Source organism: Felis catus, chromosome E3 (assembly GCF_018350175.1).
Source record: "Felis catus isolate Fca126 chromosome E3, F.catus_Fca126_mat1.0, whole genome shotgun sequence".
Classification (NCBI taxonomy): Eukaryota; Metazoa; Chordata; class Mammalia; order Carnivora; family Felidae; genus Felis; species Felis catus.
This window is the reverse complement of record NC_058383.1, coordinates 20191728-20335508: the sequence shown is the minus strand read 5'-3', so window position 1 is coordinate 20335508 and position 143781 is coordinate 20191728. Positions and strand designations below refer to the sequence as shown.

Genomic DNA, 143781 nt, shown 5'->3' with positions numbered 1-143781 from the left:
TAAGGCTTCAACTCATAAGTGACACCTATAGTTTCTGCCCACATTGCCTTCCCTGGGTCCAGTCACGTGGTCCATCTTGACCTGCCAGGTGTTAACGCCTTCCACGAGCTCAGCGTCGTGGCCTTCCCGTGTTTCCAGGGAGAGCGCTAGAAGTCTCTACCCCACGGGGAACTGTCCACACGAAGTCTGGAACACAGAAAGCCAAGAATTAAATTCTCAACATGATATCAGGGCCATGGGAGTGTTTGGGCCAAAATAAAACGCAACTCCATTAATCCAAAAGGACTGACTGTCCAAAAACCAGATGATCTTTGAAGAACGTTCTTCCTCATTTAAGACTCAAGAAAAGGGCTCTCCACTGGGAAGTGATATGAGTCCCCGCTTTAACCATCGTCATCTGTGGAAGAAGTTACGAATCATCTCCAAAACTTGGGACCCAGGCTCAATGTATGACAAATGAATTAAGATAGGCAGACGATGGGGCGCCTGGATGGCGCAGTCGGTTAAGCGTCCGACTTCAGCCAGGTCACGATCTCGCGGTCCGTGAGTTCGAGCCCCGCGTCGGGCTCTGGGCTGATGGCTCGGAGCCTGGAGCCTGTTTCCGATTCTGTGTCTCCCTCTCTCTCTGCCCCTCCCCCGTTCATGCTCTGTCTCTCTCTATCCCAAAAATAAATAAAAAAAAAAAAAACGTTGAAAAAAAAAAAAGATAGGCAGACGAGATTAACCTGTTTGCCGTCTTTATGCTTGATGGTCAAGAAAAAGTTGCAAAAGAATTTCTGTTTCCAGCTATGACAGAGTTAATTGGTGGGCAGACCTGCCTTCCCAGTATAAGCAACTCTGAAAGCCAACAATATAAATGAGGCCACAGTTTTCAAGAATTGAACAGCAAGCAGCATAAGACTACAAACCCCTGAAATAAAATTCACAAGGCAAGTCCCACAATGGCCCTAGCTCTCTGACTGGGGATAATTTCCCAATGGAACGGAATGAGCTGTAGTCCAAGTGGAGTTCATTGGCCGCAAGGTGCCAAGGAAGCAGAAAATAGCCTCTGGGGTGGCTGATGGAGCTGGAAACTGTGACACCCATAAATAAGACAGAGAGATGAAAAGAATAGTGCCCCAGGGGTGCCTGGGTGGCTCCGTCGGTTCAGCATCCAACTTCGGCTCAAGTCATGGTCTCACGGCTGTGAATTCGAGCCCCGCGTCGGGCTCTGTGCTGACAGCTCGGAGCCTGGAGCCTGCTTCTGATTCTGTGTCTCCCTCTCTCTCTCTGCCCCTTCCCCGCTCTCGCTCTTTCTCTCTCTGTCTCTCAAAAATGAATAAAGTTTAAAAAATTAAAGAATAGTGCCCCGGAAATCTGCGTAAGGGGTCTCCATGAGTCCTTAGCTGAAAGCTAGGTTACGTCTACACAGGGAGAGACCATGTGAGGCTTACAAGGGAGTGGCTTCTACGAGGTTGTGAGTAAAACTGAGAAACCCGTGGCCAGAATACAAAGGGGATGTTAGAATGCCAGCTTGGTCAGAAAAGAGACTTCATTCATTAACAACTTGCTGTTTACCCGTAGCCCACCCTTTTAGTGAGAGCTATCAGAAAGGGCATAGCTTCAGAGGAATATTACCACCCCAGAGTAAGACCTCTCTAGACCTGCCCTCACAAACTACAGTGACGCGCTAACAGGATTGCAAGGGAGACAGAGTTTGGTGGTTATAATCTTACAAGTTAGCGGGACCTAGAAAACTTTGGCCCTTCCACAGATCTGCACTAGCCACACGAAATTCAGCTTATGCAAGTTCAAGGTGTGGTAAATCAGTAAGCGGGTTGTTTAACGACAACACAAGAAATTCTTAAGGTGGGGGGGGATGAGAATCCCGTGTGTCCACAACAAGTCTTTGACACTTTCCAGCGCATGAGCAAAAGTTGCTAGACGTGCAGAAAAGAAAAAAGAGAAAAAAAAACTGCAGAAAGATGAAGAGAACCGTTGGCACTGTGAAACAATATAGTTGACATATGTGTCATTGTGGTACCAGAAGTAGAGGAGAGTGAGAAAAAGAGAGAAAAACATAGAGGAAGAAATATGCCAGAAAATTCCCCAAATTTATTAAAAACATGACTTATAGATCCAAGAACTCTGGCAAGACCAAGCAGCAAGCAAAACAAGAACAGTGATGCATAAAATAGTCCAACGGCTGAGATCCGAGAAAAAACTTGAAAGTATCCAGAGAAAAAAATAGCATGTAGATAGACTTAAATGTAAGAGTGAAAACAATAGTATTTTATAAGGAAACATAAAAGAAAATCTGTAAGTCCTTGGGCGCAGGCAAAGGTTTCTTAGATATGACAATAAAATCATGGTCTATAAAGGAAGAAGAAGGAAAAAAAAAGTCAATCTCATGAGAAATAAAAACTTTTGCACTTCAAAAGAAAACCAAAAGTCGATACCCCTCATGTACACAGACACAAAAACCCTGAACTAGGTGTTAACAAAATGAATTTAGTAATATACGAAAAGGAAAACACACGATGAGGTTGATACGGTCAGGGTTCTCCGGAGAAACAGAACCCATAGGATAGATATAGGTAAAGATTTGTTATAAGGGATTGATTCACATGATTATGGGGGCTGAGAAGTCCCATGCCCTGGTGTCGGAAGTGTGGAGACCCAGGAAAGCTGCTGGTGTAGTTCCAGCTCAAACTCAAAAGCCTGAGAAACAGAGGAGCTAAGGGCGTAATGTTTTAATTCAGGTGCTGAGAACCAGGAATGCCAACTCTGTGTGCAGGAGACGATGAATGTCCCAGCTGAGGAAGACAGTAAATTTGCCTTACCTCCCTCTTTGGTTCTATACAGGCCCTCCCCGGATAGGAGGCTGCCCACATGCTTTGGGAAGGGTGGTCTTTACTCAGTCTGCTAATTCAGATGCTAGTCTCTTCTGGAATCTCACAGACACACCCAGAAATAATACCAGTTATGTGAGCATCCCTTAGCCCGGTCAAGTCGAGCCATAAAATTAACCAAGAAATGATCGAATGGGGTTCATCCAAAGACACAGCGTTGGTTCGACACACAAAAGTCAATCAATGTAATTCACTCTGTTAACAGACTAAAAAACCAAAAGGCAAAACAAACAAACAAACAAACAAAAAATACAATTATCTCAATAGTTTCAAAAAAACCAAAAAGTTTTGGACAGAATTCTAAAATCATCGTGATTTTTAGAAACAGAAGAGAACCTCCTCAACCCTATAAAGGGCATCCACAGCAAAAAAACCAACAACGAACCAAACACCCTCCGGACAGCATTATAGTCAATGGTGAATGAACAGATGCTTTCCCATTTAATATCTGAAATAAAGCACATTTGTTTATTCCCACCTCTTGTATCCAAAATTATAATGAAGTCCTGGCTAGTCTAATAAGGCAAGAAAAATAAATAAAAGCATCCACGTTGAAATAAAAAGATAAATGGTCTCTATCCAAAATTATGTGATTGTCCACATAGAAAATCTTAAAGAATCTAGTAAGTTATTTGAGCTAATCAATGAGTTTGGCAAGATTTCAGGACACCAGGCCAACAGACAAATCTACAGTGTTTATAAATAGTTGAAAGTGAAATTTTTAAATTTTAATTCTTTTAATGTTTGTTTATTTTTGAGAGCAAGAGACAGACCGTGAGTGGGGGAGGGGCAGAGAAAAAGGGAGACACAGAATCCGAAGCAGGCTCCAGGCTCTGAGCTGTCAGCACAGAGCCTGACGTGGGGCTCTAACCCACGAACTGTGAGATCATGACCTGAGCTCAAGTAGGTCACCTCATCGACTGAGCCACCCAGGGGACCCTCCTCTAATTTTTTCTAAGGAGCTCTTAAATACTATCAATACCGTATGCCCCCCACCCAGAGATTCTTTTTTTAAATTTTTTTTTTTAACATTTATTCTTTTTTGAGAGACTGAGAGAGACAGAACATGAGCAAGGGGTGAGAAAGAGAGAGAGGAGGACACAGAATCCGAAGCAGGCTCCAGGCTCTGAGCTATTAGCACAGAGCCTGAAGCGGGGCTCGAACTCTCGAACCGTGAGATCATGATCTGAGCCAAAGTCAAATGCTTAACCTACTTAGCCACCAAGTCACCCCCGGAAAGTGAAATTTAACAAATGGTCCCATTTACAGTAGCAAGATACACAGAACCTAACCAAATATGTGTGATATCTGTACATCGAAAGCTACAAAGCACCAATGAAAGAAATCAAAGGCGACGTGAATGAATGACTAGAAATCCCATGTCCATAGATTGAAGATAAGACAGGACTAAGAGGTCAGTTGTCCCCACACAGAGATTCAATGCAGTTCAAATCCCTACCAGGATTTTTTTTTTTTGTAGAAGCCATCAAATCGAGTCAAAATTTATGGAATTAAGAAGAAAAAAAAAGAAGGAGAATCCAAACATTCTCAAAAACTGAACAGAGTTGAAGAACTGACACTTTCCAAACTTAAAAATAAATCATTGAAACTGTAACTAGAGTAATAGGGAGAATGTGGAATTAATAAAACCAGTGGATTGGAATGAATTATAGGTTAAAGTGCAGAAATAGATTCACACATATATGATCGATTGATTTTCAAAAAAAAAAAATGGTACATGGAAGCAATTCCATGAAATCTAATAGTAGTTACATTAAAAAAATGGTCCTAGAAAAACCGGATACCCGAATGCAAAAAAACAAAAACAAAAAAACCCTGAACCTTCATCGTGTATCCTATGCCACATAAAAATTAAATCCCAATAAATTATAGACCTAAATGCAAATCTTAAAACTACAATATTTTTAGAAGGTGAATAGGTAGAAATGTCTCCATTTTTGCATTAGGGAAATATTGCTTATAAATGGTACTAAAAACTCAATTCACAAAAGTAAATTGGTAATTTGGCCTTTATCCTAGTTTAAAACTTTGGCCACACGAAAGATCTTTATTATAAAAATGAAAAGGCAAGTCACAGACAGAAAATATTTACAAAACATATACTCATCAAAAGACTTACATCTTAAAAAAATATAAAGAAGTTTGACAACTCTGGAAGAAGACAGATATCCCCAATTTTTTTTTGAAGGCAGCAGGTTTGAGCAGACATGTCACACGCACATGAAAAGATATACAACATGATTAGCCATTGGGGAAATTCAAATTAAAACCTAAGGAGATATTACTTCATCCCTTCTAGAATGCCTAAATGTATACAGAATGATCATGCCCAGACTGGTAAGGGTCAGAAGCAACTAGATGTCTCATACGCTGCTGGTGGGAAAGCAAAATTGTGTAACCCCCTCGGAAAACAATATGGCAGTGTCTTAAAAAGCTAACTGGGCACCAACCATATGGCCCAGCTCTTCCACTCCTAGGTGTTCACTCACAAATGAAAGCATGTGTCCACACAACGACTTGTAAGTGAAAGTTGAGTGCTACATTATTTGTAATAGTCAAAGAGGGGAAATAACTCACATGCCCATCACCAGTTTGATGGATACACACACTGTGGTACGTGCACACAATGGTATACTAGTCCACAGTAACGAGTAATAAAATAGCAGTGCATGTGAAAACAGACGAATCTCAAAGCCATTATGCTGAGCGAAAGAGCCAGACAAAGGAGTACACACTGTGGGATTCCATTGATGCAGAATTCTACAGAATGGCAACAAATCTCCGGGGACAGGAAGGAGACCAGTGGTTGCCTGAGGGTGTGTTGGGAGAGGAGAGAAATGAAGGATGTGTTGAATTACAAGCCTCATACTTTGCAACCACTTTGGGAAAATATTTGCTGGCTTCTTACAAAGTTAAACACACATTTCCTATCCGTCCTAGCAATTCACAAGAGAGATAAAACTATATGCTCACAAAAAGCCTGGTAGTCAATATTTCATAGCCGCATTCCTCATAATACCTGAAGACTGGAAAAAACCAAGTGCCCATCGGCAGGTGAATTCATTAATAACAGTGACGGGTTTGTACATTGGATACTTTTTAGCAACGTAAAAGAACAAATTATGGATACATACAGTAGAACGGATGAAACTCAGAAACATCATACTGAGCAAGGAGGTCAGATACAAACAGGCAAACAAACAAACACCCCACGATCCCATTTATTTGAAAATTGGGCAAAACGAGTCTGTGGTGGTAGAAATCAGATCAGTTGCTGCCTGGGATGTGGTCAAGAGAGATTTACTGCAGAGACTCAGAAGCAAACTTATCTGAGGCGACAGAAACATTGTATTTCTTTATCGGGATGATGGTTCCAGAGGTCTACCTATTTGCCAAATTCATAAACCTGGATACTTAAAATATATGCATTTTTCTCGTACGTTAATTATGCCTCAGTGACATCGATGTAAAAACGGAGAGAATGGGGAGGGCTTGGAAAGAAAGTGAAAGAGAGAGCAATTCCCCGGGGCTTTCGGATCTGTTTCTGGGCCACTTTATACGAAACAGCAGGTGGTTCTCCCCAAATTGAGTTTATTTTTAGGCGAGAGAGTTCATTGGTATACCCTTGGGGGTTATTTCCTAGCGTGAATGCATTTCCTCTTGCATTTTCTTCACAGTAAGGAAACAAAATAGTTGGAAAAGAGCTTGGCTGCATAAAAATGTAGAGTGCTTTGTCCTTCTCGTGATGCACTTGGAAACAAAAATGTCATATTACTTTCGCTCATTATGATGATTCGCGCACAATTACAGACGGCCTATGTGTTGGCGGACGTAAGAGAAGGCGTCTTGGGCTGCGTATCTGAGGAGGCTGCGACCCCAGGCGGGCCACCTGATTGCTTTGAGACTTAATCTCCTCGTCCGGAAAGAGAGAATGAATGACCCTCTCTTGGACAAGACAGTCACTCCCAGACTCCAACGAGATCATGTCTGTGAATGCATTTTTGAATTAAAGCTCAGGGAAGGGGCGCCTGGATGGCTCAGTCTGTGAACAGTCCAACTCTTGGTTTCGGCTCAGGTCATGATCTCACAGTTCATGAGTTCGAGCCCCGCATCCGGCCCTGTGGTGACAACTTAGAGCCTGGAGCCTGCTTCGGATTCTGTGTCTCCCTCTCTCTCTGCTCCTTGCCCCTTCATGCTCTGTCCCTCTCTGTCTCTCAAAAATAAATACACGTTAAAAAAATTAAAAAAAAAAATAAACAAACAAGGGATGCATTTTGGCCAAAATTACATAGGCCAGGGAAAGAGAGTGCCCATATCTCAGGGTGGCTATCTCAAGTCCCTTGAAATTATAACGAAGAGGGGTGCCTGGGTGGCTCAGTCGGTTAAGCATCCGACTTCGGCTCAGGTCATCATCTAGTGGTTGGTGAGTTCGAGCCCCGCGTCAGACTCTGTGCTGACAGCTCAGGACCTGGAGCCTGCTTTGGATTCTGTGTCTCCTTCTCTCTGCCCCTCCCCCACTCACGTTCTGTCTCTGTCTCTCAAAAATGAGTTAAGTGTTAAAAATTTTTTAAAAGGAAAGAAATTGTAACTAAGAGCGGGCAGAGCCAGCACCGTAGGATCAGAGGATCTCAGTTGGCACTTCCCAAATGTAAAATGTAGACGCTAGGAATTGTTTAATCTGCGAGGAATTACTTCACCTTCCTGCGCCGATGCGTCTCTAGCTATACAGTTTGAAGGATTACACAGAGGTTTTAGAAGAATGATGGTGATAACTTTTGTGAAAACATGTAGTTAACTCTTGGCAAGATAGCGGAACAGCTTGGAGAATTTCCTCTAAGGTGTAGTTGTTAGCAGTTCACCGCAGTCCGTGCAGCCGTGGAAGGCGATACACGGGTGATGCAGCAGACGGGGCACCCAAGACAACAATGGTGGTGGCCGTGGTCATAACCGTTATTGAAAACGTGCGTTGAGAAGGTGCCGTTCACAAAAATCCAACCTGAGTTAAATCTGAAGGATCGAATCGGCTGTGTTCACCGATTTACGAATCGGGCAGCGTCCCGTTCCGGAGGTAGAGGGGAGCTCCAAAGGGCTCCAGGAAAGGAAAGGTGTGTCAAGGCAGAGAGGAAGCAGAAAAAAAGGAAATTGGTAGCCAGGAATCCATTACTCGAGGCAAGTAATGGGGAACAGAAAGGGGGTCTTTCAGTCAAGTTCCTGGTGCTGAACAGGGAAGTCCCATGGTGACCAGTTCAAGGCTATGCTTCTGGGAAGTTGTAGGTTAGATGTTAAGTCTTGGTTTACAGACTTGGGGTCTTAACGTCAATGACACCATTTGGGTCCTGAGGTTTCCTTTTTTTTTTAAGCTTATTTATTCATTTCAAGAGAGACAGAGAGAGCACAAGAGGGGGAGGGGCAGAGAGAGAGAGAGAGAGAGAGAGAATCCCAAGCAGGCTCTGCACTCAGTGCAGAGACCTCACCACCGTGAGATCATGACCTGAGCTGAAATCAAGAGTCAGACGCTCAACTGACTGAGTCCCCCAGGCGTCGTGAGGTTTCCTTTTTAACAGCATTGCGGTAATTGCTTCTCTAGTATATCTCACTCCGTTTCCCAGGGACCCAGGAGGAGGGCATAATTGCTCCTTATCCTGCAGATGAAGGCTGAAGTTCAGAGAGGTTAATTCTCTTGCCTAAACTCACACGGGTGGTAAGCACGCAGCGGGGAGTGAGCCTGCTGTTCCTGGCGGGCACCGGTCTCGATGTACTTACAGCTCTGTCGCTGCAAGGATGCCACCATTGCTGTGGCCTGGACACCGCATCGTTCAGTGACAATAAAATCATGGCGTCAGAGATCCCAGAGTGCTGGGGCTTGCTGCCTGTCGCTCCGGGAGGCCTCGTGCTTCAGGTCCCGGGGCTTGTGTCATAACAGCACCTTTGCGCGTCTCCAATGGCACCTGCAGCCAGCTGCTCATGTGGTGACACACAATTTCCAGGTTCCAGAACAGGTGGCTTTCACCGCCCGTTTATCAGCAGACGCATCCATTGTGCAGGTGCACCTGCTGTTTCCGAGGACTCTTAGGCCGAATCCTTTTAAAAAAGAAGGAACATTATGCCAAGCGGAAAATTCTCCCGCCCTCATTTGGAGGTCTCACAGACACAGGTTTCCCGAAATGGGTTTTTGCGTGTGGGGGAAGAAAGGGAGGGGGGGGACTTGGCCTTGGCGAACCGGAAAGATGGCTGCCATCCACGCAACAGAAAACTGGGTATAAAGGAAGAGGTGTTGGTAACCGCTGAGCACGTGCTCGACATCTGGCATCCCATCGGAGTTGGACGTTTTTGCTTGAGAACCTTCCAATGGTCCTCAAATCAACCATGGCAGGTTGTATTTTGGTCAGGAGTTTCTAGGGTATGCTGTAGTTAACCAATTAACCCTAAAATCTCAGTGGTTTCCCTCAATGGCAGTCTATGTGTCACTCAGGCTAAGGGTCCAGTTTACATTGGCAAGGAGTTCTGCTCCACATGGTCACTCAGGGACCCAGGGGCATGGATGCTGTCGCCGTGTGGCCCCCCTGTTGCTATATCACGGGAAGCAAGAGCTGGAGAGATACGCGCGGGCTTTAAAGAAAATCAGCAAAATTAACATGCAGTGTTGTTAGTTTCAAGGGTACAGTATAGTGATTCAAGAATTTTATCCGTAAATGTATGGATGACTCATCATGGTAAATGTAATCTTAATCCCTTTCACCTGTTTCATCCACCTCCCTCCCTTCCCTCCTCCCCTCTGACAGCCACCAATCTGTCCTCTATATTTAAGGGTCTGGATTTTGTTTGTTTGTTTGCCTTTTTTCTTTCTCCCTTTCTTTTATTCCTTAAATTCCACATGAGTGAAATCATATGGTGTCTGTCTTTCTCTGCCTTATTCGACTTAACACTATAACTCTCTTGATCCATCCATGAAGTTGCAAATGGCAAGATTTCCTTCTTTTTTATGGCTGAGTAATATTCCATTGTCTGTACATAAAGAACTTCTACAATTCAACATCAAAAAAACAAGTAACCCGATTAAAAATGGGCAGAAGACTCGGGGGTCTGGGTGGCTCAGCCGGTTGAGCGTCCGACTGTCGCTTTCGGCTCAGGTCATGATCTCAGGGTTCTTGGGATCGAGCTCTGAGTCAGAGCTGCACTCACAGCATGGAGTCTGGTTGAGATTCTCTCTCTTCCTCTCTCTCTACCCCTCCCAATTTGCACTCTGTCTCTCAAACTAAATAAATAAACGTTAAACATGGGCAGAAGACAGGAAAAGCCATTTCTCCAAAGAAGACATATGGGTGGCCAAGAGAACACGAAAAGATGCTCAACATCTTTTATCGACATCAGTTATCATCAGAGAAATGCGAATCAAAACCTCAATGATATACCACCTCTCATCTTTCAGAGTGGCCAAAACCAACAACACAAGAAACGACAGGTGTTGGCGAGGATGCGGAGAAAAACGAACCCTCTTGCGCTGCTGGTGGGAATGCAAACTGGTGCAGCCACTCTGGAAAACAGTACGGAGGTTCCTCAAAAAATTAAAAATAGAACCATCCCACGACCCAGCCATTGCACTACTAGGTGTTTACCGAAAGGAAACGAAAACACTAATTCAAAAAAACACGTGCACACACTGGCTTTTAAATGCCTCAGCAAGGGGGCGCCTGGGTGGCGCAGTCGGTTAAGCGTCCGACCTCAGCCAGGTCACGATCTCGCGATCTGTGAGTTCGAGCCCCGCGTCGGGCTCTGGGCTGATGGCTCAGAGTCTGGAGCCTGTTTCCGATTCTGTGTCTCCCTCTCTCTCTGCCCCTCCCCTGTTCATGCTCTGTCTCTCTCTGTCCCAAAAATAAATAAATGTTGAAAAAAAACATTTAAAAAAAAAATAAAAAAATAAATAAATGCCTCAGCAGGAAGTGGCACATCCTTTCCACTCACAGCGCACTGGCCAGGATTAATTACACACCCGGCCTGACCGTAAGAAGGCTGGGAAATGAGTGGCGAGTGAGAAAACACTGATATTTGGCGGTAAATGTTTCCGACGCAAGTGGGTGTTTGACTCTTCCATTTTACAGAGGGAGAAACTATAGACCCAAGATGTTATTTGACTTATCCGAGGTCACATCGTTCTTATTCAGCAAAAAGGGGTGTTGAGGATGTGTCTTCTGAGCTCCAAACAGCGATCATTTAACTTCTTTACAAGGTCTCCCCAGAGTGCCTGGTCAAGAATCCTGATACGTTCTCTGGACGGGTCCTTGGATGCCACTTAGGTATTAATCAATTTGTGTAGGTTGTGTATCAGTCAGGATTCAGCCAGAGGAGTAGAACCATAGATTGTGTGTGTGTGTGTGTGTGTGCATGCGTGTGTGTGTACGTCTGCATATATACGTACGCATGTTCTGTGGTGTGGTTATGAAATAGTTATCAGTGTATATGTCTGTCTCCCATACTATCTTGTTACAGGGTGAGCCCCAAAAGGAAGGAATCATGTCTGGTATATATTTAAGGGATTTGTTGGGAAGTTGGCTGGTGTAACCGTGGACACTGACGAGGCAGTCTCTGTAGGCTGCTTGATGTGGGACCCTGAGGTCTACACAGCAGGCAACGGGAATCAAAGACTGCAAGCAGGCCGGAACCCACGAGTGTGAGTTGGAAAGGTATGAGAATGGTTTGAAACTCACCCGTCAGGAGCTTTAGATGGGACACGCCCACACCCAGAAGCATAAAAAATAAGGAAAGAGGGAAGACAAAAGGACTTTGCCTCACTGTCTGCCCCACTTGCAATGACCTCCCTGTAAGCCTCTCTTGTCAGTTCCCCCCAAGTTCTAACCAACACTTACCAGGAATAACTTCATTCATTCCAAATGCGTCTATTCGCTGAGTGTAGACGGAGTTCTTAGTCTGTGCCAAGCACAATTCTAAGCAGTGAAGGGATAGCAGCGAGGCATGTAGATAAGATCCCTGCTTCTAAATAGGGGTAGTAGAGAATACACAAGAATTATTTAAATGAAGAATCAAATGAGGAATTTAAACAAGATAATTGGAAACAAATAGAATGATGCGATATTTTGTTTTGAGTCACTAATCTCAAGAGAATTCACGTTGTCATCTCCTCTGTGCACCTTATAAAGGGTCCCATTATGTGAGGTTATGGTGTGGTGCCCGCGTCCCGAACGCTCCCATAACAGACAACCCCACGTATGTTACCAGAGAGAATCAGGACGCTGCTAAATTTTAATTAGTTCTATTCACTTGGGGTCTGATCAGCATTAATGTTGTTCAAGGGGGAACGTCTCCAAGTTCATGGCTTGTTGGTAACCCTTCTTGCGGTGCTGTGACATTGAGCGTTTTTAACAGTCCTCAGTTTGTACAAGCTTTTCATTCCAGCTTTTAATTTCCTGGGTGAATATACGATATCCAGCTGAACGGATGCCACAGAGTGAAGATGTCTCAACAAGGATGTTGGGGAACCAGTGGAAATCCAGTTTGTGTGAAAGAGGCAGAAACACGTCCTTTTCTTCAATCAGATACTTTCTGCTCCAGGGTGAGGCTGGGGCGGTAGTTTTCAACCAAGGGGATTCTGTCCCCCAGGGGGTATTTTGCGATGTCTGGAGACATTCTTTTGTTTTTCACAGCTGAGGGCAGGGGTACAGCTGGCTTGTAGTGAGTAGAGGCCACGGATGCCCTCCAGACACCCAGGACAGTTCCCCGCGGTAAGGATGATCTGGCCCCAAAACATCAGTAGGGCTGACCTTGAAAAAACCCTGGGCCGGGGAATACTTGTGTGCTTTCCTATGAGATCAGGAGCCCAGGAGACCTCCTTGCACATGAAAATCCAAAGCTCTACATAAAACTAAGAAGCCTCATCTGTACATTTTCATTAGAACAAGAAGCCGTGAATCCCTTCATTAGAGAAGGAGCTGCTGCCTCCCGGAAAGAAGCTATGGTCGTTTGTTGAGGATGAGGCATTGCCCGGGGCTCTGAATCTGCAGGCTCTTAACAGTGCATTTAACTAATGGCATTCCAGTCCCTCTCTGTCTTCTCCCGTCTGCAACTCTTCTCTAGATTCACAAGGCTGGGGAGGCTGGGAGATGATCCAGGTGTCTGGTGGGAGGCGGTGGAGGAGAAGGACCAGACGGTTTTGTGTCTTGCCCTTGTTCTTTGACCCCGAATAGGGAGGCTTGATGGGGAAGATCTTTAGTTCCCGGCCCCTGGCCCCTTCTCTTCCTCCAAATCCTTTGCCGCATGCTGACACCGGCTTTGCCCGGGGAGATTCACAGAATAGAAGAATGGCAGAGAAGAGGGAATTTACAGATGATCTCGCACCGTGTCTCCTAAAACGTGAGACAAATTACCGGTGGCACAGAGATGACTAGAGATGATTTGCGGATGCAGCAAAAATGTCATTTTGAGAAGACTATTTGATGGCAGGTGTCGAGGATTTTGTCCTGCCTTTTCCCTTTGCCTGGGATGCTCTTTCTCTGGATCTTTCTATGTTCGGCCTTCTCTCCCCTCTCAAAAGCCTCAGAGAGACCTTCCCTGACCACCCACGCTAAAGTAAAGTAGTGCCCCACGCACACACTCGTACACACCCTTCTGGATTTCATTACCTTGGTTATTTTCTTGGTAACCCTTCGCCCTAGCTAAAATCTTATTATTCAGTTATTTATTATGCCGGCCATCCCCCCCTGCCCTATGAGAATTAAGGACCATGAAGACGGACGCCATCTTTGCTTGGCTTAAAGGTGCACCTCCAGGACCCATAACCGTGTATGTGCTCATCCTAAACCTGTTGCAGTCAGTCACCGTAACCTCCAATCTTCCGATTAAGTCAGAGCGCATTTCCCTTTGTAGCTAAACCAGGAGACTGTGTCCCTCCCTCAACGTCGCCCCACTCCGCTGGGGGAGGAGTTGTCATAGGGGGCGGATGGGGAGTAAGGAAAGGAGGGTGTAGGAGGCCGGGAGGCAGAGCAGAGACCCGGAAAGCGAGGGCTTCCGGCTTTGAGGAGCTGCCCCCGGCCTGCCCCGGGTGAGAGAGGTTTCCAGCTGCTGTGGGGGGGCCTGAGTCAGTGAGAGTCCTGGTAAGATGAGGCTTAGCCGCTGTCTTGCAAACCTGCCTGTTCCTGGGGCGCCGGTGGGCAGATGCTTGCTAACTGACACTCAGCGTCTAATTGCCTCCCTCCTGGATCCAGAGAGCCGCAGTTTTCCCCGACTGTGAGGAGGCCTTCCAAAGCAGCAGAGCCGGCCGGCAGATGAAACGTAAAAACCCTTTTCCTCTGGAGGACGGCCTCCACCAGAACCCGGGGCTGTGCCCCGATTCAGAAGACACGTCTGGAAGCAAAGCAGGCCGGAGCCTGTTAGGTGCTTTGCCCCGTGCAGTGGTTGAAACTACAAAGACGCCCTCGTGGACTTAAGTGAGGGGTTGGTGAGGCACAGTCGTCCTGTTGAAGACCTACTGAGTGCCAGGCTGTTCACGGCTCACACACACACACATGCAGCCACGTGTACGTGAAAGATGCACACGAACACCGGGGCGCAAATAGCTTTTTATTGACGGATAGCATTTGCAAATGCTATTCCAAAAAGGGTTTGCTGCGTCTTGCACAAAAGACGCCTGTAGCACGAGTAACAAAATGGGAACAAGGTCAGGCAAGAGTCCCTAGCGGCGAGAAGGGTCTCTGGGCCAAGCACGTGCCCAGTCTTCTAGACCAGCATCTCCGTGATCACAAAGGTTGTTTTTTATTTTTTTTTTAAATTTTTTTTTCAACGTTTATTTATTTTTGGGACAGAGAGAGACAGAGCATGAACGGGGGAGGGGCAGAGAGAGAGGGAGACACAGAATCGGAAACAGGCTCCAGGCTCCGAGCCATCAGCCCAGAGCCTGACGCGGGGCTCGAACTCCCGGACCGAGAGATCGTGACCTGGCTGAAGTCGGACGCTCAACCGACTGCGCCACCCAGGCGCCCCACAAAGGTTGTTTTTTAAAGGAAGCAGCGGGGAGGGGACGTGAACCCTGGGGTCTGAAAAGCCTGGTTGAGCTCCAAGCTCCCCAACTCACCTGTATATAAAAGGACCCCATATGTTTTAGCATTCTTACCTTTAAACCAGGATTGCTTTCACTCCCTCTGAGCTCTAAGAATTAAAGGTGTTGACAGGACGGATGGGACAGGTTTACAATAGTTGCAAGCTTTTTTTCATCCAGTTTTCTGTCTATTTAAAACATTTGGCTGTTTTAAATTTTTTTTTAAATTTTATTTAGGGAAAAGAGAGAGAGCAGGGGAGAGGGGCAAAAGGAGAGAGAGAGAGGGAGAGAATCCTAAGCAGGCTCCACACTCAGTGGGCAGAGCCTGACTCGGGGCTCAATCCCACAACCCTGGGATCCTGACCTGAGCCGAAATCAAGAGGCAGACGCTCAACCGACTGAGCCACTCAAGTTCCCCGAACTCCTGACAGTGTTAAAGCATCATCAGATATTTATTGAAGTACTATGTGCGGGTTTCTTTTTTTTTTTTTAATATTTTTCATGTATATTTATTTTTGAGAGAGAAAGGGAAAGAGTGCGAGTGTGGGATGGTCAGAGAAATTCTGAAGCAGGCTCCGGGCTCTGAGCTGTCAGCACAGAGCACGATGCAGGGCTGGAACTCAAAAACTGCAAGATCATGACCTGAGCTGAAGCCGGACGCTCAACCAACTGAGCCACCCAGGTGCCACGAATGTGTTGATTCTAAACCTCATGCTTCTAGGTTTCTTCTCTCTTGCCTTCTTGCAAGCCTATGTAAGTCAAATTATCTGCCTTATATTGCAGATGAGGTCTGCAGTGGTGTTTGCTAAATTTGCATTATCTGAGTTGAGCCCAGCCCTCGGGCACGCCACGTCTTTACCCCAGCCTACCAGCCCCAAACACAGTCTTCCTCTTTCCTCCCCAGGCACCCACGCCAGAAAACTGGGAACTGTGCTGACCTCTTTCTTTCTTCACGTGCAGCCAACCAAAGCCCCAGCAGATTCTGGAACTCCTTGGTATGCATATGTTTCACTTCCTAGTTTCCCCACATTGTGTTAGAGCAGCTTAAGAGCTGATTCAAGAGGTATTTTTATATGATTCAGGAATTTTGCCTCCTCGACAAAAATCAGACAAATGGATGGCATCATTGCTAAGAAGGTGAGCGTGGGGGGCAGAATGACCCTTGTTGTAATCCCAGCCCGGCCACCGAGTAATCGTGTGACATTAGCCACCTTCCTTGGCATCTCTGGGTCTCAGTTTCCTCATCTCGACAGCAAGGCTGATAGGGACCTTACACCCCCATGGCACGTATTCTGTGCTGGACATGTTCCAAGTGCTACATGGGGATTAACCCCTCTCACCCCTCGCAGCAGGTGTCTGAGATAGGAACTATGATCAGTGGAGTTCACGGGTAGGTAAACTGAGGCTGCAGACGTGAGGCTGCCTGAGCCCATTCAGCTAGTCAGTGACAGACCTGGCTTCCAGCCCAGACGCTCTGGTGTCCTTGCTCTTAACCACCGTAGGAGCTTTGTGTTCAGGGGCTGGTAAGAGGATTCCGGTCAGGCACAGCGCCTGGTACATGATAAATGCTTGGTAATGAACATGCCCCAGAAAATGGGTTTATGGTCTCACGAGGAACGCAGGGTTTCGGTGGTTCCCGTTTCCCCAAGGGTGGAGATTCTTACTAGTTTCGCCTCTTGATCGTGTTCTTTGGGAAACTACGGCTGATAAATTGTCGCACATCCCCGACCAGGGTCTGAGATTTGGTTACTGCACCTGCTCTGTCGTCTCCGGTGGTGATCAAGCCTGTCTTTTTTTTGGGGGGGGGGGTAATTAACTGCACCATATGGATTCAGCTGACCTGGACTCTTTCCTCCCCGCTGAGCTTGGGGAAGCCTGCGTCACTTGCCCCCCGTGTTCCTCGAGGATAACCAATAAATACAATGTTGTGGATGAGCACGTCAAGTATTTTGGCGGTTCGCAGCTTCGTGTTTGGATCCATCCGCTCCCTTATTGACTCATTCAAGAAATGTTAGCCGAGGGCCAACTCCTTGCTGGGGACTACTGCCCTGTCCTTCCCATGGTCCCTAACGGTCCCCTTGATCTCTGTGTTTAGCTGTCCTGGCAGATGCTATTGGAACTTTGTTAAGTACCCCTTCTCTGATACCCGGAAGACGCAGGAAGCTCTCCTCTTCGTGAAATGCATCCCGGTGGCATGTTACAATTATTTGTTGCAGATCGTGCTTCTCCCAGTTTGGCTTTCTGGTTTAAATTCCTAGATCCTCTCTTCCCTCTGCCAGCGGAGCAAGGAGACCCCCCCCCCTTGCTCCTCCTTTGTGACTTGGAGTGGAAGCCCGCAATGTACTTTATGAAGGACACGGGATAATAACACCATCGCTGATAATGCTAAAGATAGCTTTTAATGAATCTTGTTTCTGGGTATTATTGGAAGCATTCGCGCTGGCGAGAGAGACCTTTTCAAGCTCCAAGAATTTCACATTTGCAGACTTCTACAGCGCTGGGAGGGTTGTTTAGTCCTGGCTTAAAAAAAAACATCTCCTTTGACAAGAGCTGGTCTAATTTGTTAAACTGGTTGCTTTTGTCTTTCTGGTTTTATGATTTAAAAAAAAAAAATCTGTATACTTTCCTGGGTGCAAAACTCGCCGAGGTGCATTTCATTTTCTTTTTTCTTCTTCTTTTTCTCTCTCCACACGCCCCCCCCCCCTTCCTTGGCTGTTGACAGCCTGTGCTACTGAGTGCAGAAATGAAGGCTGCTTTCTTATTAGAATGCACAGAGCCTCCGAGGTAGGCATTGGAGTTTTGCTGGTGCACTGTCTCACTCGCAGAGGATTCTGGTGAGATGGGTGTGGCTTGCCTACTGCAATGATCCTTACTGAGACCATTCGGAAGGTGCCCTCTGCTCCATGGTGCCCAGCTTGTACCAGCTGCTCTGACATAGGGACTCCGTGAACGGAGAAATATCGTGCCCCCTTTTGTAGATGAAGACACAGTCTTGCTTATTATTTTATTCACTTATTCAATAGATGTTTGTTGAGGGCCTACCGTATGCTGGGCGTCATTCTAGGCTCTGGCAATACAACAATGAGCAAAACAGACAGCAATCCCTGCCCATGAAAAACATGTTTTTAATGTTTATTTATTTTTGAGAGACAGAGAGAGAGAGAGAGAGACAGAGAGAGCGTGAGCAGGGGAGGGGCAGAGAGAGAAAGAGGGAGACACAGAATCCGAAACAGGCTCCAGGCTCTGAGCTGTCAACACAGAGCCCGATGCGGGGCTCGAACTCATGGACCGCGAGATCATGACCTGAGCTGACCGATGGAGCCACCCAGGCGGCCCTAGGAGGAGCTTCACTTTTAGTGGAGGGAGGGCAGAATCCAAATGATTAGTACGTATTATATCTGATAGTGATGAGGGTTATGGAAAAAACTGAAAGCAGAAAAGTACAGGGGGTTGCAATTTTATGGAGAATGGTTAAGGAAAGCCTCACTAAAACAAAGCATTTAGGGGCGCCTGAGTGGCTCAGTTGGTTAAGCGTCCGGCTTTGGCTCGGGTCATGATCTTGTGGTCCGTGAGTTCAAGCCCCGCCTTGGGCTCTGTGCTGACAGCTCAGAGCCTGGAGCCTGCTTCAGATTCTGTGTCTCCCTCTCTCTCTCTGCCCCTCCCCCGCTTACACTCTGTGTCTCTCTCTCCCTTAAAAATAAACATTACAACAAGAGCATTTGAACAGACTTGAGGGAAATGAGAGTTGGCCTTATTTCTAGGCAAAGGAATCCTTAACTGCAAAGGCCCTGGGGCCGGCATGCTTGGCATGCTGTAGAGCAACAACTCCAGAGGGGCTGGAGCCAGGTGAGCAAGGAAAGTGCCATGTGATGAGGTCGGGGACTTGATCCAGGTCATTCAGGGCTTTGGAGGCCACAGTAAAGATTTGGGCTTTTATGTTGAGAGAGGCAGCGGGGCACTGGCAGGTTTTAACAGAGAAGTGCTATGACTTGACCCACACAGGTTGCAACCGGGACTCAGGTCTTTCTACTCTAAAGCCAGCATTTTCCCAGATTCTGATGTTGCTTCTCTCTCTTTACATTTCAGTATAATGTTTTGGGTCTATACCTGTGTATCAGGCTGAAGCCTGATCTTTGGAGTAACCACCTAGTTCTTACATGATATAAGAACTCAGCGAAGACTCATGGAATAGACTGATTTCTGTACCTAGGGGGGAAAAGAAGGAATAGCTTTATTAAGAAGTGATTAAAAAAAACTTTATTATTTATATATATTTATATATATTTATATTTTATATAAGTTTGTATATATTATATATAATATATATTTATATATTATGTATATATTATATATAATATATATTTATATATAATATATATAAATATATATAAATATATATAAATATATATTTATATATTATATATAATATGTATTAACATATATTTAAATATATATTATATGTAATATATATTTATATATTTATATATATAACAGCTTTTTTCCTTTCTAGACATTTTCTTGAAGTATTTTTTACCTGCAGGCGAAATTCAGGTAAATAATCGTGCCAGGGTAATCATTCTGTATTTGTGTTTTAAAATTTAATATTGGAACATAAACGTTTCCCCACATTTCTATAGATCTTCGGTACTGAGCTTTTAAAGAGCTCATTAGTAGGACTTTATCAGGATGCGCCATTATTTATTTTACTAGTTCAATATTCTGGCCACTTAAAAGCCTTTCAGGTCTGTTTATTTTGTTTGTTTTGGCCATATAGATAATGCAGCAATGGACATCTTTGTGTGTGCAGCTTTTGACATTTTTTAATGTTCATTGATTTTTTAGAGAGAGAGAGTGAGAGAGCGCACATGCACACAAGCAGGGGAGGGGCAGAGAGAGAGAGGGGGAGACTGAGGATCGCTGACAACAAAGAGTCCCGTACGGGGCTCGAACTCCCGAACCACAAGATCATGACCTGAACCAAAGTCAGACGCTTAACAGCTAAGCAACTGAGCCACCCAGGCGCCCCCAGCTTTTGATTTTAATGCTTCGTTCCCCGGATCGACATTCCCAGAATGGAGACTCTTGGGTGGAAGTGTGCCAACACCTGTAGAGTTACCGGTCACCATTGTTCATGGTTTTTCCCCGTGATGATGGCAGTCGTCGGGACGTGTGCGGATCCCAGTTTGACTTCCCAGGTCAGGCAGGTGAGATCGTCTTGCCTCCAGCCACGTCCTAGGAAGAGCGCTAAGCCTCAAGGATACAGAACCCAGTGTTTCAGAACCTTGTAGACAGCCACGTGGGTGTGTCCCCTGAAAGTGGAGAATTTCTGGCTCTGCTCCGCCCCAGTAGGAGGAAAATGTATCCTTTGTCCAACGTCTATTGTTGGCCTGTGTTCTCGTGTGTATTTCAAGAGAGGAGAGCAAGCCAGAGAGAGATCAGTAACTTGCCCCCTCCCCCCCGCCCCGGTTCCAGTTAACCGCAAGGACAAGGCAGATTCGAGCTGGGTCCTCAGACTTTGTCCTCCACACCACCCTGCAGCCCACGGTGAGGCGTTGTCTCGCCCCTCAAGGAGCTCGATGCATGTAAGTGTAATATCTGCACAATTTTATGACAGGTTATGATATAGACATGTTACTGGATCAGAGGCAGCACCCAAGAGAGAATAATTAAATCTCTCACGGTGGGTCAGAAAAGACTTCACGAGGGGCTCCCGGGTGGCTCAGCCAGTTAAGCGTCCAAATCTTGATTTCGCTCAAGTCACGAGCTCACGGTTCATAGGATCAAGTCCTGAGTCCGGCTCTGTGCTGAGAGTGAGGAGCCTGCTTGGGATTCTCTCTCTCCTTCTCTCTCTCTCTGCACCACCACCCCCCGAAAATAAATAAATAAACTTTTTTAAAAAGAAAAGATTTCACCCACAAAAAAGGTGACACGGGAGGACAGGAATTTTTCCGGAGAGAGAAAATGCGAGAAAGCATTTCAGAAAAGAGAACACAGGGTGCAAAAATCCCAGAGGCAGAGGATAACATGACATACATGGAAAAGCCCAGAAATGTGGCGAGGAGGCATGGTGCAGGCAAGGGGTCGGAAGCTCAGGCCGGTGGCCAGAGAGGGACCCACCAGAGCAGATGCCATAATGGGGGGTTTGCCTTCGATATCGTAAATCCGTTATTCTTAGTCTTGGCCCCACCTCAGGGTCGCCTGGGCGGGTTTTAGTTTTATGTTTCGCGGTTTGTCTTTAACTATGAATTCTAGTCCAGTCGGATTAGAATCTACGCACGTGGGGCCTGGGGTGAATGCATGTGATGTCAAGGTTGAAAACTATGATGATAAGAGACATTCGCCTGTTGTCAAATACAGAATCAAGTCCATACCCCTTATAAGACATATGAGAACAGGAAGGAGTATCAGAAGGAGATCAGGGATACAACCCCTCCAGGGTCACGGTGAGGGTGTATTGTGGGGCATGGGGAGACGTACAACCAGACATTAAAGTGTTCTAGGACATGATGATGAGGAGCCTTGGGAAGTCTCTGTGCCTCGATCTTATTTGAGGGTGATTTAATCGTCACCCTTCGGATAATTAAATAAAATTCTCTGATGATGGGACCCAAGCATCAATATTGTTTAAAGTCCCCGGGTGATCTCATAAAGTCCCCGGGTGATCTCAGTGTGTAGCCAGGTTTGAGCACTCGTGTTTTAGAACCTTGTAGACCAACAACATCAGTACATCCTGAGCACTTGCTGGAAATGGAGAATTTCAGCCTCCACCCCAGACCTTCCGAATCAGAATCCGTTCTGCAACAAGATTCCTAGGTCATTTGTGTGCACATTAATAATCGATCACATTCTGTGTCTCCCTCTCTCTCTGCCCCTTCCCTGCTCATGTTCTGTCTCTCTCTGTCTCAAAAATAAATAAACATTAAAAAAAATTTTTTTTTAAATCGAGAAGCAGGGACACCTGGGTGGCTCAGTCAGTTGAGCGTCCGACCCTTGATTTCAGCATGATTCCGGGGTCGTGGGATAGAGCCCTACGTTGGGCTCTGTGCTGAGTGTGGAGCCTGCTTGAGATTCTCCCTCTCCTCTCTCTCTCTCTCTCTCTGCCCCTCTCCTTTGCTTGTACTCTCTGTCTAAAAAAAAAAAATTTTTTGAGACGCACTATCCTAGAGATTTTTTTAAATTTTTTTAATGTTTATTTATTTTTGAGACAGAGAGAGACAGAGCATGAATGGGGGAGGGGCAGAGAGAGAGAGAGGGAGACACAGAATCGGAAGCAGGCTCCAGGCTCTGAGCCATCAGCCCAGAGCCTGACGCGGGGCTCGAACTCACGGACCTCGAGATCGTGACCTGAGCTGAAGTCGGATGCTTAACCGACTGCGCCACCCAGGCGCCCCCTACTACAGATATTTTTAAAAGCACTATCATAATTTTTGATAATTGCATAATTATCATGAGATTGCATAATTTTTGCAAAAACGAACTATACTTTAGGTATGTAATAATACGCTAAATTCCCCGCGATTTGCAGTTGAACGATGCATGTTGTGTATGACTCCTTGTATATTTCTCTGACCTTGCTTACGGCTGGATGAAATTGTAGGGGTCACAGTGGCCCATACCCGGAGACGATTGCATGCAGGTGGCCTGTTAAAGGGATTCCAGTTGCGCGTGAGCTGGCCTGGTTTTGCTTCTCTTCAGATTTTCTCCAGATGGGGGCGCTATAGGCATTTTCAACGGCCTGCTTCCGGGTGGAGCAGAATTAACATCCTTTGAGCACCGGCACTCGATAGCGATAGCGTAGCACATACAGGTCACGTGACATCAAAATGGCTTTTTCCCCCCCGCCACCCCTGTTTCCAAATGCCCCCCAGGGGTTCAAGAACCCCCGTACGTCAAAGAGAAGACTGGGTTTTTGCATCTAAATCTTCTGCAGGTGACTTTGTAGCTGAGTAGATCCACCTGGCGTGTGTGTCGAGGGTCAGAGGCAGTAATAACACGTGCCTCGGCCGGAAGAAGTCTGTGCATTTGTGTGCGTGGGCGTTGCGTGTGAGCAGGTGTGCGCATCTATCACTGTACGTGTGTGTGTGTGTCTTTGTAGCTCTGAGCTTGGCCCAGACGGCGGGGTCACACGAAGGATCCCACGCGAGAGACCACTGTCCACGTGAAGCCGCCCTGCACCTTCGTCATCCTCATTTCTGCCCACGGTCTCAGCCCGGGACCAGCACACCCAGCATGTGCACACGCCCAGACACACGCACACAACCCGTCCCCCCACCGCGAGGCATGCTCTTCGGAGGCAACCCCGGTGGGACAGGAACTACAGATTCCACATAACAACCCAGAAAGGGACGCTTGGGTCCAATGTGCCGGAGGCGACCTTGAACGTGTTGCTTCTAATCCCCGGTTTGGAAAACGGGAAGGGTTTTCGCTGCCGGGATGGGACAAAGGGAGGCGCCAAACAGCAGAGAAAAGACCCTTCTCCTGGGCTCCTGACTAGGCAAGCCTCCCCAGGAAAGGAGAACTCTCCTTCCTCCCCCTGCGCCCAGCCCTGCTCCCTCCACCCTCCCCAATCATTTCAGTCTCACCTTGTGTCACTTCTAACATCTGAACTCTGCGCGCCTTGGCCTTGGGAAGCCCGGATGAGTCTTGCCTGCTGCTTACGGCTCTGCACTGAGCAAGTACTCGGGTCCTCTGGAGATGGGGGTGCTGGCAGGGCACTTCTCGATGTTTCTTTCACAAGAAGCTTCAAGTGTCCAGTTATCGTTGCATTCTGATCATTCACAGGCTCCGAAACAAGAACCAGCCTCCCTATCTTTTACAGGGAGCCTCAAAATAACATGCGCCCAGTAAGAGAGAAAGTCACATAAACACCGTTCACACACAAACACTCAGATTCACTTACGAGCCGGGGCAAGGAAGCACATAGAGGCTTTTCTGAAATGCCTTCTCTCTGCCGCACCAACGCAAGGACACGCCTAGAACCCCCGGGGCACCTACGTCGACAGAGGCCTGGATACTGTGGCGACACACGTGTGCAAACAGACATGGTCAGACCCAGGCACACGCCCCGCTGTGGACCCGTCCACTTCCCCGGGGGACCCAGGTTTTAGCCTGAACAACGCAAGCCACAGAGGATGTGCAGCATGGCCAGTCCGCTGGTGAGTGTGGACGAGAACGGTCTCAAACGGTCCCCTAGAACGACTCGTGGTTTGGAAACAGAAGAAGTTACATGTCAGTCACGGTGGCAAGAAAGCAGAGCTGGGAGAAGGTTCACAACCAACACAGCGGTAAGTTTTTCAACTTTCTTCCCCCCCCTTCCCTTTAAACGGTTATCTGTGAGCCGGGGGTTTGACCACAGGGCTGTGTTTTCCTCGAAGTCTTTGTGGTTGCTATTGGTGTTATTAATTTGTGGACACAGGGAGAGCAGAGAGGTCCTCGGCGGTGGCAGGAAGTGCCTGGTTCTTGCTGGAAAAGCCTGTCAGGGTCATTTTTCCTGCTGAAAGCTGGGGGCTGCGGTTAGCACTGGCTTCATTACACCTTCTCTCGGTTATTTATCGGGAAAGGGTCTGACAGGACTGAACTGGGGAAACGGGGGAGGGAGGGCAGAGATTCATCTGGGTAGAGAGACAAAGCGGAAGAGAGAGAAGCACAAAATGGTCTCCCGGTCCCCATTTCCAAATGCCGTCTGGGGATTTGGGGACCACCGCCTGAGAGACACAGAGCTTTGGAAAGGAAAGAAAGACAAAAACAGAAAAGGGATGGATGGCTGGGGGCGGGGGGACAATATGAGATGGAAAAGAGAGAGAAACGGAGAAAGAGAGGCAGCAGACCCTGTGCCTGAGAATTGCTTACGAGACAAAGACGACGTGACGTGTTTGTGAAGGATCACGATGGCGGGGAGATCGTGTATGTGTGCGTGCACGGGTGTGTACGTGTGTGTGTATGTGTGCACATGTACACGTCTGCCTAAGAACAGAAGTGATGGCAGACAAACAAGGGCAGGGGAGAGGTGCAAAAAAAGGAGCATGTTCAAAGGAAGAGAGAAAGCTCTAGAAATTCTGTGAGTGGGTATGAGTGTGTCTGTGGAAAGGAGACAGAGGGATAGGGGCCGACAGAGACAGAGGGACACAGAGAGGCAGAAGCTGTTGAATGACATCGACAAAGAACCTGCATCCAGTCTTTCCTAAATCCCATGTATTCCTGAACTGACAGTTGTGTGAGCAATAAATCCCTTGCTTCCCCTAGAATGAGCGGGATTTTCTGTCCGCTTCCGGCTAAAATGGTCTTGCTTACTCTCTGCAAGGTTCTTTCACAGAGCCATGCTTGTGCCTAAGCATTTTTTTTAAAACCTAGAATATCTTTCCTGCCCTTCCCTAACTGATGACCTCTTTTTCATCTAAGCACCAATTCAAATGTTATCTTTTTCAGTTAAGCTTTCCCAGCGTTCCCCCCCCCACCCCCCCCCCACCCCCGGCAAACGACTTCCTCTTCTCCGTCTACTGGCATCTTACGTAAACCTTGGGGAAAAATAGCATCGTGGGATAGAAATTGGTGTCTGTGTCTCCCACGTGAGACTGGGGCCGAAGTTAATTTCCTTTGTTTTCCCTGCTCCCTCAACTAGTGTGGCATCTGAGGCTTTTGAGCACACGTACCTCCCTCTTCCTCCCTCTTCCTCCCGCTTTTTCCTCTTTTTCCTTTCCTGGATGATTTCACCCGAAGCACAGAGTCTTACGAGAGTCACCAGAGAAGAAGTGGGTTCAGAAAATGTTAACAGTCCCCGACATCACAGAGGATAGCCTAGCGGGCTAACTGGGGTCCTGGTTTACCACAAGGAGCACACAGATGAGAAGTTGTGCGTCCCTGAAGGCCCATGAGAAACAAAGATCTATAGGAAATGCCAACTTGAACTTTAATGAAGCCCCGATTGGCAAACATTAAACCCAGCGCTGGTCCTGTGAGGAGCTGAGACTTGAAGGCTGAGTCCTCTAGCTCCTGAATCATTTTCTAGGGCAGGCCTCCATACTCAGACAGGTCCAGGCAGGTTCACGGCCCAAATTTCTTGCTCCAATATTTCCCGTTACTTCGTTTTGGATTCGAATTTTGTCCCTCGTGTATTATGCTTTTTAGGACGTGTAATCCATCTAGGCTTTGGGCTGGAGCTGTTAGTGTGAACCGTGGTTATTTCCCTTTCAGGACCTCCGACTTGGTCAGTGCCCAATGTGGCCCCCACGCCGCATCCCTGCCTTCCTAGCTTGGAGGTAGAACAGAGCAGTCACTGCCCTCGATGGCCATTGTGCGTCTTGTCGATCTCCCCCTTCTAAGGTAGATTTGGGAATTGAGCCGAAAGGTCATCACTGAATCGGCATAAGCAAGAGTACGGTTAAGAACGCCCATCTGCCTCAGTGGCTCTGAAGGACCACGTGTGAGTATGAGTTGAAGATGAAAGGGACGCTCACTACATGAACAAAATCCAGAGGAAGCTAATCGGTACGGAGAAATGGCCACCATGGGGGACCGAGGGGCTTCTGTTTCAACAGCTCCTTTTCTGTGAGGCCTGATCTACTTTGGTTCCCACCACGATTCCCATGAACCCACCAAGCAACCGTCCAATAAAATACAAGTCCCCATGCTGTCAGCACAGAGCCCGACACGGGGCTCAAACCCGTGAACCATGAGATCCTGACCTGAGCCCAAGCCGGACGCTTACCCGACTGAGCCACCCAGGCACCCCTGTTTCTGGTCTTTAAAACCAAAAGAACCAGGGCGAAAACTGCCAGCCAATGATAGCCACAGTGGTTACTCTTCAATCGAGAAGATAATGGGGACGATGGCGGCACGGAGGGTGGGAAGGGGGTGATCTTGGGGACTGGTAGGGACCTATACATTAGTGCAGAGTAGCATCTAGAGGAGATGATCAGTTTGCCAAGGCCGACTCTGGATTTTCTTCGGGGTTGTTGACACACCGTGTCCAAAGGGTCCAAGGGTCCCCATCATCATTCTGAAACGGTGACAAGACCCCACAGCGAAGGAGCTGAGATGTAGGGGTCAGGAAAACCATTGGTTAAAAACCCCAGAAAAATCTTCCCAGAGCATGTTTCCAGTCCTGAAGGGGGTCGTAAATGGGAGGCAGTTCAGGGCAAGAGATGTCTAGTTACCAGGATGTTAGAATTCACCACGGCGGGAGGCGATGGACAGTAAGACAGGGATCAAGACAGAATGCTGGATCTTACAGTGTGAGCCAGAAGAGTTGAAGGAGGGAGAGGTAGGTACGACATGACCCTCGGTTATTAGGAGGCCACCGAGTTGTCTTGGACAGCCTAGAAATACTAGGCCAACATTGGCCCCGAAGGAGGTTGTAGCAGCAACATAAGGGATGGTTCCGGAGTCGCCCGGTTCCAGAGTTTGGTTGGGTGAACTGAACCCTAAGACTCCCCTATCCAGGGATGAACTTGCCATTAGAGCAAATGAAGAGGAAGGGAGGCGTCCGTGCGTAGTCAGGCTGACCAGGCAAGGTCTTAAAACTTCATAAGCGACAGAAACTAGAGCTCTCCGTGGCTTGGCGTGCCTTGCCCTTCCTTTCTGGAAGATTCTAACAATTCTACAAGAGCCTCTGCTTTCTGTGATTAAAAAGCGAGCTATCAGAGCGAGAACGCAGTCAACAATGCCCATCTGCCGCCAGGCCCTGCCCTTTCCCATCTGGAAAACAGCATTTCTGAGCCCAGAATGCAGTCGGATAGATTTGTTGAACTTGCCGAACCTCGGTTCATGGGATTGTGCATTTGAATTTTATAATATGGAAAATTAATTTCTTAAGTTATTAGGACAGAAAATTCAATAGGATTAATTCTCCTCGTTCAAAAATAATCAGAGGTCACCATGGCAACGCACATCAATGGAGCAGTACACAATGAATGAATCATTTCCCTGGGTTTGGCTGTTTATTCAGGGCCTCTCCCCTCTCTGCCCTGGTGGCAATTGTAAGGGTGGGTGAATCCCCGGGGTCTCTGCCACTAAGGAGCACGGGTCAGGGTGGTTGTATCCGAGATCCGCCCCGGTAGAAGGGCAAGTCTGGCCTGGAAGCAGTTTCCTTTGGCTTATGTCCTCATCCCCAAGGAATTAAAGGGTGAGGTTTGGAGAACATACCGGCTCTTGCTCCAAATTCACGAGCAGGCTGTGGAACTGAAACCAGCAATGGCAAGGATTCAGGTCATTTACTGGATGCCAAATGCAACTCCTTGGAAATTGGAGAAAAACAGGCTTCTAACTTTACTAAGAGGGATTTGCGAGGTCGAATGGTTCTGGCTGGCTGCCGTGAGAAGGCCAGGGGATGCTGATCCCCGTTCCCGTTCGGTTTTGCCTGCATTGAGCGGGGACGGGGGAGTATTTCTCTGGATCCCAAGTTCCGTTTTCAAGAAGGGCGGTGTAGCTGCATTAGGGAAAGGTTTGCCTGTACAGTTAGCCAGTCTGGGTCGGCGTGCCAGCCCCACCACTTTCTAACCTTGGGAAATGGATTTCTCTGATGCTTGGCCTGGTCACCCGTAAACAGGGGTGTGCGGGCACGCGGGCACAGAGGATGAGGTCATTGTACAGATCCCACGAGATGATGGATGTGAGACCCTTAGCGTGGTGTCAGGCACACGGTAAGCATTTGCTTCTCCTTCCGATGGGAGTGTGAACTGAGGGGAATACATACGGATTTCTCAGACTCTTGATTGAAACGGTAGGAATGATCCAGAAGAGGCAACGGGAGAGAGCAAGGGTAGTTCCTACCTTTTGCCCCACCTGTCATTTACATCTAAGTTGGAGAATGCAGGCTCACCCTTACAGCACTCTCAGGAAATATGGCTTAGTTTGTTACTCACATCTTGAAATAAATAAAGAGACCCTGAGATTCTGGGTATCTCCAAACACACCGCGAGTCGTTAGAGGGAAGGTTCTCCCAGAGCACACACGGATAGGCTGAGCTCTGGATGAGGAAGGACATCCCTCCGCTGCCCTTGTCCCTTGTCCTGTCTGACTTGGAGTCTCATTTTGGTTCTGTGAGTAGGGCCTTTAAGGGGATTTGGAGCACGTGGACAGAACAATCCGAATGCATATCAAAGGAAGAGTGGTAGAAGGTCCTGGAACGAAATCAATCAGACAATCGATTGATCTCATTGAGCCTTTTTTTTTTTTTTTAATGGCTCAAAGAATTGTCATGGAGCAAATGTGACCTAGAAGGGGAGGGAAATTTTAGGCTTTGCTCCCCTTGACTGCCTTGACTCTGCGTGCCTTCTTCCTGGTTCCGTATCCCGGCCCAATGCAGCAGAAGTTGATATCCCGACCTGCCTCTGGGGCGTGGTAGGTGGGTTCAGTGCGTTGTAGCAGATACAGCTTATCCATGATGCTGTGGCTTCCCTTGATCCCTCTTTTCGTCTAAATGTGTAAGCTAAGTCAAGGACCCCCTTGGAACCCTGCCCTTTTGTCCTTCTGACTCAGCCTCCAGGAATGGACTGGACGATCCGGGCCTGCTTGGGACTTGCCGTCTCGTTCACACTTAGGCTGTGTGTGACCTCTCAGGTCCTGAAAGCAAATGCAATTCCACTGGCATGGCTCAAGTATTTAATAAGGGGATTGCTTATGGAGATGTGAGCAGGGGAGAGGAACCACCAAGAGATAACGAGGCACCAGGGAACTAGCAAAAAGCGAAACCAACACCCCCCCCCCCCACGTCAGAAGGTGCAAGGTGAGAAAAGGGTTTTATGGAGTTCAGCAAGATGTGGACCCACGGAGAAGGCGGGCACCCCAATAGGAGCCATGGATAGGCTGGACCTCAGCAAGTATGGAAGCACCAAGGCAGGGAGAAGCAGAGGAAAACAGCCCAGCCCCTTTCCTCTCCTACGCTCTGAGTTCCGGCAAGCGTAGGCGTCATTAAAGTCTTTCAGTAGCTGCGACAGGGAAGAGGGAGAGAGAGGGAGAGAATTGGCTTGCTTATTTACATATGGACCAAAGCATAGAAGTAGCCCAATGGATTGAAGTTACAAAAAGGCAGGTTTTAGTTTTAGCTGGAAGAGGGTCGGTAAAAAGAGTCTGGGTGACGGGGTCGGTAGACGCAGCCTCCTGGAGGACCAGGCATGGCTTGGAGGGCTGAAGGCTGGATGGGATGGGGCAGACACTAAGGAACCAGCAGAGAGTCTTCCAGAAGGCTGTTTTCCTAATGTTACCTTTCTGGGAAGAAGGGCGTGATGGTTAATTTTGTGTGCCAACACTTAGTGGTATTGCTTAATGGCTTTAATAACAGGAAAACATTATTTCAGGCTGTGTCTGCGAGGGTGTTTCCAGAAGAGATTAGCATTTGGATCGGTAGACTGAGTACAGAAGATCACCCTCCCCGGGGCAGGTGGGAAGCATCCCATCTGTGAAGAGCCTGAATGTAACAGAAAAGAGGAAAGGTGAATTTGCTCTCTTCGCTCGAGCTGGGACAACCATCGTCTCCCGGCCTCGGACATCAGAGCTCCCGGTTCCTGAGCCTTCTGGCTCAAGACTGGGACCCCCGCCATCAGCGCCCTAATCCTTTGGACTCAGCCTCGCCTGGATCTGCAGCTTGCAGACGGCAGATCGTGGGACTTCTCAGCCTCCGTAATCACGTGAGCCAGTTCCCATAATAAACCTCCTCTGACGTGTGTCTCCGGATCCTGTTCTGTTTCTTTGGAGAAACTTGACTAGAGAACTTGACCTTGACGTGGCGTTGGGTTTGTAGACTCGAGGTCCCCATCAGGCCTTACGCGTAAGCAGAGCGTTCCAGTTCGGACTGGAACTCTTAGGGGAACTGGTGTGGGCAAGTGTTAACAGAATGCTGTTTGGGCTGCATTTGTGCGTCACTTCCCTAGCAAGTTAAAGGGGAAATGAGAGGGAGTCCCGTGTTTCTATGTGGCAATTCCTGGGCCCCGTCATAAGCCATGCAGTTATCGTCAGACGTAAACCCAGCCCCAATATGGCGGTCGGCAAGAACATAAGCTTTCTAGTAAGCGCTCGGCCTTTCCACTTACGACCTGTGTGATCCGGGACAAGTCAACCTCTCTCTTACTTACTTGCTTAACGTCTTTGAGCCTTAGTTTCCTTATTTGCGAGGCGGCCATCTTACCTTAACCGCACCGACCTCAGTTGCTGCTAGGAGAATACAGGTGAGATCAGGTAGGTGATGTCTTAGGACGGTGCCTGATCCATCGTAGATGCTTGGCCAATGGTAGGTAAATTTTAGGTTGCGGGAGAGGAGAGGAGGAGGAGAAACAGGGACAGGGAAGAGGGAGAGAGAGAGAGAGAGAGAGAGAGAGAGAGAGAGAGAGAGAGAGAGAATTGGCTTGTTTCTTTACATATGGACCCAAGGATAGAAGTAGCCCAATGGATTGAAGTTACAAAAAGGCAGGTTTTAGTTTTAATGAAAGGAATTGGCTCCCAGTTCCTACCCGCTGGCTAGGAATGGAAAAGTAATGAGCTTCTCATCACTGAGGCATGTTACAGTCAAGGCAGAGCAGCCTCATTGTCAGGGTGCAACAGCAGTGGGTTTTTTTTGTACTCGGGGAGAAATTGATTCAGAGAAGTTCTCGGTTCGGTTCCGCTGATACTCTTTCTGCAGCGCTTGGAGCACCAGAGAGAGGCCAGATCATTCTACAAGACTGCGTGTCCTCCAGGGGACGCCATTCTCCAAAGACCCTAAATATTTCGGTCCTGGGAGAGAAAAAAAAAAAAAAAAAAAGGAAAACGTCACTTCTCTCGGGGCATTTCCCCGGAGTGCTTTGAGGTGGAAACAGTCACCATCGATGACGCTGTAGTCAGAGGCCGAGGGCTTGGGAGAAAATAAAATGACAGCACTGGCAGACAGTGGGACTCAGGGCTGTGGATGTACGAAATCACAAGGATGTACGAGGATCATTTGAGACGACACAGAGCATTTCGCCCTGGTCTCTCCGTCAGGCTCCCTCCCGTGCACAGCCTCTCGCAGGGCTTTGTGGCTCCCGTTTGCAATCCTAAGCTTCTCCAGAGGTCACTTAGGAAAGGGGGCATCAGGCATCCACCTTCTCACCCAGGAAACAGTCCAGCCAGAGGTGGGAGGAAGTTGCTCGAATTACCCGGCTGATGAGTAGAAATTTGGAGGCAGCTGTGTTCTGAAAACAAGGAACGAGTGCATTGAAGGCTACAAACACAAACACAGAGACGGCACGTGACAAAGGGTGTCTTAGGGTCTTGGGGAAGACCGGAGATGTGAAGGCCAGAGCATTGGGAGTCAAATCCCTGCCTTCCCATTGGCGGACTGTGTGATCTTTGCAAGTTTCTTAACCGTCAGTTTCCTCGGCTGTGAAATGGGTATAACAATAGTAACCCTTCCATAGGCTTGTTAAGCCATGAGCTAATATTTGCAAAGCTTTCAGAATAGTGCCTCGCACAAAAATGCTGCATAAGTGATGGAGAAATAACTACAAAGAATAAGGTCCTCAGAGGGTGAAGGATGAAACTGGGAGCCGTGATGAATCTTTGGAGAAGGGGAGAGACACCCACGTCAGCTGCAGCTGACAGTTGCCATGGAGGAATTCTGGGCACAATGACACCAAACTTTGCAAGGGGTTAAAAGTAGCTAGTGGGGCGCCTGGGTGGCTCGGTCGGTTGAGCGCCCGACTTCAACTCAGGTCATGATCTCACGGTCCGTGGGTTCAAGCCCCATGCTGGGCTCTGTGCTGACAGCTCGGAGCCTGGAGCCTGCTTCGGATTCCGTGTCTCCCTCTCTCTCTGGCCCTTCCCCTCTCGAGCTCTGTCTGTCCGTCTGTCTCTCTCTCGCTCGCTCAAAAATAAATAAACATTAAACAATTTTTTTAAAAAAAAGTAGCTAGAGGGGCCCCTGGATGGCTTAGTCGCCTAAGCATCCGGCTTTGGCTCAGGTCATGATCTCGCGGTTCATGGGTTCAAGCCCCACATCAGGCTCCGTGCTGACAGCTTGCTCAGAGCCTGGAGCCTGCTTCCGATCCTGTGTCTCCTTCTCTCTCCGCCCCTCCCCTGCTCACGCTGTCTCTCAAAAAGAAAGAAATGTTTTAAAAAAAATTGAAAAAAATAAAAGTAGCTGGAAACCCTGATTTTCCCTCTGGGACTCTAATTATAAGCAAAGGCTAGTTTTGTAGGGGCCACACAGATGTTCTTTCTATTCAAAGACCACGGGAAGTTCTTCCCTGCCTCAGGGTATTGTGAGACAGGATAATTACCACCAAGTACTCTCGCAGACATTCCCCAGGAGCTGAATGGCTTAACGTAATAAGCCTATTTCTTGGGCCGAGACTAGTCCAGCGCAGGTCATTTGGGGGTGCGGGAAGAGGGACCCCCCCTTCAGAGGCCGAGCTGCTGACGGAGGCTGTGCCTTCTTCAACTCATGGCCCCCAAGGGTTGCACTGGACGGTGATAAGGGGGGAGTACAGGACACTGTGGAGGTTATGGTGGCCAGACCCGGAAATGGAGACTACCATTTCCACCCAGGTGTCCTTGGCTGGACCCGTCATGTGGCCCTGCCCCACTGCAAGGGACTAGAAACACAGTCCATGGATGTCCCCATGGAAGAGAGGAGAATGGTTAGCATTCTCTGCCACAGGGTCTTTGCACTTACCGTTCTGTCCCCTAGAGCAATCTTTTCTTATCATCTCTCTCTTCCACCTCCTCATTCTGCTCTGTTCCTCCTCAAAGGACCCTTCTTGACATTCCTAGTTTCAGGAGCTCCCTTCCCTTACCCTTACCTTCTTTTTTTTTTTTTTTTTTTTTTTTTTTACGTATTTTTATTTTTTTTAGAGACACACAGAAAGAGAGAGTGCACCCTCGTGGGGGAAAGGGACAGAAAGAGAGAGAGGATCTTAAGCAAGCTCCACGCTCAGTGCAGAGCCTGACACGGGGCTTGATCCCACGACCCTGGGACCGGGACCTGAGCCAAAATCAAGAGGCCAACTCTCAACGGACTGAGCGACCCAGGCGCCCCATCCCCGCCTTCTTTACCACTTCGGTTGGGTTCTTCAAAGCACTGAGGACACTCTGAAGTCATCGAGGGCTTGTGGTTGCTTCTTCTGCATCCCGGGGCCCTGCCTGTTCCTTCCAGTCGTGAGAGCAGGAAGGTTGTGTATCTCGTTTACCAACACCCTTGTGGGTCTACACCAGCAGGGCTGAGTTAATGGCTTCAAGTTCATTCCAATCACGGACAGCCTCACGGGGAACCAGGGCCTCCCTGCTCCTGCGGCCATCACAGATTGGACAGGCCTTTACAATGCCGTCTCCCCGTTGTCCTGTGTCCCGTCCCAGCCCGGAGTCTGCGTGCCGCAGGCTGACCATGGCGGCCCCGCCCGCTTCCCGAAGCCAGGCTTCCGGGATGCGTTTCCTCTGCTTTACAGGATCTTTCACGGTGTTCTTGTCTGCCTACTCTGTCATTCTGGAATCGGTAGAGACGGTTTTGAAATGTTTTTTTTTTTTCTATTTCAGGTCTGCTTGTTAAGCAGGAGGGAAAAATGTCAGCGGGGAAGAGCTAAGCGACGTCTGTGTGTGTGTGTGTGTGTGTGTGTGCACTCAGCAGCTGCATGTTGGAAAACGAGTTATAGGGATAGAGGTGGTGATGGAGAGATAAATCAATTATTTATGACTGCAAACGCGTAGGAGCCCCACGTCTCAGTGACTTCCAACTGCAGGGGTTTCCTTCTTGCTTACGCTGTATGTTGTTGGCTGAGGGCCGGTGGGGGCTTTGCCCCATGTGTCTACACAGAGCAGGATGCGTGCTGGAGGGGCGCTCAGGGCGTGCCTTTCCTGTGGCAGAAAGAGAGCTCACGCGAGGACTCTGAAAGCCCCTGCTTGGTGCTGGGGTTTGACTCCTCGCCTTCCGTTGGCCAAAATGAGTTGTGCCACCCAGCCCGCTCTCTGGGCCCAGGGAGGTAGACTCTTTCCTCAACAAGATCGCACACGCTAAGTCCAGTGGTGAAGGGGTATGTAGGCAGGAAGACCGAATCGTTGGGAACACCAAACACAACTGTGCCCTGCTCCACGCTCTACAAAAATCTTAACGGTGTCTGTGACAGTCAGGGTTGTTTTGGTTGGAACAAACAAAACCAGCTCACATGGGCTTCCTTTTGAAAGAGGCCATGTGCTTGGCTGTAGTCCATGGTTGGTTGTTCAGGTCGCACATGTCCGAATCCATTCTGTTTCCCCGGCCCGTATTTCTTTGGGTAGAGCCATTCTCGGATAGGTTCGGTCCAGGGTGTGAGCTGTCCTATCCGGTCTTACAGTCCTGTAAAGGGGGGGCGCAGCCCTTCCCCCCTGAATTCTAGCCCAGGTGCCATTGTCAGGTCTCATCAGATCAACTGGTGTGGCATGAGTGGACCTAGGTTAGTCTCTGTGGGCTGGGAATAACCTATGGAGACTGGTCACACACGGATTGTGCCGGACTCCTAGGTCCTGGTGGCGGGGGGACGGGGGGTGATCTCTCCAATCTGAATAATTTGGACTGAGGCTGGGGGGAAATGAATGGTTCCCTTCTGTAAAACCCACAAGTATACAGTGCAAGACGGGTTCCTGGGCAGTTGAAAACGACAGATTGTATCAAAGAGGCTTTTAACAAATCCATACGTCAGTATGTGTCTGAGCCAAGGAAAATATCAATGGGGATAGGAAGTCAAGACCATGGCTAAAAATAGAACACAACTGAGCAGCCCATGAGGGCTAATTAGCTTGCCCTGTCGGCATTGAAACTTGGACTTGGAACTTCCCGGTGGTCACGGTATCTTGACGAAACGCACTGTCCTCACCCCCCGATTTCTGCTATCAGAGTCGCAGGATAAATGAGGTCGTGGCGAGCGGGGACGTCCAAAATTCTAGGTTGTGACCCAGAGCATACCCAGTCCCCGATTCCCAACCCCCCGCATAGGTGTGTACGTGCATATGTACTTATGTCGTTACCAATGTGTCTCTCTCTATATGCCTTTAAATCTTTATTTATTTAAGTAATCTCTCTACCCAACAGGGGGGTCGGACTCCCGACACAGAGGTCAGGAGTTTCACGCTCTCCGGACTGAGCCAGCCAGGTGCCCCTACAATCTATATATTTTCAGAAATAATGTTGAACCTTCCACGCGAAGCGCACTCCGACATTTTCTCCCTCGGACTGCCCAATCTGTCCTAGCCTGCCCTATCCTCGCCAATCCTATCCTATTTCATACCACTTTATTTTATTTTCTATTTCTTAATGCAACTCGCAGACCATTAACATGATTTCATTGGCCGCTACGGCGTTGCAATCCGCATTTTGAAAAGCACTGACCTAGTCGTGGAAAGGAAGGTATCTGCTGCACCTCGTGAATATCTATTGAGTGGCGGACGGTGAATGAATGAAATCGGTTCAGTCCAGTCTGTAATTATTTTGTACTCTACTATTATGTATAATTATGTGTGCCAGGTACTGGGATGCAGTTATGAACACGTTCAGCCCCCTGGCCTTGAGTCCACCTCTCATCGGGGAAGAGGGAGGTCCTGAGAGGCAGTGACAAGACGGCGTGACCCCTCTTCCACAGAGGTGAGGCAGGTGCCTTGGGTGCACAGCTAAGAAGCCAGTGGCCCTTCCAGGATGGAAGGTGAGAGAGGGAACAGGGAACCCTCCACCAGGTACGTCAAGGAGCCACCAGAAAAGGGATGTGAAATTCGTGATTTTTTTTAATGTTTATTTATTTTTGAGAGAGAGAGGCAGAAAGAGAGGGAGACGCAAAAGCCGAAGCAGGCTCCAGGCTCCGAGCTGCCGGCACAGGGCCTGATGTGGGGCTTGAACCCACGAACCTCGGGCCCACCACCTTTCAGGGCAATCATGAGAAGTGACTGCAGATGTCTGAGCTGGGGAAGAAGTCCTCCAAAACCTCCTCGAGCCATAAATAGAGTCTTTCTTTCTTCCTTTTCTTAACCCCCCTGTTTTTTGTCCTTTAAGGGTATTGCTTTTCATATTTTTACCTCCAGCTGTCTCGATGGTATTTCAACCTTTTTTATATTTTCCTAAGTCTTGTATTTAACGTGCCCTGGAAATTGTCATCGAATATAAAAAATCAGATCTCAAACTTCTGCGTTAGGAACGGAGGGACGCAGAGCAAGGTTTTTTGGGTTTTTTTTTTTTGTTTTTTTCTCTTTTGAGTGCATGGACTTTTGATATATGGAATGAAGACGATTGTGTCTGATTGCATCTGTAATGAACCCTCATAATTTTAGATTAGGGTTATGTGGACGTCCCAACTAATGGGCAGTAGATTGTGTGGATATAATTCTAGCCTATCATACTTTTTCTTCAATATCAATTACTTTGAATGCTTAAATATCCAATTTCCTGAGATTTTTATCGTTCCATTTTCTTGTTAAGTGACCCTCCCTCCCTCCCCACGCCCCCAGTTTAAGTTGCTAAAGCAATGAACTATGAGTTCTGGCAGCCTGAAAGGAGTAGGAGTGGGGAGCCCAGGTTCAGTGAGGGAATGGTTTATGGTTCGGAGTGTCTGGAATATTCTATGACAAATGCCGCCAGAGATTAGAGACTCAGATCTTTTCCCCAGCGCTCAGACAGAATTGGAAAAAAGGAAAAAATAAAGACAGGTTTAATTAACCTGCCAAAAAGAAAAAAAAAAATCACAGAATGTCTGTGCGTGAGATTAAGAGCAAATCTAATGATGAAAGAGATTGGAAGGGGGGATGATTAGGTATATTTCCTATTCAGTCAACTAATATCACTGAATCTCCTTAGAATCAAGTCATCAAATTATTTTGGCTTTGGGCTTGCCGCAGCACGGAGAACTCCTGCAGGTGGAATCTGACCGAAAGGAAAAGTCAAGGTCACCAGCCTTCATCTGCAGTCTCCAGGCAAATGCACGGCTGGAGGTAACTCACCCTCAAAACCCCCTCCGGCAGCGCAAGGAGCCCAGGAGAGGTCAGGGCAGAGCCACAGCCAGAAAGCAGAGGTGAAGCGAAGAGGCAAGAGGATTACAGTGACACCCGCCCAGGGGCGCCTGGGTGGCTCAGTGGGTTAAGCGGACGACTCTTGGTCTCGGCTCAGGTCACGATCTCATGGTTCGTGAGATCGAGCCCCACCTGAGGCCCTGCGCTGACCGTGCGGAGCCTGCTTGGGATCCTCTCTCTCCCTCTCCCCCCGCCTCTCCCCCTCCTCGAAGTAAATAAATTAATTAAAAAAAAAAAGAATGACGTCAGCCCAGTAGAAGGACAAGTACAAGCACGTGGTGTGCGTGGGGGAGTGTCCTGTGGGTGTGGTCAGCTATGACTGTGTTGCTCGTCAGAGCCCGTACAATGTGCCATTTCCTTGACAGACGGAGACAGGACCTTCCCAACCCTCCTTGGGTCCAGGTGGGGCCACATGCTTGGGTTCGTCAGTGGACGATGAACGGCCGTGAGGGCAGCCATTTCCAGGTAAGCTGGTGAAAAGTCAGTGGACCTTCTGTATTTCTTCTCTTCTCTATTCACCTTTCTCTCCTTCCTCTTCTTCTTCTGTCCTTTGTCCTTCCCCGTCTACTGGCTAACGTGGAGCAGGACATGGCCCCGGCAGAGGGGAGAGCCACACGATGGAAGGGGCCCTGGTGCCCGAACATGGTGTAGAAGAATCTTCCAGACCCACCCACCCAGGACGCGACGTGGGCGGGAGCTGACCTGAATGGTGTAGGCACCCTGAAACGGGGGGGGGGGGGGTTGTTTGTCAGCGGGCTTCATCTCTTTGAGCTTCTTTGTCAAATGGGCGTACTAATAAAACCTTGGCTTTATAGGACCATTGTATGGGTTAAATGAGATACGGAAATAAAGTGCCCAGTCCGAGTCCCGTATGAATCACCCAGTGAATATTAGTTAACAGTGAGGCAGCTCTAGGCTGCTGTTATTGGAAATCTGGCTTATTCGTTATGTGACCGATAGTTCATGAACACCAACTACACGCCAGCGCCGATGAGAGACACTGGGGACATGGGGACATGAGACACATTCTCATGCATAGCTAGTAGATGTGGACTTTTTATCTTTACCACGTTATTCAAAGGTTGCGCTCCCTATTCTGACCCACCCTGACGTCCACTCTGGAATCCCTGACCACAGCTTTCTTCGCTGAAGCCAGCCCTGACCCCTGAGCACTAGCAACCAGAAAGTTCCATCCCGTATGAAGAGAATACAGGTCGTTTTTGTCTAACAAAACCCACTGCCCTTGTTCTGGAACTGCCCCAACCTCATGCTATGACTTTGTTTTCCCGATCGGGTTGGCTACGTGTCAGTTCTAGCTCTTGGGGTGAACACGTAACCCAAGCTGGCCGATCAGAGCCCTCCGCGGTCCCTGAGAACACTAATGAGGGAGTAAGCGTGTGACTTCAGCTGGGACAATGCGATGAAATCTCGGGGCTTCCACAAGAACAGTGACCAGGAGATGTCTTCTTCATGCTGGGATTATTAGGCTGAGCAGATACAATCTCGAAGCTCTGGAGTTACCGTGACCATCTTTGTGACCACACGGCAAGTCCCTGTCTGAGCTTCAAGCAAACGCCGGGGAGGCTGAGTCAAAAGACGTCAAAGGACGCCAGACCCCGAGGGTCTCCTCGGAGCATCTGGACCCCGCTATGCCTACAGTCCAGCTCTTGGACTTTGCAGTTCATTCAACTGAATAATTTACTGCCCAAAGCAGTTTCACCGGGTGTTTGATTCCTTGGAACCGAAGTATTGCTGAGTTGATATCTGACATTAGCTTTGGAGACTGAATGGTCTGAAGCATCACGCACTCCCCGGAGAAGACACATCACCTGACCTTTAGGCACAGCGCTGACCTTCCCACCATGCTGTTCCGGCACGGGCTCACCTTTCCGAAACAAGTTTAAACTCCGAAGTTTATATATGCTGTTAAAGACCCCTGGGCGCTCTTGCTTCCCCTGACTAGCCTTAGCTTCCACCCCTTACCTGCCAGCCCATTTTACTCAGGTCCCACCACATCTTTTAGGTGACATTTTCCCATTTATGACAAGCTCGCCATTTCTGTGTAGAAGATAATCTTTTTAAAGCTCTTGCTCTGTAAGTTGATGGATTATAATCTCCGGGGAAATTTAAGAGGTGTACTTCTCTCTGGTCCCCCACTCCCCAAACCCGCAGAGAAATCCTCTTGTCTCCCCAAGACGGGAATCTCTCCGGCTTAGTTATTTTTTTCATTAAAATTCAAATTAATTGAATAAAAATGCAGAGTTTCAAATCAATGAACCCCTTGCAGAACCAATACAATGCAAGCCTCTCCCGTAACTATGGAATTTCTTCTATGAACAAATGTCGGGGCTCCCTGGGGAACGGAGTTGGCTACAATTACCCTTATCAGCTCAGTTCAGTTACTAGCAAGCGGGTCCCTTGGTGGCAGCGTGGATTCATAAACATTTCCTGAGTATGTACTATGTACTGGCTCCTGGACGGTGCATCGTCTTCTGGAATCCACGTGGCCACTCCAAATGTAAGTGGTGTGAGAGGAATCTATACAGGTAGGTATGGTCTCAACCCTTCTACCCACTGAGCTTACCTAGGAGAGAACACACGGACCCTTTTATGATGGTTACACCACATCGGGATTATATGACACCCTGGGGGGGTACAAGAACAGGGCGGATTGAAAGTAAATGAGAGATGGGCACCGAGGAGGCCACTGTTGGGGATAAGCCCTGGCTGTCACGTGGTACGAGGTGAATCACTGGGTTCTACTCCTGGAGCCAAGATTACGCTGTATGCCAACGAACTTGAATTTGGATTAAAAAATAAAATAAAATTAAATTAAATTAAATTAAATTAAAATAAAGTAAAATAAAATAAAATAATAAAATAAAGTAAAATAAAATTAAATTAAATTAAAATAAAATAAAGTAAAATAAAATAAAATAAAATAATAAAATAAATTTAAAAAGTAAAATAAAATAAAATTAAATAAAATTAAAATAAAATAAAGTAAAATAAAATAAAATAATAAAATAAATAAAATAAAGTAAAATACAATAAGTGATAAAATCATGTGGCTATGTTATACCTTCCAGCCCCGATTTTAAAACTTCCCATCGTCTGAAGTAGTCTGGAGGGAAAGGATACACAGGAAAGCAGTTGACTGTATATGGAGATTAATGTGTAATCTGTACATGGTCTGTTGAGTGCTAAGCGTGTGCCAGGCGTGCCTGTTACCAGATCACTGGATCTTCAAAGCAGACGTATCTATTGGAAGTTAGTATTAGCATCCTTTATTTTTTTAATGTTTATTTATTTTTGAAAGAGAGAGAGAGAGAGAGATTGGAAACAAGTGGGGGAGGGGCAGAGAGAGAGGGAGACACGGAATCCAAAGCAGGCTCCGGGCTCTGAGCTGTCAGCACAGAGCCCGACGTGGGGCTCGAACCTATGAACTGTGAGATCGTGACCTGAGCCAAAGTCGGAAGATTAACTGGCTAAGCCACCCAGGCATCCCAGCATCCTTTACTTACATGCTAAAAAACCAAGGCGCACAGCGTTCACAGAAGCTGCCCAGATTCCCCCAGTTAGTAAATGCCGAAATGGGGATTTCGTTCAAGCAAATTTTGCTCCAGTGCCTAAGTGCTGAAACTGTGATGTTCTGCCTCATGCTCAGGTGACCTATGGTAACAGGACCTATGGCAAATACTTTTATGAAATCAGGGCAATATTCATGTATTTCTTGGCGTCTGCTTTAGGTCAGAAATTGCTAGACACTGCAGATTCCGTGGTGAACACGAAGAACAAATGGACAAACAATATGGTCCTTGACTTCATAGAACAGGATGTGCAAAGGCTCTGGGGTATGTTAGAGGAACGCAAAGAAAGGCGAGAAAAGCAGAGAAGAGAGTTGGAGCCAGATAAGAGAGAGCCAAGGCCGAGAACGCAGGGACTTGTGGTCCTTTCAGCATTCTTGTTTTTATTCTAAAAACAATGGAACATCTGCAGAATTTTAAGCAGGGGAGTGACGTGGGGGAACATCATCTTTGGTCACCTCAATACCCCGGAGCAGATTGACAGTCTACTGGTCCCATGGGAAAGCAGGGAGATAGCATGGCAGTTTTGAGGCCCCACCGTCGCCGGGAGCACCTGCCTCCGATGGAGTCTGGTGAAGTGTTTGTCACCATCTAATATAATGGATTCTACTGGGTAAGGTCGCCAGCAAGGTCAGTTGAGGGTAAATGGCCTCCACTCTTCAGTCTCGTGACTGAACGTTTTTGTCTTAGGGACCAAGACCTAAAGCAATTCGCTGTAACCATCATAGGAAGGCTGGTTGAATTCTCACACTTGGAACCAACGCTTTCTGTTGCCAAGAGCCAATGTGAGGTGGTTTTCTTTAGAAGGAAGCGCTAGGCATGGAAGGGACATGGGGCTTCTCATCATCTTCTCCAGATACACTAGATTTCAAGGAAGCAGTGACGTTTCCGTGAAAAATCGACAAGATTATTTGGCTGGTGGACAGGATACATCAAGGAGATCCATTGCCCCGTTGCGAGTCATAAAACCCGAAAGCAGCAGTGTTGGAAGATGCCCCTTTCTCAAGTTTGGCTCTCCTACTTGTGCACCAGCTCTAACCTTGACACTGATGTTGAAGCTGGCCTTCCAACCCCACGGAGTCCCGCCTCTTCCCACATCTGCAGAGGAGGCAGGAAGGTGAAATGAACTCCATGAGGACAGGAGCACTGTCTCCTCCCTGCCCTTGGTGTCCTGAACAGCACCCATGCATGGCAGGTACTCGTTTAGTTTTTGCTGAATGAGTGAAAAAAGTTCTGTTCACAGCATCCCTGATGGCTGACAGCCTCTTCCTGTGTATGGCAAAGTGCAGCTATAACACCACCTCCTTGGTTAATGTTAAATGATTTTTTATAAAGCAAAAGGAGGTCCTCCTTTGTAAAGAATGCCTTTCGGAGCTTCACAGAACAAACAAAATCCCTCCTTTTCGTGATGCGAATTCAGATAGTTGAAGTTATTAGGGGTCTCCTTGGCATCTCTTCCCTGATGGAACGTCTTTTGTTCCTTAAAATGTCCTCCGTATTACGTGTGTGTGTGGGTTTGCATTTTCCTACTTTCCTCTGTGGTGAACATCCAGGTTTCTCACTTTAACCCATCCGCTCATCATCAGATTTATCCCTAGGTCCGCATCAAGCCGCACACTGTTTGGTACCTAGTGGGTTCTCCATTAGCGTTTCGTCAAAGGAATGAATGAGTAAATGAGTATCGTCCTGAGAACACCCTCCAGGTTTTCCACTGCACTATTACAGTAAGATACTCGGGGCTGAAGATAAAATATTGCAAATCTACCTGATCATTTAGGGTCAAAACAGTCACCTCGTTCAGTTAAACGCTACGATTCGGTTAATGGGATTTAAGATACAAATGCATTTGCATTGTGTGTGTGTGTGTGTGTGTGTGTGTGCGCGCGTGTTCATTTTGCGTCCGTGGGTAAGACGATGGTGTTGATGCTAGAACTCATTCTGGCCCCGGGGAATTATGGGCTGCTCGGATCCGTAGAGGAGGACCAACGGCACACAGGGTGAAGCGGTCTTAAAGAGACCAGCCGTATGGGAACTGGAAACACGCACAGTGTCTGTGTCCGGGAACAAACTCCGACAGTGTGGGTGTCCCAACAGTGTGAGGGGAGCATAGTGATAAGGAACAGGTGGTAGTGGCCCGGGGTCAGGTGGGTGATCGCCATGATGTTGCCAGATCTGAAGACTGAGATTTCTCGGAAACCAAACCCCGAGACATGGGCCCCTTCAGGCACAGGTCAAGAGCATCATAGTAGGGAAGCTGGGTCCGGGTCCCCAGAGCTCCACCCTGGAGGACTGGGTCTTGGGTCTGATTGGATGCAAGGGAGGCTTTTGGAGGAAATGGATCCCAAGACTCTGGCGGGAGGGGTGATTTTCTTCCAAGCCACATCAATCAGTAGATAAACTACCCCCTAAGGAGGGGGACCCGAAGTATAGCTGAGCAGACAAAACAGAAGTTTATTTTGTTAGCGTGCCGCAGTCCAGAGGTAAATTGGTGGTCCAGTGCAGACAGAGACTTTGGGTCTGTGATGACGTCAGAGGGACCAGGCCCTCCTACCTCTTCGTTCCACCCTGATCTGCACGGTCCAAGCTTGTGCAGAAGCTTCCTGTCTGTATCGCACAGCCTAGAAAGACAGGGGGGAGGGCAGGTAATTAGCTTTTAAGAAGCAAGACAGATGTTTCACACGTCACTTCATTCACGTCCTAGAGGCAAGAACTTGGTCACTTGGCTGCCTCGCACCGCAGGGGAGGGAAGGTAATGTAACTTTCAGCTCCGAGCGGTCACGGGCTGAGTGCTCCAGGAGCCAATGCTGAGACTGTGTTTGGGGTACAAGATGATCAGTGGAATCAACGCCCATGGAAAGGAATATAAAGTAGGATTAGGCAGGGAGAAGTCAGACTGTGAAGCGTCGACCAACCTGGGAGGAAATTCGGGGGTAAGAATCAACCACCCGGGTCGGCTCGTGATGGACTGAACTGGCTGGACCTTCCAGCCCCTCCCTCCCTCGGTCACTAGGTGCAGGCTACCCCAGCTAGGGATGGAAACCCTTGAAGGAACCGATTTGTAAAAACCTGCCTTCTGACCGCCCTCCCCACAGCCGGGCGCTAAGCCCCCTCTTTGCGAAGGGGCCCGGCGGCATGTGGCTGGGTCTACCCATGTGGCACGTGGCTTAAAGCAAACATGAGAAGCGTGGATGCTGGTGGGCAATGAGCAATCTTGGGTCGGAGCGTGTGGAGGGAACTCGTTTGTTCAGCACCTACTAGGTTTCAGCAATGAACCAGGATACGGGGCCCCTGATCTTACAGACCTTACAGTTTACTGAAAGAGACAGAAATAAGCAAGGGTACAAACAATCAAGACTATTAAAAATAATGGAACCCCCCATAAAGATATTCCAACGGAACAGGGAGTGTTAGTTGGCAGTTACTTCCGAGGGGGTAATCAGAGAGGGCTTCTCTGAGGAGGTGATGTTTGCACTGAGGACGGAATGAGGGAGATGGGGAACAGCACTGCAGGCAGAGAGAACAGCATGTGCAAAAAAAAAAAAATAGGAGCAAACTCGACTCTTTCAAGGAAGAGAAAGAAGCTACTGGGACTTGAAGCTGTTTTGGCAGAAAAAGAGATATAAACCCTACCGTCAAATAGGTTGGGAAGGGTCAGATCATGTACTATTTGGATAAAGAGTCTGGAATTCATTTTAAATGTGATTGAAGCCATTGTAAGTATTAAAACAAGGGAGATGACTTAACTATTTTAATCAAAATTCTAATAAATTTGCTATATTTTCATGGAACTAATTCTTTAAACCTATTTAACTCTTGGATCAATTTTCTGTACAACACAGTTAACCTGCTTCCAACTTCTGTCCTATTTTCATTTGACTGAAATTATTTTCATATGGATCAGTTTCACAGAAAAGCTTTTACTCTTGTCATCGTTCCCAACTCTGGCTCTGACAAGAATGACGCAGAAACTGAGACACGGCCAGACTGTCCCTTTATCCACAGGCAGGAGATTTATTTTCATGCCCAAACCCAGCGTCCCATGAAAATAGTTCTTCATTGCCTACTCTGCCCTGACCCATTTCTCCTTGAACTTCTTTGTGCTTTTTTTCCTGCTCGTTTGGGTTCCTTCTCAAGTTTCATATAAGTCAAGATTCTTTCTTTTTTTAAGAAAATAAAGCCCACTCAAAATAGCCTAGGCGGGCCTGCATGGCTCAGTCGGTTAAGCACCCGACCCTTGATTTCGGCTCAGGTCATGAGCTCACTGTTTGTGAGATTGAGCCCCCCTGTCAGTGTGGAGCCTGCTTGGGATTCTCTCTCTCTCTCAAAGTAAATAAATAAACTTTCTCTCTCTCTCTCTCCATATATATATTATATATTATATATATATAAAGTTTATATATTTTATATATATAATATATATAATATATAATATGTAATATGTAATATGTAATATATAATATATATAATATAATATGTAATATATAATATATATAATATAATATATAATATATAATATATATTGTATATTATATAATATATAATAATATATAATATATATTGTATATAATATATATAATATATTATATATTATATATATTTTATATATTATTTTATATTACTTTATATATTTTATATTTTTTATTTATTATAAATATGTTTATAAATATATAAATAAATTTATAATAAATAAATTTATAAATAAATAAATAAATGAAAATATATAAATAAATGTATAAATAAATAAATTTATAAATATAAATAAACGTATACATAAATATTATAAATTTATGTATATTATTTATATATATTTATATATAAATTTTTAATAGCTTAACAAAAGACGCAGTGTCTTTTTTATTTTTTTTTTAATTTTTTTTTTAACGTTTTATTTATTTTTGGGACAGAGACAGAGCATGAACGGGGGAAGGGCAGAGAGAGAGGGAGACACAGAATCGGAAACAGGCTCCAGGCTCTGAGCCATCAGCCCAGAGCCCGACGCGGGGCTCGAACTCCCGGACCGCGAGAGATCGTGACCTGGCTGAAGTCGGACGCTTAACCGACTGCGCCACCCAGGCGCCCCAAAAGACGCAGTGTCTTAATTTATACCTAGCTTTAGGTGTGGCTGGATCCAGCAACTCAATTCGGGTCATGGCCGTTCAGTACTGCCCTCTATTTCTCTGCAATACGCTTTTCTTTTCTGTTGACCAGTGACCTGATGGCCACGGTCCTGTCCCTGTGGTTGCGCACAGCAGCTCCCCGAATACACGTTCTACTCCTCAGCGGCTGCAGAGATTTAAAAAAAAAAAAAAATCTAAAAAAAATTTTTAAGTTTATTTACTTTGAAAGAGACAGAGACAGCCTGGATGCAGGAGGAGCAGAAAGATAGACGAAAAAATCCCAAGCAGGCTCCACACAGTCAGCGCGGGGGAGCCCGACGCGGGGCTGGAACCCACGAAACCGTGAGATCGTGACCCCAGCCAGCCGAATCCAAGAGTAGGACGCTTAGCGGAATGAGCCACCCGGGCGCCCCGCCCCCGCCCCCCAAACATCTCTCCATCCTGTCTTGCAAACACTGCAGGACCGATTCCAGTTTGGGTGTCGTGTGACCACACCCGCCTTCATGATGTCCCCAAAAGAGCGTAAGGCTCTGGTCGGCTGGCTCACTCTTTGAGACAAGGGCTACAGCCAGCCCTTCCTTGTACCGTAGGAGTTGGAAATGGAGCAGTGATTGCCCTCTAAGAAACCTCAAGCCGTGGATAGCAGAATAAAAGGGAACAGATGTCGGGCCGGGACTGCCGTCGTCCCTGAGCCCGTGACACCGTTCCTGTCTGCAGCTCTGTGTTCTCCCGTCCGAACTGCACTTCCTCGGCTGTGGCCTTTGGGTCGAGCCCGCTCCCGGGGCTGTACTCGTGCTTCTCACCTAGCACAGCCTGCTCTTTGCTCTCTGGCTCCTAAAGAGGCCCACATCACTGGACTGACCCGAGCCCCAGAAATAAGATCCAGACGGAGCAACCCTGTACAGGGAGCTGACTACCCAAACAGCCACCCCTAAGCCCCCAGTTGGGAGGACAGCTTCTCTCTCTGCATCCCCCGTGGCGTCGAGTGGCTGAGCCAATGCTTAATTCAAAGGCTAGAATCCATTCAAAGCCAACGCGAGGAACAGAAAAGAAATCCCCTCATTAAATCGATGCTCGGTGGGGTGTGTGCATAATTCATCCCAACACCATCAAATATAAATGTCCCAGCGTCGGAGGACTGGAGCCGGCCCCACGGAAGTCTGAGCCCGCTTAGAAGGAGATGTTGGAAAGAGACAAGTTTTGCAAGGAGACCTTCTCGGAGCGGTCATGAGATGTGGCACCAGAGTGTCTCCGGCAAGGATGCTCGACGAGGACGTGGTCAGCGACGGGGCTCCCCCTCCAGCCTCTCGGCGGGCGCCTGTGTGTTGATAAACTCAGCTCCGGACTCCCTCTGAGCTGGGGCTGGGCTGCCAGAGCTGCCGAAGGACATGGAACGAAGGGTCCTGGGGCTGTGGATTAGACGGGCGACTTGCTCACGGGGGGCGCAAGCTTGCGTGCGGCTGGGCTTGGCAGCTAAGAAAGCATCGCTTCCAGCCCGCGGCCTCAACGCCAGCTAGCCCCAGGGCCGCGGACGGCCGTTGCGGAAAGTGCTGGTCAGGAACCCCTTTGTCCCTCAGTCCCCCGGTGCACAGATGAGGGTCCGGTGAGCCCAGGCGAGGTTCTCCCACCGCGTGGAAACCTTACCCTCCACCTCACTGACGTTGTCCGCGCATCTGCTCTGAGCGACGGCACACACAGCCTGGGTCCCGCCGCTCCTGTCCCAGAGAGGTTGCGCCTTGCTCCCGCCCGGCCAGACCGTGGTGGCAGTTCGTGACCTCCTCCTCCTCCTCCTCCTCCTCACCGTCAAGGCTACTGCCCGCTTAACACTTGTCGCGCGCTGAGCCCCGGGTCAGTGAGCCACGTGCGTCTCGTCAGTTATCCTCAAACGTGTGGATCCCCCTATTTCCAGGCCTTTTGCACCTGCTTCCTGGAACGTTCTTACAAGGCTCTTCAAAAAGCGTCATCCTCCTGGCCGCAAGCTGAATACCGCCTCTGCGCCACCCATAAGAGACTCTTGAATACTGAGAACATACTGAGGGCTGATGGGGGGTGGGAGGGAGGGGAGGGTGGGCGATGGGCATCGAGGAGGGCGCCTCTTGGGCTGAGCGCTGGGTGTTGTATGGAAACCAACTGGGCAATAAATTATATCTAATATAGAAAATGCATAAATAAATACCGCCTCGGCAGAATATTCCTTCATTCCTTTAGTGGTGCTCAGCACTCTACCACATGGTCAAGTTCATTTATCTGCATAGTTATTTATATCTGCCCCCCCCCCCCGCCCTTGCAGTGTTGGAACATGAGTGGTTGAGGAGGCGAAGCAGGGATCCACTGTCTCGTTCCGTGTCATGTGTTCATTGCCCGGAAGAACACGTTAAACAACATTAGCGATCAGCGCTCAAAAAAATGTTGGTGGAGTGAATGAACAGCTCTATGATGCAGATGATATTATAATCCCCATTGTAAGGAAACTGATGCCCAGACAGAGGATATAATGAATCGATTTCCGCTGGGTTACGTGACACTGAATTGAGTGGTGGCTGCTGATCGTCACCACGGACCTGCCCCACTAGCCGAGCCCCAAGCCACGGTGCTGCCCAAACCCTCCTCTCCATTCCTTTTCCACGATGACTCCATCTTGGGTCAAGATCAAGTTCACCAAGACCTCTTGGACGGTGACCTAGACGGTAGTTTAGGTAGTAGCAGTCAGCTGCCTCCAACCACATGTCCCTTTCTCTGTTTTCTCATTCCCTCCCAGACCGTTCATCAGTTCCTTCGTGATCGTGTATTTCTTTAAAATACTTGAGAGCCTCTGTGAGGCCTGAGCCCCCGGCTTGGTACACCCTCCTGTCTGGATGTATAAACGGGCCCAGACTCCCTGGTAGGGAACGCTATGGGATGGCCAGTTTCCGGTGGCCGATAAGAAGGAAAGAGGTAATTGTGTCAGGAGGCAGGAGCACTGTGTGTTCCTGTCGCCTCCTCTGGTCCTCAGCACTGGTTTGGTCCTCGAAAATAGCAGGAGGATCCAACCGAGTTATCCCTACCCAAACTGGCTCCAACTGTGTTCCTCCCTCTCTACAGGGTTGAGGCATCCGGGCTAGAAGAGACGTGGTGGTCACGCTGATATGTTGTCATGGATCAGAAGGTCAGGGTAGCAGACGGTAAATATTCTGCGTGGTGCCTAAGGTGGAGTATAATCGGCCAATTCCAGCATCGGTCCAAGGGAGCTCATGGGCATCGATCTCCAATGTGCCACGTTGTTCTGGGTCCAAGCCCGTTCTCACTTTGCGGCGCTGGCCTGCCGAGAAACCCCGCGGGCTGTAATCCAGCCGGTCTGTCTCCCGGGATTTAAAGAGCAGCCACTCAGAGATCACTTAGCTTGTTGTAAATGGGTTTTGAGAACATAGGGGATCATAAAGTGCGGAAGGAATTCATCCATCAGCCAAGGGGTCACACGGCTCGCCAGCCTCCCGGGTTCTCGGACGCTCAGCACATTCCCTGAGAAGCAGGACAATTGCCAAACCCTGCCAAGGCCCGTTCAGTGAGTGCGTTTGGAGCGCGCACCCCTGTTCTGTCTCCCCGCATCTGGACCTCGCAAGGGAGGAAACAACTGGGTTGAGCTGGTGCCTTTTGGAGCGCAACCTCCCTCTGCAAGGGGCTGAGGCTGCGCGGGTACCTCTGAGGCTGATGGAGATGTGTGACATGGGGTCGCACGGTGTATTTCCCAAGGTCGTTGAGGATCAAGGAGGTAGCGTCTGTGAGTTTACTCGTTCGTGCTCATAGAAGCCGGGCTCTGATTTTGCTAAGAACATCCTGGGACTGGATCTAACCCCGGTCAGCCGATTCACCCCAGCACTTCCCTCCCGCGCCCTGCAATCCGTCCAGGTCGGAATTGTTGCCTTGTCTTGAACATGGTGTGCTGGCTCTTGTTTCCATAAAACTGTGCGTGATACCTTTGCTACCTTGACCTTGGCCATTCCTGCACAGGACCCAACGCCCACTCTCACCTCCCACGCGAGCGATTCTGTATCTCATGGGTCTCTTCTTAAATGGCACTCCCTTCAGAGCCCCCCTGACTCCCCTAGACCATTTTACATATGTATGTATATATATATTTATATATATGCTTATTTATTGATGTTGAGAGAGCGCAAGGGGGGGAAGGAGCAGAGAGAGAGGGACAGAAGATCCGAAGCGAGCTCTGCACCGACAGGCCGACAGCAGCGAGCCCGACGCAGGGCTCGAACTCACAAACCGCGAGATCCTGACCGGAGTGGAAACCGGACGCTCAACCCACTGAGCCGCCCAGGCGCCCCTCCTAGACCATCTTAGGCGCCCCTGCTATGACTCATTCAAGTCTCTCATATCAGCTTCATCTTTCCTCTCCCGAGGACCCTCTGCCTCCTGGAATTAGGATTGCTCGATTTACCAAGTAAAACTTCGAAAGGCCAGGCAAGCTTGCATTCCAGAAACACGGAGTCTTTATTTAGTATCGCTTGACCGATTACGAAAGAAAGAATGAGTTGTTTACCGGAAATTCAAATTCAACTGGGCATCCTGTATCGCATCTGGCAACCCCACCTGAAATGCCCGTTCACCTGCAAAGGAGCCGATTGTCTCTTGGTGGGAATGGAACTCACGCGCCTTAAGACTTCGGGCCGAAACTACCGCCTGTGACAACTACGAAAACCTGGTTCTTCCTGAACTGGCCATCGTGCCCTTGGAAGCCAGAGGCGTGGTATCGCCACCTCCTGAGACCTTTGCAATCCAGCAGGTAGAACGGCCTCTCCGCCTCCAGGGTACGGCCACTCATCCCTCCAGGATGCACTCCTGGGGCCATGTGGGTTCGCGGTGTGGGCGGGACGACCTCTCGGTGCTGATCTCCGCTAAATACGCTCCACGGCCAAGGTGCCCTGGATACTTCCTAGATACCCACCTGCCCCAAAAGGCGAGGCTTAGACCACCTGCCATGAGCAGCCGTCTAGGGACCCAAGCTCACCATGTCCCCCGCAGACTGGACAACGGGCCTTACAGTTTTTATCTCCAAGGTAATTTGATCTCAGGAGCACCTTTGCCTTTTTCTGCTCCCTGGCCTTGGGGAGGAACATCTTGACAGATTTAATTAAATTTGAGTTTCAGGAGGAGTGTTTGGGTTTCTTGCAAAACAATCCCTCACTGGAAGACAGCTTATTCTTCAAATTTCTCACTTTCTCAACCAGGCTGAAGCTTTGCATAACAAGAGTTCTTTAAAAATTCGATGTTGGTGCATCCTGCTGAGGATATTTGCTAAATGAATACGTGGCTTGGAGGGAGCGCCGATCTCGAACATCTACTGTGAGCCAGGAGGCTAAGTGCTTTGTATTTTTATTTCGCTCGAGTCTCACCGATGCACTATTGGATTAGGGCGAAGATTACATTTTTAGAGGAGGAAACCGAGGCTCAAAGTTAAGTAAGTTCACATCAGTAGTGTAAGATTTGGGATCTTCTACAAAGTATTGTAGGAAGGGTGTGCTTCCCCCCACACTGTTGATTTGGGGGTTCAGCTACGGGACTTGGGGCGTCCGAGGAGATATTCACATGTGACCCAAAGGCGGCCCCAAGAATGCCGTTGTATTTTGGCCTGGCAAACGTGTCCTGGTGACGTGACAAAGATTCTGTCTCTGACCAAACTTGACTGGGTCTCCCCTGAGCTTCTCAGCTAGGCTTCAACCTTTGGACACCTGGGTGTATCTCTGGGTTGTCCAGCCTTAGCCAGAATGCCTCTTCCTGCCTAGCAGCCTGACAGCCTTGGGTGCATATTCAGTCTTTTACCCATCAGCCCCCAGTGATGTCTGATCGCCCTGGCCTGCCTTCGGCAGGAATCCCACTAGGCTGGTTTAGCCAGAATCCACCCCCCCACCACTGCCCTCCACCCCCTCACCCCCCCACCCCTCGCCGCAACCTTACCCTTGATATTTCCTCTTATTATTTTTCCATCCATTGGCCCCCTACCCTGCTCTCCGCTGTGAATCCCTCTTTCCTTACCATATTTGGGGTGGAACCCGATCTCTCTCCACCACCGCCAGACCCCAATGGCGCCCCCTTGAAGAAAGTTGGCCTTACCATCCCCAGCAAAGACATGAATTTTTTTTTTCTTTGACGCGGGACCCTGGTGGCTTCTGGTACGGGGAGGACAGAATTCACAGAACAGAGGCAGCTCAGCCCCTACCTAGCTGACTGGGAGCGGAAAACAGCTACCCAGCTGGATCCAGTGTAGATGGGCCACACTGCCATTGACTTGCAGACCTGAAATCCCCCGAGATTCCGAGATCGTCTTCTAAGCAGCAAAAGATGATTTGCTACAGCCAGGAGCTCACATGTCCCAGATTTCAACCCCTAAAATTTGAATGCGTGGGTTCGGGCCACCCACACTCACCCCTGGAGCGTGGGCAAGCTCCACCTGTCCGAAAGTTGTTAAGTCCGCAGGCTTTGGATTTCAGAGGAACCGGAAACGTGCAGAGGGAGTGCGGGCCTCTAGGGAAGTTTTACAGCACAGCTTTGGAATAGGAAACGCGGCCGCCGATATTTATTTTCCTGAAAAATCAAATCTTCTCCCCGTCTTCTTCTTCCTCCCCCTCCTCCCCACTTCTCTTCCTCCTCGTCCTTCTCCTCCCCTCCCTCCTCCTCCCCCTTCTTCTTCTTCTTTAATTTTTCTCTGTTTTTCCAGTTTGATTGGTTTCTATTAACCTACAATCAAGTGAACTAATGACTTCATCTTCTAGGTCCATTCTGCTGGGAAGCCCGTTCCAAGAATTATTCATCTCTGACATCGTGTTTTTCATTTTCATTCCATCTTTTTATAGCTGCCATCCCTGCTAGAATCCCCCATTTGTTTCTTCACGATGTCTTGCCCGCTAGACCCTCCAACATACTAACTTTAAAGGCCCCCTCCGACAGTCACAACACCCGCACCTTCCCCGGGGCCGGGCTTGTTGACTATTTTATCTTTCGGTAGTGGGCGCTTTTTTTTTTTTTTCCTGTTTCTTTTTTTAACACTTCTCTTAATTTTGTATTACATGCCGAATACTGTGTGCAACAGAACAAGAAAGACTGAAGTCCATTGTGTCGATATCTAGACACGGGCATGCCTTTCTTTCCACCAAGTCTTCTGTATCGGAGGTGGAGTCAATATCGCCTACAGTTGAACCAGGTTTAATTGTATCGTTGCTGTTACGGCTGCCAGTAACCTCGGGGTGACACTTCAGATTCCTCCAGGAGCCACGACCTCATGTTGAGTCTGAGGCCTAGGATTCAGAAGGGTTTTCCTCAGTATCCCTCTTGCACTCTGAGCAGGCCGTCCGAACCTGCTCCAAATGTGGAGCACCTTCTCTTGCACCCGGCAGTTGACTTCTGTTGCTCACACGAGGCTAATGATAGGGCAGGGAGTTTCTCAGATGTTCTAGACTTTGCCTTAGGTAGATCTGTGCACCCGATCTCCGGGGGTGGGGCTCTCTCGGCCTCCCACCCATCCTCCTCTGACAGTCTCCGCCCCAGGCGAGGTCTAGAGCCCAGGCAAGCTTCCTGTCCGCCAGTCCTCTACTCCGTGGCAGCTGAACTATACCTTGTATAAAGCAAGTTTTCTGCTACTAATCCCAGCAGCCGATGGCCTGCAGTACGGAGGGGGGGTAGATTTTATCCTTCTCCCAGCGGCATTTGATGGTTTCCCAGTGTCAAGGCAGAGCCAGGTGGCAGGTGGGTTTTGCTATGTCTTCCCAAGGAGCACACGACTTTGGTCTTGTGTCCAAAGGAAGGGCGGGCCTGGGGCCGGGGTGGTTCCTGCCCCTCCTGCGGTGGATTCGAGTTTTGCTTTGCATCGGCGGAAGGTTTATGGTAAGGTGGTTGGTTTCCTGTCTGTCTTGACATGAGGCCCTGAGGCAGAAATGGCTTCCTTGGGTACTCTGGTTCCACTCTTCAGACGGTGGCAGGGTCTGTGGAACCGGGGCACTGAGGGGGTCCTAGTGAGTAACAAGTGGAGGTCCGTGGAACAAATCCCCTTGGTGGGTACAGACTTCCTTTAGATTTAGGGAGTGCCCAAGGGTTCTAGGCTGTCGTGCTTGCCCTGGCTTTGTTCTCAGGAATCCTTAAAAAAAGTTTAGGGGCCCCCGGGTGGCTGTCGCATAAGCGTCTAACTCTTGATTTAGGCACAGGTCATGATCTCACAATTCAGGGGTTGGAGCCCCTAGTCGGGCTCTGTGCCCACAGCGTGGAGCCTGCTTGGGATTCTCTGTCTCCCTCTTTCTCTCTGCCCCCCTTCCCTGCTCGCACGAGTGCGTTCTCGATCTCTCTCAAAAATAAATGAACATTTTTCAAAAGACTCTTGAAAATGTTTACTGTTTTATCATTGCTCTCTCCTGGTGGACCGCCTCTTGCTGGGCTCCGGCAAAGATGTAACCTCTCGTGGGTCCCCTCTCCCCTTAGAGGAAACTGTTGCCCTTTGGAATTCAGTGACCTATATTTTTCTTGTAGCCTTAGCTTTCTGTTGGGCTCCAAAAACTAGCATCTTGCAGATTATCTGGCTTTTTCTCGTTGTCAGCAGAGGAGCGACCTTCACTTACAGCTTTGACCACCGCAGGGGACTACAGACCCATTCTTCCTATAGTCTCGGGCTCATACTAATGTTCTATCATCTTCTCTGGGTGTTTTGTTTTCATTGGCTCTTTGATGCAGCAGGTTTGTTTCCCCGTGGGTTTGTCTCGAAACCGCCAACCCAGCTGAACGCGTATGCAAGACGTTCCTGAAGGTTCGAGGAAAAGGTAGACGTTACTTATGTAGAAAGACAAATAACTGAAATCTTAGCCTCGTCCAACCTTAGTCTTAAGGGCACTCTAGCCACTTGACAATGGCCAGGAATTTATATCACTGCCATTTTTAAATATCGAATTAAGAATTCTGCAAAAAAAAAAAAAAAAAAAAAAAGGCGCCTGGGTGGCGCAGTCGGTTAAGCGTCCGACTTCAGCCAGGTCACGATCTCGCGGTCCGTGAGTTCGAGCCCCGCGTCGGGCTCTGGGCTGATGGCTCAGAGCCTGGAGCCTGTTTCCGATTCTGTGTCTCCCTCTCTCTCTGCCCCTCCCCCCTTCATGCTCTGTCTCTCTCTGTCCCAAAAAGAAATAAATGTTGAAAAAAAAAAATTAAAAAAAAAAGAGTGGTGTCTGGGTCACGAACCTTGAGCTGTAAGCAGCACAGCTCAGTCAGTCTGTAATGAAAGAGGAATTTGTTGGTAGCTCAGGAATTGAGGACGTTCAAGGGTGGAACACCTGAATCCGAAATTTCTGTGTTAACAAGTCTTTCCGATGAGTGGATCTGCTCTCTTTTCTCCTGGCCTCGTTCCCAGATGGGCTTTCTCTGGGCTCAGGCAAAGAGGGCCACCTGCAGCTGTAGACTTAGATTCTCCCCGACGTAGGGGTTGCAGGGAAAAGGGATACCTTCGTTCCGCATAGCTCAGGCAATGTCTAGGGTTACGAACCTCACGGGCTTGGGGCTCAGTCGCCTGCCCATTCCCAGAGCGAAGGGGGTTGGGGGGGTTGGGGGGTTGGGGAAGGTTCACCTCCGCTGAAATCACAAGCACGGAGACCAGAGAAGTGTTAGTTTCCCAAAAGGGAGACATTGAGAGAAGACACAGCAAGTTTCAGATGTCATTGCAATCAATTCTCTTCTGTAGGATGCAGCCAATGAAAAGTAGTCATTACTCATAAACCATCGTGAATGGTTCTAGAAATTATGAATTATTTTAGCGCTTTACATAACCTGGCTTTCTGGGTGTAGGGGCCAATCAAACTCTGGGTGTGTTAGGGGGTTACACACGGGAATGGCTTTCTGAGGCTGCCCGTGAGAACTCAACCTGGGGCGTACGATATTTGCTGGCTATACGCTCTTCTCCCGGCTGCCTAGTCTGGACTTCGTACACAGTGTCTATTTATGACCGTCCCCGGCGCGGGCACACAATTTACTGCTGTCTTCCCTGCACTCAGGCCTCCTCTGAGATGATGACTTCTCAACCCCCAGCTGGAGTCTGGGCTCTGATTAGGGACCAAATGACCTCAATTTCACAAGCCTTGGATGGGACCAAGGAAATACTCCTTAGTCAGCAGGAGGAGCCGTTGATATGGGAGGATTGGCTGGGGGCTGGTAGCCCGGTTTGGAAGGGGGCAGTTGTAAAGGACCGACTTTTAGGGGTTTGGAAACCCAGTCTTAAGAGTTTCATAAGTCAAAACGGCTCTTCTGAAGCCTTTAAACAGGGTGGCTGCTCACTGTCCAAGTCCATGAGGTGAACGTGGCCCTTGGAGTGGTACAATGTGGAGGGGTACCACCTTTACAGACCCCCATGTCTTCCCCAATGTGATTATGGGGCAGGTGACTCCCTATATGCTTCCGCCCAAGGACGAGGTGAGAAATCAAAGTGAAAAGCAGAGATCTGGGGGGCAACGAGGTGGCTGAGACCACTCGAAGGCAGAAGGAATACTTGAGGAGCTGAACATCTTTGCCCTGGAGGGGACCGCCCTGGGGGGAGCCAGTTCTGAGTCCGGACAGTGGGAAGAGAATATTCCAGAGTGGAGGCATGATAGGCTCTGCTTGCCGCCAGGGGCTGGAAATGAGCACTTGGCAGCGTAAGGAGTTAGAGTCAGCTTTTGATTCAAACGCTGGAAGAAGGTGTTAATTATGCAGGGGACCCAGAGGGCCCCGTTTTGGTGATGGGTTGCTGGTCACGTGCTCTCCCCGGCCTCCGGGCCTTTGCCAAAGCTCTTGTCCCTCGGGCATCCCCTGTAGCTCCTGCCCCGACTCCCTCCACGAAGCCCTTTGCTTGTTCTCACTCTCTCAAACTCATTTGAGGAATCATTTCCCCTGGGAAATTTTCCCGGCCATCATCCATCCATCCATCCATCCATCACCATCACCATCACCATCTTCACGAAAAATTATCATTATCACTAGGATCAGTACAACGATCATTGCGCTTAATAATGTCGCATAATATAATTATGACAATTATTAATACTAAGTAACGTGACTGTGAGTGAGACGCTCCATGTGCCTGTCCCTGGGACCCATGCCTTCGCATGGACTGCTCACAACAAAGCGAATATTGGTTCCATGCTCCCCTCACCCTGCTCTGACCCTGAATGAGGAAACTGAGACCGACACATGCATTAACTTGCCCCAGGACGCCTAGTGAGCAGAGGGTGGGGGGAGCCCAGAGTGATCTTGGGCCTTTCGGACACACTCACCATGTGGTTTTGTGACTTCCGGGTCTCATGCTGTCCTCCCGTCTCTGCTGTGACCTGCCTGGTGGAGGACGGGGACCAGAGGAGGATTCTACAGACCCTAACCAATTTTTGCTACTGACCAAATGTCCCAGGTGAACAGGAGAGGGGTGTGGCGTGTCCGTTGTTCAAGGGCCGGAAGTGCTGAGAAGAGGGGGGCAGGAGATGATCCCCAAACTCAGAATAAAGGGCTCAGGCCCTAATGAGCTTCCAAGGACCACACCAGGAGCGCACCAGCGACCAGACGACAGCGGGCAGGGACGATGGGATGGGCCTCTGTGAGCTTCTGGAAACTTACCAGCCTCCCCACCCTTGTCACTCTGTTGCTCCCGGCTGGTCCCTTCACAGGAATAGGAGACAATATAAAATCAAGGAGAAGAAATGAAGCCCGACAGCACGACCTTCAGGATGGGAAGGGGTGGTCGAGGGACGGAGCAGGGAGGGTGCTGGCTGGAGTCTGAAGTCATGGGGCTGGAAGGGACAGGAAGGCTGGCAATGCAGGGCTCTGTGCAGGTTCAGGTGTTCGTGGTGGAGAGCACAGACGTAGGAGTCCCACAGGCCAGAACTTAAACTTAGCCCTGCCACATCACACGTAATTCTTCTGCCCTGAACTCGAGTATCCCTGACCTCAACACGGAGTCACAACACCCCTGCTCAGAGAACGCCACGGAGGGTTAAATGAGTTAATACCAGAGAGCCCTTTGCTCAATGCATGGCAGATGGTAAGCTCATACGTCTGCTAGAATAGCTCTCTTAGTCGTGAGGACCAGAGGCTATGCTCCTGCTGACTCCCACTTGGGAAGAGGGCAGCCCTACAGGGCTCAGAAGGAGGCAGGGTGGAAAGGGGCCACCGTATGGACTCCTAGTTCTAAGGGGTGGGGTGGAGGAAAGTGCAGAGCAAGGTTCGGTTAGGAGAGGCTGTGCCACAGCGGCCATGACCTTGAGGAGGATGATCGCCACCGTTGCGCTCCAGATGACAGCCCCAGGTCCAGGCAGAGGCCAGAAACCAGGTTGGGATTCCCCCACGCCAGGCCACAGGTCAAGGGCAAACACGTGAGAGACATTGTCAAGAATCTAGCAACAGCACTGAGCTGGGAGAAGATAGGTCCAGAGAAAGGGGCTGGGGGCTTGGCTGTCATATCCGAGCTGTGAGGGGCAAAGGTGAGAGTCCATGGATGGGGGTGGGGACAGGGGTAGGGTGTCCTCCCTGGGGGTAGTGGTGAGCTATGTGGGGTCCCAGCTGCACAAGCTTGCTAGCTGAATGAGCTTGGGCAAGTTACTCAACCTCTCTGGGCCCTGATGTCACCGTCTATAAAATGGGGATGAGGACAGTAGCCCTAAGGAAGTTTTAGGGTCATGTGGAGATCCGAGGCGCGGGGAAGCATCTAAGTATCGGGCACATAGCCTGCGATCGGTAAGTGTTAGCTATTGTTAGTATTTGATTAGCTCTGGCTCTAGGATTTTTAAGATCGTATCGAAGGGGGCTCATCCCTACTCACCAGGGTAGAAAAGCAGAGAGGATGGGGAAAAGGAGCCCTAGCTGAGAGCCAAGAGCATGCTGGAGGTGGGGGGGTCCCAGAATGGTGGCAAGAAAGGCAGTCAGGAGCTAGGTGAGAAGCCAGGCTGAGCCAAGAAGAGGGGATCCCCACGTGTGCCATGGCCTGAATCTTGGGGACCGCACTGTAGAATTCAGGTGCCCTTCAACACGCACATACACAGTCTCCAGAGTTGTGCACTGATCTTACTTACCTTCGGAAATATTCAGTGTGGGTCTGCAGCGTGTCAGGCACTATGTGCTACGTACTGTCGGCCAAGACAGGCATCGTCCGTACCTCATGGAACTTACGGTCCCTTTGGAGGGGAGGATCTTGGCACTGGGTACAAATTAGCATACGGAGAAGCCAGCGAGAGGAGGTGTGGGTGAGGAGGTTTGGAGCGTCTGGAGAGCAGAGTGCGAAACAGGCAAAGGAAACGTCATGTGCAAAGGGCCTGTGGTGTGAGGGAGCAGGGCACATTAACGAGGTGGGGGTACTCGTGCCAGAGAAAAAAGGAACTGGCTGCTGGGCTCCAAGAGCGAAAGTGCCCATGATGCTTAGTTACTGATGAGGAAACTGAGGCTCAGAGGTTATATGAATGTCAAGGTGAATCATCAGGGAAATGGCGAGGCTGCACTTCAAACTCAGGTATCCCGAAATCCCTGTTCTTTTTCCCCCACTGCCCGGTCCTGCCCAGGTATACCCAGGGTAGGTAGCGACTGCCAGCCTCCCCAGACCAGCACAAGGCCTGGGTGTCCCCCAGCCGGCCACACATTCTTCCTCCTGCCGAGGGACGGTGTTTGGGAGGGAGGTGGGCAGCCGTGGGAAACTTCTGCTTGATGGGTCCTTGCCAAAGCCTTTTACCTCCGTCGTGGAAAGGCCAATATTGAAAATCAATGGGGAGAAAGTGTCTGAAAGGGGAACTCAATCAAATATCCCAATACGGAGGAGTTAATCATCCGAAATTAACCTTATCACGTCTAGTATCAAACTGATCTATAAAGAAAATCAATGAGAGCGAGTCGAACCCCGAAGCCTCGCGCCCCATCCTGGCTGGCTGCTGCAACCAGGCTGTGGCAATTGGGCTCTATTACCTGGAAACTGTCCCTCAGCGGTTGATAGATTTAGCCACGGGCTTTCAATGGGTAGTTTTCATATACGTGTCTCCTCCTGCATTTGCTTAACTGCCATTCTTAGAGCCTTAAATAAGATGCACTTAGCTGAAAATTGTCCTTCACCGAGGAGACACGCTGTTCCCACTGAGATGGATAATCCGGCATTGTGTGTGCTCGTGCTCGGAGGAAAACAAGACGTTCCCTCAGAGATACAGCTGCGTCTCCGTTCCCAAGCGGCCCAGAGGGGTGTGCGGGGCCGGGAGGGTGCCCTGATGGAGTGGGGTGGACAGAGGGGGACCCCTAGAGGCCGATCCGGGAAGAGTGTGGCCAAGCCAGACTGAGGGCTGGTGGGGGCCCCGGGCCACGCGGTTTGGCCGGATGAGGGAGGCTGTCGGGCGTGGCTGGAATAAGGGGCTGGAATCTCTCCAAATGAAAAACGGGAGTGATTCTTCTGGACCAAAGCATCGCTGTCGGGCTACTCATTGTCCCTCCTCCGCGCCGTGAGAGCAGAGGCCTTGTCTGTTGCACCTGCTATTAAAATTCGAGCGTGCAAAATGACACCTAGCCCAGGGGCGCCCCGGTGGCTCAGTCGGCTAAGCGTTTGACTCTTGGTTTGGGCTCAGGTCATGATCTCACGGTGGGTGGGTCTGAGGCCCGCGCCGGGCTCTGCGTGAATGGGAATCGTCGGGGCCAAACCTCGACACCTGATATCGAGCAAAATCCCATACGTAGCAATGGGGGGGGCGGGGGGGAGTGGACGCTGAGGACTGTAAAGTCAACAGGGTGGCTAAGCAGCTGGCCTGAGGTCACACAGCTTGGCGCTGTTGGTGTTAGAATCTGAACTCAGGCCCCGGGCTCCCGTCACGCTCTTGAGCCACTGCCCCCAGTCTGCCCTTTTACGGCCAGCTTGATGAGCGCGGGCTGGGATGATGGCGGGGGTGAATAAAAACGTTCAGAGTGAAGAGTGACATCCGCAAGGTAGGGGCCCAGGCAGGACCGAGCCCCCGCCCTCCAGCGCAGACATCAGAAGTGTGGCAGAAGGCGTCAGAGTCAGACCTGTCAGAACTCCGACGAACTGTCCGAAGTGGGCAGCAACCGGGTGAAAGTCAGCCTCAAGAGGGTAGAAAAGCGTGGGGTGTTTTATTTGCTCGTGCCCCGGCCCCTGAAAATGACGGTGCCTTGGCCCTGGGAGGGACTCGTAGCATCTTTATGTAACAACAGCCTCACATTCAAAGTGGGAGCAAAGGAAGGCTCCCTCTGCCTCCCCTCATGGGAGCAGTGGGCGGGCCTTTGCCCTTCGGGTGCTCTTTCTCGAAGACCTTGACCTTCACTTCCGCTCTGCGCCTCCAGGGAGCGCTAATTTTCCTTTTATCACGGCGGTCTCTGCGTGGCCCCTTCTGTGCGCGGACCTTTCCCTGCAGAGCCGCTGGGATCATGCTGAACTACATCCCGTGGACGCGATGTTGACTTCCATCTGACCGATGGGTAAACTGAGGCGCAGAAGGTTCTGGAACGTTCCCGTGGTCCCACGGCTACTAAGTGTGGGCTCCAGGATAGAAACGCAGGCCGATCTGACTCCGGAACCAATGTTCTTGACCACAAAGTTTCGCGGCTCCCTTATAAACATTGAGAAGTGGTGCTTTGTGCCAGTGAATTGTGTCTGAATATAAATTGAGCATTTTCCAAGAAAATTGAAGCCTGCTTAACGGGAGAACATTTATTTATGGAGCCAGGAGTGAGACAGCAAATGTTTCCAGAGCAGCACTTCTCACTTTCCCTGTGTTCATCCTTTTGTTCTCTCTGGGATGTTAAAAGATGATTAAACTTCTACAGAAAAAAGAAAAAAAAAAAACTTTTCAAAAACTTTCCACAAAACCTGATTTTGTCAAAAGAGCCACGTCGGGAATTCTCAGCCTGGTAGACATATAGGGTGGCTGTCTTGAGACCCGTCCAGGACCGTGCACCAGACAGACCTGGGTTCCAACCCCAGCACCAATATTTCTTTTTTTAGATATGTTTATAAGATTGAATGTTTATCTATTTATTTTGAAGGGGGAAGGGGCGGAGAGAGACAGAGAGAGAGAGAGAGAGAGAGAATCCCAGGCAGGCTCCACACCGTCAGCACAGAGCCCCTCGCGGGGATCCGTCTCACGAATGTCAAGATCACGACCGGAGCCGAAATTAAGAGTCGGAAATCACGAGTCGGACGCTTACCTGACTTGGCCTCCCAGGCGCCCCTGAAGCTTTGGGCCCTGGGCTTTCTCATCTCACCCATTCTGTCACCAAACACTGACTAGCACCAGCCCACTCTGTTAACTTTGCTGTCACCTGTAGGGGCCTGGGCTGCAGGTGGGGGCAGGTCACAGGAAGGAGGGACAGTGTGGAACAGAGCCCGCTGCATTGCTCCTGATGCGGACCCCCCACCCCCACCCCCCAGCACGCTGCCTTTATTAACCGCGTCCTCTCATCTGCAAACAGCAAGTGGGAGAGCCCAGGCTGGCTCTGGAGCCCAGTGGAGAAATGACCATCTCTGGTCAGACCCCCGGGTCCAAATGGTGGCTCCATCACCCCTGGGCTCGCGGACGCTGGGCAAATTATGTAGCTTCCCTGGGTGTCATTTCTTACTCTGTAAAATCAGGGTGCTGGTAATAATACTTCCTATCTCATAGAGTTGTTTGGGGGAAAAAAATGAATTAATTCATGTAGACCGCTTGGCTTGCCTGTCGAGAGTTGATTCTTTGTCCGATCCTGATCTAGGATTCTTTATACTCACTATTCTATTTAATTTCATGATAACCACATTATATATATATATATATATATATATATATATATATACACACACACACATATATATACACACACACACACACATATATATATATATATATATATGACATGTCCCCTATTTTATATAGAAGGAAGCTGAATCCTCAAGCAATAAAATCAAGGGCTGCAAGGCAGCGGTAAAGAACTTACCCAAAGCCACAGCACCGGGAAGTGGGGACGCCGAGCTTCAGATCCCTGTGTGTCCATGTCTGAAGCCTCAGCCCCTTCCCCCACAGCCCAGAGCTTTGCCAAGAAAGGAATGGGGTGGGTTTTCTAGGATGCTTTACGGGAACCGTTGCTCTCCTTCGGAGGGTTCGCTCCCTTTGGTAACCTCGTCCAGGGGCCTGCCCAGACGGTAGTTTGCAAAATTCACTCCGTTTCCCCTTTTGTGTTCATCTCCAGTTGGCTGGTGCCTCACTGAGCCCTCGTGAGACACGTAGTGGCAGTGACGATGTGTTGGAATAGCTGTAATAGCAACCGAGGCCCCGAAGTCTCTTTCCACTCTCCCTCCTCCTCCCGCCTCTGTGTCCTGAGTGTCCTATCTCTCAAATATCTCCTCCTATCGCCCCCTCTCCCTTCCAGGCCCTTAGCATCCCTCGCCTACGGGTCAACAGCGGTCCTGACTGGTCTACCTCCTGCTTAACACCCGTCTCTGCCTTGCCATCACCTCTGACTGGCCGATTCCTTCAAGTTCTGTCTTATAAGCCATGCCTGGGAAGCTGGCCTTTGCCCCTCTATCCAAGAATATCTCTTCCCGTACCTACCCAGGGGCCCAACACACTGTTTGGCATCTCTGAGTCTTACACTTAATGGACAGCTCCTTCCTCCTTGCACAGACAGTTCACTCCTGTGCCTTCACCCTGTTCGCTTCCTAGAATTTTAAGTGCTCAGCTGATGGTTCACCTCCTCCAGGATGTCTTCCCTGATTACACTGGTCTAGGTCCTCTGCCTTTGCTCCCCATGATGCTCTGTGCTACCTCTGTCCATCTGCTTCTCTCTCCCGTGATGGTTTGAAACATTTTCCAGCAAACCTTCCCTCTCTTCTCTTCCTACTGTGTGCATGGCGGGGCATAGATGCCTGCCCCACAGATGCTCACGTACTTTGGACAACGGGATACAGTAGGCATGTTGGAGGCAGAGGCTTAACTGTGCTTGCATGGTGTGGCTTGCCCCCTTGTGTTCCTGTGATCCATCGGGGGAAGAGAATGCCTTGAATTGCTGCGGACCCTTTGGTCTGGCTCCGAAAAGAGTACATGGGGAATAGCCCGGACCCAAGCACAGCTGACGGGCAGCCCACAGCATGGATGACCAACTGAGCCCAGCCCCAAGCAGCCGGCAAACAGGAGAATAAATACTTGCGGTAAGCCAGTGGTTTGTTTAACAGCATTCTGTGGCAGTAGATGATTTATTTTTTACTTGCTTTCTCCCTCTTCGAATCTGCAGGCAACTGAAGGGTAGAGACTGTCTCTTACATATAAATCTATATCCCCTGCACCCAATATAAGGCTTGGCACATTAAAGAATGCCCGGTATCAGAGAAATACAGATACCTTATGTTTTCACTCATGTGTGGATCCTGAGAAACTTAACAGAAGACCGTGGGGGAGGGGAAGGGGAAAAAAAAGGGAGAGAGGGAGGGAGCCAAAGCATAAGAGACTCTTAAAAACTGAGAACAAACTGAGGGTGGATGGGGGGTGGGAGGGAGGGGAAAGTGGGTGATGGGCCTTGAGGAGGGCACCTGTTGGGCTGAGCAACTGGGTGTTGTATGGAAACCAATTTGACAATAAATTTCATATAAAAAAATATGAGGCTCGAATACAGGCTTGTCTAAATAAATTAGCATTTCCCCTAAAATCTAAAAGAAAGAAAGAAAGAAAGAAAGAAAGAAAGAAAGAAAGAAAGAAAGAAAAAGAAAGAAAGAGAAAGAAAGGAAAAGAAAGAAAGAAAGAAAGAAAGAGAAAGAAAGAAAGAGAAAGAAAGGAAAAGAAAGAAAGAAAGAAAGAAAGAAAGAGAAAGAAAGAAAGAAAGAGAAAGAAAGGAAAAGAAAGAAAGAAAGAAAGAAAGCCCAATATATGTTTGAAGGGAAAAAGAAGAAAGAAGGAAAGGAAAGCAAAGGAAGGAGAGAAGGCAAAGGAAGAAATAAAGAAGGAAAAAAGGAAGGAATGTTGACGTTCTCAGTAAAGCACAAAAATCTTTGTTAAAACTGCTTTTTGTTGGCACCTGAATTTAACGATTAAGCCCCATGCCAACGAAACCATCAGGAAAGATCTAGAAAGGAAGAAATGAAACGGAAACTTATCAAAATGGCCATCTATCAACCTGAATCCATCTCGGAAAGAATGGAAGGAGGATATTTCACCAGCTTTAAGGTTGCCCAACTCCTACAGAGACAGCATTACTCCTGGCAGTGACATCGATCCGTATGATAACATTTCCTTCTGAAGGAGGTGAAGGGGGTGCCAGAGAAGACCAGCCGAGAGCCATGGAGCTCACGGTAGCGACCACGGACGCGGCCTCCTGCTTCCCTCTTACCGTACCTGCTCGTCTGGGACGGTAATGACTTTGAGCGCCATATGCAAAATTAAGAGGACGTCGGTGAAAGGAAATTGATGGTGGAGAGGTCGCTGCTGCAAGTCAGGATTTCACTTACTGATGATTTGGCACGAACTATCTTCCCTAAGCCTTCCCATTTGTAGAAATAAGTTTTACTTTTTATTTTCATCTTTCCTGGCACCTCAGAGAGCACCAGGGGAAGTTCAGATTTCAGATCCAAATGTTGTTCTGTTCCCAGAGCTGTACTTTCTCTAGGCCGGGAAGATGAAATTTTTTTTAGCCTCCCTTAGAGGTTCCTTCACTACCACCAAGATTCCAATGATAATTACCCTGCCTTGAGCACATAGGTCAAGCACTTTACATCAATTATCTCCTGTAGTTCCTCACGACAACACGGGGGAGTTGGGTGGGGGGGGGGTGTGATGAGAGGAGGGAGAGGTACCTGTGTTTCACAGATGAGGAAACCGAGGCTCGGGGAGGTAAGTAACTTGCCTTGGATCCTCTGGTTGGGAACAGACAGAACCGACGTTCGAACGCGGGACTCGTGGAAGGCAGCAGTCAAGTCAAGTTCATTGCCTCCCATAACAAACACGACCTCTCATCTCTGGCCTCCGTCCCTCCTTAGCAGGAGGAGATGCTCTTGCCAGTCTGAGATGCCACTCACTGACGGGGAAGGCTGTAGCAAACAGCGTGGGGAAATTTAGAATGTTCACTGTCTCACAAAAATTAGCATGTCAAAAAATCTTTCCTTGCCTGCGATAACTCTAGTCTCCAGGGAAACGGGGTTATAATACAATGCCAGGGGCGGGAGACAGAACCTTCATGCGGGTAGATTGCTAAATTCTCAAGCTGTGTGATAGGAGCAAACAGCCCTGGGGAGGAGAATGTGAGGTCTTTAACCCCAGAGCCGCCGCGTAACCCGAGCAAGTCGCTTGCCCCTTCCCAGCCTCATCCTGGTTCCTCCTTTGGAAGATGGAAATGGGGGTTTTTGCTTTGCATCGTCTATAGTAGTAAAAAAAAAAAATTGGAAATAGCCTAAGTTCCCGAGAGTAGGGGTTAGGCTACGTTTTGACATACGCATATCGTGTCACGGCCATTAAGGAGTGATTGGGTGAAATGCGGGTCTATTTCATGTTTCACGACGTTGCGGGCGCTGTGACGTAGACGCATCGGCCCTTTCATTTTCCCTCAAATCTACCAGGTTTTTGTCAAGTCCGTTTTGGAGATGAGGTGAAGTACTTTGCCCAAAGTCACAGTTAAGAAGAGAAATCAGAATTAAAACCAAGGCGATCTGATGCAGAACTCACTGTACCCACAACATCAGTACGTAGAAATATGGTCTCATTTTAAACTTCGAAATGCGAGTTATCAGACAGAATGGTGATCCGTTACTTAATTGCTATTGTAATAAGCCACCAGCCCCAAAACGTAATGGCTTCCAGTAACGACCAGTTTCTACCGCGGGTCGTAGCATTCTCGTGATTCTGCAGTCCAGGCTGGGCTCAGTGGGGTGGTTCTTCTGTGGATCTTGCCGGTGGCCTTCTAGGTGCTTGTACTCACAGGGCAGGGCAGGTGGGCGCTGGGCTCGGCCAGGAGGCTGGAAGGACTGGGCGCGCTCTCTCTCTCTCCACATGGTTACTCCAGAAGCATGGGCTTCTTACGCGACTTGTCAGAGCTCCCAAGAAAGCTAAAGTAGAAACCGCCCAGATTTCTTAAAGCTTAGGCCGCCACTTGACCCGCTTGCCCACGTTCTATTGGTCAAAGTCAGTCCCGGGACCAGCCCAGGTGCGCGCAAGGGGAGGAGACAACACGGGGCATAAATACTGGAATCACGCTAGGCTGGGGCCCCCAGCGTAATACAACATTGCAGTTCGGGGAAGAGAATCCTACTTGTGGGAGAGCACTTTTATAGAAGTACCCAAATGGACATACTTTCAACCGTTAGGAATGTTTGAGATGTTTATCTGGGTCCAGGGAGAGACTATAAGGTCTTTGTCTTCTTATATCGGTCTATCTGTATTTTCCAAATTGTCTAGAGTAAATGCGTGCTAGTTTTACGTAAGCGAAATAACCGGGGTTACCTTTGTTTTCAAGAATAAGAAAATAATTGCTTGTCTGTATGGTCCAACCAGAGTCACTGCTTATGCAGCACTTACTATGTGCATACACATGTTAAGTCTTTTCTTTCTCCCAGAAACTATGAGGTGAGATAATAAGCGTATTATCCCCATTTCGCAGATGCACAAACTGAGGCATGGTAGCCGCCAGAGCTGAGAATCAAGGCCCAGCAGTCGGGCTCCGGAGCAAAGCTCAGGGCTTGCGTTCCTTCGGGTCCTGGAGCTTCTTGTCCTGCGATGTTCCCTTTTCTTTTTGGGTGCAGCACGGCTCACTGATCTATTCCAGGAAATTAAAACCCGGAAGCCCCCCCCCCATCACCCTAGGATGTCAGCCTAGGGGAACGGCCTGCCAGAGCAGACCTCAAGGTAGAAATCTCTGGACACTTCCTGATGGTCTTTCCCCATCTACTATGAACCATAGTAGCCAACACACAAACTGAGGACTCCCCTCCCGATGCCAACACACCCACAAAGGTGCACACGTGCCTGTGTGGGCAAACACACGTGGAGAGGTATTCGTGTGTCCACATTCATACGTGTGTGCCTGGCGTGATCCGCACATCCAAGCACACGCAGGTGGACAAACATCAAAAGTAAACTCACCACGCATCCGCGTACAGCTGTTCGCAGGGCAAACGGATATGTGTGCGTATGCCTACGTTCCCACTCCGCATTTATACAAATCGTGCATTTACTTGCCGTGGGCTCCCACATGTGTGCAGCTATGGGCGTTTAGACCCCCACACACAGCTATGCAAATTCCTACCCTTGCTCGTCTTTCAGATTACTTAACTCCCAGAGAATCTCAAAAAGAGACGGGCTCCGAAATATTCCTCACCTTCACCGGGGAAAAAAAGCAGAACTTTGCATGTATACCTCCAGAGATGGTTTTTATAGGTTGACTCATTCATTCGTTCGTTCGTTCGTTCGTTCATTCATTCATTCAGCAAATATTTATTGAATGCTGGCTATGTGCCAGGCACAGTTCTGGGTGTTGGGTATTCAATATTGAATAAAACATACCCAGATTTCCTTGAGTGGTGGAGATTACAGCCTGGGTTCCCAGACAGAGAGGCGTCTGGAGCCACAGAGACTCCCCTGAGTTTTCAGAACACAGTCCCGTGGGTATTACCAAAGGAAATTCTATTCTTTCGAGAGTGAGAGCGGCTGGCCAGGCTGTGTCAGTGCTGGATACAGGCATCAGAAGCCATGCAAAGCTTGGAATGCTCTCCCATAGCCCTGGTGTCATCGGTGGACATGTCCCTATCTGCGGGAGACACGTCCATCGGGCCACAGGATGTAGCCTCAGGGAAGATGAGAGTGGTGGGTAGAGCGGGGTTGAGAGAGAGACCCAGGCTGACGGTGGAGGGCAGGTGGATAGAGGAAGAAAGTGAGGATCAATGTGGAAACTGCAGAGATCAGTAGCAGTGGGAACCATCATCTGTGACCAACTAACGGAACCAAGAAAGAGGCTCTGTTCCCTTCTTCCTCCTTCTTAGTGTGTCCTATGCGCCAGGAAGGTGCCCCGTGAGTTCGGCGGCAGAATCTGAGAAACTCAGAGAGCCTAGTGGGTGCCAGGCATTGGCAAAGACAGTTGAATGCAGGAGTCAAGGAAAGAACGAAGTGAATGGAACAGTTTAATGGCCCTAAACCCTTGTTTTTACCAGGCGCTGTTGTATTATTTCATGTAATTTTCACGATTGCCCTTTGAAGGTAAAGAAAGGAAGGCACGGAAAGGTTAAGTAACTTTCCTAAGTTTCTACTAAATAGATGGATGGATAGATGACGAGATAGTGCGTAAAAAATGATAGAGCTGAAAACTCTAAGGAGTTTTATCTGGTTGAGATTGCACATTCCTGCCCGCTCCAGAAATACTGCGCACCCGAGTTCCGAAATGCCATTTATTTTAAGATGTGCCACGGATTTATTAATAGCTTTTCAGGGGAAAACAAACAACGGATCAGCGCAGGTACACAAATCTAATCACATCAAATACATACATCAAGTGTTAGATAGGTCCCAACGCAGAAGTCTTAACTTGTGGGAAAACAAGTGCCTCTGAATCAAGGAGTCGGGGTGTTATATTAGCCATCGGACGCCTAATAATCAAGCAGCATTGGCAGGTTCCCAGCTGACCCTCCACTTCTCCGTTCCTGGTTCCGGCCTCGGCTCTCAGCCTGGGACCTGACTTGTGCTGCCTCTGCTCGCTTTTGCTGTCTCTGTTTCCAGCTAATCGCCCTAGAATGCCCTGCCGCTAACTGGGGGGCTCTGTGACTTGGGGCAGACCAGGGCACGCACTTGAAAAGGGGGAGCAAGATCGCTTCCTTCATCCACTGAATGAAACCCACGCCAGTTGGGATTTCTAAGGAGCAGCCTGGCTCTTCGGGCACCCCACCCCCACCCCCACCCCCTGGGGGTCCCAGCCCATTCGTTTGTGATGCTAATCCAGGGGCATCAAAAAGAGGAGCACTTCTTCACACCGGACCCCCAAATAATTGTCAGAAGCTTCTCCCAGCCTTTTTGTGCAGAAATGGAAGAGGGGAGGGTGTGTTCTAATTCCGGGATTTATAAAATCTTTGTGAGTCACTCTAGCATTGCAAAGTAGTCTCTTTTCTTTAGGTGGCACAGCCTTAGGGTTGAAGGAAACCGTTCCCCTCCCCCTGCCCCTGCCCCGCATGTCTGAGAACCCCTCCGAATGGATTTACTCCCAAGGGCCCCAAAGGATGACGGTACTTGAAAAAGACGTACCAGCACTGGAGACGCACTTGACAAAGATTCTCTCCCTGAGCGAGTTCTCTCCTCGACCAGTCCCTGGGCTTTGGGCTTGCGCGCCATCTCTGCATTAATGCTGGCAAGACTCCTGCTAAGTCAAGTGCACCAGGATCCAGCCCCACCCCGTCCTGGATGCCTGAGGAGGCTCCGAGTCCCGCCCCCCTCCTCCCCGCAGGGTGACCTCTGACCAGCCCGGGCTGCCTTCAGCAAGAACCTGTTACATCATTTAACCCCTGACCCTGGACGCATTCTCTTGGAAATTTTCCATCCACTGACACACCCCGCTCCTTGGCTCTAAATCTCTACTCGTCCTTGTATTTGGGGTTGAGCCCGATCTCTGCCCCCACTGCAAAGTCCCACGCAGCGGTCCCTGTGCCTATCGCCTGCGCCTACCGAATAAGGCCTGCCCTGCCCTTCTTTAACAAGCATCAAGAATAATTGAATAGTGGGTGATGGGTATAGAGGAGGGCACCTTTTGGGATGAGCACTGGGTGTTGTATGGAAACCAATTGGACAATAAATTTCATATACTGAAAAAAAAAAGAATAATTGAATAGTTTTTTCTTTAATGCACGTGGTACATTCTAAAAAATTTTTTAATGCTTATTTTTGAGACAGAGAGAGAGAGAACAAGCAAGGGAGGGGCAGAGAGAGGGAGACACAGAATCGGAAGCAGGCTCCAGGCTCCGAGCCATCAGCACAGAGCCCGACGCGTGGCTCGAACTCACGGACCGCGAGATCGTGACCTGAGCCGAAGTCGGATGCTCAACCGACTGAGCCACCCAGGCGCCCCAGCACGGGTTATACTCTGTGTAGCTCCGGTTATAGTATTCTTTGTAGCGGCCCAAGAAGATGCTGTTGGCTGATGAATCAGGACACACAATGTGCCACCACCTTTTCTTCCTGACGTGTAAATAGAGATGGGTGAATGTTTGAAAAATAACGTTCCGCTTTACTTTTTAAGCTTATTTATTTATTTTGAGAGAGAGAGAGCATGCGAGAGCACAGCGGGGGAGGGACACAGAGAGAGGGCTAGAGAGAGAATCCCAAGCAGGCTCTGCGCTGGCAGGGCTTGAACTCACGAACCGTGAGATCACGACATTGACACCAGGAGCTTAACTGCCTGAGCCGCCCAGGCGCCCCGAGATATATGAATTTTTATTGAAAAGACTAAGAAGCTAATCACTTTGACATTCCTGCTCTTTTTACCCCAAGCAACATCGTGTGATGAAGTGATTCCTGGTCCGTGTCAAATACTTGCTTGCACCCCTGGGAACTGTCCCAGGGTCACCCCGGATCCGCCCAGCACTGCGACAGAAGGGTCGCACAGGTGTGTATATGAGCAAGGTTCTGGTCGATGTCACAGCCTTGGTTCGTAGCAAGTGGGTCAGGTTGGGGGAAAGGGTTACAAGCGTCAGACAGAAAGGAGGACCAATCACTTACAGGATTGGCCAGGAAGGACAGTCCAGCAATGAAAAAGCAGGCAGGAACCCGGGACCCACAAAGGTCCACAGGGTCACAGACTCCTTCCAACCGCTCCCAAGAAGGTCTTTCCTCTCTACCTGTCGAAGTAAGGTGTCCTTGTTTGGCTAGCGGCGAGGCAAGCTGGGGGCTGTGCCCCACTTTTTTAGGGAACCCGCTTTCAAGCACCCTGTATCCAGCGGTATAGGTGGGACTGACCAGACCCATTCTTCCTGAGGTCCTGGGAGAGCCGCGCAACTCAGAACGTGCCCAAGCAGCCAGTGTCACCCTCCACCCCACCCCTGGATGGAGTCCATCCAAGAGGAGGCAGCCTCTTGTGGGAACAGGGAGAGACACTCCATGGGAATGGCTAAAGCAGGTTGTCCCGTGAGATAACCAATCGACAAATGAACGAAGGACCTGCCTGAGACTGTCCTGGAGAATCTGGGTGAAAACACCGCAGATCAGTGTCCCTTCCACGCCTTAGACGACACGTGTGAATACCCAGCAAGCTCAGGTGGGTGCTGCAGAGTGTCGGTGGGGGGGATATGTATTCGGCTTCTGCTCCGAAGTCAGGGAAACTTTTAATGGTCCGCGTCCCTGGGTGATCATTCCTTCCTCCCCCAAACAATGGAAGGCTGGGGCTCTCTGCACCCACTTTAATCCATGTAGCTCATCCCCTAGGAGCTATTATGTAATCCCTCTGGGGGGACATAATGCCTTAATCCTGAGAAAATGCACCTGCCTATAAAAGCAATTAAGTAGAAATGCTCACGGTAGATTTCCAAGCAACGTAGCTCAAGGGGGCTTTCAGTAGCCCAGAGAGGACTCCACGAAAGAAGCTGTTGAAGCTGCCGCAGCATAAAGCATTCCTGCTGTCCATGTGTGAGTATCTCGCCCCCCAAACCCCTCTCCCAGGTCTGCAGGGAATCACCACCTTCCCCCAGGCGGAGGCAGATGGAGGTTCCGCTCTCCCCTTCCAGGCCAGCGCTCGTAGATTTCCAAGGGTGGGCGGAGGCTCCCTGTGACCCCAAGGATCAGCCCCTTCCAGTGCTGGGTCACCAAGCCAGGACCACCCATTCTTGCTAGCTCAGCCAGAACTTGGTACAGATGGATCAGTGGTTGGAGCCTGTTCGCTGGGAATACCTCCCACCCCCCCACCCCCGCCTTCACTGCTGGCTCAGCCTCTAGTGAAAGTTTCCATTAGAACTCGCCCTACGGGGTCGTAGCGATGCGGTAATCACATGGATGGGAGTAACGCGCACTTACCGAACCTTTGCCTTCTTCTGGGGACTCTTCTGAGCACCTTATGACATGAATTCGTTTCCTCCTTACACCTGCCCCGTGAGACAGGGACAGTTATTAGCATTCCCACCCACCCATCCAACGTGCCCAAGATAAAACGGAGACACAGAGAGGTTGAGCGGCTTGCATGAGATCACACAGCAAGGGGCTGGAGGAAGCGGGACCTAGAATTGGCTTTAGGACTTGCTCTTCCAGCCAGGCTAGCCTGTCTCCGGGAGACGATGGCCTTTGCTGTCAGCGTGTGCCTCTAGGTAGTCTGTTTCTTACCTGCAATACTTTTGACTGCGCTCTCTCCACCCCATGTTGGCCCCTGCCTAGAACCCAGCCATTTTCCCTTCTCAAATAGCTAATGAAGTTCACACTTTAGCACTTCCCTGATAAAGATGGTCACACTAGACCCCCGTCCTGACTGCCCTGGGGCCAGGCACCAGACAGCTGGGGGTTGCCCCTACCTCCCAGAGCCCAGCGAAGGCATCAGCCAATCCACAAGGGAGCCCAGAAATCTAGCTCGCCCCCCTCCACCTGCCCTACGTAAGCCGCCCCCTAGAGCTCCAGCTTGCTGCTACCCTGCCTCTGTGTGGCCCCGCAGCCTCCTGTCGAGACAGAGGAGGGAAAGAGAAGGGGGAGGTGGGGGGAGAAAGAGAGAATGGCTGGCGCGGGGAGGGGGGCAGGAGTTGGGAAAGCAAACGACGTGGCTCCAGAAGACACAGCGGGCTACAGGTCGCGTGACTGTCGCCTGGCCACACCTTCCGAGACCGGGACGCACAGAAGGGAACATTTAATACCGTCAAGACCACAAGGCGCTGAGTGGCACCAGCAGCAGCCACTGGTACGTGTTCCCCTGTGGGTCTTCCCGGAACAGCAGAGAGGGAAGCGGTTCCTGTTCCTGCTCACACCCAGGAAGAGAGTAGAAGTGCTTTTAGGCTCTGTGTGCCCAGCGTGAGCCAGGGGTGGGCACGGATTTTCCCTCCGTCCTCACCAGGACGTGTGAGTCCTTGACCAACAATCAGAGATGTTGAATGACTCCTTTAAAACAATCGGAAAGCTCTCGGGGCGCCAGGGTGGCTCAGTCGGTGAAGCATCCGACTCTCGATCTCAGCTCAGGTCTGGATCTCGGGGTCGCGAGTTCAAGCCCCGGGTTGGGCTCAGAGCTGGGTGTGGAGCCTACTTAAAAAAAAAAAAAACAAAAAACCCAGAAAGCTATCATTAAGTGTGGATGCCAGGATTCGAAGCCCAGAGGTACCTCCCTCTGCACCCTTCTGTGAAGGCTGGTACGTCCTACCCACGGCTAAGCCTGTTGTCCCAGGGCCCGTGGGCGTGGTACCCTCGTGTCTCTGGGGTGAGTGGGTGAGAGGCAGAACCAAACGTTCCATCCACCGCTCTCACCAAGGTTGTTCTTCGTAATCAGTCTCTCCGGAGGAGTGTTGATAACCCAAGAAACATTTGCCTCCTCGCTGGGCTCCAGCTGCCTGCCCGAGGAAGTCTGGTTCGTCCCCCACCCTGGACCCCCGCTTTATTCTCAATCTACGTTCACTGGCCTCCTGAGTTCAATGGCTGTTGCTCATTTTGTGTAGCTGAAGGGATGATGGATGCTTCTTACCTGGACCCCCCCAGGCGTCCCCACTCCTGGACCCCCTGAGGGCATCCTACCAGGGAAAGGAGTAATAGGCAGGACTTCCAATGTCAATTTTCATCCCCTCTCAGGATGGAATCCAGAATGTCTGCGTCGCCTCTAGGCCCCCGCCCCCTGCTACCTTCTCCCCTTGGCTCTCTGTTGACTCAACCCATGAGAATTGGATTAAACCCCATCCCAATGTATGGTGCAGAGGCAGAATAGCATAGGAATAAAGGAGAATTTGGAACGAGCCAGATAGGTCTGGCCAAGATTCTTCTACCCACGCTAAACTCCTCTCAGCTTTATCGTCCTCTCCTGTGAAATGGTAACGCTAGGACTACCTATCTCGGAAGTTTGTCGTGAGGATCCAATGAGATCATGTATGTCTTTACACGTTGTGTTCATCGGACGCTACCGTGGCCTAACCAAGAGAGGTAGATTTTTCTCGTTAAATACGATACACAGAGGTAGTCGGGACATGATACCAATCACCGCCAAGGCTCACATTCTTTTCTTTTCCTGGACTGCCACTCTTAGCATGAATGTCTTTTCCTCTTGATCGCAAGATGGCTGCTGCCGCCTGACCATTATATCCACGTTCCAGGCAGATAGAGCAGCTTTCCTGGAAACACCGTCAAGCAGACTTCCATCAGAGCCGTATCGCGTGGCCACCTTTGGCTGATATCAGCGATATCGGTAGGACGTTAGACGGTTCCTGACACATGGTAATGCCTGATGAGGCTCAGTTAGCTCTTACGAAGGCGATAACAATGTATGATTTTTACACCATCCTGGCTCCTCTTGGAGCTGGGACCTAACCCTGAAGCCACAGTCCCATTTATATCCAGGCCTTGTCATCTTCATGAGCTCCCGTCACCCAAGAATGGGGCTCTGAGTCACCTGCCCAAGATCGGCGTGTGCTGTGGGCTGAAGTGTCTACGAGGGCCACTGCACAGCCCCTGGGTCCCATCTCTTGCTTCCGTGCACTGCCCCCTTGTCTGATTGTCCTAGGGTGTCTCTTGGACCACCCAGCCACCAGCCAGGCACGTGCGTTCTCTTGGAAGTTACTAATAACCCCTGCCAGTGGCTCTCGGCCTTTCTATCTCGGGAATCGCACAGAAGCTGGCAGGTTCTCTTTATTCGGGGGCTCTCCAGTCTTGGTTCCAGCCACATGCCTCCCTCGCCAAGAAACCACCCTAGCCCCTGGTCACCTCAGGGGGCCTTGGAGAGAGTAGGTGGGGAGTTCGTTCACTGGGATCTGTGAGCTGCCTCAGACACTAAGGGAGCCAGTTTCTCAGCGAGAGCAATCCCTGTGCAAACATCGTTGCAACAAACATCCATATCCCAGCTTCCCTGGGTAGGAGTTTCTTTGAAGTACAAACCTGGGAGCGAAAGGGCGTGGCCACTGGGTACTCCCCTCTTTAACCTCGCTGTGTATATCCGAATTGCTTACCAAAGTCGACGTTCACGTTGACAGTTACACCGGCGACAGATAAGATAATTGGTTTCTCAGCATCCTCGCCAGCACCTAATATTGTTGGACCTTTTATTTATTTTTTATTTGTTTTTGTTGGACTCTTCACTGTTTGGAAACACCAAGTCCTTAAGATGGGGCTCCTTCGACGTGGGACTTTACATCTTCATGATTACCGAGGGGAGGGACATCTTTTTACGAGTTTCCCAGCCACTCGTGCCCTGTAAAGTCTCCAAGGCACTGTGCCTGTATAACCGTGTTCTCCAGTGCAAACTGTGGATTTTGATCTGTGGAGGAGAGAGTTCCATTTGTCTGTGAGACCCAGCCCTACCTGGGTGCAGTAAAAACATAGTCTGCTAACAAGAGCCCGTGAATCTGCACTGGGGTCCTCTGAGCTAGGACTCAGGGATCGAGGTCCAGGGAAGGAGTGTCCAGGGGTGAGCCAGGTACAGAGGCAACGAAGCAACCAGAATTCGAAACCCGGAGCCGTCAGCAGAACAGGACTCGGTTTATAAATACTGGACCGTAGCCAGGGTCCAAACAGCGTTCTAGGAGACCAAAGCTGAACGGGAAATGAAAGGTGAATTATAAATCAGGCTCCAGGCAAAAGAGAAAACTGGGGAGGGAGGGCACGAGGCAGCCAGGAGCCAAAGATTCTGTCTCCGTCCAAACAGGGAAGCACCCCCTGAACCATGGTGCGATAATTCACAAGGGAAAGGTTGTCGGAGCAGGAGAACGGCACTTACGGGGTAGGGATGGGGGGTGGGGAGAAACCTGCCTGGAGCAGGTCTTGTGGGCCGTACCTGGAGGAGCAGGAGCCTGGAAGGACCAGGATGGCGAGGATCCGTTGGTTAGACAAGAGGACCATCAACTCTCTCCTCTTGCTCACTGTGAGCCCCTACTGCATTTGGGGTGATCATGCACCGGTGAAAATACTCCTTTTCTAACCCTCGCTTTGCAACTAGGCTTGGCCAATGAGTTGCTAGCAGAAATCACCAAGTGGAGCTTCTGGGAAATCTGTTTAACAGGGGCTTACTCGGGAGGGATAGATGTTTGCTTCTTGCTTTTTCTCTTCTTGCTTGGAACGGGCCACGAAGGCTGGAGCTCTGGCAGCCATGGCATGACTTTGAGGATAGTGGACTAGAAAACAGAAGATCCCTAATGACGCTGGAAACCAGCACACCAACCCCAAACTACTTATGTCTGGAGTTCTTTTATGTGAAGGAATACGCTCTGGGTTTAAAGCCCTGTAAATGGGTCTCTGTTAGTAGCAAGGGCAGAGATTTGCTGGGATGTCTGCATACTTGACTATTTGGGGGAAGGGGGGGGGGTGTTAATGACAGAGCAGGACAGATACAAAGTTTCATTAAATAACCAAACAATGCATCAGCAAAGCCTGCAATTCTTTTCCCAGTCTGTAACCTTATTTTTCTTCTTCTTCTTTTATTTGAGAGCGAGAGAATGAGCACAGGAGAAGGGAAGAGAGAGAGGGGGAGAGAGAATCCCAGCAGATCCCATGCTCAGCCCAGAGCCCGATGCAGGGCTCGATACCACGGCTCTGGGATCACGACCTGAGCCAGTAATCAGAGTCAGACGCTCAACCGACTGAGACACCCAGGCGCCCCAGGCTCTACACCTTTCAATGTAACGCCACACTGGGTCAGGTCATGAGCAGTCGAGGATTTCTAAACAGACATGATCACATGGCTTTAGAAATCTCTCCGGCCTTCCGAGTCCAATTCGGGGGTGTTCCCACCTTTTCCTTTCGCAGGTAGAGAAACTGAGTTGTGGGTAGAGGACGTTATTTGCGCAAGGTTACAGAGCAACGTATCAAAGCTAGGTTTCCAGTATCCGTGCCGACCTCCCGTCCCTTGTGCCGTCTCTCCCTACCTCTAAAATAAGAATATTGCAGTGGATTGCCTTCCAAATACCATTGCTTTATTATCCTAAAGGAACCAGCCTCCTGAGTATCAGGCAAGCCCCGCCTGCACATTGGGCACTGTTTCCATAGACATAACCCTCCCATTGCTGCAGGAATACTGGCATCCCTTCAAGTTCATTAAAACGGGATTTTTGCTGCATTTACCTGGCGCCAGAGCAATAACCATTTCACTCTGGGAAAATTTGCTCTCAAGGAATTTCCACGTCTTATTGTTGGTTGGATATAACGACCTGCTCCAAAATGTGGCGCTAAGAGCTTTCTTATGTTTAAAATGAAAAGCCAGCCAAGCATTTGTCCTGAACATCTTTGGCCAGTACCCATGCTCTCCGGTCCCGGTTGGCTTTGACGTCCCGCCCTGCTCCTGACCCACCCCCATCCTGGGATGGTTCAGGTCACCCTGGAGTATGACCTTCTGTGACCGGCCTCGAAGTGAAATTCCCCGGCCTTGTGGGGGGAGGGAACAGGGGCCGGGTGGTTTGGACTGTGCTAGTTTAGGTGGACACCTGTGTGGGCCGAGAACCGAGTCCCAAGGGAAAAATCGTCCCTGTGTTTATTCTGAAAGATCTCCTTCCCGAGCCCTCTGGGACTGTGACATTTGCGCCTCGGGCGGAAATCGGATATTCACCCTGGAAGCCACTTTCCACAGTTCTGGGAGGTCGGCTCTTTTGGGAGAATCGGAGACGATAGAATCGGGAGGGATAGGTGTTTGCCTCTTGCACTCTTGTCAAGAGTGAAGGAAGAGGTGCTAAGAGACCCCTGGTTGCCCACCAGCTGGAGGAAAGGTAGAGGAAGGACGTGAGGACAGTGGGACAAAACTGGAAGGGATACAGGCTGCACCTGCCCACCGTCTTTATCCACTAGACACGGGGCTTGGACTCTCGTCAAACAGGCTGAGATCCACGAGGGTACCAGGATCAGGCTCCGGGGCCTGGATTCTAGGTAGCTCAGTCTGTTAGGACCTGCTTATAGGCGAGGGGGTCTTGTCCTATCACAGATCCCAGCCCAGATGCCTGGAGCCTGCAGACGGGAAGCGTAACTGATTGGGGGCGGAGCTCTATGGTGATGGAGATTATGGCAAACCGGAGAATGTGAGCCCAATGACCCGTCTGCTAACACGACAGTCTGGCTTGATGCAACACAGTCCCATGCAGACTAACGAACGGTGACCTCCGATGAAGTGAGGGGTTTGGGGGGAAAGGCAGGGGACCTTGCGACGTGGAGCCCGCCTGGGTCCCCAGGCGTTGTACTTGGGGTCCTAGACCCAGCATCCGATGGGCATCGCGAGGTCAGAAGGGCGAGATTCGGCACCCGTTCAGTCGCGGGTTCATTTAACACTTCCCGATGGGCTACTCTGTGTCAGGTCATGTGCTGGGTGCTGGAGACACCGAGGTGGACAAGGAGACCCAGTGGATGTGGGGTCGGGGAGGGTGGCTTCATTCCAGCACCGCCGGGCAGGGACTGAGGCCACTGACCAAGTCGGCTCGGGGTGGGAAAACCAGGCAAACCCATCCGTGGAGTCGGGCTCCGGGATCTGAGCAAGGCTGATAACAGGAGTCTCTGGTCGGGAATTCTGGTCCCTGGACAAAACCAGGGCGGGGCTGTGCAGCCGGGTTTGGCCAAGTGAGGGAGGCGGGTCCAGTTAAAGTAGCCGTGGCAGGAATTTAATAAGCACGGGAACGTTTACAGAGACAGCTCCCTATTGGAGAACATGGCCTCGTTTCTGAGATTTGAAACGTTTGATGTTGTTCTGACTCTGTTCCGAGTTCCCAGCCAGCTCTGCAGAGGGCCCACATCCCAAGGAGCCTCCTTTGAAGGAGCCAGGCTGTCAATGGAGTTACACTAATTAGGCAACCAAAGTGGCCTCAAATGCCTGTCCTCATTTGCAATTCAGCGCGTCTATAATTTGCCAAAAAAAGAAAAAAAAAAGAAAGAAAGAAAAAGTCTTCTCTGTAAAATTATTTCCAGGTTGGCGAGGGAGACTGCCTCGGTCACCATTTATGAAGCACTTAAAGTACCGGGCTAAAACGTCCTCGTAGGTGATGAAGGCAGGTATTATAGTTTTGATCCCGTTTTCCAGATGGGGAAACTAGAGTTCAGGAAGGTGAAATATTCACCCCACAGCCACCCAGCTCGTAAGGGACAAAGCCCGGGTTTCCGTCCACCAGTCATTTATAACGGTGGTTCTCAGCCAGGGTGACTGTCCCTCAGGAGACCTGCGGCATTCTTCATTGTCACCGCGTGGGGTGGGGGGATGTTCTTGGCATCTCGTGAGTAGGGGTTAGAGCTGCTCCTGGACCCCCTGCAGTGCACAGGGCAACCCCCCACAACACAGAATTATCTGGCCCCAAAGGTCAATCGTGGTGAGTCAAGACTGAGAAAGCCTGATATCGCCCGAAAGAGCAGGTTTTAAATTGCATGGTTTGGGGGAACTTTTCTGAGCCTCATTTAACATCTTTAAAACGGAAGGTGTGACGAATATAAAAGATAGCATGTGAAAGTAACACTCTTTGCTCTCTCTCTAGGTGGATAGATAGATAGATGTTGGATGGATGGATAGATACATAGATAGATAGATAGATAGATAGATAGATAACATATTTCTTTTTGCCTTTCTCTCTGGAACTAATGAAGTGCATGTACATTACAGGAAGTCAAAGATTGGGATAAATCTGAACTGCATTGCTCGGTTCCATAAACCACAGCCCTGGCAGCCAGTGCCTTGCACCAAGAAAGCCTTCAGCCTCAGGATGGAAATCATGCAACCTTAGTGTCCGGGGAGGGTCTTAGAGATCAGCATTCAACCCCGTTCACAGATGGAGGTACCAAGGCTCAGAATGTATGTCCCAGATATCTATCTGTTTCTTTGCCTTTCCAGCTTGCAGCCCCCCTTTTGGGAACAATACCTTCACTTCCCTTGGGGAAACATCCTTCCTGGTCACAGTGATGTGATTAGGGTGAGAGTGACCCCTGATTCCAGGAATAGACACATGACACTGGCTTGGCCAATCAGAATGTTCCATCTCCCCGGCCTTAACAATTGGTTCAGGAATGTGCACATGACCCACTTTGGGCCAATGAGAATAGATATGACTTCTTCTGGACTTGTTGCCTCTGAGCTATGAGAATGGAAAATCCATAGAGAAAGTCCGCTCAGACTCATGACATCCCAGACTGAGCAGTACCGGGAAACAGAGAAAGGGAATATAAGCGCTCTAGCCCTGGGCATCTTGTTTGAGCCTCTGGATCCAGCCACGCCTGAGGCTCCGTCTTTTCATTTACGGGAGTGTCCGAGAAATCCTTTTTTGCTTAAGACAGTTGCAACTGAACTTGTTTCGTGGTAACACATGACCCGAGGTGAAATCAAGAGTCAGACACTCAACCGATCGAGCCGCCCCGGCGTCCCTACCACTGTCCTCGTGGTATAAAACTATCACAGGGTAGTTTTACCCATGGTTTGTTTGCTTTATTTTATTTTTTCACCAATGTGCATTCTGGGCGGGGCGGGGGCAACTTGTCTCTGCTCTACTGAGTCTCAGTGGGGGCAGCTCAGAGGGAAGGGGTGCTGGAGTCACCTAGAGACTCCTACGCCTGGCGTCCGGCCTGGGAAGCCTCGGACAGCTGGGCCCCCTGACATCTCTTAGGGTGGGTTGCCCCAGCCCAGCACCTTCAGGCTCGCCGACTCCTCGCATAGTGGTTCAGGACTCCAGAGGCGTGTGTCCGTCCCGTGAGCGAGTGCCAGGCTCAGAGGTCACTGCTTCTCTCGCACCCAAACCCGCCCCGATTCAGGGAGCCAAGCGGGACCTCGCCTGTCAGTGGAGACCTGACAGGTGACTAATGGTGCCAGGAGATGTTTTCTGCTTGATCTTGACATTCATAATACACGAGATACAGCATATGCCCTCTTTCGTGGCCACCTTCTTTCGCACAACACTCTATTTACGAGATGCCCTGTATCTGCGTTTCACCCATGCCTATTTGTTACGGGCTGAAGGTTTGTGTCCCCCACAAATTCGTGTGTTGAAATTCTGAGCCCCAAGGCGACGGCATTTGGAAGGAGAGGCTCTGGGAGAGGATTGGGTCATGAGGCTGGAACACTGCTGAGTGGGATTGGCTCCATAATGAAAGGGACCCCGGACACTTCTCCTGTCGTCTTTCTTGTCCTGCAAGGACACAGCAGGAACACGGAAGCGAACCAGGAAATGAGCTGTCACCTGATGTTGAATCTGCTGGTGCCCTACCCTTGAACTTCCCAGCCTCCAGAGGCGGGAGAAGTAAATGCTTGCTGTTTAAGCCCTCGGTCGAGGGTGTTTGGTTATCGCAGCCTGAACGGACTGAGACGGCATTGCTATACGGCATCGTCCGGCGTGACCGCACCACAGAACCTTATCCCTCGCGGTGTGGTAGACATTTGGAACCTTGTCGGGTGGGGCGGTCACCAGTGGTGCCCCTACGCGGATTCTCGTGTGTGTCTTTTGGTGTTCTTGGGTACACGTTTCTATGAAAACGCCAGGTCCTGGGGTATACGCACACTCACCTTAGGGGATTCTGACACGTAGTTTTCTTCTTTGGTGGTGGTTGTGCAAAGGCACACGCTTTCCCAGCAGTGCAGGAGGGTCCCGGCTGCCCCAGGTCCTGGCCGACATTGGTCTTTTCTGTCTTGTTTCAACCGCTCTGGTGGCTGTGACAATCTGGCATGCTCCCAACAGTATCAGTCCTTTCTGACCCGAGGCCATGCCGCACGTTCACGTGGATGTTCAAAAAAGTTTGCAGACGAGAGGATGTTTGCTTGGCTCCGACTGAGCCACCCTGGACTCCTGCAGGAACTGTCAACATGAACTTCTAGAGCCCGACTGTGGAGTCAGATTGATGGATGTCCCCCCGTGGGGTTAGTATGGTGACGCATCTATCAACATCTTTGCTGCCCCTGCTACTTATTTTTCATCCCGTGGCCTGTCATTCTGTTCAGCTCAGACCACGAGACTTTCATAGCCTCAGGGAAGGGTTTTAGAGCAGGAAACGCAGAGAAAAGTGCTTTTGGAGTTTCAAAAGCCAGAGCCCTGGAGCTTTTGGAAGACTACAAGATCGGAATAATCTCCCCCCCCCGCCCCCTGCAAACTTCAGGGAGCAGGGGTGTGGTCAGCAAAACCGGAGCCCCCACCAAGATGTCCGTGTTCTAATCCCCATAGCCTGTGAATGTGTTACCTTCCGTGGCCAAAGGGACTTTGCGGATGTGACCCAGCTGAGGATCTTGCGATGGGCAATTACTCCAGATGGTCCAGGTGGGCTCAATGCCATCACAGGGGACCGTGAGGGAGACGGGAGACTCAGACTCCGAGAAGAAGAGGGGACGATGCGAAGAGGCAGAGGTCAGAGCGATGGTTGCTGGCCCGACTATGGAGGAGAGGCCATGAGCCGAGGAAGGAGATGGCTTCTCCAGGTCAGGAAAGGCCAGGAAACCAATTCTTGCCTGACGTCTTCAGGAGGAATACGATCCTGTCACCTTTTGATTTTAGCCCAGTGAGGACCCTTTTGGACCCCTGACCTCCCACCAAACTGTCGGATAATGTGTTTGTGTTCTTCTAAGCCAGGGAATTTGTGCTGATGCGTCGTACAAGGGATAGGACGCTAACCCTGGGGTCGAGGTAAGTAGAGCTCAGGGGAAAACAAAGCAAAACTGGAAGGTTCCTCCTTGAGAGGAAGAGCTGTCGAGGCCCAGGGGCCAAGTAAGGCTGAGTCCGTATCTACAAACCCAATGTCCACCTCACCCAGAGCGAAGGGCAGGGCAGCACTGAACGACCTACTGACTGTCCAGAACATTGGCATCCATCCATTATTCAATCTACACACAGTTTGGCTCTGTCTGGACAATCGTCTCCCTTTCCCCAACCGAGGGGCCCATCTGCTTCATTTCTGAGGAGATACGAAAGCTAGCCCTGACCCTGACATCTGTGGGGTGCTCCTCCGCCCCCCGCACCGCGTGGGCGTAGACAGGCCACGGTCAACGTATTGCCCATTGCAACGGAAAAGCGTCGAGACCAAAGGAAGTACGAGTCAGGTGGTCTTGTCTCGCTCTCAGCTGGCCCCGTGCGTCATTTCAGCATTCAAGAGAGAAAACCCGGGGGGACCTTCTCAACCACCAAACAAGAATGGAAACAAACCAAAAACGCGTCAAGCTGGGGTGGTCTCCAGCGTGAGTCTGGCCCCACACCGTCATCATGCGTTGGGGAAGGGGTAGGACCAAGACTTTGCAGAGACGTGACCCTCAGCACGGAGCTGGGTGGGTACAGGCTGGAATGCGGCCACCTCGTTTCTGGTGGGGACTTTTTTACACTTCACCACACCTGCCCAGGGTCATATTTTAAACTCACACGCTTATTCTTGTTGTTGTTTTTACCGAACTACAAGCAACGCAACATGATTATAAATCTCAGAGGCACGGACTGGCATTTCTTTGAAGCTTTGGGTTTTTTTTTGTTTTTTGGGTTTTTTTTCCCCCATCTAACGGATGTAGCAAGCCCACAGTGTTTTAATATGTATTGCACCTTTATTTGATTTCATGGACAATTGGTTCTTTCACAAAGCAAAAGAAAATTAAGGAGAGAGTGTTTCCTTCTTCTTCCCAGCATGCAAGTTTCCTGGGGAAAGGAAGTCCGTTAGGATGTTGGAGGCCAGCCTGCGGGGCCCAGCTCCCCGTGTACTGACATGCTGGTCACATAGGCTAGGGCTCTCAGCGGGGCTCTTGGGGGTGCATCCCTGACGACGAACACTGAAGCTCTGGGCACCATGGGGGAGACCAGCAGGTCACTGCTACCTGGCCTCCAGAGGGCAAGAGAAGCCAGGCCTTCCGGCTGGAAGGGTATTTCTTGACAACATGGGAGAGTTAAGAGCAAGGGGAAATCAGTTTGTTGAGAAAGGCAGTAATGGGATGGAAGAAGGAGGGCAGATCAGCATCACCATTGTCTCCCATGACTGGAGGTCAGAAATTCATACTGGGTTCGGGTACCATTTTTAGGAGAGCGGAGAGGAGTTGCTTCCAGCATAGCTGCACAGATCATCCCTCTGAAAACTCGAAAGGAAAGGCCTCTTCCCAGCTGAATAGAATCGAAGCATGAAGAATGATAACAATGCAAAAGCATCCATTAACATCGATCAAACACTTACTGGGTTGCAGATGGTCTACTAAGAATTCTCATGCATTATTTTACCTACCTTACGAGGTGGGTAACATTATCATCCCGACCCTACAGGTCTGAAGAGGGAGGCCTGGAGGGATTAAGACACAGCCAAGGTCACCAGTCTGCAGGTGGATGGCCTGGGATTTAAGTTGAAGCAGTGTGGCCCCAAAGTCCATGACCTTGACCATCATGCTATCCTCCTTCTTTCCACATGGGGTTAGCCCATCCCCATTTTAAAGGCTCAGAAACTGAGGCTCAGAATACTCTAAGTGAAGGTCACTGGAGGTAGGGCCCAGCTCAACTCAATCTGGATTATTGCCGGGATTTCTGAGAAAGACACCTCCTCTCCCCACTTGGGTTGCTAAGCTGGTTGGTTGTAGGTTGGCCCCAAGATACTGGACCACCTTATACCGTCTGAAAGTTTAACCATCCCCTAGGAAAGCCGGGTTCTGAGGTGCTTTGGGGTCAGGAATGCCCCAAGACAGTTCTACTTCCATAATCTCATGAAATCACTCATCGGCTTAATTCAATGTGAGTTGGCAGGTGCCTATATTCTGTCTGCCATCTGGATTCCTAGACGTACCCCCTCCAGCGCGGTCCCTGCCCCAAGAGGCTGAGCTGCGTGAACTTCATTGCCAGCTCCCAAGGCTTTCGGCTTCCAGTAGAATCTGGCTGACGGAGCACACTGGCCGGAGGTCAGAGGAAGGGGGAGGGTGAGGCCGGAGGTTCATTCCCTGACTGTGGCTGCACAGAGTGGGCTGGATGGCGTCAACCAAAGGGAGCAGGTGGCCCCTCCTTCCCTCCCCTTCTCTTTCTCTGTCTCTCCCCCGCCCCCGGCACCTGCCCCGGGATCTGGTGACAGCTCCTTTCTCTCGCCCCTCCAGGCCCAGCTGCTTTGCACTTTTGTAAATAGTTCCTTTGTTAAACGCTATTCATATCACCCCAACTGAGTGTCCCATCTGCTTCCAGCTGGGACCATGACTGACACAGACGGCTTTCTGTCACTTACAACCAATAATCTCAATTATTCCAGGAAATAAAATACTTCAAGGACTACTTTCAGGCAAACGTGGTATTAAGCCCCACATTTGCTTGGCGTCGTTCATGGCTCACGGTAAACCGGCTTGGCTCATCACGCAAGTTGTCCCAAAGTGCCTCAGTTGACCTCCCTGGCCAATGGCTATTACACCTGCCAACACGGAATTAATCTGTGGCCTCTTCCCATGGGTGATTGCTTCTAGGTGCCTCCACGAGGCACGTTGCCTTTCTTGATGCCTTCCTAGTCCTCAAAGGCCACCTCCTCCTTGAAGCCCTCTTTGCTACATTACTCCCCCAAGCAGTGTGTGTCTTTGTTCTCAGCTGAATCACCCTGGCCATCCTCAAGCAGAGAGCTTAGTGAACTGTAAACCGACTTCCTGGTCCTTCCTCTATCCCTGATGCTTAGAATAGTGCCTGACAGGTAGCAAGCAGCTACTTGGTGACAAACATTTGAGGCAGCCTCACAATCAGGAAGAAGGAAGGGAAGAAGGAGGGGAGGGAGAGATTGAAGTTACTGTTCGGAACCCAGAGTTAATCTTCAATTATGGCGTCATTTGCATTAGGAAGCTCTCAGGGCTTCTGAACACAAAAACTTACCTGTGGGGAGCGGAGCCCATTTCTACCACCTCAATTGAAATGAATTTTCTTTCTTTCTTCTTTTTTTTGGGGGGGGGGAGGGGCAGAAGGAGAGGGAGAGAGTGAGAGAATGTGAAGCAGCTTCCACACTCAGCATGGAACCCGATCTCACAACCTCGAGACCATGACCTGAGATGAAATCAAGAGTCGGATGCTTTGGGTGCCCGGGTGGCTCAGTCGGTTGAGCGTCTGACTTCGGCTCAGGTCATGGGCTCGCAGTTCGGAGGTTCGTGCTGACAGCTAAGATTCTGGGCTTCTCTCTCTCTCTGCCCCTCCTCTGCTCACACTCTGCCTCTCTCAAAAATAAACATTTAAAAAATTAATTAAAAAAAGAGCTGGACCCTTAAGCAACTGAGCCACCAGGTGCCCCCTTGAATTTCCTTTTCTTTTCTTTTCTTTTTTTTGCATGCTAATTCTACATCAAGAAGTCATTCCCATGGACTCTGACCAGTGTCCTTGTCGGCAATTGTTTCCTCTCCTATCGACACGCAGAGCCTGGCCCCCTCTGGGGGGAGCAGAGGCCCCCAAGATCACCAGACCACAGATTCCCCAGTCCTGGCCCAGCCTCCTGGATTCCACCCTGCCCTTTAAGCCAACGAGGAGAAGCAGACAGAAGACAGACACCCTCCCCAGCACCCTCCCTGCATCCGTCAGCCCGGCCTCATGCGGAGGACGACGCCTTCTCTCCGCACCACCAAATGCCAAGCCATTGATTGACTGCAACACTCGATTTCAACCCAGCAGAGGACCTGGCAGGCCTTTGATCAATATTTTCCACAACAGACCACTTCCCTATGATAAATGCACTAGTTGAGAAGAGGAACAGATTAACTTTTCAGTGCGGATGGCAGGCAGCGAGGAGGAAAAAGATGGCTCAATTCTTTCGGGAAAAGAGGATGGGGTCTATTTTCCGAGCTCCCTGCGACCATATTTCAGCCGCGAGAGAACCGTGAATGAGAGAGCCCGTTCCTAAAGGGTCTGGGGAATGCCCACCGTCAAAGCAAACCGGAGGCCGCCACCCCCCTACCTGTGTCGGACTCAGAGGAAGCAAGCGAGAAGCAAAGGTAACAGAGAGAGAACGGGAACGATGATATATATTCTCTGGATTCTCGGGGCAGCTGAAGGATGAGGGCCGGGAGGAGCGGTGGCGTGGAAAGTGCACGCAAAAGGAAGATGGAAGTCCGGGGAAGTGTTCTGTCCCCTCCCCGTAAATCCTTCTCCCTGACACGCAGCGCGGGGAACAAGGTGATTCTCCACGGCGATGGAACTGCGATTGCATCAGAGATCCTCCGGCCCCACAGACGGCGGGAGGGGCCCTCGAACAACAGCAGGAAAGGTGCTCAGGGATGAAGCCGTCAGACCAGGAGCCCGGGAGCCCCGGGGGCCTGGAGTGCACACCCCGCGGCTGAGCTGAGGCGCTCCGGTGAGATCCAGCACAGAGAAATCACAGTGGCCACATCCCTCCCTCCGTTTAAAACTATTTGGCCCTGTGCCAAGTATGTGCTTGCTAGGCACTGTGGGTCAGGAGGGAACCAGCAAGACTCAGACTCTGTGGTCAAGTTGCTTAATGAACGACGCTTGCGGTAATGACTGACAAGGAGTAAGCATCCCCTCCCTGCAGGCTGGGTGCTCAGCTCTACGCATTGTATCATTTTGTGCTCCTCATGTCCTTACCCTCCTTGTACAGATGAGGAAAGCGACACTTGGAGATGCGAGCTGACTTTCCCGAGGGCACACAGCTCGTGCGTGACAGGGCCGGAAGTCAGCGCCCGGCATTGTGACTCTGGCGGCATTACATAAGAGTTGCATAAAGTGGGCGGGTGCAGACTGGTTCCCAGGGGCAGACAGGTCACACCGTCCGGAGGAGAGTCAGGAAAGCTTCCCAGAGGAGGCGGCAGCTCCTTTTGTTATTGAAGGACAGGTTGGGTTTGAACAGGTGACGATGGAGATGAGCGTCCAGAGTCCAGCAAGTGTGAGAATATCACCTTCCCTCCGACCGTCCTCCAAGAACCCGGACATGATGGTTGATTTCACGTCAGTTTGACTAAGCCAAGGGGTGCCCAGATTAAACGTTATTTCCGAGTGAGCGTGTTTGGGGACGAGATTAACAGTTGAATGGTGGGCTCAGTACTTTGTTCTCCCCTCTCCAGCCGGGCACCAGTCCATTGAGGGCCTGAAGTCGCCAAAAGGCAACAAAAGTTCGCTCCTTTCGCCTCCTGCCTGTCAGTTCCAGCTCCATCAATCGTCTCCTGCGATTGACTAGGATTTATACCATCGGCTCCCCTAGTTCTCAGGCCTTCAGACTTGGACTGGAATTATGCCACCAGCTTTTTGGGGCCTCCAGCTTATAGACGGCAGAGTTTAGCCTCCAGAATCATGAGCCAATTTCTCATAAATCTCTTCCTATGCATATCTCATTGGTTTTGTTTGTGGAGAGCACTGACTGGTTCACGGGGCATGGTAAGGGGGGCAGGAGGCTTCCAACACGACCCCCAAAGGCCCGGCCGGTGCAATCCCATTGCCCTGAGTGCAGATGTTCCTATAGCAACTTCCTTCTAAGGAACAGAATATGGGGAATACGATGGCATGCCACGTCCAAGACTGGGAAGTCACAACATCTATGACTTCCATCTTGTTTGTTTGTGTTTACTCTCTCTGGCTCTTCGTGGCTTCATTGGCTGAACCAAACTGCCATGTTGTGACCTGTTCCACAGAGACTCGCACATAGCAAAGAAATAAGGGCAGCCTATGGGTCACAGGCAGTGAGGAGCTGAGGTCCTCGCTGCAAAAGCCACCAAGGACCTGGATCCTGCTGACGACCATGCTAGTGTGACATTGGGAGAGAATCCTTTCCCAGTGGAGCCTTCCGATGACCGCAGCCCTGCCAGACCTGGAGGACGGTCTCGTAAGGATCCCAGAGCCAGAAGACCTAGCTGAGCCAGACCCATACAAAGTGAAAGATAATTTACATTGTTGTTTCCAAGCCTCTAAGTTTTGGAGTAATTGGTTATGCAGCAATAGGAAACTGATACATTGGGTCACAAAAAGTGTTTACCTTCTTACTATCATCCTTACAGATGAATACAGTAGCCTTGTTATCTCTTCGTCTCCCAGCTTTCTCTCCACAGTCCACGGTCCCTCAATATCCAGCCAACCTCAAGTCCACAGGGCTCCCGTGACGTCCGATATCTTTGTTCACGGGAAGGCATGGAGGACCCGAATGGACGGGTAAGCCAGCACTACCCCAGGCTCTTTGACACTAAGGTGGCTCCTCCATTAGCTGGCGGACCAGGAAAGAGGGAGGCTGTCTTAGGGTTGAGACGAGGGCTCAGCAGAATTAAGATAATATTGAGACAGATGCCTCAACTCCGTCCCAAACTATAAATACCTCGCTGGCGAGATCCCCGAGGCAACTGTAAATACAAAGGTTAAAGGGAATTATGAAATTCCAGCACGATTTCCGTATAATTTGGACGTGAGCCCCAAATGCCAGAGCGGACCATGTGGACGTGCCAGCTGGAGGGTCCAGCTGGAGCCTGTCATCTTTAGGGTCCTCTGCCTCCCCCTCAGCCTAAGCCCAAATGACGCCACCAGCTGGCCATCCATATGGGACAAGGCATCGAAGGAACCCTGCGTGCACATACACGCAGAAGGACAGAGAGACAGAGAGAGAGCTGGGCAGACGTTTTCCCTCGTGGGACTGCATTTTGGACCCTGCATTCCATGAGAGGTAGAAAAGTGGAAGCAAGACTTCAGAGATCTGTACTGATTACCTTCTGTGGCATCGTGGACACTGTGCTAGTCTAGCACCTGGTCAGATTAGAAACATCCCCTTTCAAGAGCCGGGACTGTGTGAAAAGCAAACCCAAATGTGGCGACTCTAGAGCACTGCAGGCAAGAGGCTGCCTCTCCTCGTCTCCTAGGCACCAATTACCAAACACTCGGTGGCTTAAGAAAGCCACAGGCTTCTTAGCTACAGTTCTGGAAGTCAGAAGTGCCAACGTGGCCTCACCGGGTATCAGCAGGGCTCTGTTCTCTCTGGAGGCCCTGGGAGAGAACCTGTTTCCTCGCCTCTTCCAGCTTCTAGAGGCTTCCACATCCCTCGGCTCGTGGCCCCGTCCCCCACCTTCAGAGCAAAGCCCCTCCTTGTGCTGTCAGCTCTGCCGTTCTCGGTCTTCTGCCTCCTTCCTCCGCTTGCAGAACTTGCGTGATTACGCCGCGCCCCCGACAGAACGGAGATCGTCTCCCCGTCTCAAGGTCAGCTCACTGGCAATCTTAATTTCATCTTTGACTTGGTCCCCCTTTGCCATGTAAACCTGACCTATTCGCAAGAATGAGGAAGCCGCCGTCTTCGGGAGGCCATTATCCTGCCTCTCGCGTTGCCCAACCCACAGAATGGCCATTTGGGCACTTCTGACCCCACCCTTTGCCCTGGGGTGACAAAAGGCAAACCAGAGGAACCTTTCCGGGGACCAAGGTCCACGATTTGGATGCACCAAATTAAAGGGACTGACGCCCTGGGAAGCAGGCACCCAAGAGTGGTCTCAAAGCAAACGTCTTAGCATCCCTGATTCAGTATTTATTGCCTCCTGTACGAAGTGGGGTCAGCCACCAACCGACCCCACGGAATGGGTGTGAGGTTTGCCCGATTCAGAAGTCTGTGCGGCTAAGTGCGAATGCCCGAGCAAGCTCTCCCTCCGCACCTGCCCTCACCATTGTGTTTCCCGTGTTAGACTCTCCGTACCACATTTCCCAGCCTTTCTGTTTCATAAGATGCTGGAAGCAAATCACTTCTGTCTTCAGTTCCAGGACATTCATCGCCTTGTGTACTCCATGCAATTTTCCAAATCGCAAGCTAATTAAATACTCCAGCAAAGGGCTGAGAGTAGATTAAACATTGATGTGGGCATCCATCGATTGGCGCATTTCCCTGACTCCTGGCACAGTGTATCAATAATATTAAATAATCTCTTAATAAAACGTCCTCCTCGTGATACCTCCCCCCCCCCCTTCGCTCTCTCTGAAAATGCAATTGCATAGGAAATAAACACTCTTTGTAAATGGCCATCAATAAACGCCAAATAGGATGGAAGGGATGGGGTAAGCGGGGTTCTGGTACACGTGCTTGATTGTATTACAGTCGAAATAAATCCGGACAAACTACCCCGGACAGCACTAATTCAGGATGCGTGGATGTCTGTGGGTTATATTTTTCCCCTTTATTTCTTAACAGGACCTGCCTGTTCGGTTCAGCAGGGATTCAAAAACATTGACTCGATGCCTCATTGCAAGAGCAAACGTTGTACTCAGCAACGCTCTACGTCAGGTGCTGGTGCTCAGCTATGCTGACCCCCGATGTCCCAGGTAGTTCCTTCCAAGCATCTTAGGATCCAGGCCCTAGTGTTATGCTGTCAGACCAAAGACATTGGGGCTTGGAGACGCGAGGAAATTTGCTCTTTCTCGGCCATACAGAGTAGTAATTGGCAGCAGCAGGTCCGGGTCTGTCTGATTCAGGAGCTGCATTTCTTTTCTTTTTCTTTTTTCTTCTTAATGTTTATTTTTGAGACCGAGAGACAGAGCGTGAGCGGGGAAGGGGCAGAGAGAGAGAGGGAGACACAGAATGCGAAGGAGGCTCCAGGCTCCGAGCTGTCAACCCAGAGCCCGACGCAGGGCTCGAACTCACGGACCGCGGGATCACGACCTGAGCCGAAGTCGGACGCTTAACCGACCGAGCCACCCAGGCGCCCCCACGGGAGATGCATGTCCAACCACTGCACAACGTTACCTACTTCATGCCAGACCCTCGCCCGGGAGTCTGAGATGCAGTTGTGAATCGCAGGAGATCCTTGTCGCGGAAAATGCTGTAACCCTACTGGGTTGACATCCTATTCGTACTTAAAAAAAAAAAGTGTTTATTTGAATGAGTTGCATGGTCCCGAATTGCAAAAAAAAAAAAAAAAAAAAAAAAAATGAAAGGGGGTCCCGAATTGCAAAAAAAAAAATATGAAAGGGTACACAGTGAAAAGTGAGTGTCCCTTTCATCCTGTTCTAGAGCCCCTAGCTATTTACCTTCTCATTAAATAGCAGAAAACGAGTACTCCCCTCCTCCTTTCGCAACCAGGAAACACTGTCGAAGCGAATGGAACGTGTAAAAGAGATTGAAAGGCGACGCCAAGCGTCCTGTGTTCATCATGCGCTACGGACGCTGAGCAGGGCAGGGCCAACTTGAACCACAGGGTCAGGCCACCAAGACGCGAGAGGCGAGAGCCTCAAATCCAGGCTCAAACGAAAAGAAGGCGAGGCCCACCGGCCACGCGGGGTCACACGGTTCTACCATCGCAGTGGCTCAACGGCGGCAGTTTGTTTCCCGGGCGACGAGGGTCTGTGCCCCACATTCAGGGGCTCAGGTTGCTTCCGTCCTGGGGAGGCGTAGCAGGTGGTTTCCCTGGCGGGGTGGATGATTATGCGGGAGGGTGTTATGGGCACGCGGAAGAATGCCACCTATCACTTCTGCCCACATCCCCTGGGGCCGATTTTAGCCACATGGTGCTCACTGCACAGAGGCCTGGAAATTGGAACCCAGGTGGGCTCCCCGGAGGCAGAGGAAACAGGGGGACCTCAGAACCAGCCCTCTACTTTCCGGATCCTGCTCAAGGCCAGATGCCGTGAGTGCAAATAGGCGATGAGAAGTCTGGATGTGGTCTCTTGGGAGACCGCAGGGGGAGGGGGGCAATACCAGTCCCCAGCTGAACGGGAGTCGGGAGCGGGACCCCTGTGCAGGAAGGGAGATGGAGACAGGTACAGCCCGAGGAATCTCTTCCGGCAGGATAACTCTTATTTCTTTGAGCCCAGAATGCCTCAGTGATGGACGTTTCTTGAGAGGACGCAGCTTTCTAATGCTTGGATTTAGAGCACGTAAGAGATCAAACTGTTCCTAAAAATAAGTGGGAAGTGTTTTGTGTCCTTAAGGCAATGCTATAGATGAGAGAGAGAGAGAGAGGTTGAGAGTGATGTATATTTATACAAAGTTTATACGTAAGATATTGCGTATATAGAAAACTCAGAATACAGCGAAACCTTGGTTTGCGAGCACGATTCGTTCTGCAAACGGGCTTGTAATCCAAAGCGCTTGTGCATCAAAACCAGTTTCAAGAACCATTGGCTCAGTGGTGATCAGGTGACGCTGGGCGTCACGGACGACTCGCGCTGCAAGACAGCGCTCGTTTATCAAGTTAAAATTTATTAGAAATGCTCATTTTGTGGAATGCTCGGAGAACAGGCCACTCCCAGTCCAAGGTTTTATATTCTGATAGGGGTATTGAGATGTCCAGGTGTAAGGGGACGAGTCTACACAGTACGCGTGATTGGACTCCCAGGACAGACAAGGATAAGGGCGCCTCCTGGTGCACTGCAGGTGCCGCCTTGGGCCAGGGTCTCGATGCCTCTGTGTGCTAACCGCCTGTGGAATCGTTTCATCCATCACCTCCCGCCAGCAATTTCCGGAGATGTGCCACTGTCCTCATTCTCGGTCCATCCTCTACCCAGCAGCTGCAGTGATGTTTTTTAAATTTTATCTTAAAGGGAGGGGGGTGCTGGGACAGGGGCCGAGGGAGGAGAGAGAATCCCCAGCAGGCTCCATGCTCAGCCCTGAGCCTGATGCGGGGCTCGATCGAACCCTGGGATCACGATCTGAGTCGTAATCGAGAGTCAGACGGTCAACCAACCGAGCCACCTCGGCGCCACCCCCTCCCACCTTTTTTTAGTTGCCGTGATATTTTTAACGGTAAATTTGACCATGTATTTCTCCCAGGCCAGCACTTTGCTCGGTACTCTCTTGTGTTTACCCTCTGCTGGTCCAAGCACTTTGGAAAACAGTTGGCGATTCCTTATAAATTAAACCTACACTGGCCATATGGCCCAAGCCCCCCACTCCTAGGTGTGCACGTAAACAGAAATGAAAACATATGTTCATTTAAAGACCCGTATGTGAAAGCTTATAGCGGCGTTATTCAAGACAGTGCAAAGCTGGAAACGACCAAAATATCTATCTACCCGCAGATAAATAGAAAAACAAATTATGGTATATTCATATAATGAAACATTCCTTAGTAATTAAACACACACACACACACACATACACACACACACACACACACACATGCAAAGCAGTGATAGTCACAGCGCGGATGAATCTCAAAAACATCGTGCTGAGTGAAGGAAGCCAGATCCAAAGGATGACACATTGTATCCTTCGTTTATCTGAGGATCTAGAAAGCCCAAGCTCGTCTAAGGTGACAGAAGGCAGACCCGTGGTTGCCTGGAGCGGAGGGAGGGGGTTGACCGCAAAGGCAGCACGAGGGAACCTTCCCTGGGGGTGGGAATATTCTGTATCTTAACTGGAGAGACAGTTACGGAGGTGTGGAGAGCTGGCAGAATGTACTGGACTGTGTACTTGAACTGAGAATATTTGATGGTATGGAGATTACACTTCAATAAGTTGACGTTAAAGTAACAAGATTGAATCTCCCCGTGTGGTTTTCCCTCTCATTCGGAATGACTTCCAAAGTCCTTACCACAGCTACAAGGCTCGGAATTTATTCCTGTCCTGCACAGCATCTCGCCCCCAGTGCCGGGCACGCCGGCCTCCCTGCTGATTCTCAAACACCCACCTCCATGCCCTTGCCTTTCCAGAGCCTTCCACTTGGACAGCACCTTCCCTGGCTGCTGTCATAGCTGCTGTCTTCACCTCTCCAGGCACCTGCTCGTATGTCACGTCCTCAGAGCACCCTCTGATTCCCACTCCCATTTTTTTTTTAATTTTAGAGTGAGAGCACAAGCTGGGGAAGGGGCAGAGGGAGAGAGGGAGAGAGAGAGAGAGCGAGAGACAGCATCTTAAGCAGGTCCCATATTCAGTCTGGAGCCCGACGCGAGGCTCGATCCTACAACCCTGGGATCGTCATCTGAGCCGAAATCAAGAGTTGGATGCTCAACCAACTGCACCACTCAGGTGCCCCTGATTCCCCCTTTCTGTCACTCACAATACCTGGAGTCTATTTTAAGCTGGCCTCATGCAGCTTATCCAACCTGAAAATATGCCTAATGAATTTGGCGTCTGTTTTCCGGAGCTAGAATGAATGTTTTGTGAGGGCAGGCATGGTTTTTCATCTCCATAATCTCCACACCTGTTATAGTGCCTGGTGCATCATCGGGTCGCAACAAACATGTGCTTGATTTAGTAAAATATGAGTGTGCCCATACACATATATGCACATGCATATACACACATGTATGTATATGCACGTATACGTGTAATGTAAAGCACTAAGGGCTATGAAGAAAGAGTGTGTGTATACGTGTGTATACGGGGGACATATTGGATGGTGTACTCAATGAAAACATCTCTGAGGATGTTTTAAACAAAAACTCAAACGTAACAGGGGAGTGAATCGTGCAGATAGCTGGATGAGAGCATTCCGGGCAGAGGAGCCACAAGTGCAAAGGCCCTGAGGTTGGCATTCAGTAACGGTGAGGTCAGCGTATCTGAAACAGAACGAGTGTGCCCCCCACTCCCTGGCCTCCCCCCCCCCCCCCCCCCCCGCCATATGCCCTATCGGCGTGTAAGTTTCCTTTACATTGTTGCTCCTTTGATCATTCATGTACTCGTCTGTCTCTTCTACGGGACTGTGAGTTCCACAAAGGGAAGTTTTATTCAACAGGACGTATCTGCACCGATGGAGTGCCCGGCACAGGGTGGGGGGACGTTCGAGCATGTGGTGAAAGGTATGAACTGTTTCATGAAGGAGCGAGAGCGGGAGGAGAGGAGAGAGCGTCGCATTGGCCCGGACAAGGGACTCTTGGCTTCGTGGATTCAAATGGGAGCACCGGTGATCCGCTGGAGCGCGGGCCGCCTCGCGGTCCTGTCCAGAGAGGGGGGGGAAGGAATCGAGGAACCTCCTGGCTTTGATTACATGGCTTGGCCAGATGGCAAGCAAGGGCTTTCCCACCCAACTCAGACCCATGGCTGGTGCGGGCACAGCCGATTCTGCCATTCCGCCCCTGTCACTTGGTTACGCGGGCACGTCGGGGGAGGCGTTTGAAGTAACGTACGGACCCCTGAGGCGTTTTTCAGGGGGAGAAATATCCCACCCTATTCTGTCACCTCTCCTTTCAACACAAGACCTTTCTTACTTGGAGAGTCATTTCTCCTGATGGCCAAAAAGTAAGAACGTATTACAATTAAACACCCGCGGGCACAGATAGACCCCCCCCCACACACACACACATACACACACACATGCATGCACACACATACATACACCATTCATAATTTACCACGTAAGAGATAAGCCCTGGTGATATTCTGTTGTACTGAACGCCACTCTTTTGGTGTGTGAGGATGCATCCTTTAGAACATATGAACATCACGGGGCGTCTGGGTGGCTCAGTCAGTTAAGTTGCTGACTCTTGATTTTGGCTCTGGTCGTGATCTCGCAGTCGTGGGGTCGAGCCCCGCGTCAGGCCCCTTACTGCCTCACTGACAGCGTGGAGTCTGTTTGGGATTCTCTCTCTCCCTCTCTCTCTGCCCCTTCCCTGCTCATGCTTTCTCTCTCTCCCTCTCTCTCTCTCTCTCTCAAAATAAACATTTAAAAAAGAAACATGAACACCATACAAGAAATGTTATTTTGTAACATTTTAAAATGTTTATTTATTTTTGAGAGAGAGAGAGAGAGAGAGAGAGAGAGAGCAGGGGAGCGGCAGACAGAGAGAGGGAGACACAGAATCCGAAGGAGGCTCCGGGCTGCGAGCTGTCAGCACAGAGCCCGACACGGGGCTCAAACTCACAAACCCCGAGGTCATGACCTGAGCCGAAGCTCAACCGACGGAGCCACCCAGGTGCCCCTATTTGGTAACAAATTTAAATAAAGAGCTTATCTTAATGACTCACTGTTGAATAGCCTGCTAAACTCAAATTTCAATGCTACTTCACAGAGGTGCTGTGAGTTTATTTAAGTCAATGCCCTGGTATTGAGTGTTTAGATTTCCTGTCACCGTGTTTATACACAGCTGCCAGGGAAATCTCTGCCCACATCTTTTCTTCGCCATCTGTGTCCCTCACCTGGGGACAAAGTCGGAGAGGCCTGCTGGGGGGGAGAGGGGAGCACAAACATCCTGGACGAGGTTACGTCCGCCGTGTCGTTCTCCAGAAATGCCGAACCCTCTGTTCCACCAAGCCCGCATTTCTCTTTTCCCCCAGGTCTCCCCAAATGGGTTACCTTTTTATTTTTGAATCACTTCTCCCAGAGCCAGTGATGGAACCATTCGTCCTCTGCTTGTTCACCAATGCTGTAATTTTTATCAACAGGATGCATGCACGAGTGAGAAAACAGATCCAAAGAATTAATGATAATGTAGCAAAGAGCTCCCACCCCCTCTCCCCTGCATCTTACGTGTAGCGACCCATGGATTCCCTCCTGAGTTGTTGGGCTTATATTTCTCCTGATGGTTACCTCCTTATCATCATACGATAGAGACACTTACATTTGTTAATATCCCATATTTAGAAAATACTCGTTTCCTTGATATTAACACTTACACGACCCTGTCTCCTTCTTCCCCAGCTTCCTGTTTCATCGTCACTTATAATTCCTTATTATTTCATTATTCCCTTTTGTTCTTCTGTTGGCTACTCTTTCTTTAAGGCTGTTGCTTAAAAGCTGAAACCTCCTAAGGTGTAAGGTTTTTTAAGCAATATAAACTGAATACGAATTGAGTTCAATTCATATGAATTGAATATACCCGTTTCATACGACAATATGAAATTCTGTCATGATTTCAAATGACAGAAAAGTTGTGAAAGTTTTGAAAAGATTCTCTGCATACCTTTCACCCAGATTCCACAAATAATATTCTTGTTGGCTCTAAATATACTGACGTCACCATACGCATATGTAGATAAGCATACATATTACTGTTATTTAGTAGAAGCTTCTGAGCTGTTTGAAAGTTGCAAATGTGTTATACTTTTTGTTTCAATTATTTTTTTTAGTTTTTATTTGTGAGAGAGAGAGAGAGAGAGAGAGAGAGAGAGAGAAAGCATGCACAAGGGCAGGGCAGAGACACAGAGAGAGGGAGAGAATCCCAAGCAGGCTCCTCACTGTCAGTGCAGAGCCTGATGTGGGGGTCGATCCCATGAACCATGAGATCATGACCTGAGCCAAAACCAAGAGTCGGACACTTAACCGACTGAGCCACCCAGGCGGCCCTTCACTTCCACTTTAGATTGAATGTTTGTGTTCCCTCCAGCAGGTGAGGACACAAGAGTTTCCAGATCACCACAACCTGACCATGCTGGCCCCCTGACTGTGGACTTCCAGCCTCCAGAACCGTGAGCTAGAAATTTCTGCCCTTCACAATCCCCCCAGTCTGTGACGGCGTGTTACGGCGGCCTCAACAGACAGCTTCTGAATACTTCAGTGTGAATTTCCCGAAAACCAGGCCATTCTCTTCCATAACCACGGTGCGGTGATCAAAATCAGGAAATGACTCTGAATCATCACTATTATCTCATCTACAGATCTTACTCAAATTTCACCAATTGCCTGCTAATGTCCTTTGTAGCACAACCAAGGAAAATTGGCTGCCTTTTTAACTGCAAATAATAAATACGGATTTCCGTTTCTTGTTTCATTTGCTTTATTCATCCTGTGCACCCTTTAATAAATGCCGTGGTTTCCTTCTGGTAGGGCCCGGGCAATGCGAGTTAAGTCTATTCCTAGGTATTTTCTTGTCTTTTTTTATTCCTCGGTATTTTCATTTCTCTTGGCTGGTATTATTGTGAATGGGATCTATTAATCTTTTATATCGTACCTTGCTGAACCCTTGTATTAGTTCAAAGCGTGTGTCACCCAATTTTCTAAGGAGACAGCATATTACCTGCAGATAACGATAATTGCATCTCATCCCCCCCGCCCGGAAATTTTAACTCGTTTCTTCGTCTTGTTCCTTTGGCATCGGCCACGAAATTAAGACACGCATCATTCCAGGGGCGCCTGGGTGGCTCGGTCGGTTAAGCGTCCGACTTCGGCTCAGGACGTGATCTCACGGTCCGTGAGTTCGAGCCCCGCGTCGGGCTCTGGGCTGACGGCTCTGAGCCTGGAGCCTGCTTCGGATTCTGCGTCTCCCTCTCTCTCTGCCCCTCGCCCGCTCATGCTGTCTCTCTCTGTCTCAAAGATAAATATAAACATTAAAAATTTTTTTTTAATAAATAAAGAAATAAAAACCAAATGGGACCTGTCACGACCACAAGGACCCTAATGAGACATGATGGACCTAATGAGTCCCCCAGTGAGGACTAAGTATAATGTGGTCTCTGGGATAACTCAGGGACAGAAGAAAGTTTCAAGGGAAAATCAGAAAATCTGAATACAGTCCAGACCTCAGTTGACAATAACGTACCCAGACTGGTTCACTCATTGTAAAACAAAGGACAATATTAAGGCAAGACGCAAACAGTAGAGGAAACTGGGTGTGGGGGGTAAGAAAGCTCTCTGCTCTATTTTTTCTATTTCTGTGTACATCTTTTTTTTTTTTAATTTTTTTTTCAACGTTTATTTTATTTTTGGGACAGAGAGAGACAGAGCATGAACGGGGGAGGGGCAGAGAGAGAAGGAGACACAGAATCCGAAACAGGCTCCAGGCTCTGAGCCATCAGCCCAGAGCCCGACGCGGGGCTCGAACTCACGGACCGCGAGATCGTGACCTGGCTGAAGTCGGACGCTTAACCGACTGCGCCACCCAGGCGCCCCTGTACATCTTAAACTATTCTCAAATTTAAAAAATCATCAGAAGACAAACGGGGACGATTGGGAGACTTTTAAACAGGAACTAAATATTGGATAGAGAGTAGTTATTAGTTTTATTGGGTTGGGGTGATGGTGTTGAGTTATGAGGGAGACAGAATCCCAATAATTTTGGCAATGTGTTCCATAAGCTGTTAAGTGTTTAAAGATAAAGTGGCTTGGGGTGGGAACTTACGTCAAAATGATTGAGCCTAAGTCTGACGGAATGATTGCCAATAGGTTAAACCTATTAGGTGAAAAGCCCCTGGAGACTTTCTCATGGGTAGATTATAGAAATTAACTCCAGGATCTATTTAACATCATCAAAGGAGACGACCGGGCATATGGTCTTCCGATGATGAACCACATCAACACTACTTACAGAATACCCTTGCCAGAAATCTAACCCGAATTCCATCAAGCCTCCCCAGCTCGCTCCCAGTTGACAGGAGGTAAAAGTGAGGGAAGAATGTGTGAAATGGCATCACAGAATTGACTTAGCAAAATCCGGAATGTGGCAAGTTGCACAAGAGAAGTGACCTGGGCTCTTGAAACAAAGAAACACAGTGGAAAACCAAAAAGCAGAACAAACCAAAACCGGAAGAGAAAACCCAGAGCCAGGGTTAGTCAAATACACTGTGGGGAACCCGGATGAATCCCAATTCAATGATAAGAACTGTAAAAACAGACAGGAGGAAGCAGGCGGGGTGGGGGGGGGGAGGGGGGGGAGGAGGGCAGAGCTCGGGTGATCTGAGCACAGACTGAGTATTTGGTACTATTTAGAAAATGTTCGGGGCGCCTGGGTGGCGCAGTCGGTTGGGCGTCCGACTTCAGCCAGGTCACGATCTCGCGGTCTGTGAGTTCGAGCCCCGCGTCAGGCTCTGGGCTAATGGCTCAGAGCCTGGAGCCTGTTTCCGATTCTGTGTCTCCCTCTCTCTCTGCCCCTCCCCCGTTCATGCTCTGTCTCTCTCTGTCCCAAAAATAAATAAACGTTGAAAAAAAAAATTTTTTTAAGAAAATGTTCGCTATTTTAGGTATGATAGTGACATCGTGTTTGTATTTTTATTTATTTGTTTTGAGAGAGACAGACATGCCAAGTGGGGGAGGGACAGAGAAAGAGGGAGACAGAATCCCCAGCAGGCTCCACAGTCAGCACAGAGCCCGATGTGGGGCTCGAACTCCCGAAACCGGGAGATCGTGACCTGAGCCGAAACCAAGAGTCAGACGTTCAACCGACGGAGCCACCCAGGGGCCCCATATCTCGCAGAGACACGGACTGAACTACTTATAGGTGAAATCACCCAACGTCTGGGATTTGCCTCAAAGCGATCCAGGACTGGGGCGTAAAAGGCATGGAGTGATGGAGGGAACAGGCGGATTGAGATTGTCCCCAGAATTGTCTGTGCTGAAGCTGGTGGGGTCCATCACGCCAGCGTCTCTGTTTTTATATACAGTAGGTACTTTGCAAAATGAAATCCTTAAATAATGGCTCAGCCAATGGAAAGATGAGGCAAAGGCAAAAGAAAAAAAAAGGCAAAAAAAAAAAAAGACACACAAAAAAGCCAAATGTTAAAAAGCTGTTGGAATCCAGCTGTAGGTGAATCATATTCAATTATGAAATGTAGTACGCCTTCTAATTTTCTGCATATCTGATCATTTTCATAATCAAAAATTAAAAATGAATGACCGAGTAGAATAATATCACAAAAGTCAGGGAAACGACTGCCCTGCAGGGGGGAGGTGGGGGGGAGATGGGATCAGATAGGCATGTGGAGCTGCTAAGGTCCAGAAAATTTTTCCATTTCCTAAAAAGGAAGTAAACATGTGTTTATTTTATCAATGTCTTACAAACTGTGAAGGTATGCTGTGTTCACCCTTCACTTTCATGTATGGCACGAAAAATTACAAAAATACATTTTTTTCTTCCTTCCTTCCTTCCTTCCTTCCTTCCTCCCTCCCTCCCTCCCTCCCCCCCCCTCTCTTTTCTTTCTTTCCTTCTTTCTTTCTTTTCTTTCTTTCTTTTTTTCTTTCTTTTTTTTCTTTCTTTCTTTCTCTCCTTTCTTTCCTTTCTCTCTCCTTTCTTTTCTTTCTTTCTTTCTTTCTTTCTTTCTTTCTTTCTTCTTACAGAAGGTTTGAGATCCCCTGGCACCTCACCATGACATCAAGCTCCCGGGGAGTCTCTTACGGGTCCTGCCATGAATCGGGGCTGGCTTAGGAACTGGACGGGGAAGGTGACCTCACACTTCTGCTTCCTTTTCTTGGAGAAGATGAGGGAGGGTTATTGGTGGTGGGAATTCAGTCAGGACTAACCAAGGCAAGGAATATCCATCACAGACGTGACACTGTTAGATTTGCGACCCGCCCTTCCACCTGTCCTTCCGTCCTTCCTTCTTTCCGTTCTTCCTCACCCTCTCCTTCCCTCCCTCTCTCCTTCTCTTTCTTTCTATTTTTTTTTTAATTTTTTTTCAACGTTTATTTATTTTTGGGACAGAGAGAGACAGAGCATGAACGGGGGAGGGGCAGAGAGAGAGGGAGACACAGAATCCGAAACAGGCTCCAGGCTCCGAGCCATCAGCCCAGAGCCCGACGCGGGGCTCGAACTCACGGACCGCGAGATCGTGACCTGAGCTGACGTCGGACGCTTAACCGACTGCGCCACCCAGGCGCCCCTCGTTCTTTCTTTTTAAATGAAGTTGAGTTTCAAAAAACTCCAACTAGCCTTCCATCTTCCTGAGAGGACGGGTTTAACCCTTCTTAATTTTGTGAGAATAAGAACGAGGCTTTTTTGTGAATTGTGAAAATACCATGAGAGCAGGCAGCCTCCCTTGGTCTGATTAAAGGGGAAAGACGTGACACGGAGAATGTGGCCAACAGGAGGCTGGGATGGGGTCAGTCACAGAGGAGACGCAGGCCAGCCAGCCAGCCAAGGGACAGAGACCCGGGCCCCGGGCCAGACCCCTGATTCTAACAGGAGGGAGGACCTACCAGAATGTTCACTTTTTCTTGCTGTGCGACCCCTGATCCTGCTCTGAATGGCACTTTTCTCTCCCGTAGCTGTAAATCAAGTCCTGCCAACTATAGGGGACAGACCAAGAAACCAGAGGAGGGAAATGGTTAACTGAAGAGCGTGTGCCTCATCTACCTGGGCAGGTAGGACTCAGCTGCAGCAGCAACAGAGACCCAGCCTTTGTTTTTCATCTCAGGAAAATCGAAATCTGACGTTTGAAAGTGAAATATCCCTATTCCGCGTGTTGGCACATAATTCGATTTAAAAAGAAAACAACAACAACAACAAAACCAAAAAGCAAAAAGCAAACACAGTAAAGCCACTTAAAAAAAAATCACCTTTGATTAAAGATGGGCTTCCGTTGGGGCGCCTGGGTGGCTCAGGTCACGATCTCACGGTTCGTGAGTTCGAGCCCCGCGTCGGGCTCTGTGCTGACAGCTCGGAGCCTGGAGCCCGCTTCGGATTCTGTGTCTCCCCCTCTCTCTGCCCCTCCCCTGCTCATGCTCAGTCTCTCTCTGTCTCAAAAGTAAATAAATTAAAACATTAAAAAAAATTTTTAAAAAAGGATGCACGAGATACTGGATAATACCTGAAGAACGTCCCCAATGTTAACAACCTGCATTCAAACAATTTGGCTTCGAGGTTAAGGAGACCCGCTGGGGACCCAGAAAGACGTCGGTTCAAATGGTAGCTCTTCCCCTTCTGGCTGTGTGACGTCGGAAAAGTCCCTCAACTTCTCTGAGCTTCTGTTTCCTCCCCTGAGACCGTGTAGCTACCAGAATGAAAGGAGGACGTGTGCACACAGGTGGCACCTGGCACACAGGACGTGCTCGATAAATGGCACTGATTATAACTCTTGACTTTCACCGAGATATGTTAGCTGCCTACTTTTGAATCTGGAGGACTTTACGCAAACAGATAATTGGAGGAACTTGTGCTTGCGTGATGAGTTCCTCAGGAAAGCATGGCAGAAAGTTCCATCGGGGGAGGCTCAGCCCTTGTGTGGACGACGCAGAACGGTGTCCCGGAATCTGTTGCGGGCTATGTTCCGCTCTGGAGTTCATCTCTTGATCCCAAAGACTGAGGATCTGAAGACTTGAGGTCCTGTGGGTAACAAAAAATGAAGCAGATGCCTACGACGAAGCTAAGACCAACTCGATCTTCCACTTAAAAATATATTAAGTACTTTCTTCTTTCTTTCTTTTTTTTTTTTTTGGTAGCTTTAGATTTGCAGAATCGTCTTCAAGACCCTACAGAAACTTCCCGTATACACTCATCCAGGGTCCCCTATTGTTAACATGTTACATCACCACGGTGCATTTGTCACAACGGAAAACCAACATCGGTGCGTTTGTATTAACTAAATTCCAGATTCCATTTCAAAGTCACTGGTTATTATTTTTTTTCCTGTTAATACCTCTTGCTGTTCCAGGAGGCAATCAGAGGGTCACCATCCCCTTTCCCCCTACCTTCTCTGATCTGTCCCAATTTCTTAGTCTCTCCTTGCTTTTCGTGACCTGACAACCTTGAGGGTACTGGCCGGGCGTCTTGGAGAATGTCCGCCAATCGGGGCGTGTCTGGTGAATTTCCCATGATGAGACTGGAGCCTGGGGTTTGGGGCGAGAAGTTTCCTAATGGGGCCGAAGAGCTTCGGGGTCTCAGCGAGCGATGACAGCTGAGGCCAGTGAAGGTGCAGGGAGGGAGGGTGGGGAGGGCCCGTCCTCAGCGGAGCCTGGCACCAGGGCAGGCCTGGCACGCGTGAGGTCCGGCTCAAGGTCCCATCCAGCTGGGTGGGGGGCATATGGCAAAAAAAATGAGGCTGGAGAATAAAACAGTAGCTCAGGCAGGGAGGGTAAACTTGCACCTTTGCAAAGGAGTCTGGACTCCAACCCCAGGTCGGCGAGACATGATGGCAGCGGGGAGGGGTGGGGGGGAGGTGGTTCAACAGGTGCGTGGCATGGCCAGAGTTCCGTGCAGAAGGATCCCTACGCCCTTGGCCGGCCCAGTGGATAAGAGAAGGCAAGACCGGGGCCGGGGAGCCACGTAAGGAAAGGCGGTGTTAGCCAGGCGGGGAGGCCGTCCCTCGGGGAGCCAGCGGGCAGAAAAGTGGTGACACGCGTGGGCCTCCTGGTGGCAGAAGGCCCTGGCTTTGAACGGGTGCGCTGCGGACAGAGCTCCAGGGGGAGAGGCTCGCTCAAGGAGCTGCCCCGGCAGGAAGGAAAGGATGCGAAACAGGGAACCAGAGGGTGAGGATGGGGTCTGGCGCTAAGCAGGCACCTCTTCAGCCTGAAGGGCTCTCCTGTCCTCACCTCCTGGGAGATTTGGTTACAAGGAGTGGATCCGACTACTGGTGAAAAGTGCTTTCTCGCAGACGACTAAAAGGTTGGGGACGGGAGACCCTCGGGGGCCGTCCCGCCTCGATTCTCAGGTTCTGTGAATCGGGATCATGGAGGGAGGGTCTGGCCAGACTCCAAAAACTGCACCGGCGGGCGCGGGCGTGAGCTGCGGTCCCCGGAGAGGCGTCCAGAAAACGTGGCCAATGACACGCGGGCCCTGGGCAATGCTGTCGGGGCCCTGGCCTGTTCTCCACCTCCAAACGATGATAAAAAAGAAAAAAAAAAAATTCACAGGCAAGAGACAGGACCCTCCAAGCAATTGCTTACCGGGCAAAACCTCCCAAGGCAACAATACACGCTAACAGCCCGGCATCTGGCCCCGAGAAGCACACGCTCACATGAGCAAACGGGGCAATTAGAGTTTCCCAGAAACAGTTACCTAAGCTCGAGGGTTTCTTTGGAGTTGCTCGGAGGAGGGGTGAGAAGAAAGAAGAAAAATCATCTCCTGCTTCCGGCTGCTAGATTCAGCTGCTACGGACGGGGGCACCTGCGGGGAAGTGCAGACAGATTCCCGTCCGCGTCTCCCTCCCTGCATCCGCCCGGAAATACCGGGAAGGGTGCTGGCCATCCTGGGGAGCTGCAATCCCTAGTCCCCCGGATGTTGGAAGGAGGGACCCCCAGCCCTCGTGGGCAGTAGAAGACAGCATTTCAGCCCATGGGCGCCCCACCAAGTGGGTTTCTAACAACAGAGCCTCTCTGATGGGGCCACCGCAGGATCGAACGAGTCCTCACAACATACCACGGTCAGGCGGGCGCCTGGCACCGGGGGCTAAGCATTTTGGTTGCTACCGCGTGGGATATGCTCCCACCGCTACGGATTTCGAGCAGTGGCGCTCTTGGCGGTTTGCCGTGGGGGTGTCTCAGTCCCGGGAGGGAAGGAAGCCACATCCTCCGCTCTCCAAACAAAAGGGCCGTTAGGCCAAAAGAGTCTGGCACGTGCCAGGGTTTCCGGCAGCTTCCCGTGGCCGTGTGGCCACGCCAGGCTGCTTCCCCGAACACAACAGGCCTCCCGTTGTGTTACGTGACGTACCTGACCCACAGGCACCTGTTTGCGTTCCTCTCTGTCTGCAAAAAGAAGATTCTCACTGTCTGGAAGGGAGAAACAACAACAACAACAACAAAACCAAACCAAACACAAAACCCATAATAATCTGCCAGGCATACGGACAAACCCTTTCACAGACAACAAAACCCCCAACAGCTTCTCATCAAGGGCTCTTCAGCCCGTTTCTAAACACTCACAGGAAGGCCAGGCTGACATTTTACACATGATTGACCCGGAGAGCCAGGCCTGCCTCTGGGTGCGCGTGTGCACGTGTGTGTGTGTGTGTGCGTGTGTGTGCGTGCTTACCTGCCCTGTAGCTCGGCCTCAACCGAGATTCACACTTGCCTGTGTGCAAATAATGAGTCGCCGGGGCCAGAAGCCCACCCCCTTGGGTCTCTTTGCAGAGAATGATTCGCATGAAAGCCCAAGAAGCTGGGTGACAGGTTGGAGACAGCAGCCTGGGGTCTACTCCGCCCCCCCACCCCGGCCCCAGCTGCCTCAGGGGTAGAAACCACTCGTATCTACAAAGTCCTCACTCTGAGAGTAGCGTTCTGACCACCGAACTCTCGCCGAGCTGATGGGTGCAAAGCACCCAGCCTGCCTGGTACTTAGGTCCTCTGACCCCAAGGTCAAAATAAAGTGGAGGGTCTCTTTTTAAAAAAATTTTTTTTATTAAAAGTTTCTTTAATGTTTATTTTGGAAGGAGAGAGAGACAGAGCGTGCGTGGGGGAGGGGCAGAGAGTGAGGGAGACACAGAATCCGAGGGAGCTGAGCTGTCAGCACAGAGCCCGACGCGGGGCTCGAACCCATGAACCATGAGCTCATGACCTGAGCCGAAGTCGGACACTGAACTGACTGAACCACCCAGGCGCCCCTAATTTATTATTAAAATTTTTTTTAAGTGTTTATTTATTTTTGCGAAAGAGAGAGGGGAGGATGGGCAGAGAGAGAGAGGGAGACAGAATCCGAAGCAGGCTCCGGGCTCCGAGCTGTCAGCACAGAGCCCGATGCGGGGCTTGAACTCACGAACCGCGAGATCATGCCCTGAGCTGAAGTCGGACGCTCAACTGACTGAGCCACCCAGGCGCCCCGATTACTTTTAAACTTTATCATCTTTGTCTCCTCAGCAGTCCATGCGGGAAAGGCTTTGTTGGCAACCACCGTTGTACCTCCAGCACCCAGAACAGCTCCTGGCACTTAGTAGATACTCAATAAACACGTTTGGAATTCACGAAAGCACTGATCGCGGAGGAACCGTGACCCCCAGCCGGCTTCAGGCACAGCCCTCTGCTTCGCCCTCCTTGTGAATCAGACCACCGTGCACTTCGAGCTTTATCTTCCTTTGTTTCTTTGTCTTTGTCTCCACAGACTTCATTCCCCAACTCATCATTCTGGTCCTTCCCTTTGGATGGGAATCTCTGTTTTAGACCCTGCTTTCCCCAATTCATCTGCAAATGAGGAAATCCAGTTGTAACTGCCTTAATCGTGCATAAGTAATGTATCGCCTCAGATGACAGAGAAGTCCAATAGTGTATCTGGATTTGTTCGGGTAATGAATGGAGTCCAGTAGTAGATTTAGCTTCGGATAATAAATATCTGTCAACGGAATTAAAAAGTGAGGGAGGGCGTGAATGCACGAGTCTCCCTACCTCCGGGGAGCTCTAATGTCTCAGGGCTCAGTGCAGGGGTCGAGAAAGAGGCCAAGTGGAGAGACGGGGTCCTGCAAACCCTTGTTTCGGCTGGATCGACACATCTCCTCTCTGTCTTGCGTTTTAGGGGGATCTTCATAAGACTTCATTTGATTAAAAGGGCTCTGCTACTTTGCCAACAGATCTTTGAAAACCATCGCTGTGTTGGGGAAAAAATCAAGTCTTCGAAATCTCGAAGACCTGAGGCGGAATCCCACACCTTAATGGGTTTCGTGCCAAAGAAAATGCGAGCTCACGATGGTCTGCAAGGACCTACGGTCCGTCCCCTGCCTCTTCCTGCCTCGTCTGTCGCTTCCTTCCTTTGACCACATGGGCCTTCTTCCAGGCCCTTGGGCTTCTCCGGGCTTTGCTCCCTCACAGCCCGTGCACATGCGCACCCTGCTGGAATGTTCTCCCCATCCCCAGCCCCATGCTTTTTTTTTTATCACAGCCTTCACTGGTCTGCTCAGTGATTTCTCAGAGAGGCCATCCGGGGACCTGCTGCCTAAAGTAAACTTCTATCTGTCCTCTTCCTCCGCCCCACGACGGTCTGCTTCTCAGCGTGAATTACTTCAATAAGCCGAGTCATTGCGTGTTTGGCCTCCTCAGCCGTGACCCTGCAAGACAGAGACGGTGCCCGGCTTGGGGGCTACCGTGTGCCCAAGGCCCAGAACGTTCCCCTGCGTGAGGCGGTTTCTCATCAATATTTGCTGAATCGAAGAGAATAGTTGTAGGACGTTGACTGTAGCGTACCCAGACCTCAGTGTTGTCATCTCTGTGTTGGACATAGTACGATCCACCCCTCCGAAAGTGACAGGGATGCCGCACAGAGCACGTCTGACGCTGGTGGGGGCGGGGGACACCTTCAAGTCGGCCGCCTCCCTGCTGTCCTGCCCGCTGTTTGCGGAGGACGCAGCCAGGTGAGCCTCGCCAGAGCTCAAGCGTCTTCTAAAACCAGAGCCACCCTTCAGCTCTGAGGCTGATGGGGGCCAGTGATGCAGCCTGTCAGCCTCACGCTGCCACACGTCCGAATACACAAACTGAAAAATTAATGTCCCTGGAAGGCATCGCCTCCCTTCCTGCAGACATCGCTGACCTTCTTGCCTGACTGCGGCTGCAGCGAAACCGAGGGCACCTGCTTTGCTCGGTCTTGGTGCAGCTGCAGGGACAAAGGGCAGACCGGAGGAGAAAGCATCCGGCGGGAATCTCATTAGCTGGGAGAGAGAACCGGAGAGAGAGTCTGGCGTGAGAGCAAAAGTCCGTGTGATCTCTGCCTCCAGCTTTACAGCCCGTCCTGAAACCCATTCACGTGGACCCTCAGAGGGCCGGCTCCAAAACGGGGCCCAGGCAGGGCGAGGGAGGGGTGTGCGGGGCGAGGAAGAAGAGAGAAGCGTTAGGCCGTGACCTTGAATCTCATAGATTCTCAGGCACAGCAGCGCCCTCCAGGACCTTGCGCGACACCCACAGGTAATTCCTTCGCAATTCTTTTTTTTTTTTTTTAATTTTTTTTTTAACGTTTATTTATTTTTGAGACAGAGAGAGACAGAGCATGAACGGGGGAGGGTCAGAGAGAGGGAGACACAGAATCTGAAACAGGCTCCAGGCTCTGAGCTGTCAGCACAGGGCCCGACGCGGGGCTCGAACTCACGGACCGCGAGATCATGACCTGAGCCGAAGTCGGCCGCTCAACCGACTGAGCCACCCAGGCGCCCCTCCGCTGCAATTCTTTAAGCATGACGGCCCGGGCCGGCTCAGCGTTTCAGGATGACGCCTACCTCGGCCGAGACCATTCTCAGGGCCCCAGACTCATCATCAGGGCCCTCCTCTCCTTGTGGTCTGAGACTGGTTCCCCAACCTGGTCTCCCAAAGTGGGGAGACCAGCGGGGAGACCAGTGGCATCACCCGGGAGCTGGTTAGAGCTGGTTACCTGGGAGCTTTCAGACTCCACCCAGACCTCCTGACTCCGAGCCTGCCTTTAAACAGAGGACTCCCGTGCCCCTGGGCGTTGGAGGAGCCCCCGCCCCAGAAGCCGTGATGGTGAATTTAAGTGTCAACCTGACGGGGCCACGGGATGCCCAGATGGCTACATAGACACTGTTTCTGAGTACATCTGTGAGGCTCTTTCTGGGAGAGCTTGGCATTTGATTGGTGGATCGAGTAAAGCAGATGGGCCTCCCCTGGGTGGGTGGGCATCGTCCAATCCGCTGAGGGTCTGGGTATCACGAAAAGGCAGAGGAAGGCTGAGTCTGCTCTCTGCCTGATCGCATGAGCTGGAACATCAATCTCCTCCTGCCCTTGGCTCTCCCAGTTCTCGGACCTCACACTCAGGCCCGAGTCTGCCCCACGGGCTCCCCTGGCCCGCAGGCCTTTGAACGTTGCACCACCAGCATTGCTGGGACTTTAGGCGGCAGGTGGCAGAATGCGGGGTTTTCTCAGCCTCCGTAATTGTGTGAGCCGATATCTTATGATAAATCTCTTTCTAGAGAGAAAGATAGATCGATAGGGATATGTTTTTATGTCTAAAAATATATCTGTAACTATAGCTGTATATCTATGTAAAGATTATATGTATATATGGATTATCTGTCTATATATCATGTAGATTATATATATATATGTCTATCTGTCTACCTATCATCTATCTATCCTTCTATCTACCTCCTATTGGTTCATTTTCTCTGAAGAGCCCTGACGAATACGGGTGCAGTGTCATAACACATTGGTGCTGCCCATCCTGATGTGTGACGTGACACAGTCTGGCATTTAGCGTTAGGCCCTGTTCGTCTGCGAGACTCGGATCTCTCTGAACCGCAGCTGACTCCTCCGCACACATGGAGGGCAGGAGCACCCCTTCCTGGGGCCGTTGGGGGACGCGATGAGCGCTCACGATGAACAAAGCGTTCCTCACGGTGCCTGCCACGAGCTGAATGCCCGGGACAGATCAGCTTGGATTGTTACAGCTAGCAAATTGTTTCTAGTAACAAAACATCCAGATTTGTGAATTCTCTGCCTCGCTTTTTTGCCCCTCCCAAAAATAGATACGCTTGCAGATTCAAGGTAACCTTAGAGTAGGTGCACCCGCAGGGCACCTGGGTGGCTCAGTCGGTTAAAGGTCCGACCTCTGCTCGGGTCACGATCTCATGGTTCGGGAGTTCGAGCCCTGCGTGGGCTCTCTGTTGTCAGAGCAGAGCCTGCTAGGGATCCTCTGCCTCCCTCCCTCTCTCTCTGCCCCTCCCCTGCTTGTGCTCGTGCCATCTCTCTCTTTCTCTCTCTCTCTCTCTAAGATTAAAAAAACATTGAAAAAAAATAATAAAGCAGTGGTGCTCAGCCTGGGTTATAGTACTCTCATCTGGGGAGAATTTCTAAACCCGCAGAGACTGTGAGTCCAGTGGTGGGGGCCTGGAGTGAGTGTTTTGTAAAAGCATCAGGGGCTGGGAACCCATGAAGGAAGGGAGGAGAGATAAGAGGCCTGAGCACGAGATGCCCCACAATCGGCCATCAACAGCCATGCGTGAGTGGTCACCTTCAGTCTCCTGTTACCTGAGAGGCCGCGCTGGGTCCCAAAGAGGACAGGGGACAGCGATATGTGCTCAAACTAGGGAACCTAAATCCCCTTGATTTCTCCTAATCAGGTCAAGGAAAGGGGCAGGGCTGCAAAGCGACTTTAATCCTAAAATCCTTGCAGGCAGCTCCAGGATGCAGCTGGGACACAAGCCTGTCTGGTATCTGACCTGGACGGGAAATTGATTTCTCTCTTTGCGCCTCTTTCTCTCATGGAGGGCTGATGCCAGGACAGGCTGGCGTCCTTAGAGAGCGTCGTCCATTTTCAGGAGGAAAGTGGCCTTTGGAGAGACAGAGTTCGTCTCTTAAAGAAGATTTTAGCCCCCAAATTATGTAAGCAGACCAAAATTATTACATAATATACAGAGATGCATAAAACATTTAAGTGTATAATATTTACAAATCTATAAATATAAAATATTTAATACATCATGTAACATTTATATTACATCCTCAATATATTATATGATTGTTAATATAGTGTATTCATATATCGCATACGATTATATTAATATAATAAATATATGCGCTTATATGTGAGTTAATAAATTTAGGTACTTTAATAAAATATGTTTATTAATATTATTAATATATTGCTTATATTATTATCAATATAAATATTATAAATGTGTATTTATATAAATATCATAAATATTTAAAAATTGTAAAATTTTTTAATGTTTTCATTTTGACGGGAACCCTTGGCAGTGAATGTCTTTAAAAAAAAACCTCTTCTGGGGCGCCTGGGTGGCGCAGTCGGTTAAGCGTCCGACTTCAGCCAGGTCACGATCTCGCGGTCCGGGAGTTCGAGCCCCGCGTCAGGCTCTGGGCTGATGGCTCGGAGCCTGGAGCCTGTTTCCGATTCTGTCTCCCTCTCTCTCTGCCCCTCCCCCGTTCATGCTCTGTCTCTCTCTGTCCCAAAAATAAATAAACGTTGAAAAAAAATTTTTTTTAAATAAAAAAAAAAAAAAACCTCTTCTGGTAAGGGTCTGACTATGTCGACCACCCTCTTCCTCTACAAATAAAGATGGCTCCCATCCCATGAAACCCAAAACGTAGAGTTAAAAAAAAAACAAGCAATATCAGGGTCCGTGCGCCCTGGACAAATATTACACTATAACACATCGCCGTTTCGATAAGAACCCTTAGAAGGCGACAAGGAACAAATGATCCCTCTTTACAGATGAGCACATTAAGGTGCCAGAGGGGAGCTGACTCATTTCAAGGTTCCACTGATCTCCAAGCCCATAGGGACCTGCCTCTTGCTTGGAGACAAGGTTCGTTTCAATTCCAGAAAGCAGGTCGACTTTCGGGGTGTCGTAAGAGGAGCGCCACCGCGTCTCAGGAAGCATTCCTGCCCTTCCTGCTCTCCTGTGTCAGCCTCGCTCCTGGTGGGCACAGACGGTAAGCAGGCTGGCGTGAGGTCAAGGTCACAGAAGCAGAAACGTGAAGTTGCCTGCCCCCAGCCGACATGGTCCCCAAGCAGCCAGGGGTCTGCATCCGTGCCCCTACCCCATTTCTTTCTTTTCTTTTTTTAATTTTTAAATATTTATTTATTTTTTTGAGAGACAGAGACAGACTGTGAGCGGGGGAGGGGCAGAGGGAGAGGGAGACACAGAATTCGAAGCAGGCTCCAGACTCCGAGCTGTCAGCACAGAGCCCGACGCGGGGCTCGAACTCACGGACCGCGAGATCGTGAGCTGAGCCGAAGTCGGACGCTTAACCGACTGAGCCACCCAGGCTACCCCATTTCTACCTTTGCTCAGTCCGGCAACAAAGTGCCTCGGATTGATCTCCCTTAGCTGATGCTACTGACCCCGAGGGCACTTCCCATGAGCCAGGGGCCACACGAAGTCATTCATTCGTTCATTCATTCATCCAACAAATATTTATCAAGCATCTACCAGCTGTCAGGAGCTTTTTGTGGGTTCTTCCATGGCATTCTCATTTTGGAAATGCCCTAGGGTAGGGACTATTATTAGGGAACACACGCTCATACGCCTTGCTCTTTGCATATGGTAGTACCAGCAGGAAGCAGGATTCACACTCAGGTCCACTGTGTCTTAAGCCCCCAGACGCAACCAGTCCCCTGGAGGTCTTGCCTGTGCCTCCCACCAAGGCCAAGCCTGCCTCCCCAATCCACGGGACCACCTCAGCCCAGCCCAAGGGATGCCCCCGGCCCTGGTCAGAGGAAATCCTGGGGCTCCCGGCATTGTGAGGGAGAAACAGACCTGATCAGAATTGTCTAATGGGAAACCACTAGCATGCTATGGAGACAGACCATGACAGAAAGGGGGGGACGATGAGAAGGCCTGAAGACGGGAACAGAAATGGACAAAGAAGGGAGGAGAGAGGTGAAGAATGGAAAAGGAAGGACAGGAGAGGAGTGGCAAAAGGGAACAAAGAGGAGAGGAAGAGCGGGGAGACCAACACGCGGGGGACGGAAAGAGAAAGAAACAGGGATAAGACAGAGGGGAAAATGGAGACCCAGACAGACCCTGTTAGAAAACTGGAGGAGACGAGGGAGGGGAGAAGCCAAAGGAAAAATAGAGAAGGAGGCAGACGGCAAGAGACAAGAGAGACAGAAAGATACAAGACGCGCCCCCTCCCCCCCCCCCCCCACAGGCACACCAACCCTCCCGGGGTGTGTTTGCTTTCGTGTTGTGTTCCTCTGAAAAGGTCCCGGGAACGGCCTTCCCCCGAAGCACCCCGCGAGCTGGGCCAGGGCGCGGAGGACAGACAATCAGCCGCCCTGGAAAGCAGCCAACTCCCAAGGTAAAATTGATGCTGTGTTTGTTCGTTCTGACCTTGAATGTTCCCCATTGCGACGCCCGAGAAGCAGCCTCGGATACACCAGGACGGTGTGGTGCCCGGATGAAGCAGCGCCACGCGCGGAGTGCCCATGACGTGAGCCCCGGTGGGCCTGCGTGCCTCATGGGGGGGCGGGGCGGACTCTGATGCACCTGCGGCCGGCAGGGTCACAAAGCCACACTCGGAGTGAGGAATAAGGGTCCAAGGAGGAGAGGACGAGCATCAGAAAAGATAGAAGAACACGGGCAGATGGACAAGGCTGAGAAGCTCCCGCCGGCGGGAGTAATGGCCAAAGGAGACGGGCCAGCACTGACGTCACCTTCCCCTCGCCCTCCTCCTCCTCATCTTCACCAGCACCTCCTCATTTTGACTTCTTGCTCAGCGCTGGACACTGTAGTAAGTATTTCGCATCATTTGATCGTGACCCCAGACCCATGTGATGGCACAGATGTTGTCCTCGTTCTCCACGTGAGGCTCAGAGAGCTTTCCCAAGGCCACAGACCTGGTAACTACCCCTAAGGCCTTGAACCCGGACCTTCCTGACTCCCACATCCACCCGTGCAATATCCTTCCCTTGGCTCCCTCGGGCTCCCCCCAATAGTCTGGGTCAACTAGGCTGCTTGGCTCAGAGGTGATGGGCATCTGAGGCCACCAGGAGGCAGCGGTGGGGGCAGGCCTGAGGGGAGTCCTAAAATCGGGAAGGCAGAAGGGATGCGGTTTGGGGTGATCTATTCATTCTCGGGAGGACTCCAGATCCTGGTTTCGGAATAGGCCCGGGGGCAGAGCTGAAGTCGCAAGGAGGGTGGCTCCTTCCAGGCAGGTGTCGGGGTGGCAGACATGATGGGGAGCCAGGAGCCAACTGGGGCACAGCGGTAGACAGCGGCTGTGACCCTGGGGACACCGAAGCCCTGGGCTCTCATGGAGGCAGCTCTGCCGTAGCAAGACGCCATCTGACGGCCTGTCTCCGGACGGGACCCTTTGCCTGGCTCTGGAACTGGGCAGCGTGTGTCTGTAGGCGAATGTCATGGGGACTGCAGGGGGCAAAGCTGGGGAACACAGGAAACAAGAGATCAGGGCCTGCCAGCCCGTAAGGGAAATGGCTCCTCTCTGTCCCACATCAAAACCTCTAGGGCCATCCCCCCCCGTGGAGTAACAGCCCGTGTAAATAAGCCGTTAAAATCCAATGCACTCGAGTACCATATGGGATGGACTTGTAAGAACTGAGGATACCCAGGGGAAGGGCCCTGGGCTGTCTCCACCGGGCTGGGCCCTTACAGAGGAGTCCGCGAGACCTGGGCTGGAGGAAGGGCCCCGTGTGCACAGGGAGACCTACGTGGACGTCTCGTGTTCAGGGAAGTTGAGGGTAGCTGCTTCCCAGGAAGGGTGAAACGAGAATAAAACCGGAAGTGAAGGCCGGGCATGGGTTGCAGAGGCCCACTTACATCACGCGTGGGAACTTCAGGGCACGTTCAAAATGCTTGGCGCTCACACATGCAGAAGTGCGCGGCTTATGGAATGCTAAAGGTAGCGTCCTCACACCCCTTCGACCATGGAAATGGCCATGACGTTTACCCCAAGCGATGGTGAAATTGAAAAGGATAGGGATTTACTGTCCCCCTAACTTATCCCATTGTCTCTAATCTCAAATTCCCGTCGTCCATGTTTATTTGTGACTGAAGTTACCCCTCTGCCCTGGTGTTGTTAAACACTCCGCATTTATCCCATCCAGGTCAAAGAGACAGGACTTAGGAGCCATACGTTGGGGGAAAGGGTCTAAAATCTTGAAGGTTGGAGATGATTTTAAAAGGATTTTGGAACCTCCCAGCGCCACCAGGGTATCCAAAGAGCCAGAGACGAGGTATTGGAGAGGAAAGGGCATCTTCCTTCATACCTGGGCAACAGCCAAGACCCTGCCCGGCATTATGTGCCCCCAAAAGATAACGTGAAGAAGCTTTTCACAGATCCCAGGGCATTCTCTGAATGCACGAGGACAAGAAGCTGATGCAGGGGAATTCTGAAAACTGTTGTTGCAAACTTTCTCCCCTGGGGACCTTGAGAACACTTGACGTTGTACGGGAGGAACGAGGAAGGTGTTAGAGGCATTGCCCGCCGCATCATCTCTCGCGGCACATGGGCCTGAGGCACTAGATCTAATCCGAAGAAATGCACAAACTAGATAGAGATAAATAGCAGACCAGGATGGCACCCGCCCAAGTGTTTTGAAAGAACTCCAGGGTGAAATTGGGCAAGGGTTGGCCAAAACGGGGAACCGACCTTTGCAAATGGCTGCTCTGCTGAGAACTGGAGCACCCCTGACCCACAGAGCAGCACGTGGGAAGCCCCAGGTCAGTGAGGGGAGTCTCGCTCCCCTACCAGGTCATGGGGCACTCTAGGATGGAGAGAGAAATCAACAGAGAAAAAGTTACGTGACCTCCTCCTTTCTCCAAGGGCAACATAGTCTGATGCATTTGCTCACGTGAAGTGGGTTTTCCAAAGGAGAGTTGGCTACGTTCCACCACTGAAGACTCTGGAATAAAGAGAAATTAGTTTGGGGAATGAGGGAGAAGTTTTAATAAGGCTTTGGGACTGGCTTCTGGATAAGGCAGAATCTCCATGCTTTTATCTCTATAAATGGGAAATTTGTTTTTAAGCTAATTGTGAACAGCAAGGTCCCTTCAGCCCATTGGTGGCCACCATGACAACCCAACCTAGACCTTCTTTGGGTCACCTTTCCAGAGCCTGCTGTAGACCCCTTCAAAAGAAATCTGTCTTCTGTCCTTCCCCTGTCAGGATCCCTCAGTCAACTCTCCAGTCTTGAAATACGTGTACTGCTTCCGGGTGCACATTCTAATATGTAACATTGACAAAATTAGGTCTTCCAGGAAGGTACAGTCCAAGCGAAGAAGAGTGGTAGGCCATGGGACGTTGAAGGAAACAGAGATTCTTGGCATCTACAAAGGCAAATGTATCTCTATTTGCACAGGAGATAGTATAGAAATGGTCCATATGGGAGGAACCCAAGACCATTCAGCCACCAACCCTTTATTTCAATAAAGTTTTATTGAACACCTGTTGTGTGCCAACACACTTTCGAGTATTAAGGACACAGCATGGAATGAGATGTAACAGACCCTGACCGCATCGAATTCATATTCCAGTGAAGCCAAGTCATGCGAATAAATGAATTAATAAAAACCAAAAGTATGCACGGTTGCAACATTAATAAAATAAAATAGGGCAATGTGATCCAAAGTGGCAGTGTGGGGGCCACTCGAGGTTGGGTGACTAGAGAAGGCTCCTGGAAATTTGTACGTCTTCACCCCCTTCCCCTGTTTTGCCCATCCCTCCACACCCCTTGCAACCACCAGTTTGTTCTCCAATTTGAGCGTGTTTTGATTTGTTAGCTCGTTCGCCTGTTCTGTGTTTTAAATTCCACACCTAAGCGATCTCATATGGAACTTGTCTTTCTCTGCCGTGTTCACTCAGTGTAGTGCCCTCTAGATGCCTCCATGCTGCCGCAAATGACAAGATTTCATTCTTTTCTACAGCTGGGTAATATTCAGCCACATCATCTTCTCCCACTCAACCTAAGCAACGCTTCGGTCGCTTCCCTATCTTGGCCGTTGTAAACAGTGCGGCAATAAACAGAGGGGGACCTGTACCTTTTGGGTTAGAGTTTTCACCTCCTTTGGGTACTCAGCAGTGGAAATGCTGGATCATGGGTTAGGCCTATTTTTAATTTTTGGAGGAACTTCCATACTGTTTTCTGCCATGGCTGCACCGACTTACATTCCCACCAACAGTGCATGGAGGTTCCCTTTTCTTCACATCCTCCACACTTCCTATTTCTGAGGGTAGCCGTTCTGACTGGTGTGAGGCGATACCTTGTTGTGGTTTTGATCTGCATTCCTCTGATGATGAGTGATGTTGGGCGTCTTTTCATGTGTCTGTCGGCCATCTGGATGTCTTCTTTGGGAACACGTGTATTCAGGTCTTTTGCTTGCTTTTTTGCAAATTTCCAATTACAAATATAAATAAGCCATGGCGATGAAAAGCACAGCATAGGGCATGCAGTCAATAATTTTGTAATGGTTTCGTATGGTGACAGGTGATCGCGACACTTACACTAGTGAGGATTGTGTAACGTGTAGAATTGTTGAGTCTCCGTGTTGTACTCCCGAAGTTAGTATTACATTGTATGTCAATTACACTTCAATTACAAAAAAAAAAAAAAAAAGAAGGCTTCTGTAGGGAGACATCTTTTTCTGAAGAACCAAACTTCTCAAGGAATTAAATGAAGGCAAGAGGAGATTCCTGAGCCTTAAGGTGCAGAAAGTCTTCAAAAATCGGTGTTTGGCCAAAGAAAGGTCCTGAAGTTCAGTGCTTCTGTGACCCATGAGACTATCGACCTGTCCAAGAAAGGCCCAGAGGCAAATCCAGTCTTGATATGAACATAAAACCATGGCTAGTGAAAAGCTAAAGAGATGTGGTCATGGGGTTTGGGGGAACAGTATCCCACGCGGGTTTGGGACCCAAGGACACCACTGTGCAACACTTTTCTTCTTTACGGGAAGAAAAGCTTGCTTGCTCCTAAGCAAGCTACACTACTCTCTCTGTTTCTCTTCCAGAATATAGCCTGAATATCTAACAAAGGGAAGACAACTCCATCATCTCTCCATTTCCTGTTAACAGTTACATTTTTTGTTGTTCCAACCAGACTTTCCAGACCGTTCCATTAAAAGAATCGTTACAAACATGCCTTGGGTGTTCCAAATAAATAAAGAAGGATGTGATTGGATGCCAGCAGGGCACCACAATTCCTGCCTGAGGTAAGTGAAGAAAGGAATCAAAAATACGTCTGCTCACGCTACTGGTATGGTGAGCTGGTCACACTCAGTAGACAGGCTCAGCTGGGGGACAGGGGTTATACCACTGACATTTGCCCCGTTGAACAAGTAAGTAATGGAATTTAGGAATCACCATGTAGCCGAAGAACCCACCATCAAGCAGGAACAGTGCAAAGAATAACGTGATACTACGCTTCATAAAGAACAGAGGTAAAATGAAACTCTTGGACCAGTCTTTGTCTTTCGATATCCTGCCATTTCCTGTTACTCTGATCCCAAAGGGCCCGACTCTGGTCCGGTATAGGTGATGGAGAAAACCCAACCTTGACAGACTTGAAGGTAACACCGCGGACAGTCTCGGTGACAATCTTGTCAACAACTTATACAGCGTGAGATGAATTTTTGAAAATTCTCCTGATGTCCTTAACACCTCAGCAGGCCAAATCTTCCGAATAGAATGTAATTAAAATTGCATCTTCTGTGACCCAATGCAAAGAAATCTTCTCCAAGGCGAGCTGGAATGGTGGCACATTGAACAAGAGTCTCTGGGTGCCGGGAGCTGCTGTTGGAAATACAGAATAAACTGGAGGGTATCAGGCAGGTGCAGGAACCCCCAAACATTAATTTGAGTCACAGTTGGCTGCACCATATCAACCTATAAACACCTCTCCACTTTCAATTAACATTGCTCTGTCTCCTGTCTCGCTGAATATTATATTTAACTAATTTAAGAGGATTGGTAAAGAGAGTTTTCACACTTCACAGGAAAACATAATGAAATAATTATACGTCTACCTCCAAAAGGCATGAGAGTATTACCTAAGCAGCCTTCAAGCCTTTTCAACCAAAGCCTCTTTCCTGTGTCTCCTGACTGAGGGTTCATGCCTGAACTTTCACTTAGGTGTCCTTTGTTTTTACACGTTCGTGCTCATACTTATGCTATAGAATGTTGGCTTACTTCCGGGGATTACACTGCAGGTCTCTTTTTTGGTCACCAAGTATACTGGCTGAGGTGGGATTAGACACATGGCAGGCTGAGACACTGGCCACGCGTGCTCATGGGTAGGAATGGAGTTGAGGTCGGGATCACAAAAAAGTAGTAACACAAGGTTTATCATAGGCGTGGCGTGTGGGACAAAGTCAACTCATTAGCATCCAAGTCCAGTGTATTAGTCAGCTATTGACATAAGAATGCCGCGTAACAAACTACCTCAAAGTTCAGTGTTTTACAACCACGAGCGTTTATCTTCATGGAGAGGGGGTCTGCACACAAGCGATGCCTTAGACAACTCCATCAGGCTGCTGGTTGGCTGGCCTTAGTTCCAGGCTGTACCTTGGGGTCAAGTCTGCCCCATGTTCTTGGACCTAGGCTGAAAGTGGCTACTCAGTGCATGTTCTTCTCATGGTAATCACAGGAGATCCAGAGCCAAGCCAAACTGTGCTAATATCATACCTGGCAATATCCCTTTGGCCAAAGAAGTCAAATCAGGGGCTGAGAAGCATATACCTCCTTCACTGGGAGAGGTAAAGTAATACATACGTACCTGCTGAACAATAACCTGATCCTTCACGGCCACGAAGGGCCATTCCAGTGGGCATTGCAAATAGCGAGTGAAGAGAGAAAGACTGACCAAAAGCAGGCTGGAATTTAAGGAGGAAGGCCATGTATCCGTGAAACAGAGTGCCGTGATCCCGGCCAATCCAGGGGGCATCTCAGTATGCCTTAAGAACTGGAGAAGTAGGTAAACGAGAAGGAGGCCAGACTTCAAGGTGTGATGTAATGGACAGACTTGTCGGGTCCACAGGAAGACTGATACTCAGCTGGTTGAGCTGAGCCGAGAGGTGTTCCTGCCCTCTCAGCGCCACCCCAGGGACTCGGCTGGGGGAGCCCTCAATGGCACCACCTGAGCGGTACCCACAGCCGCCTCCGAGAGCCTCTATGGAACAGAGCTAAACTCTAAGATCGGCCATTTCCTGCCCCACCCCACACTCCGAAGGCCAGTTTTAAAAACTAAAATCTGTATATATTTAAGGTATATGGCATGATGGCTTGGTACATGCAGACATAACAAAATGATAGCTGCAGTCAAGCTAATTAGCGTCTTGAATCCGTGTTCAGAAGAAAGAAATCACAGAAGGCCAGAAGGGGACAATGAACAGGCAGAGAAGGGACAATCCCACGTGAACGGTGGAGCCTAGAATAATGACCGACCGTTGCTGAGGGTGTGTCGAAGTTATAGCAGGAGGCCGATGGCTCTGTCCCACAATGCAGCCCACTCCACCAAGGCCGGAAGGGACTCCGCTCTGCCCACGTTTTGCACCACTGCAATAAGGATACTATGGCCCGGGAGGTCTTTCTTTTTTTAATGTCTATTTATTTATTTTGAGAGAGAGGAATAGTCAGTTTGAGCAGGGGAAGGGGAGGGACAGGGGGAGAGGGAATCCCAAGCAGGCTCCACGTTGACGACGCAGAGCCTGACCCGGGGCTCGAACTCACAAACCGGGAGATCATCACCTGAGCCGAAACCGAGAGTCGGACGCTCAGCCACCTGAGCTAGCTACCTAGGTGCCCCTGTGGGAGATCTTTCTGGATGGACAATCGGTGCTCAGGGTTCCAGTGACGCGAAGCTGGGAAAACAGGAGGTGCTCACACACACTATGTACAAGAATGTGCTCTACAATTGCATGTGTTCCTTCGCCTCACCCTTCACCAGGCCCTGGAAACTCGGGCACGTGAAGCTCAGAGGAGTTAGTAATTTGCCAAGGGTGTCACCACTCCGGAGTCGTGAGCTGGGATTAGGATCCAGGTAATCCACGGGGCGCCCGGGTGGCTCAGTCTGTTGAGCGGCCGTCTTCGGCTCAGGTCATGATCTCGCGGTTCGTGAGTTCGAGCCCCGCGTCAGGCTCTGTGCTGACAGCTCGGAGCCTGGAGCCTGCTTCCGATTCTTTGTCTCCTTCTCTCTCTGCCCCTCCCCTGCTCACACTCTGTCTCTCTCTGTCTCAAAAATAAGCGAACATTAAAAAAAAGAAAGAATCCAGGTAATCCAGGCCCTGTTTTTGACCACCACTCCCTCCTGCCCCCAGGTAGAAAAGTCAGGTGCAGCAGGTGGCCTGGAATTAGCAGGGATGGGAGAGAATAAGCACTGTGGAGGAGAAGCATAGATTATTCTATACCAGATACACTTCACAGCCTGAAGGAGCATGGAAACAGACATATGTCAACAAAGCGTAGACTGTATCTTCTCAATTCCATTTCCAGGTTCCAAGTTCAGTCTTTTGTTTTGATTTTTTTGATTTAAATTCACGTTCGTTAACCTACAGTGTAGTCTTGGCTTCAGGAGCAGAGCCCAGGGATTCGTCTCTTACCTATGACACCCAGTGCCCATCCAGAAAAGTGCCCTCCTTAGCGCCCGTCACCCATTTAACCCATCCCTCCCCCGACCTCCCCTCCAGCAACCCTCAGTTTGTTCTCTGTATTCAACAGTCTCTTACGGTTTCCTTAAAAGAAATTCTTTCAGGGGTGCATGGGTGGCTCAGACGGTTGAGCATCTGACTCTTGGTTTTGGCTCAGGTCGTGATCTCACGGTTCGTGGGTTTGAGCCCTGCATCAGGCTCTGGGCTGACAGTGCGGAACCCGCTTGGGATTCTCTTTCTCTCTCTTTCTCAAAATAATTAACTTTAAAAAGTAAGATAATACATTAAAGTTTTAAAACCTCCTTCATAAAGTCTTAATTATTTGTTTGTTTGATTGGTTGGTTGGTTACACCGGGATGTTCTACTTTATTCAGAACAGCCCCAAACTGGAAACAACTGAAATGTATTCCTCCATAGGAGAGTGACTAAGGATGTCAATGGAGTATATTTTTATAATAGAATATCACTCAGTAACCAAAGGATCAAACTTCTGATCAATGCCACACAATATGAGAATCTCAAAAACACCATGTTATTGAGGAAAAAAAGAATCAGACCCAAATTAGTACATTAAGTATAATTTCCCCCCTCCTGCCTTTGGATTATCTCTGTGGTTTTGTCACAAAGCGTGTGTCTATTTCTGGACTCTATTCTGTTATATTTATTATTCTTTTTTGGGGGGTTATTTAGTTTTTAGGGAGGAGAGAGAGGGAGAGAGCAAAGCAGGGAGAGGACACAGACAGAGGGAGAGAGAGAATCCCAAGCAGGCTTCACATTGTCAGCATGGAGCCTGATGTGGGGCTCAAACTCACAAACCCATGAGATCATAAGCTGAGCTGAAAACAAGAGTTGGATGTTTAACTGACTGAGCTACCCAGGTGCCCCAATTTATTATTCTTAAGTCAATAACACCACCCTGTCTTGATTACTATAGTTTTCCGGTAAGTCCAGAAATCAAGTAGTGTGATCTTCCAATTATGTTCTTCTATTTAAGAATATTTTGACTTTTCTAGGACTTCCAGCCATGCATTTTTAACTACTCTCAGCTTTGATCACCTTTTACTTGAAATATAAAATCCTTACTAAAGGATCTTCTGGATAAAGAGGAAAGAGTAAAACTATCACAGAATCTCTCTCCCTCAATACTAATGGAATAAATAAACAACGGTTAAAATTACCAAAAAGGCAATTAGCGATAATAATGATAATAACCAGAAGAACCAAGGGAAGGAGGATCACATGATGCTGTAATCTACAAAATGCTTCACCAAGTAAAGAACGTTTAGGGGCGCCTGGCTGGCTCGGTCGGAACAGCACAGGACTCTTGATCTCGGGGTCACGAGTTTAAGCCCCACGTTGGGTGTAGAGGTTACTTAAAATAAATTAATTAAAGGAAAAAGAAACAAAACTTTTAGAGCAGTATGACTCCTGACTTCTCACCTTCGGCCCACACCCCAGCGGGGTCCTGATGGGATAACGGAAAGCCATATATTTCAAGAATATCTCCGAGCAATCAAATGAGTGGACAGAGGTGGGGGAAGGCGTTTCCTGCTCTGACTGTCGGGGTAGGGGGAGAGGCGGGGAGAGGCGAGTGAAGACAGAAGAGGCAAACAACGAACAGTGATACTTTTGGTGGGGACAAAGACTCACGTCGCCACTTTGAACAGGGGAGCAGTTTGAGGGCAGGGGGCATCCTCTGGGACACCTCCCGGGTGGGTGGACACCGACACCGGGCGAAGGACCACCTCTGGGAAGAGAGCGGAGTGTGGTTGTTCTGACACGGCATCTGCCCTCCACCTGCCAGCTCCCCTGATCTCAGGCGACGGAGAAGAAGCTGCAACACAAAATCCCGGCCCTCACGCTGTTGCTTGGAAGGCAAACAGGTCTGGCAAGAGGGAAAATTCAGCCCTACCCTCAGCAAGCAGAAGCACGAGCAAAACCAGAAAGAAAATGTAACAGCCACGCACACTTGCTTTGGGGGAAGGGGAGAGACGGGAAGAAACATGAAATGGAAACTGGAAAAAAATGCCCCCAAAGAACAGGAGGAAACACGGCCCAACGATTCGTGGCAAAGAACCTAACCCGAACCCTGCGGCAACCAAGTGGGAATTCAAAGACAAAGGAGTTTTCCCAAGAATGAGGCGCATGGGAGGTGGCAATGCCGAAAAGACAAAATTGAGGCCCAATGATATTCATGCAGAATGGGTAATTTAGAAACATCAAAGGAAAAAATAGATGAAGCTGAAAAAATGATTTACTGACACAGAGGAAAGTCTTGACATAATTGCATTTAAAATAAAGATAAGACCGTGAGATTAAAGCACTTAAGGCAGGGAGTGGGCAAACAGGGAGCGTGAAGTGAGCCAATGTTAAGATCGCTAACGTCCCTGATGTCAAGAACTCAACAAATACAAAACGAAGAGAAATGCAAATATATTAGAAGGAAAATTTCCTGAAAGAAGGGAGAAACCATCTGCGGAACCGAAGTGCGTATTCTCTCCGGGGAAAAAGGTATGAGAATCAAGGTGAAGTCTGAAGCTTTTCCACCAGGGCGTTAAACATCAGGAAGAAAGCGGGGCCTGAGTTCTAATGGCCCAGAACAAAGCATGAATTGATCCATGGTGACGAGGTAAGACTAGAGGGGCCATTTTCAAAAATCCACGGACTTGGGACCAATGCCAGTGTTTCCCGTCTTTTGCATCAGGAGCCCTGTGATACCGTCCAAAATTAAAATACGACGTTAAAAGTAGCATCGATTCTTACGTCTGCCAATATATCTTTTCCTTAACCTTAGAGGACTCTTAATGGGAATAATGCATTTTACGGCGGAGAATTCATTCTGGCAAACCCTTCAGTGTCACGTCATTTGTGTTTTCTTCTGTCAAATTCAGGAAAATTTGACTTCAGAACTTTTATTTAAGTAACAGATATAATTGTATTTATTATAGTTTGTCTGTCTTTCTGGCTTGATGCTGGAAAGCTGTGTGGAATGATAGGCACTTCGTATTGACGAGGGTTATTTTTAGGTATTAAGACTCAGAGTGAGTTCTTTGACTTCCTTCTTCCTGCCTTGGCACCATTTGAATGGCTTATAATGAGTAGGCATACTTTTCAACCTGCAGTCATTATTTTAAAAACTCAGCACCCGTACCGGCATGGTTTTATAAGGACACTTTGCCTGGATAAACAGAAGGAGCAAAACCAGATAGGCGGAACGCTTTATTAGTGCCCAGATCTCGAGACTGATTTCTGCGCAGACATGCTATGCGTTCTGGGATGGCAGGACAGAGAACCTAGCAGGGTCATAAAAAGGAAAATGGGAAGTGAATCCAAAACAATAAATAGCCAAAATATATTGCATATTTCTACAAGCCAAACGCTATGCTAAGAACTATATATAGATTTTCTAATTTAATTATGACCATAATCCTGTTAAATAGGTACGGTCATAACTCATTATATTATGCACAAGGAGGGTGTCAAGAGGGGAGTTACCTTCCCAAGGCCACCTTAAAGTGGCCAAACCTGGCCTCTTTCACGTCTGTTCAACCCACTTTAGAAAAGAAGGTGCAGGGGGGGTGGCGCGCCTGGGTGGCTCAGTCGGTTGAGCGTCCGACTTCAGCCAGGTCACGATCTCACGGTCCGTGAGTTCGAGCCCCGCGTCAGGCTCTCGGCTGATGGCTCAGAGCCTGGAGCCTGCTTCCGATTCTGTGTCTCCCTCTCTCTCTGCCCCTCCCCCGTTCATGCTCTGTCTCTCTCTGTCCCAAAAATAAATAAACGTTGAAAAACAAAATTTAAAAAAAAGAAAAGAAGGTGCAGGGGGGGTGGCGCGCCTGGGTGGCTCAGTCGGTTGAGCACCCAATTCTTTTTTTTTTTAACTTTTTAAAACATTTTTAACATTTTTTAACATTCATTTTTGAGAGTGACAGAGACAGAGCATGAGTGAGGGAGGGGCAGAGAGAGAGGGAGACACAGAATCCAAAGCAGGCTCCAGGCTCCGAGCTGTCAGCACAGAGCCCGACGCGGGGCTCGAACTCACAGACTGTGAGATCATGACCTGAACTGAAGTCCAACTGACTGAGCCACCCAAGTGCCCCGAGCATCCAATTCTTGATTTCGGCCCAGGTCATGATGCCAGGGTCGTGGCATCGAGCCCCGTGTTGGGCTCCACGCCAAGAGTGAAGCCCGCTTGGGATTTTCTCTCTCTCTCTCTCTCTCTCTCTCCCCCTCTGCCCCTCTCCCCTGCTTGTACTCTGAAAAATAAAAAGACAGAAAGGAAGGAAGGGAGGGAAGGAGGGAGGGAGGGAGAGAGAGAGAGAAGGAAAGAAAGAAAGAAGGGAAGGGAGAAATAAAGAAAAGGAAGAAAGAAACAAAGAAAAGAAAGAAAGAAAGAAAGAAAGAAAGAAAGAAAGAAAGAAAGAAAGAAAGAAAGAAAGAAAGAAAAGAAAGAAAGAGAAATTGCAGGATCTAGAACACAGTGGGTTTGACCTGTCTGAGCTTCCTCAAGTTAGCCTCCCGCGAACGGTCATGTGACTCACCCTCCACAGAAGCCAGGTCGAGTAGGCTCATGAAAGTGTTTCCAGTGGGGATGATTTCCAGACGCTGCCATCAAAGGCTGGCTTATGTCCTCCCCGTCTTTTCCCTTGGCGTGCACGGTTACCTTGGAAAACATAACATCCACCCCCATTGACCCCTGGGGTCCTGCTGAGGTGATTCAATTGCCAGGAGGCCTTGATTTCGACTCTGGGGTGCTCTGTGCCCAGAAGTCTGGTGTGGGCTCTCTCGCCATCCCCACGGAGTGCTATGCAAAGCCTCCGCAGGGAAGCACTGACCTGCCACGCCAAGAACGTGGGGTGTAATCCTTCTGTCATTTCAGCAGCCCGGACCAAGAGAAGAGCCCCCCCATCCCCACCGCGGGAAGGATGTGTCTCCAGGCCACGGAGTGCCGGCAGCCGCCAGAGGCTGGGAGAGAGAGGCCTGGAGAGGATTCTCCCACCATGCCTTCGGAAGGAGCCAACCCTGCCAGCACCTGGAGCGTGGACTTCGGACCCCCTGAACTGCGAGGGAAAACGTTCCGGCCGGCCTACACTGCCAAGTTTGTGGTGATTTGTTATGGCAGCCCGAGGAAACTAAGCGATTCTCGAAGCATCTAAGCCACAAATATCCACCGCAGGGGACTTCCTGCCGCGGAAGCCGGAATTCAGTGTTGTCACGAATTCACCCCTTCATTCAGGGATGCCGCCGGCAGGTTCGGAACTGCACCGACCTGCCTTCCACGTGGCACGTGAGCTCCGTGGGGACAGGGATGGTGCTGTCCCGCCTGCCGCCACACAGGCGCCTGGCCTGCAGTCGCCAAATGCATGAGGTGGAGGCCAAGTAAGGCCCCGCACGATACGGTAAATGGCACGAAGCCAACCTAAGGAGGATGTCAGCGGCATTCTAGAGTCACGGCTGCTAGAATGAGTCCCTTCCTGGGCCTTGGGCTCTTGGTCTTTCAAACGGAAAAAAAAACCGGCCCCGATTATCCCAAGGGACCCTTGCGAAGACCCGAGACTGGCGTCCATGGTGAGAACGGTTACGGTTCCCAAGTCTGTGTCTTCGGTGTTATTCGCAGAACCCAGGATTCCGCATTTGAAAAGAAAAGTGTTGAAAGCTAAGCAACGAATCCGCTCTGGCAGGGAAGGGGGGCAGAGGGTGGTCTGGGAGAAGGAGAGGTCTGGCTGGTGCACAGAGAGGAGCCACAGGGGTGCCCGGACTTCATCCCCCTGGAACTGGGGCCTCACCATTGAATGAACACGAGGGCCCTGGGTTCCTTGCAACGTGGAGGTCTGTCCTCCTTAAGGGCAGAGCTAGAAGGAGATCTTTGAAAGCCACGCGTGGAAATTGATTTCTCTTCTTTTTGAATTTGTTTTCTTTTTGAGCATGTGCTGAAAGCTGACTCTGTGCCGGCATTTTACAGGTGTTGCCTCTTTTCAGTGTTGTACCCACTTTACAGATAAGCAAAGTCCAGTGTGGCCGTGGAAATGGTAGGGCTGAGATTTTAGCGGGGATCTCTCTGGGTCCAGAGCCTGAGCTCCTAACCATATGCTTTCCTGCCCTCCCGTCAACCTACGGAGCACCTTCTCTTGGAATGCAAAAACCCCCAATCTCTGCTTCGAGAAAATCACAGGGAGTTAGAGCAGACATGCCTATGATTTACCGTATAATCTGCTGTATCTAACAGCAGACACATGGGCCTAATGCTGTGAAAGTTCTCAGGAAAGAGGAATGATCCATCTCTGGAGGATAATGGAAGGATTCACAAAGTAGGTGGCTTTGAGCTGGGTTTTGTAGTGTGAATAGGAGTTTGCTAATCCCTATAGAAAGAAAAGTAGCCCAGCGGTATGAGAGAGGGTGTTTGATCTGGGAACCAATGTTCACTCTACTATACCCAAAATACGAGTCTGGTACGCGTTTGGGGAGAAGGAGGAAGAGGCAAAGGAAGTTGTGAGGGTGAATTTGTATGGATGAGTTTCAACAGGGAGACCGGTTTTTATCCTCCACCAGAATTTGCAAACTTGTGGCCCCGGGGGCCCAGCATTCGCTCACAGACATGTTCTGCTGAACCCATAGTGTTTAAAATTTTTTTCATTGACTGCCCACGATTTGAGCACGAATAGATTTCATGTAAGTATCAAGATTAAAGTCCTCATCTAAAAAAAAAAAAAATATCAGAATCTGGCTTCACCAGGTCTGTATTTCTTCACAGCTACCCAAGTTGGAGCTTAGGAGACGTGGTCTCTTTAGGCCCCACCCCTTCTTCTATCGTTGCCCAGCCCCCACTGTACCTCTCCACCCACTGAACTTCCCCGCCTGGTGCCTGGGGGCAGCAGAGGCCTCCCCTCTGATGAATGGGAATCATCTTGGATTTCTAAGCCCGTAAGTGACGCGGTCTGATTTGAATGGGTCGAATCCACTCTGGCTGGAGTGTGCGGGATGGATCGGAAGGGGAAAACTAACGTCAGAGAAACCAACGAGGAGACCGTTCAGGAGATCAGACCTCCGGGAGATGAAGGGACTTTGCTGGAGTAACGGACGTGGAGTGGGGTCTTGGTGAGGCTACTTCCAGATCACTTTAGTCCCCCTCCCCACCCTCCTACTTAAATCACACCCCCCAACATCACCGGTCTCCCTCTCCTACTCTATTTTTCTGCTTCCCGCGTATCACACCCCGGCATTCTGGATCCTTTCCTTATTCATTTGTTTACTATCTGTCTTCTCCGGCGCAAGTTCAACGTGGCCAGGACTTTTGTGAGTTTCATGCTCTGCTGGATTCCTGGTGCCTGGCACGCAATGTTAACGAAGAGATGTTTATTTTAGATGAGAAGTGCTGTCTCAAATTACTTAACAAGTGATGTATTTAAGCATCCATGAGCTCAGTACTTCGAGGACAACCTGTATACCAGGAAGAGGGGCCAGCCAGCATGGCCCAGGGGGCCTCCGGAAGGGTTCAGACCCCAATCTGGGAAGTCCCCCAGTCCCCCCATCCCTGGCCTGTTGTGGGAGGGGCGGGGGAGATCCTGGATCTCGGGAGCCGGGCTCCTGGGAGACCCAGGGCTTGGCCAGGACTCCTCGCACTGCGGCCAGAGCACCCCTGACACCTGCCCCGGACCACCCTGAACCCCAGCCCCCTGGGGCCTGCACATCCTTTGAAAGGAAGACTCAAATCAGTTGTCCTTTATCTCCACTGTGATTTCTTCACTGGTTTTCTGAACAATTGCCAGGGCCGGAAGAACCTCCCTTTGATGCTTAATTGCTTAATTATCAGTTTACTCCACCAACTTGAAGACAGGGATTTGGACCACTTTTAAAAAGAGATGGGTTGGAGGCTGCCCGAGCAGACAGCCCTGCGCGATTCTCACACTGCAGTCAAGTGTCAGACTCAGACGGGGGCTCCTCTCTCTCATGTCCCGCCTGAGCTGCAGGGGGCCAGCCCTCGCTCCAAACTCGAGTGCAGCCCTCTCTATACCCTATGTTTTCCTTCTACTTTCTTTTTTTTTTTTTTTCAGCCAGCATTTGGCAAGAGCTACATCCGACAGAGGGATCTGGGGGAGAGATCAAAACAAACACCGCGAAGATGGGGAAGGAGGAACCCGGGCATCAGCAGAGAAAGCCGTGTGTGTGGAGGGCACGGATGTAGCGACCGCAGGTCACAGCCGTACCCTGTGGGTGGGACCCCGGGGGAAGGAGAGACATGTTGTCTAGGGGTCTTGGTGCTGATGTACAATAGAACATTTTTCCATATTTTTCCAACACGGTGGGCAAGAAAGAACTGCAGCCGAATGAATCCTAGCCCCCAAACTTAAGAGTGCAGGAACTCTTAAATTAACGTTGATATCAAATTATATCTCACTCATGGCCTCCATCCTGTCCAGAGAGGGAAATGGACTAGGTTTCCCTCTCCCCTCAGGCTGGATCTTGCAAATGTCCTGGGGTCCTGGGGTCTCACACAAAGCAAACGTTTGGGAGGTTACCCTTGGATGACAGTGGACAGAGCTTCCATGCTGAACACCTCCAAGGTGCACAGTACCCTTGGGGTCCACTGGAGTGGACACAGTTTCTCTCGGTGCACCATGCCGTGATCTCCACCTTCTCTGTAACCTTCTGGGGTGTGAAGAGGAAACCAGTCCCAGATCTCCAGTGCTTGGGGACCCTAGAGTCCTCCTTTTTCTTCCCAGTCTGGGAAGATCCAACCTCTCTCTGCTTGCACCCTCAAAGGTGCCCATCGTCTCTCTTCCCTTCTCAACAGGGAAGCCTGCCTTGAGAGTCTCAACCATGCCACAGAAGCCAGGAAGAGGCTGGCTTCAAAAAGGTCCTACCTGCTCCTAAAAATGCCCCTAAAATACAGGATCATCGGAAGGGTTTCGCTTCCTTCCTTGTATCCAATAGGATCAACAAAATTCGAACAAAAACAAAGACACAGTTGAACGTGTCTATCGGTCATCCTACCAGAGGGTTAACTGCAGTGTGTTGGGGCCGGTTAGTCGAGGGTCCCGCTGAGACCGAATTTGTCGTCACCACTGTGCGGTCCCAGGTAGTTTGCTACAGCAAGGCCTCGGACACATCGTGCACCCCATTATCCACACCCTTGTGGGTTACTCTCCACGTGGACTCTGGACTTGGCCTTGGGACGTGCTTTGGCCAGCGGGACCCGTGCGGACATGGTACACGCAGAAGTTTGATGAGTGTTTGTGCATCGGGGCTCGCTCCCTTGGACAGCACTTCGGAGAAGCCAGTCTAGCCCACCGGGGGATAAGAGTCTACGTGGAGGAGAACCGAGATGCCTCGGCCAACAGCCAGCACCAACTAACTGCCGGGCGTGCGGCTGGGCCATCTTGGACGGCTGTGGCCAAGCCAACTCTCCAGCTGAACTGAGCCACATGAGCGAACTCAGGCCCAGCTGACCCACTGAGTTGAGGGCTGGTTCGTTGTATAACGGGAGACAACAAAATTGTCTCTAACCGCAAGACTTTGCACGCTAACTTCCGGAGAGCTTTTTTTTTTTTTTAACAGACTTTATTATTTTTAAATTATTTTATTTTTACTTTTTTTAAATGTTTATTTCTTTTTGAGAGAGAGAGAGACAGAGTGCGAACAGGGGAGTGCAGGGAGAGAGAGAGAGACGCAGCATCTGAAGCAGGCTCCGGGCTCTGAGCTGCCAGCACGGAGCCCGACCCAGGGTTCGAACCCACAGACCATGAGCTCACGACCTGAGCCAAAGTCGGGTGTTTAACCTACCGAGCCACCCAGGTGCCCCTAAATTATTTTATTTTAGAGAGCTAGAGACAGCATGCGAGCAGGGGAGAGGGGCAGAGGGAGAGAGAGAGAGAGAGAGAGAATCCCAATCCGGCTGCATGCTCAGGGCAGAGCCCGATGCGGGGGCTCGATCTCACGACCCTGGTGAAATCTCATGACCCAAGCTGAAATCGAGAGTCAGACACTCAATCGACTGAGCCACCCAGGGACCCTATGAACAGACTTTATCTTTTAAAGAAGTTTTAGGTTCCAAACAGAATTAAAGAAAGGTCCAGAGATTCCCCATAGAGCCCCTGCCCCTATACACGCGCAGCCAATGTCCCCCACCAAAATGGTACATTTGTTACCACTGATGGTCCTAAAATGACACGTCATTATCCCCCAAACTTCAGAGCTTACAGTGGGGTTCACTCTTGGCGTCATCCACTCAGCTGGTTGGGACAAATGTATAATGATACGTATCACGTAGCATCCTATAACCATACGGTTTTATACGTACCCGATAGAACAACGTCACTGCCTTAAAAGTCCTTTGTGTTCTACCCACCCAACTCTTCCTCCCCCGCGTTCCCTGGCAGCCACGCATCATTTTACCGTCTCCATGGCTAGCCTTTTCCAGAATGTCGTATACCTGGAGTCATACAGTATGGGTTTTCAGACTGACTTCCTTTACTTGGTAATCCACATTGAAATGTCTCCCATGCCTTCATGGCCTGATTGCTCTTTAGCACTTTAGCACTGAATAATAAATGCGATGCCTGGATATACCACCATTGATTCATCCGTTCACCCACCGAACGGCATCTTGATGTTTCTTCCAGGTTTCGCGGCTACAAACATCCACCCGCGGGATTTTGTGCAGACGTGAACGCCAAGGAGTATTTGGGTAAATGTCAAGGAGCGTGGTCACTCAGTCAACAGCATGGTTAGTGTTGTAAGAAACTGCCAAACCGTCTTCCGACGTGGCTGCGCCATTTTTGAATTCCCACAGCGCGAGAGAGTTCCTGTCGCTCCACATCGTCACCGGCATTTGGTGTTGTCAGTGTATGGGATTTGGGCCGTTCTAGGAGGGGTGTACTGGTATTTCACGGTTGTTTTGATTTGCATTTCCCCGATGACACGATGTGGGGCACCTTTTTTTTTTGTAGTTTCAAGTTTTTATTTAAATTCTAGTTAACATACAGTGTCATATCAGTTGTGTCTTTTTTTTTTAATTTTTTTAACGTTTTTATTTATTTTTGAGACAGAGAGAGACAGAGCATGAACGGGGGAGGGGCAGAGAGAGAGGGAGACACAGAATCGGAACCAGGCTCCAGGCTCTGAGCCATCAGCCCAGAGCCCGACGCGGGGCTCGAACTCACGGACCGCGAGATCGTGACCTGAGCTGAAGTCGGACGCTTAACCGACTGAGCCACCCAGGCGCCCCAGTTGTGTCTTTTTATACATTTATTTGCCGTCCCTAGATCTTCTTGGCTCAGGTGTCTGTCACTCTGGCTTATTTTTAATCAGGTTGTTTGTTTTCTTATGGTCGAGTTCAAGTTTCTTGCGTATGTATGTTTTGGAACACAGTCCTCTAGCAGGTATCTTCTGCAAATATTTTCTCCCCAGGGTGTTCAGGGGGGAGCAGCGCCCCCTGGGGACCTGCAGGGCGGACGAGAGGAGTGCTGAGTTAGGGAGGAGGCGTTCTCAGAAGGGGCATGTATCGAGTGCCTGAAGCATGAGGTCCAGAAGGGGAGAGCGGAAAGACAGACAAGGCCAGATCATGAAGTACTTAGGACTTGGAATTTTTGCGAGTCGATCTGCTCCCTTTCCTCGGACTCACACCGTTGGGTGGCTCGAGTCTTCGAAAACGAAAGAATGTCAAAGTCCAAAGACATGTCTGGAAACACAGGCAGAGGACTTTTAATATTTTGCTTTCCAGCAAACTCCCGAGAGATGTTATCGAATGAGGTGGGCATAACGCATTCAATCTGATTTCCTGTCCCTGCAAACAGGATCATTAAGGCATCCAAATTAACTGGGTGTAATCATGAATTCAATCGAGCTCGTTTATAAGGGAAACATAGAAGCATCTCTCAGCTTCATATCCTGACATGATTCTCCTGACTTGAAGGTACAATTAGGAGGAAAGCAGGGGGGGAAAAAAAACCCAAAAAGCCCGTAGCTTAACCCTGAGTGGAATTCGTAATAAAACACCAGTTCCCTAGTGAACTCGCTGCCTTTCCAGTCTTCCTCGCCGAACTCATTATTTTATTTCACTACTTGATAGGTTGAAAAATTGCCTGCAAACTGGCTAATTAGGACTAACAGTGCTTAGTAACGGAGGAGACAATTGCACTTCGAGAAATTAAGGCTGAAATCGTGGGAGCTCATGATTCATCTACTAAAGTGCATCTAGACACAGGGGGTCCCCTCACTGTTGTGTCAACCCAGCCATCTGTCCGAGCGGCCGGGGGAAGCCAGCATGTGTCTAAGTTTGGGGCTGATGGTGGTAAGAAACAGAAACCCATCTGGAGGAAAACAGGGGGCTCATTGTAAAGACAGAGACGGCAACTATACTTGGGGCTTTGGGAGGAGTATAAAACTGAGAAAATGAAGGTCTAAGGGGGTCTGTGTCTTTCTTCCCTTCCTTGGTCATCCTCTATCCCTCTCTATGTGACCAGAGTACCTTGTCTGTCTTCTACCCAACCCTCCATTTCCGTCTCCACATACGTCCGCCTTCATTTAGCAGCGGTATAGGCACTCAACCCCCGTCCACTCATTCTTCTTCCAGATGTTTGCCAATTTCCCCTCCTTCTCTTTGCCAGACGGTGTGAGTCGGTGAAGGTCGCACGGACCAATGTTAGGGATACAGCTGGTGGCCAACACCTTAGCCAATCAGCTCATTGTGTTCTCTTTGGTCCCAGAAGTTGGCTCAGGGATGGTCTCATGGTCCAACCGGAGTCAGTAAGATGCCTTTGCCGGCGCATCGTGGAAAATCGCTCTCTGTCTTTACCATGAGGTTCCAAAGACGGGCAACGTAGGCTCTTGGAACAGCGGGAGTCATCTTGCGACCTCCATGATAAATCGTCTTTGGGAGTCAAGGCAGCACGTGGAGTAGAGCAAAGCTCGGCCGCGAAGAGAGAAATAGGTTATATGACATCATGTGAGCCCCTAGATCCAGCAGTGCCTGAAGCCTACATTCTGGTGGATTTCACAGTTGCCTGTAAACCCCCTTCTTGTGTGTAAGCTAATTAGTTTTCAAGTTCCTGGCACTTGTGAGAGAAAGAATTCCTTTTGGAATTCTGTGGCCTCCTCAGTCCCCTCCAACCCTGAGCTGCAAACTTCCCAGCGCCGACCCTCCTTCCATAGGGCCCTGCCTGAGTGTCTTCCTTCACAGTCTCAGAGAGACGCAGTCAGTCGTCCTAGTCACGGATTGGATTTCCTGATCCACCCCGAGCGTGAGGGCCGCACACAGTATGAGCATGGTCATCCTCCAGCTGGGACCGTGAAGGAGGAATAATATCAAAGAAGAGTCAAAGTCACGACCGGACATCCTCCCTGGGTTCCCTTAGCCAACTGAAAAGACAAGGGCAGCCCCTCCTAATTCACGTGCACCTGCCCTTCCGCTGTGACTCCCCATCCGGGCATCTCCATGGTCGTCTCACACTGGCCCGCGGGCTCATGCTTGCCAGACCTCGAGCGAGCCCCCAAGGAGCTCCCGCCATGCGAAGAAGACGGATCTTTGATTCTTTCTGCTTGGGGAGCTCCACGTGCCTGAGAACACGGACCCTTCAGCATCTCTCTGTCTGACAGTGACAGATTTGAACTCCAGGAAATGGCTGGCTGGGGCACAAACTCTGGCTCTTCTCCTTGGAGATCTGGCTAGGAGGGAATAAGCAGAATATTTTAAAGCTCCCCTTCACAGTTGTCCATTGGGATGAGGAAGAACCGGTTTCATTAACGTGTGCACGTAGCAACTATCTGCTGAGCCCTGGCCTCCGGGAGAGGCGATTAAAAAACAAAACAAAATGAAACGAACCCTGGGAGGTTTGAGAGTCCTTATGTTAGCAGGACCTGGGTGTCCTAAGGTGAGTTAGCTGAGATCTCCGAGCCTCAGTTTCTCCATCTTGAAAAGGGGGGGTTGATAATCCTTCTTCTGTCTACCCCGGAATAATGCTCATCGCCAAGAGGACCATGCTGCCTGCTGTTCCCTTTGCTGTCCGATGATGGGGTCTGCGGTCTGTGGCTCTAAGGGCCTCTAAAGAAGCAGACTCAGTTCAAGTGTGGACTGCAGCAGGTTCCCGGATCCCGCCCGGGGCAGGTGCTATCTATGCCCAGCCTTACCCTCCCGGAGAAGGTGTGGAGCCTCGCCTCTCCACTCCTCTGCCTGGCTTTCTCCTGCGTGGTGCATCACGGGACTTGGGGCGGGAGGTCAGTGGTCCAGCCTGGGACGATACCAACGTGGCTCCTCAGGGATTCAAGCAGGAGCGAGTCCCAGGCGCGACCTGCCCACGAAGGCGCCCCTCACTGACTCTCCCACCGTCCCTGCCTCGCCTCCTCCCCTTCACTTGGGCTTCATGGGGTCACCTTCCATATAAACCCCCTGTGTCCGCGTCTCAGGGTCCGCTCTGGAAGAACATACAGCAAATCACCACCCAGACTCACTTCTTATCTCATTATTCCTTCGATGACTGCAGGGTCTGCAACGACATCCCCCCCATTTCATTCCTAATATTTGTAATTTCTGTCTTCTCTCTTCTTTTTTTTCCTTTGTCCGTTTCACGAGAGGCTTGTCAATTACGGTGAGCTTTTCAGAGAACAAGGTTTTGTTTGATTTTCCTTATTGTTTTTCTGTTTTAAGTTCCATGGATTTCTGCTCTTACCTTTATTATTTCCTTCTCTCTACTTGCTCTAGCTCATTTTGTCTTCTTTGTCTAGTTTCTTGAGGCAAGAGCTTAAATCATTAATTTGAGACTTTTTTTCCCTGTTATAAGCGTTAGGGGCCGTGTAAGTCTCTCTTAACCCTGTTTTCCTTGGGCACCACAAAGTTGGATACATTGTGTGGTCCTATTCGTTCATTTAAAGGCATTTAAAACTTTTCCTGAGATTTCCCTTTTGGCCCCGGATCGTTTAGAAGCGTGGTGTTCAGTTTCTGAGTGTTTGGAGATTTTTCTGTTACCTTTCTGGGTGTATTCTCTGATGGACAGAGGACACATGCTACATGACTTCCATTCTTTGAACTTCATTTTGGTTTATTTTATAACTTTGCTGTAGATTTCTTTGGACTTCTCTTGTTTAGAATTCACTCGTTTTCTTGAATCTGTGGATTTATGTCTTCTGCTAAAGGTGGGGATATTTAGCCATCATTTCCTGGCATAGTTTTTCATCCCCACTCTATTTCTTCTCCTCTAGGACTCTGATGACCCAAGGGGTTAGGTGTTTTGTTATAATCCACATGTCCCGCATGTTCATTGGGAGTTTTTTCCCCCATCTTTTTTCTCTTTTTTCTCTCTGAGTTCAGATTGAGTCATTTCTATTTTATTTTATTTTATTATTTTATTTTTATTTCTAAATTTGAAAGAGGGAGAGACAGAGCATGAGCAGGGGAGAGGCAGAGAGAGACGGAGCCACAGGATCCAAAGCAGGCTCCAGGCTCCGAGCTGTCAGCACAGAGCCCGATGTGGGGCTCGAACTCACCAACCGCGAGATCATGACCTGGGCTGAAATCAGATGCTTAACCAACTGAGCCACCCAGGTGCCCCTGGGCAATTTCTATTTAAAATTCACTTTCCTCTCTCTTCCTCTTCATTCTACTACTACGCCAATCCATTGAGTCTTTACTTCATCTTTTTTTCTGTTTGCAGTTCTAAAATTTCCACGTGGTTCTTCGTCATATCATATTTCTTTACTGAGCATTTCTAGTAAATTGGCTGAGACCTCCTACACTTTCATTTGTTTCAACGGCGTTTGCCGTTCCTCGCTGAAACGTTTTCACAACAGCTACTTACAATACTTGTCAGGTGATTCCACACCTCTGTCATCCTGGAGCCGGATTGGGTCAGTTGCCTTGTTCCCATTCAAGTTGCAAGAGTCCTGATTGTTGGTCTACCGAGTGATATTTGACTGCTACCTGGCCATTTTTGAATATTACGTGATAGGACTTGGGATCGTATCCAGATTTTATGTTTCAGCAGGCTTCCTCTGGCGTTGCCCCAGTTGGGAAAGAGGGGACACCAGCTCGTTACCGCCATGTGGAGGTAGAACTCCAGAGTCTACACTTGGCCCCCACTGACACACGGTGGAGAAGAGGCTCCTTGTTACCAGTGGGGGGGGGGGGGACTGGGAGCTCAGGCTCCCTACTGATAACACCTTACCTGGGAGGGGGGACGTGAACCACATCACTGCTCTGCTGATAACACTCTACCAGGGAGGGGACGTGAGCCACATTACTGCTCCTTACGTTACCTCCTCTGATACTACAGCATCGGTGGCCTCATGAATGCTGAGCAGTGGTCTAAGTCCCGACTCTCCGTGAAGCCTCTTCAGACACTATCCCAGTGAGGAGGGAAAGGAGTGACTCATTCCTCCCAGCAAGTGTGGAAGTCCAGGCTCCCCACATCGACTTCGCCCCCGCAGAGGAGTCTGGGTCACCTTGCTACAGCCTGACAAGGGTAGAAGTCTAGGTTCTCTGCCCAACCTTTGCCGATGGAAATGGGGGAGCTGGCATCTCCGGCTGGTTTCCCACCACGTAGTCTGGGATCCGCGAGGCAGAACGAAACCCCAGGGACCTCACCGCCATGTTGTTCCTCGGGTTTCCAGGTCCCTGGACAGTCTGCCTCCTTCTCCCCACCTTTTTCTTTTTTTCTTTTTTTCAAATTACTTTATTTATTTAGACAGAGAAAGAGAGAGTGCGAGAGCAGGGGAGGGGCGGGGGGGGGGGGGGGAGAGAGAATCCCAAGCAGGCTCCAGGCTGTGAGTGCAGAGGCCGACGGGGGGGCTCGATCCCAGAAACCGTGACCTCATGACCTGAGCCGAAACCAAGAGTCGGTGCTCACCCACGTGCCCCTTCTCTCCCCGCTTTGGAGTCTTCTCATGTTTATTTTATTTATATGTCCGGGGAGGGTTAGCTGTACCTAATGGGGTGAAAAGGGAAAAGCGTGTGTGTCCTCCCCATCTTACCAGGGGTGGAAGTGGCTAGATCGCTTTTAATATTTATTTATCAACAGGGAATGTATGCACGTGGCTCAAAAATTCAAAGACACAAAAGAGGATATAGCAAAAACTCCCTGCTCGCTTCCGTCCCCCAGCCCCTCAGGTGCCACTCCCACTAGACGAATGCTGTCAGCCTCGTGTGTATTTCTTCGGAGACTTCTATGCCACCAGAGGCAAATTCATCTATAACACTGTTCTGCCTATTTTCTGTAAATAGTGGAACCCTCAACATACTGATTTGGTGCTTCTGATTTTGTTTAGCCACTCGCTTGTAACTCTTTATGTTGAAATAGTTATAGATTCATGCATGGGAGCCCGAAAAGAAACGTACGGGGAACGTCTGTGCACCATTTCCTCAGCCTTCCGCGAAGCTGGAACGGCGGTAACACTTTATCCAACTACAGCACGTTACCAAGACCTAGGAAGGGACGTTGGCACAATCCAGGCTCCAGAGGTGTCACTCAGATGTCATCTGTGACCTGTACACTCTGCGTGTGTGTGTGTGTGTGTGTGTGTGTGTGTGTGTGTAGCTCTTTGCAACTTGGCCACGCCATAGTCATCAAGATACTCAACTGCCCCATCAGAAGACTCCTTCGTGTTACCTCTCCATAGCCACCGCAATCCCTAATCAGCTCTGTTACCGGATGATTTCATACACGTTTACGTGAACAGAATCATCCTTTGGGGAAAGAAATGTAAAATCTCAGCAGAATTTCCCTGAGATTCCTCCATGCTGTTCTGTGTACCTGAGCTGTTTTCCATGACATGGACGGCCCCCAGTGTGGTTAAACAATTTCCCCATTAAAGGACATTTGAGTGGTTTCCGGTTTGGGGCTATTATGGATAAAGCTGCTGGGAACATTTGTGTTCCAGTGCGTGAATGATAATGAGCCTTTGTTTCTCCGGGAGAAATGCCCAAGGGTGCAACTGTTGGTTTATGTGGTAAGTCCATTTTTAGCTTTCAAAGGAACCGTCAGCCAGTTTTCCCAGAGCTATTGACATTCCCACCAGCAATGCACGCAGGATCCAGAGCCTCGGCATCCGCGTTCACTAATTTTTATCGACTTTGTCTATTTTTTACTGGTGTAATTCACACATCGTAAAATCTACCCTTTTATTTTTTAATGTTTATTTATTATGAGAGAGAGAGAGAGAGAGAGCGCAGAGGAGGGGCAGAGAGGGAGAGAGAGAAGCCCAAGCAGGCTGTGTACTACCATCTCAGAGCCAGCGTGGAGCTTGAACTCGTGAACCATGAGATCGCGATCGGAGCCGGAATCAAGAGTCAGACGCTCAACCGACTGAGCCACCCAGGTGCCCCCAAATCCGCCCCTTTAAAGTTAGACAATTCAGTGGTATTTAGTACACTCCCAGCGTTGCACACTTATCACCGCTGTCTAATTCCAGAACGTTTTCAGCACCCCGGAAAGAAACCTGATACCCTTGAGTGGTCATTCCCCACGTCATGTCCCTCCCACCCCCTTGGCAGCCCCTTTTGAAATTTCCCCAGAATCCTTCAGTCGCTAATTACCCCCTTCCTCCCTTGGAATATAGGATCTAATTAAAAATAAGTAAAGTCACATCCAATGGGTCACGAGCTCCATGAGGGTGAGGGGTTTATTTCTTTGTTTAGTCTCTTTTGTCCAGCAATGATTCCTCAGTGCCCAGCACACGGTCTGGCCCATCGGAGTCTCTCCACATTCATCTTTAGGAGTGTAAGTGAACGGAAGATGGAAGGGGACACAAGGGGATGCATTTCCCAGGGTCAGGGTCATCATGTTAGGTCCCAGGGCTGGTGCAGGTCAGCCGTTTCCATCCCAGCCCCTGGGCTTCACAATAATGTATGGAGTTCGTTAAAGGCTCAAATTTCTAAGCTTCCGCCCACATGTTCTGAATCCAGACTCCCAGGTCTGGGGTCTGAGATCATTCGTTTTGGTTTTTTTCATTTTTTTTAAAATTTTTTTAAATGTTTTATTTATTTTTGAGACAGAGACAGAGCATGAGCAGGGGAGGGGCAGAGAGAGAGGGAGACACAGAATCCGAAGCAGGCTCCAGGCTCTGAGCTGTCAGCACAGAGCCCGACGCGGGGCTCAAACTCACGAGCCATGAGATCATGACCTGAGCCGAAGCCGGACGCTTAACAGACTCAGCCACCCATGCATGACCCCCCCCCCGCGCACCCCCCCCACATTTTAATTGTCGGACGTCCAGTTACAGAATCAGAACCCAAGCACCTCAGCAATAAAATGGTCCTAAGAATAATAGCATCTCATCTGCGTCTTCCAACAGAGATCTTTTTCTCCAGCACTCTCAACAGGTGGCCGCTCTGTCTCTGCTTGAATGCCTCCAGTGCCGGAAGCCTCACCACCGCCTAAAGCATCCCAATTAAATCTGCCCACTGGTTCCCATTTCTGCACTGGAGCCCCAAAGAATGAGACAAACCTTTTCCCACCTCACGAGCTTTCTGGTTAAGCAGTCTCTCTTTGAATCATCACAGCTGGGCAATAGATGATGGGTGGTGTATCACATGATGGGATTTTTTTACTGGGACATTTTTCTTTGCTCCTAGAAGCAGTTACGTAGCAAGTACGAATGCCTTCAGAAGCCGGGCTGGTGACGTATACCAGTGAGGTCAGCCAGCACAGGACCATGGCGAGATAAAGACCCAATGCCCTCTATAGTGAGACAGCCTTG

General features: G+C 49.7%; 3 long non-coding RNA genes across 3 annotated transcripts; all 3 read left to right on the top strand.

Annotated features, from left to right (window-relative positions):
* The first annotated feature begins 15561 nt into the window (after positions 1-15561).
* LOC123382637 lies at positions 15562-30627 on the top strand. The gene is made up of 3 exons (XR_006591286.1): positions 15562-15953; positions 23054-24242; positions 30252-30627. It is a non-coding gene; the product is annotated as an uncharacterized LOC123382637 (long non-coding RNA).
* A 5285-nt stretch (positions 30628-35912) lies between these two features.
* LOC123382591 lies at positions 35913-40416 on the top strand. The gene is made up of 3 exons (XR_006591178.1): positions 35913-37848; positions 38292-38391; positions 38512-40416. It is a non-coding gene; the product is annotated as an uncharacterized LOC123382591 (long non-coding RNA).
* Positions 40417-73070: 32654 nt separating this feature from the next.
* LOC109495224 lies at positions 73071-100176 on the top strand. Its single transcript, XR_002738929.2, has 2 exons — positions 73071-73194; positions 99798-100176. It is a non-coding gene; the product is annotated as an uncharacterized LOC109495224 (long non-coding RNA).
* Positions 100177-143781: the final 43605 nt, after the last annotated feature.